Below are 144,179 nucleotides of genomic sequence, written 5' to 3'. Positions count from 1 at the left end.
AACCATTCCCTCAGAAGGTGGCTTGGTAAATATGCAGTCAGATGCTTTTTTATTTTAAGAAGTCTCCTCCCAAAAGGTGTACTTAAATACTTTCTGCTGCTACAAGGATAATCTTGCAAGGAAGCCACCTTCTTGAGGACACATAGACAGGACGCCTTCATCAGACAATGGATACATATGGATTGCAGTCCTTGACCTTTCTGTTCTGTACAGTTCTGGGGTTCATTCATAGGAAGTGCACCTGCCTTGTGGCAAATCTAAGCCACTTTTTCCAACATCACCTTTAATACAACTAAAGTCAATGAATTTTCTTCTTATTCTTTTGTCTTATAGCTTAGTTGGTTCAGATCCCAGATATGGAGAAGGGGTGTATTTTGGGAAACCCTAAGTCTTAAGCATTTTTGAGCAAGACCATATAAGTAGTTTGGGATCCAGCAAGATGTAGAAAAGGGTAAAAAAGCAGTGGATGTATTTTTAGACACGCCCCTGAGGGCAGAGGAAAACATATGCTTCATAAGGACAGCTTACTATAAGAGTTTTGAAGGGAAAAGCCTGGACAGGGCAACTCATTTGTCTTTTTTAACCCCGCTAATCAGGTAGTTGATTCCCTAGCTAGAGAAGCAAGTGTGTAGAGAGGTTAGATGTGTCTGGTTGTGGGTGTCCTTACACCAGAAAGAAATTAGCAGGAATGGAGGATAGGAATTCTCTGGGAATATCCAATGTATGGTTCAGTTGACTAGGTTTCTGCCTTCTAAGTCATTGGAATAGTATTGCCATTCTTCCCTGAAATAACTGAGAATTCTTTTTTTAAGATTTTATTTATTTATTTAAGAGAGCGAGAGAGCACATGAATGGGGAGGGGCAGAATGGGAGGCAGAAAGAGTCTGAGGCAGACTCTGCACTGAGCATGGAGCCCAACACAGGGCTCGATCCCACGACTGCCAAGACCATGACTTGAGCTGAAACCAAGAGTCAAAAGCTTAACTGACTGAGCTACTCAGGTGTACCAATAACTGAAACTTCTTCAATAACTTTTTGTGTGTATGTATCTAAATTATTCAGTTACATAATTATAGACCATCTCTTAGTTTTCTTCCACAGATGCCTAATCACTTAGCATGTCTTTAATTTTACATGTTCATTCTCCAAGGACTAGCCCACCCCCAAGAACTTTAAGATATCACCCTGTATCTCAATATACAGATACTTCCCTACTGTCTCTTTAAGGCAAACAAAATTCCTGATGACCAAGACATTGTTTTGTTCCATCAACTTGGGCATATTTCTGAAATAGAACAGGGCATTCACCCTCCACTAACCTACCCTTGTATAGGTTACTGAGACCTCCCACCCCTATCTATCATTTCCTGTCCATGACAAAGAACACAACTGCCCAGACCTAGATCTGATGCCCCAGCCTCTCTCAGTCACCTACCCCATCTTTTGCTCTACACCACTTTCACACATCTGCCACTAAATACCACAATACACCACTCACACCATTTGTTTCATGGTCGGGAGTTCCCAGAATATATGTGTTCAGAATCTTCTTTTACATCTAATCATTCTTTAGACAGAATTAGAATCATTCTTTTTTATTTTATTTTATTTTATTTTATTTTATTTTATTTTATTTTATTTTATTTTATTTTATTCATTTGTCAGAGAAAGAGTGCGCACACAAGGAGGGGGTGTACCGGGCAGAGGGAGAAGCAGACTCCCCACTGAGCAAGAAACCTGATGTAGGACTCAATCCTAGGACCCTGGGATGATCACCTGAGCCAAAGACAGATGCTTAACTGACAGAGCCACCCAGACATCCCTAGTACTATTCTGCATAGGTCCAAGTCCTTGTTTTAAGGGAGATTATTGTGGTTTTTTTTGTTATTGTTTTTTTCTCGTTGCAGACAGTTCTTCAGTGTGGAGTTTGATGAAGGTGGTACTCTGGTGGCACCTTGTGACAAAAGCCTGAATTCCAGCTTGTAATAAAAGGAAAGAGAGAGGGAGAATCTGTGACACAAACCCACTAGATCTTTCTGGAAGTCGCTGAAAGGAAAATACTTTAACACTTTAGGCCATCACGTGAGAAAGCATACTAATTAGATGCACTAGACTGGGACCTGGGCAACTGAGGGAACTCTGCTCAAGTTGATGAAACAAAGAATATCCCTGTCATCAGGAACTGTGTTTGCTTTAAAGAGACAGTGGGGGAATATTATCAGTATGCAGAGATTCAGGGAGTTACTCTAGGGTTCTTATAGATGAACCTGCCTTCAGAGGGTGCACATATAAAATCAAGGTTATGGTAAGCAGTCAGCCATCTGTGGCAGAAAACTAAGAGACTGTCTCTAACCATGTGACTGAATGACCTAAATACATACATACACAAAAAAATGTCATTCAAGAATCTCAGAGTTACTTCAGGGAAACAGGCCTAAACTATTACAGTCACTTAACAGGCAGAAACCTAGCCAGTTGAACCATACATTGTCTTTCCTGGGGAATTCTTTCTTTGGGGGAGGAGAGTTTCTGTTATTATTATTATTATTATTATTATTATTATTATTATTAAAGTTTCAGTTAGCCAACATGTAGCACATCAAAAACAGTAGATTTTGATGTAGTGTTCAGTGATTCATTAGTTGCATATAACACCCAATGCTCATCATATCACATCAAGTGACTAATATCCCATTATGTTACCACATCCTCCCAACGCCCCTCCCTTCTGCAACCCTCAGTTTGATTCTTGGAGTCAAGAATCTCTCATGGTTTATCTCCCTCTCTGATTTCCTCTCATTCAGTTCCCTCCTTCCCCTATGGTCCGCCATACTATTGCTTATGTTCCACATATAAATGAAACCATATGATAATTGTCTTTCTCTGCATGACTTAATTCACTTAGCGTAATCTCCTCCAGTTCCATCCATATGGATGCAAATGTGGGTATTCATCTTTTCTGATGGCTTAGTAATATTCCATTGTATATATGAACCCTGGGGAATTCATATCCTCCATTCCTGATATTTTCTTCCAGGTGTGGGCACATCCTCCACCTGCACTCACTCCTCTATCTAGAGAGTCACTTACCTGAATAGTGGGGTTGAAGGACAAATGAGTTGCACAGCACGGGCCTCTCCCTTTAAAACTCTTGGCAAGCTCCCCTTATGAAATACATGTTTGTCCTCTGCCCTCAGGAGTTGGTCTAAAAATACATCCACAACCATTTTCTTCTTTTCTGTCTTTCTGGCTCCCAAATTATTCCTGTGGTCTTACCAAAAAATTCTTGGACCTTGGAGGGCCCCCCAAATATGCCCCTCTTCCATATTTCATCTTGAACTAAGAAACCACTGAAAAGCTAAGAAATAGGACAAAAGAAGGAGAAAAATGCATTGACTTTAATCCTTACAAAGATAATATTGAAGAATGTGGCTTAGATTTGCTGCAAGGTAGCTGGGCTTCCTCTTAATAGACCCCAGAACTGTATAGATCCTTCCACCCAGCAGGGCTGCATAAGACAATCAGGGACTTCAATACTTAAGTATCCTTTCTCCAGTAAAGGAGTCCTGTCTATGTGTACTCAGGAAAAGTGGCTTCTGTATACCCGATGTATACCTGATGTATACACCTAATGTAACACTGTGTATTTACTATACTTCAATAAAAGAAAATTGGCTTCCTTGCAAGTCTCTCCCTGTGGCAATACAAATTATCTCAGGAGAACGTCTTTGAAAAAACTTCTCAAAGTGAATAAACATCCCTTGTTCTGACTACATACTCACCAAGTCACTGTCTGAGGAAGTGGCTTTCCATGTATCTCAGTCAGCAGTATGTGGCAACACCTCTCATTCTCTTATAAAGGAGCATAGCAGTGGAGTCTCTTCTTGTGGAAGGGGATTGTAATGAATTTCAAAGTTCAAAGAGCTGGATGAAAATCAGACATCATGCAAATTTCTTTTGGAAATCCTTTCAAGAGTGAATTGAGGAAATGTTCAAAATCCATAGGCACATATGAACCCACACACAGACAAGACCAGGCGACTATAAATAAAACATGAAAGAAAGATTATAGACTTCAAAAAAAATGAAAGAAAACAATAGCATATTTCACATAGGAATATATAAATGTGATATATATATATATATATATATATATATATATATATATATATATACATTGAAATTTTTAAAGTCCAAATTCTTGTTAGTGATTACCCCTGGATGAGAAAGTATCTAATAGAGGGTGCCTGGGTGGCTCAGTCATTAACTCTCTGCCTTGGGCTCAGGTTATGAACCCAGGGTCCTGGGATCAAGTCCCACATCAGCCTCCCTGCTCAGCAGGCAGCCTGCTTCTCCCTCTGCTTGCCGCTCTCCCTGCTTGTGGTCTTTCTCCCTCTCTTTCTCTCTGTCAAATAAATAAAATCTTTAATAAAAAAAAGAAGATATCTAATACAGTAAGAAAAGTAGTTCAAATGAGTTACAACCATATATGTAATATTTAATATTTATAAGAAAAATGTGGAAATTTGCTCTATTATTTTTATAATGTCTGTCTAAAAATTATATAACCAATGGTGCTTGTTTCTATGCACTTTCATTCTGATTTTTAAAATATTCCATACTAATTTAGAAATTGTGGAAAAATTATTAAGTCCAGAATGAAATATATAATTAAGAAGCAATCCTAGGGGCGCCTGGGTGGCTCAGTGGGTTAAGCCACTGCCTTCGGCTCGGGTCATGATCTCGGGGTCCTGGGATCGAGTCCCGCGTCGGGCTCTCTGCTCGGAAGGGAGCCTGCTTCCTCCTCTCTCTCTGTCTGCCTCTCTGCCTACTTGTGATCTCTGTCAAATAAATAAATAAAATCTTTAAAAAAATTTAAAAAAAAAAAAAAAAGAAGCAATCCTAACATGAATTAATTTTTTTTGAGAATACCATATTTGTGCATTTTCTCCTACTATCTTCTCTATGTATGCATCTGTAAATTCATTACATGTGGGTTTCATGTATTATTCAATATTTGTTAATGATCATTAAACCAGTTATTAAGTTTTCCCAAGTTGACAACTCTATCTGACCCCAAATCTTCATCACAAGTTATTGAGAATTGCAAGATTTTTTTCTGTGTTAGGGCTAAGGCTAGCACAGGGAAAGTGATTACCTATAGCACTATAAGAAAAAACTGATCTGGTATTTGGGACCAAAGCTTCCTCGTTCCAGTCTTTCTACAGCAAAGACTGTACAATGTCTTTGTACTCTGTTCTTCTGTACTGTCTCTTTTCTTGTACTTGAAGTACTCTATTATTCTGTACTGTCTCTTTTCTGTGACTTAAAGGAATCTTGCTTCTCCAGTGTCAAATGGAAGGCAAAAAGATCAGAATGGACAAAATAATAAAGAGATGTTGATTTGTTTCTTCGTTTACACCATCTTTAGGTAATTCATCCTATAAAGAAATACCACAAAATCTTATCTCTCATATAAATATGTATACATTTCCTTTTCTTCAGCTTCAATCTGATAGATCTATATGGATGATTAATTTTCAACCATCTGTTTTGTGAGTGGAAGAACACATTGAAGACCATACATATATTTGCTGAAATATTATGTATCAGATGGTTTCTAAAGTTTTCCTCATTTGTCATAACAGCCCCTTGAGGTAAATACCAATACCCCCATTTTACAGATGAATAAGTTCAAGGTCACTACTACTCCAGTGTCAAACACATCTTTAGAGGCAAGAATGTAGATAGATATAGATACAGCTACACACACATATACCCACATACACACATACTTATAAAACAAAATATGTTCATTTACATATATACTCTGGTCAAATTATATTATAACAAATTTTAAGCAACTTGTCTTTTTTAAGCATTTTTTTTAAGTAGTCTCCACACCCCTCATGGCGACCAGCATGGGATTATGAGCTCACACTCCTGAGATCAAGACCTGAGGTGAGATCAAGAGTCAGATGCTTAACTGACTGAGCCACCAAGGTACACCTAAGCAACTTGTCTTTTTTGCATGATAGCTCAGGATATTAATTTGCATTCCTTTATGTATTACAACATAACATATTTTTAAATTTCAATGAGTATGTAAATTGCTTGTTATATGAATTATCTATTTATATCATTTAACCATTTCTCTATTATTAGTAAGACTTTATTACATACCAAGGATAATTAAGTAGGATACTTAAGAATTTAGTATAAAAGAACCACTAGAACAAAACAAGAACCATTCTAAATACTAAATAAAAAGAGAAAGTGCAACACACCATGTAGTATAAGAGTATATCATAAGTTTTTAAACAATTGGTTGGAACTGAATATAAATAATCAAGGACATTGATTATATCAGTAAATGTAAATGTATTTAACTCACTTAGTAAAAGAAATAGTTTCCAAATTGTCTATTAAAGGAAAATACAGAACAAAAATTTTACAGACATATACCTAAAACAAAAATTTCAGATTAGTTAAAAATTTCCCTTTCCCTCCCCTGTTGGTTCCCCACATGGCTAACCAGGAAATTAAACACCTGAGACTGCTTTCAGGTCAAGAAGCTTTGGAGAGAGAGGAGGGAGGAGTCAAGATGGCGGAGAAGTAGCAGGCTGAGACTACTTCAGGTAGCAGGAGATCAGCTAGATAGCTTATCTAAAGATTGCAAACACCTGCAAATCCATCGGCAGATCGAAGAGAAGAACAGCAATTCTGGAAACAGAAAAACAACCACTTTCTGAAAGGTAGGACTGGCAGAGAAGTGAATCCAAAGCGAGGGGAAGATAGACCCCGGGGGGAGGGGCCGGCTCCCGGCAAGCGGCGGAGAAACAGAGCACAAAATCGGGACTTTTAAAAGTCTGTTCCACGGAGGGACATCGCTCCAGAGGCTAAACTGGGGCAAAACCCACACGGGGTCAGCGTGGCCTCAGGTCCCGCAGTGTCACAGAAGGATCGGGGGTGTCTGAGTGTCGCAGAGCTTGCGGGTATTGGAACGGGAAAGTCGGCTACAGAGACAGAGCCGACAGTAAGCTCCCAGCTCGGAGGTTACCTTGAACCAGCTGCAGGCTCGGTGAGCTCGGAGCGTGGCGGAGGTCAGGCAGACGGGAGTAACTGGGCGCTGTTCTTTGAGGGCACACTGAGGAGTGGGGCCCCAGGCTCTCGGCTCCTCTGGGCTGGAGATCAGGAGGCCGCCATTTGTATTCCCGTCCTCGGAACTCTACGGAAAGCGCTCAGGGAACAAAAGCTCCGGAAAGCAAACCCAAGCGGACTACTCAGCCCGGCCCCTGGTAAGGGCGGTGCAATTCTGCCTGGGGCAAAGACACTTGAGAATTACTACACCAGGCCCCTCCCCCAGAAGATCAACAAGAAATCCAGCCAAGACCAAGTTCACCTACCAAGGAGTGCGGTTTCAATACCAAGGAGAGCAGCAGAATTCCAGAGGAGGAGAAAGCAAAGCACGGAACTCATAGCTTTCTCCATGTGATTTTTTTAGTCTTGCCGTTAATTTAATTTTTTTTTCTTTTTTTCTCTTCTTCTGCTAAAATTTTTTTTAACTTTTACCCTTTTCTTTTTTAAGGTTTTTTAACTAGTTTATCTAATATATATATATTTTTTCTTTTTTATATTTTTCTTTATTCATTTTTTTTAATTCTTTTTTCTTTTTTTTTTCTTTATTTCTTTTTGACCCTCTTTTTATCCCCTTTCTCCCCCCTCACGATTTGGGATCTCTTCTGATTTGGTTAACGCATATTTTCCAGGGGTTGTTGCCACCCTTTTTGTATTTTACTTTCTCCTTCATATACTCTTATCTGGACAAAATGACAAGGTGGAAAAATTCACCACTAAAAAAAAGAACAGGAGGCAGTACCGAAGGCTAGGGACCTAATCAATACAGACACTGGTAATATGCCAGATCTAGAGTTCAGAATGACAATTCTCAAGGTTCTAGCCAGGCCCGAAAAAGGCATGGAAGATAGTAGAGAAACCCTCTCGGGAGATATAAAAACCCTCTCTGGAGAAATAAAAGAACTAAAATCTAACCAAGTTGAAATCAAAAAAGCTATTAACGAGGTGCAATCAAAAATGGAGGCTCTCTCTGCTAGGATAAATGAGGCAGAAGAAAGAATTAGCGATATGGAAGACCAAATGACAGAGAATAAAGAAGATGAGCAAAAGAGGGACAAACAGCTACTGGACCACAAGGAGAGAATTTGAGAGATAAGTGACACCATAAGATGAAACAACATTAGAATAATTGGGATACCAGAAGAAGAAGAAAGAGAGAGGGGAGCAGAAGGTATACTGGAAAGAATTATTGGAGAGAATTTCCCCAATATGGCAAAGGGAAGGAGCATCAAAATTCAGGAGGTGCAGACAACGCCCCTCAAAATCAGTAAGAATAGGCCCACACCCCATCACTTAATAGTAAAATTTACAAGTCTTAGTGACAAAGAGAAAATCCTGAAAGCAGCCTGGGAAAAGAAGTCTGTAACATACAATGGTAAAAATATTAGATTGCCAGCAGACTTATCCACAGAAACCTGGCAGGCCAGAAAGTGCTGGCATAATATATTCAGAGCACTAAGTGAGAAAAACATGCAGCCAAGAATATTATATCCAGCTAGGCTATCATTTAAAATAGAAGGAGAGATTAAAAGCTTCCAGGACAAACAAAACCTGAAAGAATTTGCAAACACCAAACCAGCTCTACAGGAAATATTGAAAGGGGTCCTCTAAGCAAAGAGAGAGCCTACAAGTGGTAGATCAGAAAGGAACAGAGACAATATACAGTAACAGTCACCTTATAAGCAATACAATGGCACTAAATTCATATCTCTCAATAGTTACCCTGAATGTTAATGGGCTAAATGCCCCAGTAAAAAGACATAGGGTATCAGAATGGATAAAAAAACAAAACCCATCTATATGTTGCCTCCAAGAAACTCATTTTAAGCCTGAAGACACCTCCATATTTAAAGTGAGGGGGTGGAAAACAATCTACCATGCTAATGGACATCAGAAGAAAGCAGGAGTGGCAATCCTTATATCAGATCAATTAGATTTTAAGCCAAAAACTATAATAAGAGATGAGGAAGGACACTATATCATACTCAAAGGGTCTGTCCAACAAGAAGATTTAACAATTTTAAATATCTATGCCCCCAACGTGGGAGCAGCCAACTATATAAACCAATTAATAACAAAATCAAAGAAACACATCAACAATAATACAATAATAGTAGGGGACTTTAACACTCCCCTCACTGAAATGGACAGATCATCCAAGCAAAAGATCAGCAAGGAAATAAAGGCCTTAAATGACACACTGGGCCAGATGGACAACACAGATGTATTCAGAACATTTCATCCAAAAGCAACAGAATACACATTCTTCTCTAGTGCACATAGAACATTCTCCAGAATAGATCACATCCTCGGTCCTAAATCAGGACTCAACCGGTATCAAAAGATTGGGATCATTCCCTGCATATTTTCAGACCACAATGCTCTGAAGCTAGAACTCAACCACAAGAGGACATTTGAAAAGAACCCAAATACCTGGAGACTAAACAGCATCCTTCTAAAGAATGAATGGGTCAACCGGGAAATTAAAGAAGAATTGAAAAAAATCATGGAAACAAATGATAATGAAAATACAACGGTTCAAAATCTGTGGGACACAACAAAGGCAGTCCTGAGAGGAAAATATATAGCGGTACAAGCCTTTCTCAAGAAACAAGAAATGTCTAAGGTACACAACCTAACCCTACACCTAAAGGAGCTGGAGAAAGAACAAGAAAGAAACCCTAAGCCCAGCAGGAGAAGAGAAATCATAAAGATCAGAGCAGAAATCAATGAAATGGAAACCAAAAAAACAATAGAACAAATCAATGAAACTAGGAGCTGGTTCTTTGAAAGAATTACTAAGGTTGATAACCCCCGGACCAGACTTAACAAAAAGAAAAGAGAAAGGACCCAAATAAATAAAATCATTAATGAAAGAGGAGAGATCACAACTAACACCAAAGAAATACAAACTATTATAAGGACATACTATGAGCAACTCTATGCCAACAAATTTGACAATCTGGAAGAAATGGATGCATTCCTAGAAACATATAAACTACCACAACTGAACCAGGAAGAAATAGAAAGCCTGAACAGACCCATAACCAGTAAGGAGATTGAAACATTCATTAAAAATCTCCAAACAAACAAAAGCCCAAGGTCAGACGGCTTCCTGGGGGAATTCTACCAAACATTTAAAGAAGAACTAATTCCTATTCTCCTGAAACTGTTCCAAAAAATTGAAATGGAAGGAAAACTTCCTAACTCGTTTTATGAGGCCAGCATCACCTTGATCCCAAAACCAGACAAGGATCCCATCAAAAAAGAGAGCTATAGACCAACATCCTTGATGAACACAGATGCAAAAATTCTCACCAAAATACTAGCCAATAGGATTCAACAGTACATTAAAAGGATTATTCACCATGACCAAGTGGGATTTATTCCAGGGCTGCAAGGTTGGTTCACATCCGCAAATCAGTCAATGTGATACAAAACATCAATAAAAGAAAGAACAAGAACCATATGATACTCTCAATAGATGCTGAAAAAGCATTTAACAAAGTACAGCACCCCTTCCTGATCAAAACTCTTCAAAGTGTAGGGATAGAGGGCATATACCTCAATATCATCAAAGCCATCTATGAAAAACCCACCGCAAATATCATTCTCAATGGAGAAAAACTGAAAGCTTTTCCCCTAAGGTCAGGAACACAGCAGGGATGTCCATTATCACCACTGCTATTCAACATAGTACTAGAAGTCCTAGCCTCAGCAATCAGACAACAAAAGGAAATTAAAGGCATCCAAATCGGCAAAGAAGAAGTCAAATTATCACTCTTTGCAGATTATATGATACTATATGTGGAAAACCCAAAAGACTCCACTCCAAAACTGCTAGAACTTGTACAGGAATTCAGTAAAGTGTCAGGATAAAAAGTCAATGCACAGAAATCAGTTGCATTTCTCTACACCAACAACAAAACAGAAGAAAGAGAAATTAAGGAGTCAATCCCATTTACAATTGCATCCCAAACCATAAGATACCTAGGAATAAACCTAACCAAAGAGGCACAGAATCTATATTCAGAAAACTATAAAGTACTCATGAAAGAAATTGAGGAAGACACAAAGAAATGGAAAAATGTTCCATGCTCCTGGATTGGAAGAATAAATATTGTGAAAATGTCTATGCTACCTAAAGCATTCTACACATTTAATGCAATTCCTTTCAAAATACCATCCATCTTTTTCAAAGAAATGGAACAAATAATTCTAAAATTTATATGGAACCAGAAAAGACCTCGAATAGCCAAAGGGATATTGAAAAAGAAAGCCAACGTTGGTGGCATCACAATTCCGGACTTCAAGCTCTATTACAAAGCTGTCTTCATCAAGAAAGCATGGCACTGGCACAAAAACAGACACATAGATCAGTGGAACAGAATAGAGAGCCCAGAAATAGACCCTCAACTCTACAGTCAACTAATCTTTGACAAAGCAGGAAAGAATGTCCAATGGAAAAAAGACAGCCTCTTCAATGAATGGTGTTGGGAAAATTGGACAGCCACATGCAGAAAAATGAAATTGGACCATTTCCTTACACTACACACGAAAATAGACTCAAAATGGATGAAGGACCTCAATGTGTGAAAGGAATCCATCAAAATCCTTGAGGAGAACACAGGCACCAACCTCTTCGACCTCTGCCGCAGCAACATCTTCCTAGGAACAACGCCAAAGGCAAGGGAAGCAAGGGCAAAAATGAACTATTGGGATTTCATCAAGATCAAAAGCTTTTGCACAGCAAAGGAAACAGTTAACAAAATCAAAAGACAACTGACAGAATGGGAGAAGATATTTGCAAACGACATATCAGATAAAGGACTAGTGTCCAGAATCTATAAAGAACTTAGCAAACTCAACACCCAAAGAACAAATAATCCAATCAAGAAATGGGCAGAGGACATGAACAGACATTTCTGCAAAGAAGACATCCAGATGGCCAACAGACACATGAAAAAGTGCTCCATATCACTCGGCATCAGGGAAATACAAATCAAAACCACAATGAGATATCACCTCACACCAGTCAGAATGGCTAAAATCAACAAGTCAGGAAATGACAGATGCTGGCAAGGATGCGGAGAAAGGGGAACCCTCCTACACTGTTGGTGGGAATGCAAGCTGGTGCAACCACTCTGGAAATCAGCATGGAGGTTCCTCAGAATGTTGAAAATAGAACTGCCCTATGACCCAGCAATTGCACTATTGGGTATTTACCCTAAAGATATAAATGTAGTGATCCAAAGGGGCACATGCACCCGAATGTTTATATCAGCAATGTCAACCATAGCCAAACTATGGAAAGAACCTAGATTTCCATCAACAGATGAATGGATAAAGAAGAAGTGGTATATATACACAATGGAATACTATGCAGCCATCAAAAGAAATGAAATCTTGCTATTTGCAACAACATGGATCATGCTAGAGCGTATCATGCTTGGCGAAATAAGTCAAGCAGAGAAAGACAACTATCATATGATCTCCCTGATATAAGGAAGTGGTGATGCAACTTGGGGGCTTAAGTGGGTAGGAGAAGAATCAATGAAACAAGATGGGATTGGGAGGGAGACAAACCATAAGTGACTCTTAATCTTACAAAACAAACTGAGGGTTGCTGGGGGGAGGGAGGTTGGGAGAAAGGGGGTGGGGTTATGGACATTGGGAAGGGTATGTGCTTTGGTGAGTGCTGTGAAGTGTGTAAACCTGGCAATTCACAGACCTGTACCCCTGGGGATAAAAATACATGTTTATAAAAAAAATTAATAAAAAAAAGTGAAAAAAAAAATCAGACCAACCAAAAAAAAAAAAGACTGCCACTAAAAGCCGTCAGTGGCAACACATTTGGGACCCCTCTCACTCTAGAGAGTTTTTTTCCTTTCCTTTCAGCTCTCACCTTCACTTAATAAACTTACCCTTTTGTGTCCACGAGATTCATTCTTCAACTAGTGAGACAAGAACTCTGCCATCCTGCAATAGGGTGAGCATGGTGACTTTTACAGAGATAAATGTGCCTTAGTGAGGAGAGCAGTTCTCTTCCTCAGATATCTGGGAATCAGCTGAGGGAGTGGGCCCCTGCTGTGGAGGCTAAACCACTCTGGGGTGTGGAGAGACAAAGGGATCCAGATCCAGCTCTTTCCCACTTTGAGGCTCAGTGCCCCAGCCATCTTATAGGTAAAGCCATTGGGGTCCTGCCCAGCTCCAGGGAGTGTGGGTCCTGCTACAGGGGTGTCCAGGAGCTACTTTCCTCTAAAGGTAGAGGCACAGGAGGGAAGACAGGTAATGACTCTGTGCCCCAGCTTCCCCCTCTGCAAAATGGGGATAATAATGCTTCACCCATAGGATCACTGAGAATAGCAACTACAGAAACCAGAGCGAATTCAGAAAACTCATCCTTAAGTTACTGTTCCCTTAGTACCACTTTCAGTACAAAAAGCTTATTTCAGGATTCTCCACAGAAATGGAACGAATAGGTCATATATAAAGGATGTAAATATAGATATATAGATATATATACATACATAGATCTATTTTAAGGAACTGGCTCATGTGATTATAGAAGCTGAGAAATCCCAAGACCTGCAGTCGGCAAGCTAGAAACCCAAGAGAGACTTTGGTGTAGTTCCAGTCCATTTCCAAAACTGAGACCCAGAAAAGCCTATGGTGTAAACTTCAGTCCAAATTTAGCAAGCTCGAGATCCAAGAGCTTATTTCTCAGTTTGAGTCTAAAGGCAGACAAGAACTGCCTTTTTGCTCCCTCAAGCCTTCAATTGATTAGATGTGGCCACCCACATTAGAGAGGAGAATCCACTTTACTCAGCCTCCCCATTCAAATGTTGATCTCGTCCATAAATAACCTCACAAACACAAGAATAATGTTTGCACAACATTACATACTGTGTCTCAATCAACTTGACACATGAAATTAACAACCACACCTTTCAATTAATTTGCTTAAGAAACTGCCTTTTATTTTTGTCCTGTGGTGTTTTTATTCTGGATTTTGTTGATCATATCCCTCTTGTATTGTTTATGTTTTTTTGCTTCCCTCCCCTATTTCTATTAAGCTGGTGATTAGATTCAGAGCCTTGATCCAATTCATATTTTTTTGGCAAAATTACCTCAGATGTATTGTTGTTTATCCTCACAGTATTACACCAGGAGGCTCATTGTGTCTAGTTGTCTTCCACCTTGTGATGCTGAGATTAGTCACTTGGTTCAGATGTTGTCAGCCTGATCTGTCCATTATAAGATTTCCCATCTGCTTTTCACCTCAAGTTTTTTGCAGCATGTAAAGATTGTTGCCTATGATGTGGATGGAATTAGAGGGTATTATGCTAAGCAAAATAAGTCAATCAGAGAAAGATAATTATCATATGATCTCACTCATATGTGGAATTTGAGAAAGAAGACAAATAATCATAGGGGAAGAGAGTAAAAAATGAAGCAAGACAAAACCAAAGAGGAAGACAAACCATATCTTAATCTTGGGAAACAAACTGAGGGTTGCTAGAGGGAAGGGGAGAGGGGGTAACTGGGTGATAGACATTGGGAAGGTTATATATTGTAATGAGCACTGGGTACTACATAAGACTGATGAATCACAGACCTGTATTCCTGAAAGCAATAATACACACATATATGTTAAACAAATAAATAAACAAATAAATAAAGATTGTTGTATAGATCTACATTTCATTAGAGATCACAAAATGGTGATATTCTAATCTTACAATCTCTTCTACATTTATTAGCTGGAATTCTCCCATAAAAGGAACTTCCCCTAATCTCCTGTTAGGTTATGCTGTGGTATGGTTCACACAGGAAGGATGAATGTTTAATTCTTTTGCAATATTTCTGTTTTCAAATTTTTTAAAGATTTTATTTATTTATTTGACAGACAGAGATCACAACTAGGCAGAGGGGTGGGGAACAGGCTCCCTGCTGAGAACAGAGCCTGATGTGGGGGTCCATCCCAGGACCTTGGGATCATGACCTAAGCCGAAGGCAGAGGCTTTAACCCACTGAGCCACCCAGGTGCCCTTTATATTTGTTTTCAAAATAATAAATTATTTCCCTAGGATCCTTCGAAAGTGAGCAATAAGTTGGTTTTGTTGCTTTTTTTCTTTCAAAATGTCATCATGAGCTCTTGATTCATTTATATTTTGATGAGTTTTAATACATTGCAGTCATTATTTTATTTGACAATCAAATGATTTTATCTTTCATCAGTGAACGCCCTTTCAGGTTGACTTCTCTGTCTTTGACATGCTTTCTGGTATGAGAGTTTGGTCCAGGCTCACCTGGAACAATTCCTACCCAGACCTGGAATGAACCATTTCTCCAAGAAAGCTGAATTCCTTTCAGTAGAGAATGCTTCAGAGGATTCAGTTTGAGGACTAGGGGTGCTCACTGCTACTGGGTTGTTCACTGTTTCCCTGCCCTCTTCAGTATATAGAGCTCATAAATCTGTATAGTATTTTTAAGAGAATACATATCATAACCTTCCATCCTGGGCTCTTTCTCTGTCCTCTTACAGATAATAATCTTTATCTGTTTTTGTTTTGTTTTGTTTTAACCTTTAAGTTCTTAAATATACAAACAAATATATTTTAATTGTCTTTCCTTTCATAGGTAAAAGGTGGTATATTCTACATTAGCATTATCTAATAGAAATTTCTGCAGAGATAGAAATACTCTGTGTTTTCATTGTCCAACACAGTAGCTAGCTGCTTATAGCTGTGGAACATCTGAAGTGTGGTAAATGCGACTGAGGAATTGAATTTTTAATTTCATATAAATTTAATTATCTTCTATTTAAATAGCCACATGTGTCTGTGCCTACCATATTGGATAGCAGCAAGTTTACACATTTTCCTGCACCTTGCTTCTTTCACTGAACAATATATCCTGGAGATCATGCCATAACAATATAGGGAGGAGTTCCTTTTTGCTCCTTATAGCTGCATAGTACTCTAGTATTAGATGTCCTTAGATTATCATTTAACCTTATTGGTAAACATATGTCTTATTTCTTGTCTTTTGCTGTTATGATTTGTTCTGTGAAGAATTGCTTTGTGCTAATGCCTTTTTGTCTTTTTACGTGGTATCTCCTATACAAAGTCTAAGAAGAGATTCCTGGATCCAAGAGAAAACACCTTTGTCTCATAAATAGAATGCAAATTTTGGTCCCCTGTCATCATTCCCTTCATTCCATGTATCTTCTGGTCTCTTATTTTCTTTCTAGTTTGACATCGGTAAAGCAGTTGCTTACTGAGCTCCAAGAAGTAGAACAGAATAGTAAAGAATAATAATGGGTGATCTAGACAAAAGATGGGAATCATCAAATCTCTATCCCACTGGCAAGACACTCTGACTGGCACAGGATACAAATCACTTAGGCAAAGATGATGTAAGTGACAGAAACAGTCTACACAAGCATGTGTAATTTAGAAGGTCATTAAATGTAATACTCAACATGTTAAAATATTTATATAAAATATCTAGACCCTAGTGACAAAGAGATGGCTTGTGACCTTGGTGTGAGAAAGCAAGGGTTCATTGCAATCACAGGGGCAGAAGCTATAGTACAACTGAAGAACGAGTCTTTGTGTTGTGGAACGTCATGAAAAAGACGCAACCTCTGATTGACCTGTGAGCTTGGACCCAGGCACTCAAAAACTTCTCACCCCCTCTCCTGTTCTTGGAATGTGAGTTTTTCTTGCCTTTCCTGTTCCCAGGGGCTGCCCCAAGAACATAGTGTTGAGATGTTGATGTGGTATTGAAAACACCTGTACAGTATAAATGACTGAGCCCGGTTAGGGCATCTTTATAAAAACTTTAAAGATTTGGAGGGCTGGTGCAGGGATCCCTTCATCTTGCTGTTGCCCAAGACAAGTTTTATATGTAAGTTCCCTTTCCTTATTAAAACTGCCACTTACCAACCTGGAGTGGCCTGTTCTTTCTTCAGTCTCTCCCTGCCTTCGAAGTACAGGATCCAGTTTCAGATAACATCGGGAAGCTCCTGGGAGGGTTTCAAACCAACACTGTAGGAGATGGAAAAATGTTAACAGGGCATGTTTAAAAAAAAACTCTGGAAATTTTATTTTGAGGGAGGAGAGAGAGAGTGAGGAAGACTTGTGACTATATGGGGATGAGGGGTCCAAGGAGGGATTTTTTAAAATCTCCAGTTCCCTGAAAGTTTAAAAGTTCGTGTGAAGAGTCGTTTCTTCTCCGGTTTAATTCTTGAATTTCCCCATATACTGACTTTCCTTCTTACCATTCTCACTTCCACTGAAGATTTAGTGAGACATCTCCCGTGGAACAGCATGGGTTTTGAGCTCAATATATTTAGTGAATGGAAGAACAGATAATTGCATGTCAAAAAAAAAAAAAAAAAACTAGGCTTTGTGGATTTTTTGCCTCTCGGGGAGGCAGCAGATGGCAGGAATCCTAGTGTGGCGTTATTGGATAATGCATGATCTGAGCACGCTTGCACTGGTGACTGCATGACGGGTCCAGAATTTTCCTATAAATATGTTAGAATATAGAGTAGTCCAGGCATAACAGTTAAGAAACACAACAGCTTGCTGCCTAGTGCCATCCTCCACTGAGCTCACCAGGTGAGTCAAAGACAAGCCTGTCTTCCTAGCATGGGGAACTGCTTTAAGGTTTTCTCAGGGGCACAATGTTGAACAGCTCTTATGAGATTCTGAATAGCCCAAGAAAGTGAAGAATCTCTCTGTCCAAAACTTTGAGTCAAGGCATATCAGAGAGATAATTGCCTCCCTCCTCTACCTTTCTGTAATCTCATTAAGAGAAACAACTTTTCACGGTGCCTGCCTTATCCTTGAGGCTCAGCCAGCACAGACTGTGTGTTCTAGCTCAACATTTAAAGGGCCCCTTAAGTCCCACTACATGCATATAATATAGGCAACTTTTCTCATTTACTCTTTGAAACAGTTCTGTACAAAGGTATGGTGAGTACTGCTTCACAGGTGTCCAGGTTCAGATTGACAAAGCCTACTTAAGTTACCTCTCTAGATCAGTGGAGATGGGAATGAGGTTTCATCCTACCCCTCCCTAGGGGACACAGAGCAGTCTCCCTTTTTGAAGATGGGCTTCCAGGGATGGAGAAGTCATTGGATCACAAACCCCCTGCCATTGTGGCCCCTCAGGTATTCACTCAGCAACCCCTCTGGGTGATAAAGATAACTAAGGAAATGAAATACGGCCTTTATGCAAAGAGACTTGGGTGTCAGACCACATCTGTTGGCTGATCTCTAGGGAGAAGTGGGGTTCAGGCAGAAACTCAGGTGTTACCCTTGGAACAGATGATCTAGAGGGAAAGAAAGTGATATGTACAGGGCCACATTAAGCAAATATATATTTTATCACCTTTGATCCTAACAGCTATGCAGGTTACCTATCATTATGACCAACACTTTTACCAAGGTACTTCTTTTAGAGAAGTTTAATCAATCAATGAGCCAACTCTGTTATCTCCTGATCAGCAGCTCACTCTGGAATTACTCAAGCTTTTTTTTTTTTTTTTCCTTCCGCTTGTCTTGATGTCTTGATGCCAGGATTCTAAATGCTATAATCTTCCTGAGGCTAACAATACATGCTCCCCACATTTTTCCTTTTTTAATTATACTGTTGTTTCTAAGTCACATTATTGAAATTTAAAATACTTCCTTTTTTCAAAAACAATTTCTAAATGAAAAAAACACTAAGTGTTGTGTTTTTAAAAGGGAAAAACATTTATAAACTGCACCTCAGATACTGGGTAAATAGTCATGATTAGTGAAGTGCACTCAGTAACAAAATGATCGACAACTCCTCTGCTTCCCTGGTCAGCTCAATGCTGACCTCCACAAGCTAACAGTCAACATGGTGCGCTTCCCACATCTTCACTTCTTCATGTCTGGCTTTGCACCTCTGACCAGCCTTGGAAGTCAGCGGTATTGAGCGCTCACTGTGCCTGAAATCAATGAGCAGGTCTTTGATTTCAAGAACATGATGCTGCCTGGGATGCCTGCCACGCCATTACTTCACTGTAGTTGCTGTCTTCCGTGAGCAGATGTCCATGAAGGAGGAGGATGAGCAGACCCTCAATGCGCAAAACAAGAACAGCAGCTACTTTGTGGACTGGATCCCCCAACAGTGTCAAAACAGCTGTCTGAGATATCCCACCCCGTGGCCTCAAGATGGCAATCACCTTCATTGGAAATAGCAGAGTCATCTGGGAGCTCTTCAAGAGCATCTCAGAGAAGTTCATGGCCATGTTCCAGCCAAGGCCTTCCTCTACAGGTACAAAGGTGAGGACATGGACGAGATGGAATTCACTGAAGCTGAGAGCAACACGAATGACATTGTCTCTGAGTACCAGCAGTACCAGGATGCCACCACAGAAGAAGAGGAGGATTTTGGTGAGGAGGCCAAAGAGGAGGCCTAAGGCAGAGCACCATCACCTAAGGCTTCTCTGTTCCTTCAGCCTTCCTCCTCAGTTGCCCTGGTTCTCTCCCTCAGACTTTGCATTTTCTGCCTCTGTCTCATCTTGTTTTGTTTTGCTTTGCTTCCTTTTTTGGAAGGGGGGTCCTAGAACAGTGCCTGGTACATAATAGGCACTCAATTAGTATTTGTTGGGTGTTGAATGTTTCTTCTCTTCCACTCTGGGAAACCTAGATTTTCTGCCATTCTGGGTAACCCTGTATTTTGTTTTGCTGTCCATTTCTCCTATCTGTTAAGTTGATATTTCTCTTTGTTTTTTAAGATAATTCTCCAAGAAGCTAGGTAATCATATCTCATTTAGAACCACATACTAAAAACCCAGTTGATGGACACTATCCTAAGCCCATGTGGTATACCAGGGGAAAGGAAACCAAGCTACCTCATAGTAGTAGCGGTAGCTGTAAGGAAGGGGTAGAGTTTTCTATTCTAGAGCAGTTTTGGAGAAGGATATCCAGGTTATTGAGTCCTAATTTCCATGAATTTTCCTGCTCCTCTCTCAGCTTCACGGGAGGTGTTGACAATATTAGTTCTATTTTTAGTCTTCTTCCAAGCTCTGTCCTGAAATGTTCCTTTTGCAGGGGTCTGCCCCGCTCTGTTAAGCAAGATCCTTCCCTCTCCTCTATAACCTCCTTCACATGTTAGATTCCTTCTTTTTCTCCTGGTTGGAGAAGGCAGGGCAAGAAACTAACCTTGACCCCTAAAGTATCCAGAAAGGCCCTCCCTTGATCCCTAAAGCCTCCAGAAAGGCCATCCCCACCTTTTCTTAGTCGAAACCCAGCTCTACTGTGTACATGTGGAAAGGTGTGTATTGGCACCTAAATCTTTTGAATCATTCTTCCAGACAGGGGACAAGGAGACCCTCCACCTTTTGGCAACATCTCAGTTCTTCCTTTTGCTATTACCTACCCACTCTCCTCCCTTGATTTCATCCTGCCCTACTCTTCAAATTTCTATTTTGTGTTGAATTTGCTTTTTTTCATACTGAAAAATAACATTGCTCCAAGAGCCAAAAATAAATGACAACTGAAAGAAATGATTAGCAACTAATTTCAGCAAGAAATTCAAATAAATATATATAGGAAAAATAAGTATTGGGGTGCCTGGGTGGTTCAGTGGGTTAAGCCTCTGCCTTCGGCTCAGGTCATGATCTCAGGGTCCTGGGATCGAGCTCCACATCGGGCTCTCTGCTCAACAGGGAGCCTGCTTCCCCCCTCTCTCTCTGCCTGCTTCTCTGTCTACTTGTGATCTCTCTCCCTGTCAAATAAATTCTTTTAAAAAAATAAGTATGTTAGAACATACTTAAAGCAGTAGTGTCTTAGGGTTTTCCAGAGAAATGGAAACAGGACGTGCATATATGTGTGTATATATATATATATATATGTATATATGTATATATATACATATATATATATATAGAGAGAGAGAGAGAGAGAGAGAGAGATTTTGATTTATTTACGAGGAATTGGCTCATGCTTTCATGGAGGATGAGAGGTCTCACAGTCTGCCATTTGCAAGCTGGAGACCCAGAACAAATAGTGGTAACATTCAGCTTGAGTCCATAGACCTGAGAACCTGGGAAGACAATGGTTTAAATCCCAATGTGAGAGCCAGAGAAGATGAGATGTCAAGCAGTGCTGCAGGCAGGAAAAAGGGGAAAATTCTTCCTCTTTACACTGTGTTCTATTCAGGCTTTCAACGAGATTAGGTGAGACTCAGCTGTCCTAGGGATGACAATCTACTGAGTCCACCAATTCAAATACTAATCTCATACAGAAGCAGTCTCACAGGCACACCCAGAAATAATGTTTAAACTGGGCACCCCATGACCAGTCAAATAGACATAAAATTAACCATCACTACTGAACTAATAAGATGAAAATATAAACCCCAAGAAGAATATTAACTGGAAAAAAAACAATATGAAAAAGATTAGAAATGTGATTCTTGTTTGAGAGACACTGTGTGTGTGCAGGTGTCTATGTTCATGTAACCCTTACCTACAAGGACACATCTTACTGACAATAGACCCCTTCGGGTCAAAGGGTGGAAGTTGGGTTGATGAGAGATGCAGACTAATTTATAATATACTTTCATATATTGTTTGAAATGTAGTATTGAGGGGAAAAGTATTTGGATAAAAATTTGAACACAATATATTTGTGGACAAATTGACAGAAGTAATATGCACATATATTTCTTACTTTGAAAAACTTTCACTGTATTCAATTATGGGGTAATTAAGCCAATAAAAATTGAATTGACAGTGTATCTGTGGGCGTGGGGGGAGTATGTGTGGTCTTGTGTTTGTCTCTTCCAGCTGGATCACCCCTCAAATACAAACTCACAAGTACAGCTTTATCTTCCGTTTGACAAAGGTTGGACAAACAAATTAAGGTTTAGAGATCCCAGAAATGATAGCTTCAGAGGAGTTATTCCCTTTGAAGAATAATTCCAGAAACCTGGCTGATACCATTAAACTAAGATCCTAAACTCCACCGCCGCACTTTGCTTATCCCCCAGGCGGGACTCTCTGAGCTGCAATCCTGGATATGGCCACTAGGTGGGAGCCCGCTCCAATTTTTAATGAAAAGGAGCACATTTTACAAAGAATAACATGTCTTGTGTTAGATAACAAATAACAAAAAACAACTAAGTACATTTTTTTAAGATTTTATTTATTTATTTGAGAGAGAGTGAGCGAGAGAGAGCACGAGCAGGCTGGGGGGCAAAGGGAGAAGCAGCCTTCCCTGCCGCTCCCCTCCCCCCCGCCCAAACGACCATCAGGGAGCTAGATGTGGGGTTACATGTGGGGCTCAATCCCAGAACACTGGAATCATGGCCTGAGTAGAAGGCAGATACTTGACCAACTGAGCCACCAAGGCGCCCCTCAACCAAGTAAATTTTAAAGATCTAACTGGCTTTATTAATCCGTTCATGAATCAGGCAGCATCCCATCTAGCAAATAGAGGGAAACTCCAAAGGACTATAAAAAAAGAGTGAGAGAGAGAAAGGTTTGTTAAAGGGAGAGAGCGAGAAAGCAGAAAAAAGGAAATTATTAGAGAAAAAATGTACTGTTGGGATGCCTGGGTGGCTCTTTCAGTTTAGAGTCTGCCTTCAGCTCAGGTCATGACTCCAGAGTCCTGGGATGGAGTCCCACATTGGGCTCCTTGCTCAGTGGGAAGCCTGCTTCTTCCTCTGCCTGTGGCTCTCTCTGCTTGCTCTCTCTCTCTCTCCCTGACAAATAAATAAAATCATTTTTTTAGAAAAGAAAAATGTATTGTTTTAGGCAAGGTCGTGCTCCTAAGGGAAGAGGAGGGGTCTACCAATAAATTCCTAGTGCTGACTGAGAAATTCCCATGTTCACTGGTTAAAGCTTACCTTTCTGGGAGGTTGGAAATGCAGTTAGGTTGGGTATTAGGTCTTGGTTTACTGACTTGGGGCCTTAACCTAGTGACACCACCTGGGGCCTGTGGTTTACTTTTTAACACTTGGAATGGTTTCTTTAGTGTAATACCAATTCTGTGTAGAAAAATCACATGTTTATCATAGCAATTCCATCTGCTGTTGACCCCAAATCTACATCACACTTACTGATTTTGCTCTTCCCTCATCAGTGTAGGATGACTGATCCATACTGTAGAGGCAGTTACCTCCAAGAGGACAGGGTATTCATCTTTCATTATCCCATCCCTCTACAAACTGCCCATTTCTTCTCCCAGCCCCCTACCATTCCCTGTCCAGGACACTAGACACAGAACCCCAGATCACACTTCAATGCCCCATCTTTTTTGGCACCTCCTGCCTGCCCTGCCCTGCTCTTCACCTACCTGCTGCCCATTGTCAAGGAGCACTATTTCATCTTCTCAGGTCCTGAAGTATATGTTTTTACAGTCTTCTTTTACATCCATCAGTTTTTTTCAATCATTCGACACATAAGTTCATAGGCTGTGTCTTAAGGCAGTTTCCTTCCTTCCTTCCTTCCTTATCTTCCTTCTTTCCTTCCTTCTTTCTGTTAAAGATTTTATTTATTTATTTACTTACTTACTTACTTACTTACTCCTTGCAGGCACAGCTTAGAAATTTGATGACAGTGGTGCGTTGGTGCCATCTTGTGACAGAAACCTGAACTGCACACACATTTCCACTTTTGGCTAATACTCCACACATTCATGTACAAGTTTTTATGTAGGCATATGTTGTCTTTTCTCCCAGGAATGGCATTGCTGGGTCATTTGATAACTCTCTGTTGAACCATTTGAGGAACTGTCAGACTGTTTTCATGCCTGTGACAGTGTTGGGGAGTACATGCATAGTCTTATTTTTCTCTTGATTGGACCGTAATTTTTGGTTTTGAGAAAGAAAACCAGAGTTGAAGTGCCCTTCTCATCACATATTTAGGAGAATGTAATATTCATGTAACATCGCTGTGGTCTGCCTCCCACCCAGAGCCTGCAGCCTATCACATGCTCAGGGATGCCCTGCCATCAACCACTGGGCCAGAAAGCCTGGGGTTTGGGGCCTAGTGCTGTGACTGAGCCAACAGTGGGCTCCTCCAGGAATGGGCTCATCTGACCTAGTCATCAACCTTCTCCAGCTGAGCATCTGTCGCATGGGAAGCTTTGCATCCTTTTAGTCTTTGCTAGCTATTGTGTGTGTATGTGAAATGTTTTTATGGGGGTTGGGGTGGGGGCTCACTGGGTCCCGATTTTGGTGGTTTTATTTTTGTAGTTTACATCTAATAAATTTCATGCTCTCTTAAAAAAAATCAGAGGGGTACGTGGGTGGCTCAGCAGATTAAGCATCTGCCTTCAGCTCAGGTCAAGATTCCAGGGTACTGAGATCAAGCCCCACATTGGGCTCCCCGCTTGGCGGGGAACCTTCTTCTCCCTCTCCCTCTGCCTGCTGCTCCCCCTGCTTGTGCTCTCTCTGACAAATAAATAAATTTTTTTTTAAAAAATCGGAGATGTTCACCTTCATCGCTGGGCTAAGATGGTACTTGTCTAGTTTCCCCATTATACAGTATGCATTTTTCATTCACCTGCTCTGTTCCTTAGAAGTGAATCACTAAGTCTTCCTTGCCCTCAGGTGCAGGAGGCAGAATGTTTCAACTCATGGAGGGAAGGTATTATTTTGAGCTATCTGCTAAAGAAAATGTATCTCCAGTAGCAAAAGGGAGTAACAAATAATCTGATTAAAAATGGACAGAGGACCAAAAAGCCATTTTTCCAAAGATGACATCCAGACATCCATGCCAACAGACACCTAAAAAGATGCTCAACATCATTAATCATTGGGGAAATGCAAATCAAAACCACAATGAGATATTATCTCAAACCAGAATAGTCATAAAAGATAAGAAATAGCAAGTGTTAACAAGGATATGGGTAAAAAGAAACTCCTGTGCACTTTTGGTGGGAATGTAAATTGATGCAGCCATTGTCCAAAACAGTATGGAGGCTCCTCAAAAAATTAAAAATAGAAATACCACACAACCCAGTTATTCCACTTCTTGGTAAGTAGCTGAAGAAAATGAAAACACTAACTTGAAAAAATTCATGCACTCCTGTTTATTGCAGAATTATTTATGATACCCAAGATTTGAAAGCAACTTAGGTGTCGATAGTTGAATGAATAAAGATGTGGCATGTGTATATATAATGGAATATTACACAACCATAAAGAAGGACTAAATCTTGCCATTTGCTACAACACGGATGGACCTAGAGGGTATTATGTTAAGTGAAATTAGTCAGACAAAGACAAATATTGTATGACTTCATGTATATGTGGAATCAAACAAATGAACAAACAAGCAAAAAAAACAAACAAACAAATACAGAAAACAAACTGTTGATTGCCAGAGTGTTGTATGGGGGGAGTGGTATGGGCAAAACAGGTGAAGGGGATAAAAAGACACAAACTTCAGTTATTTTTTTAAATATTTTTTTATTTGAGAGTAAGTGAGAGAGAGAGAGAGAGAGAGTATGCACATGAGCAGGAGGAGGGGCAAAAGGAGAGGGAGAAGCAGACTCTCCACTAAGCAAGGAGAGAGCCCAGTTTGAGACTCCATCCCAGGAAACAGAGATCATGACCCGAGCTGAAGGCAGATGCTTAACTGACCAAGCCACTAGGCCCACAAACTTCCAGTTGTAAAATAAATAAGTCACAGGGATGAAAAGTACAGCACAAGAAAAGGTTCAATAATATTGTTATAACTTTTTATGGTGACAGGTGGTAACTCACTTATTGTGGTGAGCATTTCATAATGTATAGAATGGTCAAATCACTGTTGTACACCTGAAACTAATATGTCAACTATACCTCAATAAAAAAGAAATTTTTTAAATCTCCTCTCCTATTTATTAATTCACTTATATTAATATGAATTCATGTATATTTTTATTATAAAGGTATTATTTTACTGGAAGGATATATCCCAAAAATGTTATTTCTGTGGTGAGATGTAAGTATTTTAGAGTCAGGAACCTACAAAAGATTTATCACCACTATTACATTTCAGAACCATTATACTGTCTAATTGTGGTATACCAATGTTTTTAGACAATACATTTAAGCATGGCAGAGTCTGAGACATAATTTTAGATTATTTTATTGCATACTTGGAAATCAGTGGAGAAAGAAATAACAGATAAGACAGTTTAATAAAGTGACCATAAAAAATTGTAACATATACTAAATTTATTTACAAAATCTATTTTAATGAAACAAAAATACAGGATGTAAGAAGTGTGAAAAGCTTTTATTTGAAAGCCTGCTGTCCAAAGCACAGCATTCACATTATCTAACTCTATAGAAGGTATTTTACAACTTTTTTTGGTAACTAGTAGCACTGCAACATAATCCTTGTCTATACACAAGTAAATGAATTCTGTCCTTAGGACAGAAATACCTCCTGGAGAAGTAGCTACTTGTCTCCTTTGAACCTTCATTTCAACAACTTTGTTCTATAAATGTGACAAAGAGGTGGCTTTTGACCTTGCCAAGGTTAATGTCCATGGAAGCATGGTGGAACAGAGCTCTGTTAGATGAAGGATAAAGACTGAACTGGAGAAGTGTGGGGCATATAAGTTGAGTATCATGAATTCTTTATAGGGTGGGCACCTGGTGGCTCAGTCCATTAAGTGTCCAACTCTTGATTTCAGGTCAGGTCACAATCTCATGGGATATGGGATCAAGCTTCGAGTCGGGTTCCATGCTCAGCATGGAGTCTGCTTGAGACTCTCTCCCTCTCCCTTTGTCCCACCCTGCCATGCTTGTACATGCACTCTCTCTCTAAATAAATTCTTTAATATTTTATTTATTTGTTTGACAAGAGGAAGAGATCACATGTAGGCAGAGAGGCAGGCAGAGAGAGGTGGAACCAGGCTCCCTGCAGAGCAGAGTCCGATGCGGGGCTCCATCCCAGGACCCTGAGATCATGACCAAAGTAGAAGGCAGAGGCTTAACCCACTGAGCCACCCAGGTGCCCCTCTCTAAATAAATTCTTTAAAAAAAAAAGAATTCTCTATAAGACTTTGGGGCAAAGGGGAAAATCTATGTAAAGAGGACAGAAACTAGAGGAATAGAGAAGGGTTCATGGTATTAAACTGCATTTGAAATTGTCAACTAGAGGAAACTTGAGCAGACTGAAAGCTTACTGGGAAGGAGCCATCTTTTCTTATTTACCACCTAAAGGGGCGCCCAGGTGGCTCAGCTGGTTAAGTGTCTGCCTTTCGCTCAGGTCAAGATCCCAGGGTCCTGGGACTGAGCCCTGCACTGGGCACCCTGTTCAATGGAAAGCCTGTGTCTCCCTCTACCTCTGCTGCTCCCACTGCTTGTGCTTTCTCTCATTCTGTCATATAAATAAAATCTTTTTTTTAAAATCTACTATCTGAATTTACCACTTGACCCTTTCCACATTTTATTTCCTTGTTTCTATTCTGGAGCAGCCTGAAACTTAACCAAAGCAATGATGTAGTTTGGTGCTAATGCCTGTTGATTGGATGCATGGATGGATGCAGGAGATGTCAAACATGTGCTGGGAAGTTAGAGATTTTTGCATCAGGATAGAACTCTTCATTCAACTGACGAACTGGTAGTGTTGAGTAGCTGAGAAAACACAGCTTCTCAGGACTCTGCAAGTGAGGGCTGTAAGATGGGAGCCCTCAACTTCAGGGTTCATAGGCAGATTTAGGCAGACTGCCACACAGGTCCTGGAGGGATCCTGCCCCAAGCAGGAAGACAGTCTTGCCATCCTTCAAGGGTGTGGGATTACAGTCTGCTCAGAAACATGCTGTGGTTCAGTTCTTGTGTCATTCAAAGTCTCAAGGAAGAGCAGCTCCAGCTCCTCCCCAAACTTGAATTCAAAATGTATCACAGAGAGATTTTCTCAATCTCCTTCTAGGCATACATACTGTAATTAGGAACCCCCAGAGGCTACACAAACACTCACACACAGATCCTGGAGCCTACTAGCCAACAGTAGTACTAGGAGAACCTGCAGGCCTTTGTGGCTGTTGCTCATTGTTAGGCTGCATATGTAACTGGACCCCTTTGCATGGAAAAATAATGACAATAATGGTTAACAGAGTCTTTTGTATAGTAGGAAAGCTTTTTAAATAATCTTAATATTCAGTCAAATATGATGATGATAGATTTTCTACTTATTATGTCAGCAAAGTATAACAAACTGTTGAGGATTCCCAATGTGGGTGTGCGTGTGGGGAAGCCTGCAGTCCTGTTATTGCTGGTGGGGATGTCAATAACTACAACCTCTTTCTAGGTTGAGTTGTCAGTGTTTACCAAAAGTTTCTGTTCTCCCAGTCTCTACATATTTGGGGCTTGCTCCTTCAAGTGTTCATCCTCAGCATGACCCTCATCCCTCTCAGAGAATCCATATTCCTTGAATCATGTTGCCTGAGCCCCCTACCTTCAAAAATATCTTAAACATATTCTCTTGGGTTTTTTAGCTTTATTAAGGTATAAATGATACATACAAATTTACACACATTTAATGTGTACATTTTCATGAGCTTGGACCTATGCATATACCCATAGCACAAACACCACAACCAAGGTCCTCAACATATCCAGCACTTCCAAAAATTTCCCTGTGTTCCTTTCACACTCCCTGTTTTTACAGAATAGAAAATTGTGGTTGAAACAGCTTCACTGACTTGCATAAATACAGACAGCACCAGCATCTTGGAATCAGAAACAAAAATACAGGTTTCAGAAGTGAAAGAGATGAACAGGAAACCAAGATTTTCTTCATTGTGTGATGTGCAGCTGAGTATCATGTAGTCTACATTTGAACATATAAGGTTGCAGTCTCTGCTTTTAGTCTCAGTAGCAGTGTGACCTCCAACCAGGTTCCTCAACCTCTCTGTACAGTGTCATTTTACTAGATCTAAAATGGTGGGGCAATCACATCCTCTGCGTCGCTAGAATTTTGTGGGAAACACATGAGACAAAATGGTAGCTTGAATTCAGGGACATCGAGTCCTCCCGGGTTTCCTGAGGTCAGGAGTCCTGCTTTTTGCGAGAGTTTTAAATTCCAACCACTCTATGACCATGCACAAATGATCGTTCAATTATAAAACATTCTAAAAACTTACTAAGTTCACCTAATACAGAGTATGACAACAGCTGCAGTGAAGACTGGAAATAATTACCTGGAAATCACTGCTCCTTCCCTCCCAACTAAGGTCTCAAAAGTGCTTTCTTTCTTTTTTAAGATTTCATTTATTTATTTGGCAGAGAGAGAGAGAATACGTACATACAAGCAGGGGGAGCAGCCGGCGGAGGGAGAAACTGGTTCCCCTCTGAGCAGTGAGCTGGATGTGGGACTCAATCCCAGGACCCTGGGATCATGACCTGAGCTGAAGGCAGCTGCTTAACCGACTGAGCCACCCAGGTGCCCCAAAAGTGCTTTCCTAAATGGAATTCCATTTACCTCTAGTCTTGTCTGAAAGCTTTTATCCAAAAAACATGAGCACAGGGAAAAGGACTTACCCAGAGTGTTCCCAGTGTTCTATTACAGGGTCCTTTTGCAGAGCCTCTTCTCTCAGAGTTATGCTGTACATACTATTTTTGAGAGACTAACACAGAAGATTAAAAGTGGGATGGAAGGGGCACGGGGGTGATTCAGTCAATTAAGCATCCAACTCTTGATTTCCATTCAGGTCATGATCTTGGGGCTGTGAGATCAAGCCCTGCATTGGGCTCCGCACTGGTTGTGGAGTCTGCTTAAGATTCTCTCCCTCTTGGGGCGCCTGGGTGGCTCAGTGGGTTAAGCCTCTGCCTTCAGCTCCAGTCATGATCCCAGGGTCCTGGGATAGAGCCCCACATCAGGCTCTCTGCTGAGCAGGGAGCCTGCTTCCCGCTCTCTCTCTGCCTGCCTCTCTACCTACTTGTGATCTCTGTCTGTTAAATAAATAAATAAATAATAAATATTTTTTTAAAAAAGATTCTCTCCCTCTCCCCTCTGTCACTCCCCTACTTTCCCTCTCTAAAAAAAAAAAAAAAAAAAAAAGGTGGGATGGGAAAGTATATGAAATAAAAGTGAAATGGGGTGATAGTTTTGATTTTGCTTTTTTTCCTCAACAGTTATCTCATATCAACTATAAAGGGTTTCCGTTTTATAAATGAGAAAAGGCAAACTAAGAAATATTACATAGTTTTTAAAAATCTTGCCCTAAGTGTAAAGATCACAGAAATCCTAATCCTGAGGCGGTATTCTCCTCATATAACACAATGCATCCTTCTTACTTTGTAGCCATGCAAAGCTTAGAGATAAGTGTTTCTGAATTGTCTGCACATGCTCTTCTTGACAAGCTGTGCATGTATGGACACTAGTATACTTTCTCCAAGTGGACCTTTTCAGCAAATGAAAGCATTTAGGTCTCAGATGAGGGATCTGGGACATGGATTTTCACTGGAATTTCTGGCAAATAGTACCCACCCAATAAAAACTGATTGAAATCACAAATCCATGAATCAGTAGAGTATTACCATTAATGCATGTAGAGCTCCTATAATAAAACAGCAAAATGGACAAAATGTATAAAGAGTTCACAGTTGAAGAAAAGCAAATAAATGGTCAATAATCACAAGAAAATATGTTCTAAATCACTAATAATTTAAAGAATGCAAATGAAATCATCTAAATATCCTTTTATTACCTACCATCTGATATATATTAAATACAGAAAAAAAAATTGTACCTCTTAATTCCCTTCATCTATTTTGTCCACCTCCCCATTCACAGTTATGAAACTTCCAGTTACAAAATACCCTAAATGTGAGGCAGGAAATCATTAAAATCCTAGAGGAGAACACAGGCAGTAACCCCTTTTACATTAGCCATAGCAACTTCTTGCAAGACATGTTTCTAAAAGCAAGGGAAGCAAAAGTAAAAACAAACTATTGGGACTTCATCAAGATAAAAAGCTTCTGCATAGCGAAGGAAACAACTAACAAAACTAAAAGGCAGCCTACAGAATGGGAGAAGATATTTGCAAATGACATATCTGATAAAGGGTTAGTATCCAAAATATATAAAGAACTTAAAATACTCAACACCCAAAAAAACAAATAATCCAATTTAAGAAAATGCTTCAGCAGAAGACATGAACATTTAAAGAAAACATAAAAATGGCCAAAAGACACACATAAAGATGCTCAACACAACTCATCATCAGGGAAATACAAGTCAATACTACAATGACATATCACCTCATACCAGTCAGAATGGCTAAAATTAACAAGTTAGGAAACAACAGGTGTTGGCAAGGATGCAGAGAAAGAGGAACCTTACTGCATTATTGGTGGGAACATAAACTGGTGCAGCCACTCTGGAAAATAGTACAGAAGTTCCTCAAAAAGTTAAAAATAGAACTACCCTACAATCCAGCAACTGTACTAGTAATATTTACCCAAAGAATACAAAAATACAGATTGGAAGGGACACATGCACCCTGATGTTTATAGTAACATCATCAACACTAGCCAAACTATGGAGAGAGCCCAAATGTCCATTAACTGATGAGTGGATAAAGAAGATGTGGTGTGGTGTGGGGTGGGGTGGGGTGGGGTGGGGTGAGGTGGGGTGGGGTGGGGTGGGGTGTGTGTGTGCGTGTGTGTAATAGAATATTACTCAGCCATCAAAAAGAATAAAATCTCGCCATTCATAATAATGTGTTTGGAGCTAAAGTCTATTTTGCTAATCGAAATACGACAGTCAGAGAAAGACAAATACTGTATGATTTCATTCCTATGTGGAATTTAAGAAACAAAATATATGAACATGGGGGGAATAGAGGCAAACCAAGAGACTTTTAACTATAGAGAACACACATGGCTACTGGGTGGGGGGGATGAGTTAAACAGGTGATGAGGATTAAGGACTGCACTTGTGATGAGCCCTGGGTGTTGTGTGTAAGTGATGAATCACTAAATTCTATACCTGAAACTAATATTACAGCGCATGTTAAATAATTGGAACATAAATAAAAATTTAGAGAAAAAAAATAAAATAAGTCACAGAGATGAAAAGTACAGTATAGCAAATATAATCAATAATACTGTAATGACATTGTATGGTGACCATTTTTAATGTGGTGAGCACTGAGTAATGTATAGAATTGTGGAATTAATATGTTGTAGACCTGAAACTAACATAACATGATGTGACAATTACACTTCAATAATAAATAAAAAATAAAAGTAAAAAATATATGGAGAAAAATGAAAATTTAAAATTCACAAAAATGTGAAAATGGCTGTGTGTGTGTGTGTGTGTGTGTGTGTGTGTGTGTCTGCATGTGTGTGGTAGAGGAAGAGAGAAGGAGATTCAATTTCAGTAGGAGTCAAGGAAATGGAAACACAGAGACCAATTTAAATATTATGAACAAGTATAGAGGTGGGTAAGAAATGAGAATACTTGGGGCACCTGTGTGGCATAGTTGGTTAAGCCTCTGACTCTTGATTTCAGCTCAAGTTGTGATCTCCGGGTCATGAGATCAAGCCCCATCTCGGGCTCTGCACCAGTCTGTTTGAGATTCTCTCTCTCTCTCCCTTTGCCCCTACCCCCCGCATATGCTCTCTCTTAAATAAATCTTTTTTTTTAAATGAGAACACTCACTTTTTGAGGGAGTTTAAAATACTGAAATGAAGCCCCAGGGAAGATCATTAAGCAATGCAATGCACAGAAATTTTTTAATATGTGCAAAAGTAAGGAGGTAAGAGATCATCTGATACAGTATTGCATGAAATAGAAAAAAAAGAAAAGAAAAATATAAGCAATCTAAATGTCCACGAGTACAGAAAAACTATAAGCAAAGTTAACAAACCATTTATACTTCCCTATGGACCTCAAAGCAAAATGGAAAAATATTTTAATTCCAGAGTGAGTTGCTGATCAGGAGATGATGAAGTTATCTCCCTGACTAATTAGACAACACCAAGTCAGTACTCTGATCTGAATAATGGTCATAATGATAGGTAACTTGAACAGCTGTTAGGATTAAATAAATGAAACAGGGACGCCTGGGTGGCTCAGTTGGTTAAGCAGCTGCCTTCGGCTCAGGTCATGATCCCAGCATCCTGGGATCGAGTCCCACATCGGGCTCCTTGCTCCGCAGGGAGCCTGCTTCTCCCTCTGACTCTGCCTTCCACTCTGTCTGCCTGTGCTCGCTCTCGCTCGCGCTCTCTCTCTGACAAATAAATAAATAAAAATCTTTAAAAAAAATGAAACAGAATGTGTATTTACTTAATGCAGTTCCACACATATCACTTTCTCTCCCTCTAGATCATCTGTCCCATCTATGCTGGGACAGCCTGATTCAGCACTTCAGGGATTAGCCACTACATGTAGCCTGACATATGCATAGTCAGATCTGTGGGTACAAGGGATGGGATTTCAACTCCTCTGTCTTCTTCATTACCCAAATGGGTTTCTGACTGGGTTACTCAGGGGTGAGAGTAGCAGGAAATTGTGACCAACCATTTCTCTAGCCCTGAAAGCCCATCTTCTAAGAGGGAGGCTGCTGTGTGTCCTTTAGGGAGGGCAAGAGATGGAACTTCATTCCCACCCTGCCACAGACCTGGAGTGACGACTTAGGTTCTATCAGCCTGAGCTTGGTCATCTGTGAAATAAGACTCATGATACCTGATTCCTTTGTCACAGAGCAGTCCCAAGGGGTGAGAAAACCTGCCCAGAGAATACAACACGTAGGGGGATTGCTTGGCCCTTTAAATGTTGTGATTTGGCAGTAGGGGTTGGCTGAGCCTCAGGGCTAAGGCAGCTTTCATGAAAAGTTGTTTCTCATTGTTTCCCCTAATGAGGTTACGGACATGTAGAGGAGATGAACAAATATGTCTCTGACATGGCTTGAGTTCAAAGGTTTGGGGATGGATGGTGATCTACTTTCCTGGATATTTCTGAAGCTTATTACAGCTGCAGACCTAATGCAGGCCTCCATGCTGGGAAGACAGGCTTGTCTTTGATTCACCTCATGCGCTCAGTGGGAAATGGCACCAGGGCAGCATGCTATGCTGTTTGCCTAGCTACTGCTCCTGGACTGCTCCATATCTTAATACATTTATGGAAAAATTCTGGATCCATCTTGAAGTCACCAGTACTTTATTCAGCCACACCATACCAAGCTACCAGCCATTTACTGCTTTCCAGGAGACAAAAATCCAAGAATTATTATCATTTCTTTGATACACCATTATCTATTCCTCCATTCACTAGTAACTAATAAATATATATTGAGCTTATGAGTATATGGGCAAACTCAAGGGTTAAATCTGAGAAGGGCTAGTTCCTCCCTATTAACTTTTAAACTCACTCAAATTTTAAAGAACTGAAGATTTCTAAAAATCCCTCCTTGCTCTCCTCATCAAAATTCCAAAAAGAGTTTCTTACCTTCCTTGGTAACATTCTTTACTTCCCACTAATACCTCCTTCCACTGCACTATAGCTCTGTCCCCATGACTGCAATGAACATGGCCTCACTAAGGTCACAAGCCACGTTTTGTCACTAGGTACACTAATTTTGTATAAAAATATAAATATATAAATATAGCTTTTAATGAACACCTAAAACACTCATGCTTGTGCAAACTGTTTCTGTCACTTAACAAATCTGACAGTTTCCAGGCTCTAGATCATGAGGTACTGTACGAATCCAAGCTGTACTACTCCCTAACTATGTAGTCCTGGGCTAAATCCTTATACTCTCTGTATCTCAGCTCTTCATCTGTAAAAATGGGGATTAACACCATATCTAACTCATAATAGTTCTGTAAGCATAAATGACTCAATACATATAAGGTACTTGCTACATAATACCTCTTAGTCATTTTAATTTCTCAGTCACTGTCTTTATTGGCCATTAGTATCTCTACTATCCATATGATATGTACTAATCTTTATTCACAATCAATGACCTTAGAGGTACATTGTTAGACGTGAGCAGGTCGGAGCGCCTGGGTGGCTCAGTTGGTTAAGCATCTGCCTTCAGCTCAGGTCATGAACCCACCGTCCTGGGATCGAGCTCCACATTGGGCTCTGCTTAGTGCAGAGCCTGCTTCTCCTCCCTCTGCCTGCCGTTCCCCCGCTAGTGCACATGCTCTCTCTGTCAAATAAATAAATAAAATCTTTTGAAAAGATAAGCAGGTTACAAAACTAAATAAATGCATATGTGCATAAATGTATAAATACCAGCATAAGAAAATTTCTGAAAGGATATAATGCAGATGAAAATCTTAGCAGGACTTTTCTTCTGGTGCTTATGTTTGAGGGTAAAATTATTCTCTTTTTACATTAATTGTTAGTATTTTTTCTGCTATCTAATTTTTACTATACTAAATGCCTTGTAATAAATACTCTTACAATTACACAAAACAATGAAACAACAGTAAAATTTAAGCAGTTTCAGCCCATCTATAGGAAAGCTTTCAGCTTTAGAACAGGGACATCCCAAAGGCACAGGACAGGAAAGAAGATACTGGGGGAGCCCCTTCTACAGTAAAACAGGACACAGCTCCCCAAATTCCAAACTACAATAATTATTATCAATACTTCAGATCTCTGCTTAGTTAACTGGGGAAAAACATGGTACCCTAATTTGTTTCATTTTTCTTCACCCGGATTAAAAGTAAGGTTGACAGTCTTACCATATGAGAGGCAGTATCATATACTGGTTGGATGAAGTGACTCAGGAGCCACAAGCCTGTGTTCTAATATAAGCCTAATGACTTACTAGCCCTGTCCTCACTGTGCCTCGGTTCCCTGATTTTAAAGTCTGGCAACAATAGCTCCTCTTTATAGGCTGTAGTGAGGTTAAAATAAGTGAAAGCTTAGCCCTGACACCAGTGTGGGGCACTGAGGAAGTCAGAAATATTAACCTTTCTTATTATTATTATCACACCAGAATGCATTAGAGATTCTACTGTCATTTTTTTTACTATATGGATGTACACTGATAGGCATGGATTGATCTTTATAACATATTTATTGTAAAAAAACCATTTACAAAACTGTTAAGTAGATATAATTTCATTTTTGTTCTTAAATATACAGTAACATATACAATTTCTGAAAAAACATATATTCAAATGATAACAGTGGTTACTCATGAATAGTAGACTTCTAAGGGTTCTTAACAATCTTTTCATCTCCTACATTTTGCATTTTTATCTACAACAAAAATGACTTGAGGGGCACCTGGGTAGCTTACTTGGTTAAGCATATGACTGTTGATTTCAGCTCAGGTTTGTGAAATCAAGCACCGGGTCAGGCTCCACGCTCATCAAGGAGTCTGCTTCTCTCTCTCTCTCTCTCTCACTCACTCTCTCTCCCTCTGCCCTGCCCCCCACTCATGATCTCCCTCTCTCTAAAATAAATAAATAAATCTTCTTTTTAAAATGTCTTGAGGGACGCCTGGGTGGCTCAGTTGGTTGGACGACTGCCTTCGGCTCAGGTCATGATCCCGGAGTCCCGGGATCCAGTCCCGCATCGGGCTCCCAGCTGCATGGGGAGTCTGCTTCTCCCTCTGACCTTCTCCTCGCTCATGCTCTCTCTCACTGTCTCTCTCTCAAATAAATAAATAAAATCTTTAAAAAAAAAAATAAAAATAAAAAAAAATAAAAAAATAAAAAAATTAAAAAAAAAAATAAAATGTCTTGATTTGGGAAAAAAAAATGTCTTGATTTGGGGGGCGCCTGGTTGGCTCAGTGGGTTAAAGCCTCTGCATTTGGCTCAGGTAATGTTTCCAGGGTCTAGGGATCAAGCTCCGCATGGGGATCTGGGCTCAGCGGGAGGCCTGCTTCTCTTCCTCTCTCTGCCTACTTGTGATCTCTGTCTGTCAAGTGAATAAATAAAATCTTTAAATAATAATAATAATAATAATAATAATAAGTAAAAATGTCTTGATTTTGGAAGTAAAAGAAATATATACCCTCAGCCCTTCCCATAAGAAAGTGGTTCAGGATCAGAATGCGTAATATCACTAACCCAAGGGAATTGGGTAATAGAATGGTCTTCGAACTAATTTAGTAATCTTCCACATGACTATTCTAATTGGGTGTCTTTGGGAAAATTACAGATGCCTAGGAAAGAGCAAGCATGTTGCTCATATAAACCTTGCATTCTACAGACAGACAATGTTTCTACCTCCCAGGATTTAGCAAAGGTCATGAGACAAAAGTATTTTCACAACATGCTTCTCTTAACTCCCAAATAAAGCCCCCCTGAATGGAAAGCAGGCTCATGGGTTTAACCTCCTGGTTAGCCAAGCATTAAAATAGTAAAAGGAAAGGGAAATATACAGTTGCCCAGCATTTGTAATTGAAATCAGCTCAAGTTCAGAATGGGATGCATCCCTAAACCAACCCAAGGATTTGGTCATTAGTCTGTACACAGGAAAACAAACTCCTTACAATCACTGTCTTCTTTCACCAGAGTGGCCCAGATTAGATTCCAGATCTACAAACCTAGATGAGTAACAGAGAGGATTAAAGCCAGAAAATTAAGCCTGGATAAACAAGAAGATGTTCTGCATTTAGGACATATTCAGGTACTATTTCACAGTGGCTGGCACCTAACAAACTAAAACTTTGAACATCACACACAAAAAAGTTACTGAAAACAGTATGTTCAAAATCTATTCATGCTCCTTATAACATATAAACTGAGAAAATGGGTGTGTCCATTTTAGAAGCTTAGAAAGAAAACACATACAGCAAGGACGCTGATAGGGCAGGTCACACTGTTAAAATGTGAATGTGGATTTGTTTTTCTCATATTTCTTCCTGTTTAATTTCTGTGAGATAGCCAAGCATCTATGGGTAAACATATGCAACAAAATAGTACCGTATTTTTTGTAAAGAATATATACATATGTAATAAAACTACAGAGAAAAGTATTAAGAATGAAAAATCCAATGTTTTGCTAGTAGTTATGCCTGGGTTAGAAGGAGACTAATGCTATCAGAAAAGAATTCAAATGAGATATGTAATGCTTTATTTATTAATATGAGTACCAAACTCCATTATATGATTTCTATAACTTTTTGTATGTGTGAAATACCATAACAATCACCATTAAATGAGTTTATATATGCTCTAAGCAACAATACACATCAATTTGAAAATTTCAGAAAGCACAGTTAATTCCAGTGATACATAATTAGTCAGCAAACCAACCACCTATTAATATAAAAAAAATACTGTCAGAGGCACCTAGGTGACTCAGTGGGTTAAGCGTCCAACTCTTGATTTTGGCTCAGGTCAGATCTCGGTGTTGAGACCAAGCCCCACATTGGGTTCCATGCTGGACATGGAGCCTGCTCTGACCCTTCCCCTACCCATTCTCTCTCCTCCTCCTTCTCTAAAAAAAAGATATTGTCACATATGTTCATTTCCTCCCATTATATTCACTATGCATGCATATATAATGTATATACAACACATATGGGTTTCATAGATCTGAAGACTTATAATTTGCTTTATGAAGATCATGAAACCAGCAATTAAACATGCCCAAATTTAAATCACACTCCACAGAGCCCATGTCCCTATCCACTGAGTAGATAATCTTTTTCTGTGTCAGGGCTGAGGTCAGCAAAGAGGAGGTAGCTACCCACAGTCCTGTGGGCAAGAATTTTTCTGATATTTTGGATGTAGGTCTCCTGTTCCCAGTCAGCTGCAGAGCTGACCCATCTTCATACTCTGTTATTCTGTACTGTTTCCTTTCTGGAAATGAGTGGGGCCAGCTATTCCAATGTCAAAACAGACATTGTTTTTTGACATTGACGACAAACAAAATGTCAAAATCTTTTAATTAAAAAAAGATTCAAAAGTTAAAGATCAAATAAAAATTTTATGAGAAGATGAAGTAAAAAGTAAAGAGAAGATGATCTGCATCCTCTTTCCCATCATCCCCACGTAACTTCTTATAGAAATAAGAAATGCTACCAAATCCTACATATAACATAAAGAAAATTTAAAAATACCCCACTACTTCAAAAACCATAAAAATTTCAACTTGAATGAGAAATGACAGTCAACATATAAAAACAGCAAGATGCCACAGATGTTGGAATTATCTGATAAGGATTTTAAAGTAGTCATTCTCAGAATGTTTCAAAGAGTAATTATAATTATACTTGAAATAAATTAAGGGACAGAAATTCTCAGGAAAGAAACAGACAATATATATGAAGAACAATATAAATATTTTAGACCTGAAACACAATAACTGAAAATTTTAAAACTCAGTATATGGACTCAACAACTGAATGAAGAGGAAAATGAAAAGAATCAATGAACTTGAATACACAACAATAAGAAGTACCCAATTTGAGCAATGGAGAGAAAAGAGACTAAAGAAAAAAGACAATGACTCAGGGACTTGTGAGATTATATCAAAAATCTGAAATTAGTGTCATGGTTATCTTAGAAAGAAAGGAGAAAGGGTGTATGGATAAAAAGTATTTAAAGAAATAAAGGCCAACAATCATGTAAAATATTACAATTCATATTAAGGGGATTTGATACTATTTAGTAAAATTACTAGACTATTTCCTCTTGGAACCAGCACTTTCTCTCCTAAGACTCTATCCCAAAGATATATGCAAAAAGACAAAAAAGCATAAGTACAGGGCCATGACTAGCAAAACAATCACAATAGCAGAAGATAAGAAATAAGACAAATGTCTCCCCATAGGGTACTGGGGGGAAAGGTACCATAGGGTACTCCATCTACATCCTAGAGTACTAAGCAAGTATAAAAAAACATGAGGGAAAGGGCACCTGAATGGCTCAGTTGGTTAAACGCCCATCCTCAGCTCAAGTCATGATCCCAGGGTCCTGGGATAAAGTCCTGCATCTGGCTTCTTGGTCAGTGGGGAGCTTCTCCTTCTCCCTCTGCTGCACACTCATAGTCAATCTCTGTTAAATAAATAAAATCTAAAACAAAAAGAGGGAAAAATGTGTATATATATGCATATAATGGAATATTATTCAGCCATTAAAAATGAAATCTTGGGGTACCAGGGTGGCACAGTCGATTAAGCATCTGACTCTTGGTTTTGGCTGAGATCGTGATCTCATGGTCATGAGATGGAGCTTCTTGGGCTCATGCTCAGTGCAGAGTCTGGTTCAGATTCTCTCTCCCTATCCCTCTGCCCCTTCCGTTTGTGCTTTCTCACTAAAATAAAGAAATTTTTTAAAAAAGAATTAGGGGAATAAGTCAAGCAGAGAAAGACAACTATCATATGATCTCCCTGATATGAGGAAGTGGTGATGCAACATGGGGGCTTAAGTGGGTAGGAGAAGAATAAATGAAACAAGATGGGATTGGGAGGGAGACAAACCATAAGTGACTCAATCTCACAAAACAAACTGAGGGTTGCTGCGGGGAGGGGGTTTGGGAGAAGGGGGTGGGATTATGGACATTGGGGAGGGTATGTGCTTTGGTGAGTGCTGTGAAGTGTGTAAACCTGGTAATTCACAGACCTGCACCCCTGGGGATAAAAATATATGTTTATAAAAAATAAAAAATTTTAAAAATAAATAAAAAAAAAAGAATTAGGGGTGCCTGGGTGGCTCAGTGGGTTAAAGCCTCTGCCTTTGGCTCAGGTCATGATCTCAGGGTCCTGGGATCGAGCCCCGCATCAGGCTCTCTGCTCACCAGGGAGCCTGCTTCCACCTCTCTCTCTATCTGCCTGCCTCTCTGCCTACTTGTGATCTCTGCCTGTCAAATGCATAAATAAAATCTTAAAAAAAATGAAATCTTGCCATTCTCAGTAACATGGACAGTGCTAGAGAGTATCATGCTAAGCAAAACAGAGGAAGACAAATAGCATATGATTTCACTCATATATGGAAATGAAGAAACAAAACAAATGAGCAAAAAGAAAAAGAGAGACACAAAAAGAAGAACCAAGAAACATATTCAACTATAGAAAATAAATTGATGGTACCAGAAAGGGGTAGGCTGGGTAGGTGAAATAGGTGATGGGGATTAAGGAGGGCACTTGCAATGATGAGTACTGGGTGATACATGGAACTGTTGAATCACTATACTGTACTAATATAACACTATATTTTAACTAACTGGAATTAAAATTAAAACTACATAAAAAATTAAATAAAAAATAAAGAGCATGAGGGATTCCTCCTGGCAAAAGATAACAGAATACAAAGCCTCAGGCCTTGTTTCCCCACGGAGACAATAATGTAACAATATACAATCCAAAAGGCTATTATGAGAGCCCAGAAACCAGTTAAAAAGTTGTCATACCCTAGCAAGTACAAAACCAAGAAAAGCTCCATGAATATATGTAAGAAAAGCCACTGCATTTCACCCACATTAGCCCCTTACCCAAGCCAGCGAAGCTCAGAGCAGCTGGCAAAAAATACCCAATTTGCAGTTTCTCCTTCTAGAGCAAAAGACAAGAATGATATGTACATCCAAGGTTCTGGCTTTTTAAGGGCTTCCCAAGGGATTGATTTCTGCGTCATCTGACCCAAAAAGCTGAAAGGGGCCAATGAAAGCAACTGAGAGCTCTGTAGCCTGCTGGAGAACCAGAGAACCTGCAGTACCATCAACCAGAAGGAACAAGAGATTCCAAGTTCAGGGGGAAAAAAAGCCAACATATCACTCTGACTGGGAAATTACATGAACAAGCCCAGAGAATATGCATTCCCCAAAAAGATTTGAGAAGTTCCCCTCAATCTCTAGTGAGGCTAACTGATAAAGATCTTCCTCTGTAGAAAACCAATCCATAAAGACTGGGAAAGGATGTTGCTTTTTCAAATGTATAAATCTCAACAAAAATAACAAGGCATACAGAGAAACAGAGGAATATGACCCAATCATATTTCCAAAATAACTCTTGGAAACCAATCATAAATACATAAGTATCTATGAATTATTGACAAAAAATTCAAAATATTCACCTTAAGGAAGTTCAGCGAGTTACAAGAAACATAGAAAATTAAATAAAATCAAAAAAAGAAACATGATCAAAATGAGAATATCAATGAAGAGACAAACTACACAAAAGAACCAAACCGAAATTCCGGGCTGAAAAACACATTAATTGAATTGAATTGATTATGGTATTTCATAGATCTCCTTTAATTCTAGTATAGTATTTAAAAGATAAAGGCAGTGGCGCCTGGGTGGCTCAGTGGGTTAAAGCCTCTGCCTTCAGCTCAGGTCATGATCACAGGGTCCTGGGATCGAGCCCCGCATCGGGCTCTCTGCTCAGTGGGGAGCCTGCTTCCCCCTTTCTCTCTGCTTGCCTCTCTGCCTACTTGTAATCTCTGTCTGTCAAATAAATAAATATCTTAAAAAAATAAAAAATAAAAATAAAAGATAAAGGCATAAAAATAATTATAACTATAAAGTACATTAATGGATACAAAATATAAAAAGATGTAATTTGTGACATCAATAACAAAGTGGAAGAGACATAAAGGAGTAGAGTTGTTATACACTATTGAAGTTAAGTTTTTATCAGTTTAAAATAGACTATTGTAACTATAAAGTGTTTTACATAATCTCCATAGTAAACACAAAGAAAATACCTATAGAACATACACGAAAGAACAATAGAAAGCCTATCACAATAAAAAAAATCAATAAAACACAAAGAAAGCCTAGAAAAGAGGAAAAGAGGAACAGAATAAATGTTGACACACACAGAAAACAATTAACAAAATGACAATAGTAAGTCCTTTCCTATCCATGATTTTTTTTTTTAGATTTTATTTTAAATAATCTCTATACCCAATGTGGGGCTGAAACTTACAACCCTGAACTCAAGAGTCATGCTCTCTACCAACAGAGTCAGACAGATGCCCCAGTGATTACATTAAATGTAAGTGGACTAAACTCCCCAAAAGATACAGAGCACCTGAACAGATAAAAAAATAAGACCCAACTGTATGCTGTCTTTAGATATGATACACACAGGCATAAAGTGAAAGGATGGAAAAAGATATTCTGTGCTAGTTATAACCAAAAGGGAGTAGGTTATAATTAAATATAAATATAAAAAGATAGAGATATAGATATAAAAAGATATAGAATATAAAAAGATATTCTGTGCTAATTATAACCAAAAGGGAGTAGATATAACCTCAACCACAGTTATAACAAGTATAAATATTTGTACCAAACATCACAGCACTCAAATATATGAAGCAAGTGTTGGTAAAATTAGAGGAAGAAATACAGAGAAGCCCAATAATAATAAGAGATTTCAATAGACCACTTTCAATAATGGTTAGGAAAACCACATAGAAGATCAATAAGGAAAGAGGATTTGAACACTGTAGATTAATTGCACCTAAAAGACATATAAGAAATACTCCAACCAACAACAGCAGAATACACATTCTTCTCAAGCACATATGAAACATCTTCCAAGACAGATCACAATGGAATGGAACCAGGAATCAACAGCAAAAGGAAAACTGAAAAATTCCCATTATGTGGAAATTAAACAATACACTCCTGAACAGCCAATATGCCAAAGAAGAAATCACAAAGGAAATTAGAAGATATCTTAAGACAAATGAAAATGAAAACAAAATACATCAAAATTAATGAATTGCAACAAAAGCAATACTAAGAAGGTTTATGGGAATAAGGTCTAATTCAAAAAAGATCTCTAATCAACAACTTACCTTTACACCTCCAGGAAATAGAAAAAAAGGAACAAACTAAACCCAAAGTTAACAAAAAGAAAGAAAGAAAGATTCGAGCAAAGATCATTGGAATAGAAAATAGAAAAACAGTATTAAAAATCAATGAAACTAAGAGTTGATGTTTTGAAAAAATCAGCAAAGGTGACAAACCCTTAGCTAAATTAAGAAAAAAAAATAGAGAAGACTCAAAAATAAGATATGAGAGACATTACAACTTATGCCACAGAAATAAAAAGGATCACAAGAGATTTTTTTTTTTGGGGGGGGGAGAGTATGAGCAAGGGTGGAGGGGCAGAGGGAGAGACAATCTCAAGTAGGAGCCTGATGCTCATGACTTGAGCTAAAATCAAGAGCCGGATGCTTCACTGACTGAGACACACAGGCACCCTGATCAAAGAGACTTCTATGAATAATCATACAACAACAAACTGGATAACCTAGAAGAAATGGAATTCCTACAAACATACAAACTACCAAGACTGAATCAAGAAGAAATAAAAAAATCTAAACACATCTCTAACAGTAAGGAGATTGAATCCATAATCAAAAAACTACCAACTGGGGCACCTGGGTGACTCCGTCAGTTAAGAGTCTGCCTTTGGGGCGCCTGGGTGGCTCAGTGGGTTAAGCCTCTGCCTTTGGCTCAGGGTCCTGGGATAGAGGCCCACATTGGGCTCTCTGCTCAGCAGGGAGCCTGCTTCCCCCTCTCTGCTTGCCTCTCTGCCTACGTATGATTTCTCTCTCTCTCTCTCTCTCTCTCTCTCTCTGTCAAATAAATAAAATCTTTAAAAAAAAAAAGAATCTGCCTTTGGCTCGGGTCATGATCTCAGGTCCTGGGACTGAGTCCCACATCCACCTCTCTGTTCAGCAGGATGCCTGCTTCTCCCTCTGCCTGTTGCTCCCCCTGCTTGTGTACATGCTCTCTCTCTCTCTGTCAAATAAATTAATAAAATCTTTAAAAAAAACTCCCAACCAAAAAAAAAAATCAAACAAACAAAAAAAAACCAGGCCCAAATGGATTTGCAGGATAATTCTGCCAAATATTTAAAGAAAAAGTAGCACCAATCCTCCTCAAACTTTTCCAAAAATTTGAAGAGGAGAGAATATTCCCAAACTCATTGTATAAGTCCAGCATAACTCTGACACCAAAACAAGACAGAGATACAAGAAAACTACAGAACAATATCTCTGATGAATATTGATGTAAAAATGCTCAACAAAATACTAACAAATGAAATTCAATAGCACATTAAAAAGAATATACACCAGAGAGGAAAAATATATATATATATACACACATATATATGTGTATATATGTATATATAAAAGTGTGTGTATATATATATATATATAACGTGACCAACTGGGATTTCTTTCTGAAACACAAAGACATTTCAACATATGATAATCAGTCAATGTAATATATCACACATTAACAGAATAAAAGGAAAAAATCTCATGTAATCATCTCAACTGATGCACAAGAAACATGAGAAAATCCAAACTCTTTCATGATAAACTTTCAACAAACTAGGAATAGAAAGAAATCACCTCAACATAATAAAGGCTGTATATAGAAAGCATATAGCTAACATTGAACTCAGCCTTGAGAAACTGAAAGCCTTTCCTTCAATTATCAGGAAAAGGCATGAATGCCAACTATTACTACTTCTATTCAACATAGTATTAGAAGTCCTAGCCAAAATAATTAGGTGAAAGAAAGAAAGAAAGAAAGAAAAACCATCCCAATTGGAAAGGAAAAGTAAAATTATCTCTGCTCACAGATGACATAATCTTACATGTAGAAAATCCTAAAGATTTCACCAAAAAAACCTGTTAGAATAAACAAATTCAGTAAGTTACAGGATATAAAATCAACTTTCAAAAGTCACTTGAATTTTTATATACTAACAGTAAACAATCAGAAGAAGAAATTAAGAAAACAACTCTACTTTAGGTGATATCAAAAAATAATAAAATACTCAGGAATAAACTTAATCAAGGAAGTGAAAGACTTATATGATGAAAACTACAAGACATGGATGAAAACTAAAGATACAAACTAATGGAAAGACATCTCAGGTTCATGGACAGGAAGACTTAAAATTATTAAGAGTACATACCTCCTTTTTTTTTTTTTAAGAGATTTTATTTATTTATTTGACAGAGAGAAATCACAAGTAGATGGAGAGGCAGGCAGAGAGAGAGAGAGGGAAGCAGGCTCTCTGCTCAGCAGAGAGCCCGATGTGGGACTCGATCCCAGGACTCTGAGATCATGACCTGAGCCGAAGGCAGCGGCTTAACCCACTGAGCCACCCAGGCGCCCTAAAATTATTAAAATATCCATACTTCCCAAAGTGATCTACAGAATCAGTGCAGTCACTATCAAAATCTCAATGCCATCTTTTGCAGAAATAGAAAAAATAATCCTAACCTTCATTTGGAGCTTCAAAGGACCTGCTAATAGGCAAAACTTGGGAAAGTCTATCTTGAGAAAGAGAAACAAAGTTGAAGGCTTCACACTTCCTGATTTTAAAACATATTACAAAGTTATAGTTCTCAAAACAGTAGGGCACTAGCATAAATACAGGCATATAGACCAAACAGACTAGAGAGCCCAGAAGTAAACCCTTGCATATATGGTTAAATGATCCTTGATAAGGTTGTCAAGGTGACACAATGAAGAAAAGATATAGTCAATTCAACAAATGATACTGGGAAAACTGGCTATACACATGCAAAAAAAAAGATGCTGGACCCTTAACTTACACCATATAGAAAAATTAACTCAAAATGTATTAAAAACCTCAAACGATAAAACTCCTAGAATAAAATACAGGGGAATACCTTCATGACAGTGGACTTGGCAATGATTTCTCCATGACACTGAAAGTACAGGAAACAAACAAAAATAGACAAATGAGACTACATCGAATTTAAAAACTTCTGGGACACCTGGCTGGCTCAATTGGTGGCGCGTACTCTTGATCTTGAGGTTGTAGGTTTAAGCCCCACAATGGGTATAGAGATTACTTAAAAATGAAATCTTAAAAATTTTTAAAACCTCTGTGCAGCAAAAGGAAATAACAGACTGAAAAGGTAACATACTGAGTGAGAGAAAGTATTTTCCTTTTTTTTTTAAAGATTTTATTTATTTATTAGACAGAGAGAGAGAGATCACAAGTAGGCACAGAGGCAGGCAGAGAGAGAGGAGGAAGCAGGCTCCCTGCTGAGCAGAGAGCCCGATGCAGGGTCGATCCCAGGACCCTGAGATCATGAGCTGAGCCGAAGGCAGTGGCCTAACCCACTGAGCCACCCAGGTGCCCTGAGAAAATATTTTCAAATCATGTATCTGATAATGAGTTAATATCCAGAATATACAGAGTTCCTACAAGTCAACAACACAAAACAAATAACTAGATTTAAAAAATGGCCAAAGGACTTGAGTAGACATTTCTTCAAAGAAGATATACAAATGGCCAAGAAGTCTATAAAAAGATGTTCAACATCACTGATCATCAGGGTAATGCAAATCAAAGCCACAATAAGATATTATTTCACACTCACTAGGATTACCACTATTTAAAAAACAGCAAATAACAAGTATTGATACAGATGTAAAGAAATTAGAAGCCTGTGCCCTGTTGGTGAGAATGTAAAATGGTTTATAGCCCCTATCATAAGCAGTATGGAGGTTCCTCAAAAATTAAAGGATACAATTAGGGGCACCTTGGTGGCTTAGTCAGTTGAGCATCTACCTTTGGCTCAGGTCATGATCCCGGGGTCCTGGGATTGAGCCCCACATCAGGTTCCCTGCTCAGCAGGGATCCTGCTTCTCCTTCTCCCTCTGCTGCTCCCCCTGCTTGTGTTCTCTCACTCTGTCAAATAAATAAATGAAATCTTTTCAAAAATCCATACAATTAATATATGATCCAGCAATTCTACTTTGGGGTATAAATACAAAAGAACCAAAAACGAGATCTTGGAGAGGTATTTGTACTATTTTTCACCAAAACAATATTCACAATAATGATGAGGTAGCAACTGTCCAACTACCAATGGATAAACAAAATGTGACATATCCATAAAATAGAATATTATTCACCCTTAAAAAAGAAGGAAATCCTGTCATATGCTACTACATTGATGAACCTTAAAGACATTATGCTAAGTGAAATAAGCCAGTCACAAAAAGATAAAAATACAACATGATACCACAGATACAAGTGTCTAAAGTAGTCAAATTCATAGAAACACAAAGTAGAATGGTGGTTGGAAGGGTCGTCGAGGAAGGAGAAAGCATTGTTCAATGGAAACAGAGTTTCCAGTTTTATAAGATGAGGAAGTTCTATAATTGTTGTTGTTGCACAACAATATGCATATAGTTAACACTACTATAAACTTAAAAATTGTTAAGATTGGGGCGCCTGGGTGGCTCAATGGATTAAAGCCTCTGCCTTTGGCTCAGGTCATGATCCCAGGATTCTGGGATCCAGCCCCGCATCGGGCTCTCTGCTCAGCGGGGAGCCTGCTTCCCCTCTCTTCTCTCTCTCTCTGCCTGCCTCTTCACCTACTTGTGATTTCTGTCAAATAAATAAATAAAATCCTTAAAAATATAAAAATGGTTAAGATGGTAAATTTATGTGTGTTTTAACTTAATAATTATTTAAATAAAGCAATGAAGACTCCTTCTCTGTAGGGATATAGCATGGTATCCAAGATACATCATTAAGTGAAAAAAGCAAGGTGCATTTAGAGAGTTAAGATGGCAGAGGAGTAGGGGTCCCTAAGTTCATCTGGTCCCAGGAATTGTACTGGATAGTTATCAAATCATTTTGAAGACTTACAAAATCAATCAAAGATCTAAGAAAAGAATCGTGCTACAATTCTAAAAATAGAAAAGTGACCACTTTTTGCAATGTAGGAGGTGTGGAGACATGAATCTGGGGTGGGATGTGAGAGGATACTACAAGGGGAGGGAACCTTCTTAAGGAGGCTACTGTCAAGTATTATAAGCAGTGGAACATAAAATCAGAACTTTTAGGTCTGCTACAGTGGGGCATGTCTCTGGCTTAAAGGTTCTCAGGTGGTGAAACAGGGCAGAAAACCAGGTGGGAAAGCGAGGTATCAGGATCCCTGGGGTCATAAGAACAGGGGGAGGGGAAGCTGAGTGTGGCAGTGATGCCAGGCATCAGAGTGGGGAAGCCAGCTGTAAACAGTGAGTCTAGGCACCAGCTTTCTGCTTGGTGTTGCCATAAACTGAGAACCAGTGCATGGTTGCATGACTGCTCTCAGAGCAGGGGCCCGGTAAAATGCAGAAGCACATTTACCCGGGAGGAATAGCGCAGGTCCATGCCACAGGAGTTGTAAAGTTTGGAGACTTGAAACTCAGTTGTGTGCCTGAGATAAAAATTCTCAGTCACAGGCTGGGGAAAAATAGTTTGGACAGAAACCAGAGAGACAAGATAACTGCTTTTCTGTGAGGGCTCACTGAAGAGTGGGGAGCACGAACTTTCGGCTCCAGAGCTAGAGATCAAGGCCTCACCATTTTCATCCCACACCTCTGTGCCAAAAGCCATCAGGGAGCAAAACTGCGCTACATATTGCAATCTGGAGCCTCTTGCACTGAACCTGGCCCCCTGGCAAGGGGGATGCAATTCCACCAGAGCAAGGGCATCAAGAATCAGCACACAGGTACCTCCCAGAAGACCAGCAGGAACAATCAGCTAGCACCGAGTTTGCCGATCAGAGAACTGCAAAATTTCAGCCCTTGGGGAAAAAGGTATATAGCGGACATGGTTTTGGGCCAGGTCTCAGGTTTGGCCAGCAAATCCTGAGGCAGTAAATGAAAAGATCACTCCAGACACCTAAGTAGAAGAAAGGAGAGGGCAGCGGGACCAGATGCTCTAGTGGCAAAAGGCCCGAGCTAAGCGCTGCCTCCACTTTTATTAGGAATGTTATCAATATATCAGAGGAATAAGAGAAACAAAAAGGAGTGCAAAGGTTTAATAATCAGGTCAGCGATATAGGGGAGTATCATGTGATTAGAATGAGCTGTGCTCTTGATGCACATGCAGGCAGGGAGTACGTGACCACCAAAGATAAATCTTTCTCCTAAGGATTTACTCCCTGGATGGGTACATTGAGCCGCAACAACAATCTAGCTGTTTTTAGTCCAAAACCCTTTAAAAAGGCGAAGTTTTATGGACACTCGTTCTTTGCTTTTTAACTAGTCTCACCCAGGGAGGCATATGTTTATTAAAACTTACCTAGCCAGGTATTACAAATTCCCACAGGTTTTATTATTATTCTTTAGTCTTTTGGTTTTATTTTCTTTCCAACTATTTATTTACTTTCTCAATTCTATCTCTTATTCTTTTTTAATGTTTATTTTTATGTATACATTATATACAAACATACACACACACATATATATATATATATTTATTTTTTGTTTCTTTCCATTGTCTTTTATTTTATTTTTGTATATATTTATAAGTTTTACTTTCTTTCCTATTTTGGGATCTAGTTTCTTTTAACAACTGACCAAAATATACCCAAGATCTCGTTTATTGTTTTGTTCTGTTTTACTTCTTGCTTTATTTTTTTCTTACCTTGTTTTGTTTATGCTTTCTTCTAGTTAGTTTTGTTTCTACAATTCTGGCCTTGTTATTTTTGTCTTTTCTCTCTCTTTCTTCTATTATTTTCTGGACATAATGATAAGATAGAGAAACTCACCCCAAAATAAAGAAAAGGAGGAAGTACTCACTGCCAGGGATTTAATTAATATGGATTTAAGTAAAATGTCAGAACTAGAATCCAAAAATTCAAAACAATGATTATAAAGATACTAGCTGAACTAAGAAAAAAAGCATAGAAGACACTAGAAAATCCCTTACTATAGAAGTAAAAGAGCTAATATCTAATCAGGCTGAAATTGAAAATGCTATTACTAAGATACAGTCAAAAATGGAGGCTCTAATGGTGAGGATACATGAGGCAGAAGAATGAGTCAGTGATCTAAAAGACAAATGATGGCAAATAAGGAAGCTGAGAATAAAGGAAAAAACAACTACTGGATCACGCAGGGTGACTGCAAGAAATCGGCAATACCATAAAGTGAAATAATATCCAGATAATAGGGGTCCCAGAATATAAAGAGTGAGAGATGATCAGAAAGTTTATTTGAACAAATTATAGCTAAGAACTTTCCTAATATGGAGAAGAAAACAGGCATTCAAGTCCAGGAGGCACAGAGAACCCCCCTCAAAATCAATAAAAATAGGTCAACACTTTGACATGTAAGAGTGAAGCTTGCAAATTTCAGAGACAATGAGAAAATCATGAAGAAAGCTCAGGACAAGAGGTCCTTAACCTACAAGCGTAGAAACATAAGGTTGGCAGCAGATCTGTCCACAGAGACCTGCCAAGCCAGAAAGGACTGGCATGTTATACTCAATGTGCTAAATGGGAAAAACATGCAGCCAAGAATACTTTATCCAGCAAGGCTGTTATTCAGGACAGAAGGAGATAGTTTCCAGGACAAAGACTAAAGGAATTCATGAGCACTAATCCATCCCTGGAAGAAATATTAAAGGGGATCCTTTGAACACAGAGAGAGTCCAAAAGTAATAAAGACCAGAAAGGAACAGAGACAATCTACAGAAACAGTAATTTTACAGGTAATACAATGGCACTAAATTCATCTTTCAATAACTACAGGGAATGTCAATGGACTAAACGTTCCAATCAAAAGACACAGGGTATCAGATTGAATAAAAAAACAAGACCTACCCATATACTGTCTACAGAGACTCATATTGGAGCCAAAGACACCTCCAGATTGAAAGTGAGGAGGTAGAGAGCCACATATCATGCTACTGGACATCAAAATAAAGCTGGAGTAGCATCCTTATGAAAGATAAACTGGATTTTACACCAAAGACTGTAATAAGAGATGAAGAAGGACACTATATCATAATAAAAGGGTCTATCCAACAACAAGATCTAACAACTTTAAATATTTATGCCCCCAACTCGGGAACAGCCAAATATATCAATCAATTACAAACTTAAGGAAACTCATTGATAATAATAGGCATATTTTCAGACCACAATGCTTTAAAAGATGAACTCAATCATAAATCCCCCTACGATTTGCAGTCTCTTCTGATTTGGTTAACGCACATTTTTCTGGGGTCTTTTCCACCCTTTTAGTACTTTATTCTCTCCTTCATATATTCTTATCTGGATAAAATGACTAGGCTGAAAAACTCACCACAAAAAAAAAGAACAAGAGGCAGTACTGAAGGCCAGGGACCTAATCAATACGGACATTGGTGATATGTCAGATCTAGAGTTCAGAATGGCGATTCTAAAAGTGCTAGCTGGGCTCGAAAAAGGCATGGAAGATATTGGAGAAACCCTGTCTGGAGAAATAAAAGCTCTTTCTGGAGAAATAAAAGAACTAAAATCTAACCAAGCTGAAATGATAAAAGCTATTAATGAGGTGCAATAAAAAATGGAGGCTCTTACTGCTAGGATAAATGAGGCAGAAGAGAGAATTAGTGATATAGAAGACCAATCACTAATTCTCGCTTCTGCCTCATTTATCCTATAAAGAAGCTGAGCAAAAGAGAGACAAACAACTACTGGACCATAAGAGGAGAATTCAAGAGATAAGTGATACCAGAAGACAAAACAACATTAGAATAATTGAGATTCCAGGAGAAGAAGAAAGAGAGAGGGGAGCAGAAGGTATATTGGAGTGAATTACTGTAGAGAATTTCCCTAATATGGCAAAGGGAACAAGCATCAAAATCCAGGAGGCGCAGAGAACCCCACTCAAAATCAGTAAGACTAGGTCCTAATAGTAAAACTTACAAGTCTAGTGACGAAGAGAAAATCCTGAAATCAGTCCAGGACAAGAAGTCTGTAATATCTAATGGTAAAAATATTAGATTGGCAGCAGACTTATCCACAGAGACCAGGCAGGCCAGAAAGAACTGGCATGATATATTCAGAACACTGAACGAGAAAAACATGCAGCCAAAAATACTATATCCAGCTAGGCTATCATTGAAAATAGAAGAAGAGATAAAAAGCTTCCAGGACAAACAAAAACTAAAGAATTTATAAACACCAAATGTGCTCTACAGGAATTATTGAAAGGGGTCCTCTAAGCAAAGACAGAGCCTAAAAGTAGTAGACCAGAATGGAACAGAGACAATATACAGTAACAGTCACCTTATAAACAATACAATGGCACTAAATTCATATCCCTCAGTAGTTACCCTGAAGGTAAATGGGCTAAATGCCCCAATCAAAAGACACAGTATATCAGAATGGATAAAAAATAAACCCTATCAATATGCTGTCTACAAGAAACTCAATTTAGACTCAAAGACACTCCCAGATTTAAAGTGAGGGGATGGAAAACAATTTACCATGCTAATGGACACCAAAAGAAAGCTGGGGTGGCAATCCTTATATCAGATCAAGTAGATTTTAAGCCAAAGACTATAATAAGAGATGAGGAAGGGCACTATATCATACTCAAAGGGTCTGCCCAACAAGAAGATCTAACAATTTTAAATATCTATGCCCCTAACGTGGGATCAGCCAACTATATAAACCAATTAATAAGAAAATCAAAGAAAGACATCGACAATAATACAATAATAAGGGACTTTACACCCCCCTCACTGAAATGGACAGATCATCCAAGGAAAAGATCAACAAGGAAATAAAGGCCTTAAATGATACACTGTACACTGAACCAGATGGACATCACAGATATATTCAGAACACTCCATCCCAAAGCAACAGAATACACATTTTTCTCTAGTGCACATGGAACATTCTCCAGAATAGATCACATCCTGGGTCACAAATCAGGTCTCAATCAGTACCAAAAGTCTGGGATCGTTCCCTGCATATTTTCAGACCACAATGCTCTGAAGCTAGAACTCAATCACAAGAGGAAAGTTGGAAAGAAACCAAATACATGGAGACTAAAGAGCATCCTTCTAAAGAATGAATGGGTCAACCAGGAAATTAAAGAAGAATTGAAAAAATTGATGGAAACAAATGATAATGAAAACACAATGGTTCAAAATCTGTGGGACACAATAAAGGCAGTCCTGAGAGGAAAATATATAGCGATGCAAGCCTTTCTCAAGAAACAAGAAAGGTCTCAAATACACAACCTAACCCTACACCTAAAGGAGCTTGAGAAAGAACAACAAAGAAAGCCTAAACCCAGCAGGCGAAGAGAAATAAAGATCAGAGCAAGAATCAATGAAGCAGAAACCAAAAATCAATAGAACAAATCAACAAAACTAGGAGCTGGTTCTTTGAAAGAATTAATAAGGTTGATAAACCCCTGGCCAGACTTATCAAAAAGAAAAGAGAAAGGACCCAAATAAATAAAATCATGAATTGAAGAGGAGAGATCACAACCAACACCTAAGAAATACAAACAATTATAAGAACATATTATGAGCAACTCTATGCCAGCAAACTTGACAATCTGAAAAAAAATGGATGCATTCCTAGAGACATATAAACTACCACAACTGAACCAGGAAGAAACAGAAAACCTGAACAGACCTACAACCGGTAAGGAGATTGAAACAGTCATCAAAAATCTCCCAACAAACAAGGGCCCAGGGCCAGAAGGCTTCCCAGGAGAGTCCTACCAAGCATTTAAAGAATTAATCCCTATTCTCCTGAAACTGTTCCAAAAAATTGAAATGGAAGGAAAACTTCCAAACTCATTTTATGAGGCCTGCATTACCTTGATCCCAAAACCAGACAAAGATCCCGTCAAAAAGAAAATTACAGACCAATATCCTTGATGAACACAGATGCAAAAATTCTCACCAAAATACTAGCCAATAGGATCCAACAGTACATTAAAAGGATTATTCACCACAACCAAGTGAGATTTATTCCAGGGCTGCAAGGTTGTTGGTTCAACATCTGCAAATCAATCAATGTGATGTATTAATAAAAGAAAGAACAAAAACCATATGATACTCTCAATAGATGCTGAAAAGCATTTGACAAATACAGCATCCTTTCTTGATCAAAACTCTTCAACATGTAGGGATAGAGGGTACATAGCTCAATATCATCAAAGCCATCTATGAAAACCCCACCGCAAATATCATTCTCAATGGAGAAAAACTGAGAGCTTTTCCACTAAGGTCAGGAACACGGCAGGGATGTCCATTATCAACACTGCTATTCAACATAGCACTAAAACTCCTAGCCTCAGCAATCAGACAACAAAAGGAAATTAAAGGCATCTAAATCAGCAAAGAAGAAGTTAAACTATCACTCTTTGCAGATGATATGATCCTTTGTGTGGAAAACCCAAAAGACTCCACTCCAAAATCTGCTAGAACTTGTACAGGAATTCAGTAAAGTGTCAGGATATAAAACCAATGCACAGAAATCAGTTGCATTTCTATACACCAACAACAAGACAGAAGAAAGAGAAATTAAGGAGCCAATCCCATTTACAATTGCACCCAAAACTATAAGATACCTAGGAATAAACCTGACCAAAGAGGCAAAGTTCTGTACTCAGAAAACTATAGAATACTCATGAAAGAAATTGAGGAAGACACAAAGAAATGGAAAAATGCTCCATGCTCATGGATTGGAAGAACAAATATTGTGAAAATGTCTATGCAATCTACACGTTTAATGCAACCCCTATCAAAATCCCATTTTGTTTTTCAAAGAAATGGAACAAATAATCCTAAAATTTATATGGAACCAGAAAAGCCAGAGGAATGTTGAAACTCGAATAGCCAGAGGAATGTTGAAAAAGAAAGCCAAAGTTGGTGGCATCACAATTCCAGACTTCAAGCTCTATTACAAAGCTGTCATCATCAAGACAGTATGGTTCTGGCACAAAAACATACACATAGATCAATGGAACAGAATAGAAAGCCCAGAAATAAACCCTCAACTCTATGGTCAAGTAATCTTCAACAAAGCAGGGAAGGATGTCCAATGGAAAAAAGACAGTCTCTTCAACAAATGGTGTTGGGAAAATGGGACAGCCACACACAGAAAAATGAAACTGGACCATTTCCTTATACCACACACAAAAATAGACTCAAAATGGATGACGAACCTCTATATGAGAAAGGAACCCATCAAAATCCTTGAGGAGAACACAGGCAGCAACCTCTTTGACCTCAGCAACAGCAACTTCTTCCTAGGAACGTCACCAAAGGCAAGGGAAGCAAGGGCAAAAATGAACTATTGGGACTTCATCAAGATCAAAAGCTTTTGCACAGCAAAGGAAACAGTCAACAAAACCAAAAGACAACTGACAGAATGGGAGAAGATATTTGCACACAACATATCAGATAAAGGACTAGTATCCAAAATCTATAAAGAACTTCTCAAACTCAACACCCTAAGAACAAATAATCCAATCAAGAAATGGGCAGAGGACATGAACAGACATTTCTGCAAAGACATCCAGATGGCCAACAGACACATGAAAAAGTGCTCCCCATCACTCGGCATCAGGGAAATACAAATGAAAACCACAATGAGATACCACCTCACACCAGTCAGAATGGCTAAAATTAACAAGTCAGGAAACAACAGATGCTGGCCAGGATGCAGAGAAAGGGGAACCCTCCTACACTGTTGGCGGGAATGCAAGCTGGTGCAACCACCCTGGAAAATAGCATGGAGGTTCCTCAAAAAGTTGAAATAGAGCTACCCTACGACCTAGCAATCGCACTCCTGGGTATTTACCCAGAAGATACAAATGTATTGATCTGAAGGGGCACGTGCACCAGAATGTTTATAGCAGCAATGTCCACAATAGCCAAAGTATAGAATGAACCTAGATGTCCATCCACAGATGAATGGATAAAGAAGATGTGGTATATATATACAATGGAATACTATGCAGCCATCAAAAGAAATGAAATCTTGCCATTTGTGATGACATGGATGGAACTAGAGGGTATTATGCTTAGCGAAATAAGTCAATCAGAGAAAGACAATTATCATATGATCTCCCTGTTTTGAGGAAGTTGAGAGGCAATGTGGGGGGTTTGGGGAGTAGGAAAAGAATAAATGAAACAAGATGGATCGGGAGGGAGACAAACCATAACAGACTCTTAATCTCACAAAACAAACTAAGGGTTGCCAGGAGGAGGGGGGTAGGGAGAGGGAGGTAGGCTTATGGACATTGCAGAAGGTATGTGCTATGGTGAGTGTTGTGAAGTGTGTAAACCTGGCCATTCACAGACCTGTACCCCTAGGGCTAATAATATATGTTAATTAAAAATGAAAATTTTTAACACATAAATAAATAAAATAAAAATAAAAGCCACTGAAGGTTAAACCTCTGCCTTCAGCTCAGGTTATGATCTCACAGTCCTGGGATCGAGCCCTGTGTCGGGCTTCCTGCTCAATGGGGAGCCTGCTTCCCCCTCCCCCTCTGTCTGCCTGTCTGCCCCCTTGTGATCTCTCTCTCTGTCAAATAAATAAATAAGATCTTTTAAAAAAATAAAATTTTCAAAAATGCCATTGAAGACTTCAGAGAATTAAAATTAAAACCACAATGAGATACTACCACAAGCTTACCTAAACCACAAAAATGAAAAAGACGAAAGGTACCAAGTGTTGCTGAGATTGGAAATATAGCCTGAAACAACCACTTTGAAAAAGTGTTTGGTAGTATCTACTAAGCTCAGCATACACACACACATACTATGACTCAGAAATGCCTGTCTTAGGTATGTGCCCAAGAGAAAGGAAAGTATCCATCTAAAAGGTAGGTACAAGTATGGACATCCATAGCAACATTAAGTAAAAGAACTAGAAAATACCCAAATCCCCATAACAGATATATAGATTAAAGTATCTACAATGTAATACTATACACCAATGAGAATGATCTGCAACTACAATGATAATATAAATCACATACTCAAACACACACACACATACACACACACATCCCTATTATGTTGATCTGAAGGAGCCAAACGTAAAAGAGTACATGCTGTATAATTCCAGAAATTTTTTTGTTCGAATCTCCCTACTGAGTTTAAGAAAGAAGAGGAAAATCAACACCTCATTTCCTTTCATTTGAAAGTATTTAGTGTCCCCTTATATTACCTTCAGAATAACCTCAGAGAAGCACATATCCTCTGAGCTCTTGAAAAGTGGTGCACTGCACAGAGTACCATATATGATGGAAAGAAAACTGAGTATTAGCAGGAGATATATCTGACCTGCACCAGACCTAACCCACTAATTCTAGGTGACCTTGGGTAAGTTAAGAAAGCTCTGCTTGCCTCACCAGTCAAAAGGGGTCAGATCATACCTCCCACCCAACAACCGAGGCCTCAGACACAAAATAATGTCATTCTCATCTTGAAGAGCACTCTGAATTTATAGAAAGAATTCATAGTGGAAGCCCAAGGTATTATTTTTATAGACAAGTTGTCCAATGCATAGTAACTATGATAATTATTTTTTTTGTTTTTTATAATTATTACCTTCTCGTTTTTCTTAAATAAATACCCCCTATGTATTTTTTAAAAAATGCACACTGAAGCATAGCTTTCACCGAAAGACATGGCCCTGGGGGCACCTGGCTTCCTCAGTCAGTAGAGCATGTGACTCTTGATCCTGGGGTCATGGTTTTGAGTCCCACACTGGGTGCTGAGATTACTTAAAAAAAATAAATAAACTTTAAAAAAACCATATAGCTCCAGCCTAACATCACCCAGTATGAGCTGACATAGTTCAACACATGTTTTTTTGTTGTTCTTGATGTTGTTTAGATTTTATTTATTCATTTGAGAGAGACAGCATGATTGGTGGTTGGGGGGTGGAGGAGGAGAGGGAGAAGCAGACTCCCCACTGAGTAGGGAGCCCAACACAGGGCTCAATCCCAGGACCCCGAGATTATGACCTGAGCTGAAGGCAGACAGATGTTTAACCACCTGAGCCACCCAGGCACCCCCAACACATGTTTTCTTAATTCTTCTTCAGTACACTGGTTAGGAATGTAGCCTCTGGAGACAGACTAGGGCCAAACCCTCGTTCTGCCATTTACAAAGTGTGAGTGTGAATATTTTACTTCTCCTTGGATTGGCTTCCATCTCCCCTTCTGACCTCATTTCCTACCATCTGTACTCTATCTGCCAGGTTCCAGCCACTCAAGCTCATCATCAGCTCCTGGAACAAATGATGCCACACACATCACAAATCAAGAAGCCAGCCTAGGCCTAGTAGCCTCTTGTCCTTCAGGACTCACCTCAAATGCCACTTCCTGAGAAAGAACTTTATGGACAGCCCAATCTAAGTAATCCCTGACCCATCATTTTCTCTTCTGTGTATGTGTTTACCTTCCTAAAGCCCATATGGAACTGACCCACTTATGATCTAACAGCTTATTGCCAGTTTTCCCGAATCTGAATGAAAGCTCCAGAAACTCTGCCTATCTTGTTCTCTGTGCTATATTCCCAGTACCTAGTTTAAGGCCTCACATATAAATCACTAAAAATGTATGACCTAAATGAAGGAATTATTACCTATTTGACACACAGGAGCAGACACAGATATTTGACAAAGAAATTAGATGCCAAAGATTCAAAATTTTAAGAACATTTTGTTGTAAATCCAGAGTTCTTTTCAAATTGGAATGAGCCAGAACCAACTATTTGAACCAAATTATTCAAAATTTAAACCCTTCCCACCTACCTCCCTCTTTGGGATACAGCAGACCTAGGATGAGCCCAGGAATCTTAAGTTTCCACCAACACTCCCTGACAATTTTGATGAAGTGGTCCATGAACCACACTTGGCAAAATCCTGACCTAAACATCTGATATTTGTGTAACATTAATGCATACCATGCAGATTATGTGATATGAAGGGCATCTCCATTAATATAATTACTCAAAGGGGGCACTGGTCCTTCCCTCCTACCTATGTCCACAGATTGCTTCCCCACATAAAATCACACTTAAATTCAACAATATTCCTGTGTAGGGGGAGGAATTGGGTATCACTTTACTAAAGTATAGATGAGGCTGGTGGAAGGGTAGTGACTTACCTAACGTTTCCCAATGATGGGAACCCGATGTCTTCATTCTTGCTCCAGGAAACTGACTAGCACACTGGAAATTATACTTGGTTCTTCTCTATCAGCTCCTGTTTGGAGGGCCTACACTCCACACCTTTCTCTGATGTTCTACTAGAAGGGAAAGTCAAGGAATCAGACAGCAGTTGGAATAGAGGAAAAAGTGAGAGGAAGGGAAAGCACATGAAAGACAGGGGAAAGGGTGAGCACAAGCTTGCCTGTGCCCACTCAGTTCACAGAAAGCTGTGCAATGATGCATAGCCCCCTCCCACACACACAAGTGACACTGAAGCTCTCATATCATGGAAATGGGGCCTCATCCCTGTTTACTATTCCATGTCCAAGTACTCTCTCTGGTAGTTATACTATGAGGTTTATGTCAGAGGTGGGATCACATTGACAGAATTAAGGAGGCCAAGTTGGAAGAGGCAACTAGCATTTAGAGGGCCTACTAAATGCCACCCAATATAAGTCATTATTTTCAGACTTTTTTTCTTTAAATCCTCAAAGTATTGCTCTAACATGGGCAACGTTGCTTTCTTTCTATAGACAGGGAAATACTCCAGCTCAGAAAGTAAAAAGTCCATGCTCAAAGACCCCTAAGGAAATGACAGACAGAGAAGCCAACCTGAAGAAGCTTCGGATGGCGGGACCTCAGCTTCAGCAAGCAGACCACTGCACAACTTGCTACCCAAAATAAGCAAAGGGAGCCTCTGCAGATTACTGGACTGAAGGAAAAAGAGGCCAAGACTTAATAGCAGAACACATACAATACACACAGGAAACACAAGCAGAAGCACCAGGCCTTGGGGAGCAGGGGACACTACACTGCAGGGCACTACAGGACCTCTTCTTTTTAAGGCTATTATCATTCAGAACAAGAGAATTAGTAGACTTTCCTAACATACAGAAACACACAGAAAGTGAGACAAAATGAGGAGATAGGGAAACATCTCCTAAATGAAAGAACAGGACCAAACCACAACAAGAGACCAAAGTGAAACAGGTACAAGTCATATGTCTGATAGATAATTTAAAGTAATGATCATAAAGATACTCACTGGAACAGAGAAAAGAGTAGAGGACGTCAGGAAGACCCTTTACACCGAGATAAAAAGAAAAAGAACCAATCAGAGATCAAGTGCACAATAAAAGAAATTAAAATTAAAAATACACTTGATTGAATAAATAGCAAGCAAGGTAAAGCAGAGGAACAAGTGAATTAATGACCGGGAAGACAGAGTAATGGAAAATAACCAAGCTGAACAAAGGAGAGGAAAGAAAATTATGCAAATTGAGAATGGTCTTAGGGAACTCAGTGACTCCATCGAGTGTAATAACATCTTCATTATTAGGATCTCAGCAGAAGAAGAGAGATAAAGGGGCAGAAATTTTATGTGAAGAAATAATAGCTGAAAATCCCACTAGTCTGGGGAAAGAAGCATATATCTAGATCCACGAGGCATAGAGATCCACTCCCCTCCAAATTCACCCCAAGGAGGTCCACACCTTGTAATATAAGGCTATTATCATACAGAACAAGAGAATTAGTAGACTTTCCTAACATACAGAAACACACAGAAAGTGAGACAAAATGAGGAGATAGTTAAACATCTCCTAAATGAAAGAACAGGATCAAACCACAATAAGAGACCAAAGTAATTAAAAGGTCAAAAAGGAGCAATAGGGTGCCTGGGTGGCTCAGCTGGTTGAGTGTCTGCCTTCGGCTCATGTTGTGATCTCAGGGTCCTGGGATCAAGTCCTACATCAGGCTTCCTGCTCAGTGAGGAGTCTGCTTCTCCCTCTGCTTCTGCTCCTTCTCCCTGCTCATGCCCTCTCTCTCACTCTCTCTTAAATTAATTAATAAAATATTTTTTTTAAAAAAAAAAAGAGCGATAAAGAAAAAAATTTTAGAGCAGCAAAAGAAGACAGTTACATAAAAGGAAATCCCCATGGGGCACCTGGATGGCTTAGTCAGTTAAGCATCTGCCTTCCACTCAGGTCCTGATCTCAGAGTCCTGGGATTGAGTCCCACATTGGGCTCCCTGCTCTGTGGGGAGCCTGCTTCTCCCACTACCTCTGCCTCCCTCTCTCCATTTCTCATGAATAAATAAATAAAATCTTTTAAGAAAAAAAGAGGATATCCTCATAAGCTTATCAGTGAATTTTTTAGCAGGAACTTTCCAAGCTAGAAGGGAGTGTTATGATATATTCGAAGTGCTGAATGGGAAAAATCTGCAGCCAAGAATACTCTATCCAGCAATGCTGGATAGCAATGCTATCATTCGGAATAGAAGTAGATATAAAGAGTTTCTCAGACAAACAAAACTAAAGGAGTTCATGACCACTAAGCAGCCCTTCAACAAATATTTAAGGGGACTCTGAGTAGAAAGGAAAATAATAAGTGAGAGTATAAAAAGTAAAAAACACAAAAGCAATAAAATAAATATTACTGTAAAAATCAGACAAAGAATTCATAAAACAAAAGGATATAAAATGTGACATAACATACCTAAAACATGGGAGGAAGAGGAGTAAAGAATGAGTTTAAGCAACCATCAGGATAATATAGACTGCTATATGCAGAAGATATTACATACAAACCTAATGGCAAACACAAATCAAAAACCAGTAATTGATATGCAAAAAATGAAGGAAAGGAATCCAAGTATATCACTAAAGAAAGCCAACAAATCATGAAAGAGAGCAAGAGAAGAATCATAGAAAATCTATAGAAAAAAAAAACAAAACAAGTAACAAAATGCTAATAAATACTATCTGTAAATAATTACTTTGAATGTAAATGGACTAAACACTCCAATCAAAAGACACAGGGTGACAGAGTGGATAAATAAAACAAGACCTGGGGTTCCTGTGTGTCTCATTCAGTTGAGTGTCCAACTCTTGCTTTTAGCTCAGGTCTTGAGCTCACGGTCGTTGAGTCCAGGTCCCACATGGGGCTCCATGCTGGGTATGGAGCCTACTTAAAAAAAAAAAAAGACCATCTATGTACTGACTATAAGAGGCTTGTTTCAGACCAAAACACACCTACAGATTAAAATTAAGGGGAGGGGCGCCTGGGTGGCTCAGTGGCTTTAAAGCCTCTGCCTTGAAATCAACCACAGGAAAAAACTTGGAAAGATCATAAAATACATGGAGGTTAAATAACATGCTACTAAACAATGAATGGGTAAACATAGAAATCAAAGAAGAAATAAAAAATTACATGAAAATGCAAGCACAACAGTCTAAAATCTTTGGGATGCAGCAAATGTGGTTCTAAGAGAGAAATTTATAGCAACATAGGCATACCTCAAGAAGCAAGAAAAATCTCCAATAAACAACCTAACCCTATACCTAAAAGAGCTAGAAAAAGAACAAACAAAACCCCAAACCAGCAAAAGGATGGAAAAAACAGGTCAGAGCAGAAATAAATGATATAGAAATTTAAAAAGAAAACAACAGAATAGATCAATGAAACCAGAAGCTGGTTCTTTGAAAAGATCAACAAAATTGAGAAACCTATAGCAAGAGTCATTTTAAAAAGAGGGACAACTCAAACAAAATTACTAACGAAAGAGGAGAAATAACAACCAACGGGGCGTGCCTGGGTGGCTCAGTGGGTTAAGCCTCTGCTTTTGGCCCAGGTCATGATCTCAGGGATCGAGCCGCCCCGCATTGGGCTCTCTGCTGGGCAGGGAGCCTGCTTGCCCCTCTCTCTCTCTGCCTGCCTCTCTGCCTACTTGTGATTTCTCTCTCTCTCTCTCTCTCTAATATATAAATAAAATTTAAAAAAAAAGAAATAACAACTAACAACACAAAAATATAAACTGTAACATAATATTATGAAAACCTATATGCCAACAAATTGGACAACTTTGAAGAAATGGATGAATTCCTTGAAATATATAAACTACCAAAAGTAAAGCTGGAAGAAATAGAAAATTGGAACAGAAAAATTGAATCACTAATCAGAAAACTCCCAAAAACCAAACTTCAGGACCAGAGAGCTTCACAGGCTAATTCTGTTGAACATTTAAAGAAAAGTTAATATCCATTCTTCTCAAACTATTCCAAAACATAAAAAAGGAAGGAAAACTTCACAACTCAATCTATGAGGCAAGCATTATCAGAAACCAGATAAAGACAACAACAACAAAAAAACTATAGGCCAGTATCTCTGACAAAAATAGATGAAAAACTCTCAACCACATACTAGCAAACCAAACCCCAAAATACATTTCAAAAAATCACTTACCACAATCAAGTGGGATTTATTCCTGGGTTGCAAGGCTGGTTCAATATTCATAAATCAATCAACGTGATACATCATATCAATAAGAGAAAGGATAAGATTATTTCAACCAATGCAGAAGAAGCATTTGGCAAAATATAGTATTATTCACATTAAAAACCTTCAACAAAGTCAGTTTACAGGAAACATACCTCAACATAGTAAAGGCCATCTATGAAAAACCCAAAGCTAACACATTTAATGGGAAAAACTGAGAGCTTTTCCCCTAAGGTCAGGAACAAGACAAGGATGTCCACTCTCACCACTGTTATTTAACATAGTACTGGAAGTCATAGCGACAGCAATCAGACAACAAAAAAAAAAAAAATAAAAGGCATCCAAAGGCAAGAAGGTAGTAAAACTTTCACCATTTGCAGATGATATAGTATTATATATAGAAAACCCTAAAGACTCCACCAAAAAACTGCTAGAACTGAAAAACAAATTCAGCAAAGTCACCGTACACAAAATCAGTGTACAGAAATGTTTCATTTCTATGCACCAAAAACAAAGCAGCAGAAAGAGAAATTAAGAAAACAATTCCATCTACAATTATACCCAAAACAATAAGATACCCAGAAATAAACCTAACCAAAGAGGTAAAGGATCTATACTCTGAAAACTATAAAACATTGATGAAAGAAATTGATGACACAAAGAAATGGAAAGACATTCTACGTTCATGGATTGGAAGAATAAATATTGTTAAAATGTTTATTTTACCCCAAGAAATGTACACACTTAATGCAATCCCTATCAAAATGCCAACAGCATTTTTCACAGAACTGTAACAAATAATCCTAAAATTTGTATCGAAGCACAAAAGATCCCAAATAGCCAAAGTAATCTTGAAAATGAAAAAGCAAAGCTGGAGGCATCACAATTCCAGACCTCAAGCTATAGTACAAAGCTATACTAATCAAGACAGTATGGTAATGAGGAGCACCTAGTTGGCTCCATCAATAGAGTGTGGGACTCTTGATCTCAGGGTCATGAGTTCATGTCCCATGTTGGGCATGGAGTCTACTGAAAAATAAGAAAGAAAAAAACATGGTATGATACTGGCACAAGTCAAAGGAACAGAATACAAATCCCAGAAATAAACCCACAATTATATGGTCAATCTTCAACAAAGCAGGAAAAAATATCCAACGGGAAAAAGATAGGCTTTTCAACAAATAGTGTTGGGAAAACTGGACAGCAACATCCAAAACAATGAAACTAGACCACATTCTTACACCATACACAAAAATTAACTTAAAATGAATTAAAGACCTAAATGTGAGACCTGACACCATAAAAATCCTAGAACACAAGCAGTAACTTCTTTGACATCAGCTATAGCAATTTCTTTCTAGATATGTCTCCTGAGTCAAGGGAAACGAAAGTAAAAATAAATTATCAAGACTACATCAGAATAAAAAACTTCTGCACAGTGAAGGAAACAATCAGCAAAACTAAAAGGCAACCAATGGAATGGGAGAAGATATTTGCAAATGATATCTCTGATAAAGGGTTAGTGTGAAAATATTAAAGAACATATAAAACTTAAGACCCCAAAAAACAAATAACACAATTAAAAAATAGACAGAAGACATGAATAGACATTTCTCCAAAGAACACATCCAGATAGCCAATGGACACATGAAAAGATGCTCAACATCATGCATCATCAAGGAAATGCAAATCAAAACTACAACGAGCTATCACCTCACACCTGTCACAATGCCTAAAATCAAAAACAGAAGAAACAAGTATTGGTGAGGATGTGGAGAAAAGGGAACCTTCCTGCACTACTGGTAGGAGTGCAAACTGGTATAGCCACTACGGAAAACAGTATGAAGCTTCCTCAAAAAATTAAAAATAGAACGACCCTACAATCTAGGAATCACACTATTGGCTATTTCCACCAAAAAAATACAAAAACAGGGGTACATGGCTGGCTCAGTCAGTAGATCATCTGACTCTTAATCTCAGGATTGTGAGTTCAAGCCCCATGTTGGGTGTGGAGCTTACTTAAAAAGAAAAACAAAACAAAACAAAAAAGGAATGATGCACCCACTATGTTTACTGTAGCACTATTCACAATAACCAAACTAGGGAAGCAGCCCAAGTGTCCATCAACATATGAATAAATAAAGAAGATGTGATATATACATACATATACAATGGATATTATTCAGCCATGAGAAGGAATGAAATCTTGCCACTTGCCACATGGATACAACTACAGAGTATAACACTGAGCAAAATAAGTCAGAGAAAGACAAATACCATAGGATTTCACTGATATGTGGAGTTTAAGAGACAAAAGAGGGGCATCTGGGTGGCTCAGATGGTTAAGCATCTCTCTTTGGCTCAGGTTATGTTTGCCAGGTACTGGGATTGAGCCCCACATCTGAATCCCAGCTCAGCGGGGAGTCTGCTTCTCCCTCTCCGTCTGACTCTCCCTCTGTTTGTGCTCTCTGTCTCTCTCTCAAATGAATGAATAAAATCTTTTTTAAAAAGGAAACAAATGAGCAAATGAAGAAAAAAGTGAGAAAAAGAAACCAAGACATACACTTGGGTGGAGGAAATAGGAGATGGAGATTAAAGAGTACACTTATCAGATGAAAAAAATAAAATGAAATGATTAAAGTTTTATATAAGGTATGAAATGAATAACATTTAGTTTGTAAAAAAAAAAAAGGAAAGCAACACTTGATAACTATCATAGTAACAAATTATCCAGGCAACAGATCTGAGTGCATCAGTCTGCATCAAATCCCACAGCAGTCACTGAGTCACTATGGTAAACATATTGGCCAGGGAAAGCTAGGAAAAAGCAAACAGCAACCACCCTGATTTGGTTCCTAACATGTGCTAGGAATTGGGCTGGACTGACATAACACACAGTAATTCACCCCTCAAGTATTCCTGACAATATATTCCCAGCAGCTTTAGTAATATATACATATGTGCATACATATGTACCACATTCACATATGCTTCTTCCTCTTCTCTCCCCACTCGAGATCCCAAGAATTCATTATAGTGGAATATCTGGGGAGTAAAAAAGAAAAACACTACAATTCAATGAATTCAATTCTAAATACACATACAAACTTGAAAACTACTAAACTATTTTTTACAGATGAACTGTAGACTTGTCTTTGGAACATTTTTCTCCCTAGTTTCAATATATTGTCAATAACCTCTAAAAGCTGATATAAAAATACAAACAAATGCATGTTATGCATCAAGTACTTTTTCCACTGCAGAGGAAGTAGCCTGAGCTTTCAACCAAAAAGATTCCTCGATGGCTATTTTTCAACATTTTGGCTTCTGAGAGTTTAGTGAAAATATATGTGTAAATTGCAATTAAAAGATAGTGTCATTTGGACACCTGGGTGGCTCAGTCATTAAGTGTCTGCCTTCAGCTCAGGTCATGATCCCAGGGTCCTGGAATTGAGCACCGCTTCAGGCTCCCTGCTCGGCAGGAAGCCGGCTTCTCCCTCTCCCACTCCGCCTGCTTGTGTTCTCTCCCTGGCTGTCTCTCTTTCTGTCAAATAAATAAAATCTTTAAAAAATAATAAAAATTTTTAAAAAATACTATCATTCATGATAGTACCAAAAAGTATAAAATACTTGGGAATCATCTCTCTACTTATATGTAAAGGTAGGTACATTGAACAGTACAAAACACTGCTGATAGTACCAAAAAGTATAAAATACTTGGGAATCATCTCTCTACTTATATGTAAAGGTAGGTACATTGAACAGTACAAAACACTGCTGACAGAAATTAAAGATCCAACTAAATAGAGGGATATACCATTTTCATGTGTCAGAACACTAGTATTATTAAGATTCTGTTCTGCTCAAACTGATCTACAGATTCACTGTAATCCTAATAAAAATCCTAGCACACATTTTGTTTTTAAGAAACTAAGAAGTTGATTCTAAAATTCATGTTGAAATGTAAAGGACCTAGATTATAAGAACAACTTTGAAAAAGAACAAATTAGATTGTGCTATTTACAACATGGATGGACCCAGAGGGTATTATGCTAAGTGAAGCAAGTCAGACTAAGACAGACAAACACCATATGATTTCACTCATATGTGGAATCTAAAAAAGCAAATGAATAAACAAAGAGCAGAATCAGACCTATAAATACAGAGAACAAACTGATGGTTGCCAGAGGGGAGGGGGTTGGAGGATGGACAAAATGGCTGAAGGGAAATGGGAAATACAGGCTTCCAGCTATGGAATGAATAGGTCACAGAAATAAAAGGCACAGCATAGTCAACAGCTTTGTAATAGTGTTTGTATGGGGACAGATGGTAGCTACACTTGTGATGAACACAGAATAACGTATAAACTTCTTGAATCAAAATGTTGTACACCTGAAACTAGTGTGACATTTTGTGTCAACTACTCAATTTTTTTTAAAAAAAGAACAAAGCTGGAAGATCAAAACTACCTGATTTCAAGAGTTATGATAAAGCCTTCAGTAACCAGAACAGTGTGGTATTGGCATCAAGGTAGACAGGAAGAAGATCAAAGGAACAGAATTAAGAGTCCAGAGTTCACACCCATATGAACAACTGATTTTTGACAAAATTGCAAAAGCAATTCAGTGGAGAGAGGAGAGTCTTTCAACAAATGGAGTTGAGACATATTGAGTATAATATGAGTGCATATCCATATGCACAAACAGTCATCCATGTATCTTACCATATACAAACATCAACTCAAAATGGATCATAGACCTAAATATAAAACCCAAAACTTCTAAAATAAAACAAATGAGAGGGGCACCTGGGTAGCTCCATCGTTAAGCATCTGCCTTTGGCTCAGGTCATGATCCCAGGGTCCTGGGATGGAGCCCTGTGTCAGGTTCCCTGCTCTGCGGGAAGCCTGCTTCTCCCTCTCCCACTCCCTCTGCTTATGTTCCTGATCCCACTGTCTCTCTGTCAAATAAATGAATAAAATATTAATTAAAAAAAAAAGAAAAGAAAAAGAAAGGAAAAAAATCCTTATGACCTTGGGTTAGGTGAAGATTTCATAGATGCAAAATCGAAACTATAATTAATAAGTGAACAAATCAATAAACTGGACTTCCTCAAAGTTAAAAATTTCTACACTTCCAAAGACACTATTGAGAGAATTAAAAGATAAGCCACTGACCGGGAGAAAATATTTGTAAATTAGAACTCTGATAAAGGACTTGTATCCAGAATACAGAATTTCTCACAATGGTCATTAACAAGAAAACAGTTACTCTAACAAATAAATGGGCAAAAAAATTTTGAATAAACACTGTTAGAGAGAAGGGAGTTGGGGTAAATTGGAAGGGGAGGTGAATCATGAGAGACTATGGACTCTGAAAAACAATCTGAGGGTTTTGAAGTGGCGGGGGGGATGGGAGGTTGGGGTACCATGTGGTGGGTATTATAGAGGGCACGGATTGCATGGAGCACTGGCTGTGGTGCAAAAATAATGAATAGTGTTTTTCTGAAAATAAATAAATCACTTTAATAATTTAAAATAAAAGATACATAAATGTTTGGGCACCTGGGTGGCTCAGTGGGTTAAGCCTCTACCTTTGGGATCCTGGGATCGAGTCCTGCATAGGGCTCTCTGCTCCACAGGGAGCCTGCTTCCTCCTCTCTCTCTCTCTCTTCCTGCCTCTCTGCATACTTGTGATCTCTGTCTGTCAAATAAATAAATAAAATATTCTTTAAAAACATACATAAATGTTAAATAAGCACTTGCAAAGATGCTAAACAAACTTTTCTCAAATATTCAAATCCATTAGGGAAATATAAATAAAAACTACAACATACCACTACACCCTTCTAAGAACAGCCAACATTAAAAAAACTGACCATACCAAGTCCTTGGCAGGGTTGTGGAGGATGGAACTCTCATACACTGCTAATGGCAATGAGAAATGGTGCCAACACTTTGGAAAACAGTTTGCCAGTTTCTTAAAATGTCAATCTTACACCTACTATATGTCCCAGCCATTGTACTCCTAAGTATTTACCCTAGAGAAAGAAAATGTTATGTCCAAATGAAGACTCATATACAAATATTCATAGCAGCTTTATTTATAAGAGCCCCAAAGTGGAAGGCAGCTATGCTCACCACTATACCACCAATGCAGAGAGCCCCAAATCGGAAACAACTCAAATATTCATGACCAGGTAAATGGACAGAACAAATTGTGATACATCCATACAATGGAATAATGGAATATTAGTCAATCATAAAAAGGAGGAACTATCCATACATGCAACAAATGGATAAATCTAGAAATAATTAGATTGTAGGAAACAAGACACAAAAAATACACACTGAATATTCTATTCACATACAACTGTAAGAAAAGAAATCTAACCCATACTGACAGAAGATCAGTAATTTCCTGGGAATGGGGTAGAGTGATGTGAAGAGAGAGAGGATGGAAAGCGGTAGATGGGGGTATTACCAAGGGGCACAAAGAATGTTTTTAAGGTGATAGATATGTTCATTATCTTGACTGTATTAGTATTAGATTCACAGGTACATACATGCATCAAAGCTTATCAAAGCATATACTTTAAATATGCAGTGTACTGTATGTCAATCATACATCAATAAAGTACTTTACATATATTTATATATTCAAATTCTCTGATGCAATTAAATAAATCAGGGAAAAGATTTCCACAACTGTGTTCTTGTAACATTAGCAGATCCACACACTGTCTTACCAAATTTGTCCATGCTACATATAACCAAAATAGAAATAATCATTTTAGTGAAATATATCCAAATACTTAGGGAAAGTTGATGTCCATATCCTTCTAAAGTATGGAAATAAAAATATTCTATTCTAGGAAAATAATCATAATAATATTTAAGTGTAACTGGTTATTTTAGGGAATGTAGCTGAGTATCATTATAAGAGGGAAAACTCTAGGGTAATAATTATCTTTTTTATGTTAAGTTCTAGGGGTACCTGGGTGGCTCAGTTGTTTGAGAGTCTGTCTCTTGGTTTCAGCTGTGGTCGTGGTCTTGGGGTCCTTGGATCGAGTTCCACGTTGGGCTCTGCACTCAGTGAGGAGTCTGTTTGTCCCTCTCCCTCTGCTACTCCCCTTGCTCTCTCTTTCTCTGAAACAAGTGGATAAAATCTTTAAAATAATAATAATAACAATAATAATATAATAACAGTAATAATAATAATTTCTTGTCACTGATATCTTTAACTAACACTTGGAAATTTTCTGGCTCTTTAAAACATTTCATTATATAATAGGAAAAAATCATGGGCACCAGAGAAAAATCTGTTACAATGTCATATTACTAGGAAGATTTAACAAATGAACATTTCCATACCCATCTGAAAGACATGAGAATTGCTGATTATTTACAGAGAACAATTTAGGTGTATTTATGTTAATGTATATTAAATGTATGTTTAAGACCAAGTAAGTTTCTTCCTAAACCGGATGATTCATTGTTTTTAGGGAAAAAAAAGTCTCTCTAAGATGGGCCTCAAGGGCTTACTACACAGGCTATAGCTGCTGATGAAATAAAATTCCACCTGCTAAACCTCTTCTCCCATGATGAGATCAAAGCAGCTTCTCTACTTTTAGGCTAGTTTGTGAACCTCAAAGGAGCTGTTCCACAACATGCTTTTTTCAGATCTATGCACTCTCTTTAGCCAGGTACCATATTCCACCAGGGATGTAAGGTGATGGGCTCTCCTGAGGACTGCTGGAGTAGAAGCCATCCGGACACATCCTCAGAACCTGCCTCCTTCAGGCACCTGATATGAGCTGGGCCATCCACCATGAAGAGCTATACAGGGAGAGACAGATCCAGCAATCACTGTGTTTTACTGGAATAACTAAGTGCCTAATACAACACTAGGTCCCCTTTCACCAAAAGCAAACCACCTTCACTCTTCAGACCACCACCACTAGCTGCCAGTGATCACCCCTCCAATGGAGCAAGTTCAGGGAAATGAGCAACCATATTAGCAATAATAAGCTGGTATTGGAGGAATGAAGGGAAAAATGGAGTCTCACATACAACGTTACGCCAAATGGGCATATCTGTTTCCTAAGGCCCATGTTACGACAGATGAATAACTTAAACGGCCTTTGAGATGGAAGTCCCATTTCTCCCAACCAGAGCGTTTCAGATAAGGGTTTAGAAAAGGATTCCAAGGTGATTCTGACCTGTGTCCAGGTTCAGGGCCCTATCTGGGCGGCAGATAAAGGAGATACAGGAGTTATCTGATTTGGGGGGGTACAGACATCTAATATTTATGAAGCATTTAGTTAAAGCAGGCCCTAGGGAAAGGTTCTTCATGTTGTTGACTAGATTTAGTTCTTCACCGCAAACTTGCTATGAGGTGTTGCTATCCTCTCTTCATGGATGTTTGCAACTCCAAGCATGTGTTCCTAACCAGAAACAGACAGCAAAAAGATAAAAGTCCAGGTTCCCCCTCTCAGCCTCCACTGACATGGGGGGGGTGGTTGTGCATGGTAGTGGAAGGGAAGGAATGCCTTGCTCCTGTTTGGCAGAAGTATGATTTCACTACCCCCCGCCAGGCCTCCACTGACACCACCCTGGCAGGTGGGGAGGACCCTTCCTTACTGCCTTCCATGTGATCTCCACTGACACTCTGGAGGGGAGGAGGCCTTCTCCTTATTGGATGGTCACAAAACTTCTAAAAGAGGAGAAGGTACCTCATTACCACTGAATGGGGTTGGAAGGTAGGCTCCCACATGGTCTCCACCGACGCCATGAGGAGGGGTGCTCATTTCCCCCAGGTTGGAATGAAAGTCTCTGTTCTACATACAGTTTTTTCTCATATCCCCGAAGGGTAAGGATGGGTGCCTAATTACAATCGTGTGGGCATGGAATCCATGCTCCCCACTCAACTTTTGCTGGCATGGTGGAGGTGGAGCTATGCTTCACTCTGTGGTATTTGGGCAGTTGTCTAAAAACTATCTTTCTTGTTGGGTTCCCCCCTTTCTGGTTCTTTGTCCAGAGAAAAGATTCTCTGGGGGTTCTTCTCATCTTTTCCTTTTGGCATTTTTTTAGTTCCCTATTCCTCTAGCACCCAGTCTGGTATATACAAGGCAAAATACAACCAAGAGAATTCACTGTGTATCATTACTTAGGTTCCAAAGTCCCAAGACAGTCTGTCTTTTTCCTCTCCACCTTTCAGAGTCTTGTATTTGTTGCCCATGTAATACCCAGAGATTTCAGCTGCACCTAGGAGTAACAGGGAGTGTATCTACTCCTTCTGGTCCCCAAAAGAGAAGTCCTTTTACTTTTAATACAAGTAAAACATTTTTACATTTGCATTCCCCCTTTCCTAGATAAAAAGTACCATGCAATTTATAACTTTGAATACACTGACTTTTTCATTTAACATTATATTCTGGAGATCCCTCCATAGTCATATGTGGAGATTTTCATCAGTCTTTTTACAATGTACTTTGTGTACACCTTGTGTGACTGTGTGATAGTTTATTTATCCATTACACAACTGATGTATAAAGTTATTCCCATTCTTTTGCTATTCAAATAGTACCAGAGTGAGTATCTATATCTTTATTTATTATTATACCCCTATCAAAAATCTTTTTGTGTCATTGCCAGTATATCTTTAGGACAATTCTGGAAATAGGATTTCTGAGTCAAAAAGTAAGGTCATATATAAAATTGCAAGATACTTTCAATTTCCCCACTGTAATGATTTGTTCCCTATAGTTACTTTAAAAATTACCACATACTCAGTGTCATTAAATGGAAATATTATCTCACAGTTTGGAGGCTAAAAGTCCAAAATTAGTTTTATGGGGCCAAAATCAAGGTATTAGTAGTGCTTCACTCCTGGAGACTCTACGGAAGCTTCCCTGCCTCTTCCAGCTTTCAATATCTACCAACAGTCTCAGGCTATGGCTTCATGACTCCACCCTCTATATCCTTGGTCACATTGTCTTTCTTCTTCTGTCTATGTCAACTCTCCCTCTGTCTCTCTTATGAAGATACTTGGGTTTGCATTTAGGACCCATTTTGATAATCCAGAATAACTCCACCATTAGGTTGTTCCCATTCTCTTGCTATTCAGATAGTGCCACAGTGAACAGCTATATATATATATATATATATTATGATTATACCTAAAAGCATCACCTTAATCACATCTGCAAAGAACCTTTTCCATATAAGCAATATTTACAGGTTCCAGGGATTAGGACCTAGTATCTTTGGGGACCACTATTAAGCCTACTCCAGCAATTATACCATTTTGCACCTCCGTGAGCAGGGAGTGAAAGGACATATTTTTCCACATTCTCACCAACTGAATATATTGACAAATATTTGGATCTTTGCCAATCTAACAGTTAAGAAACAATATCTTAGTGTAGTTTTAATTGTATCTCTCTTAATTAAAGCAAGGTGGAAACTCTTCATACATTTAAAGGCAATTTTTCATACATTTAAAAACAACTTGTTTTCTGTTAACTGTTAATTTCTTTCATGTCTTTGATAGCACTGTTTTTTCATGCCTCTATATTGATAAGCATTTACATAGGGGGGATATCAATGCTTTGTTAAAGATGTTAGCTGCAAATGTTTCTTCCAGTGTCCTTAAATGGCTAGGCTAGCATGTTTTTGCCATGCAGAGTTGTCATTTTTATTTTTATATTGTCAAATATATCAATCTTTTTCTTTACTGCTCCTGGATACTGATTTATATTGAGGAAACTTTCTTCCACACGGGTTATAGAATAATTCATCTATGTTTTCTTCTAATACTTGTATGGATTTTCTTTTCTTTTTACATTTCATTCAGAATTGTTTGGAATCTATCCTGCTGTTTCAAGATAGAAAAATGGGCTCCTATTTATTTTTTAACCTTTTGGTTACTTAGCTATCTCAATACCACTTCTTAATCATCCATTATATCTCCACAGATTTGAAATGTTGCTTTAGTCATACTTTAGTTTTTTAAATGTAATTGAGCTTATGTCACTATTTTCTATTGTTACATTAACCTAACCTTTTTGCCAATTCATGGGCCAATAAAATAAAAATAAAAAGGATCTTTTAGGGGTGCCTCCGTGGCTCAGTGGGTTAAGCATCTGCCTTCAGCTCAGGTCATAATCCCAAGGTCCTGGGATCGAGTTCTAAGTCAGGCTCCTTGCTCAGTGGGGAGCCTGCTTCTCCCTCTCCCTCTGCCTGCCTCTCCCCCTGCTTGTGTACTCATGCTCTCTCTGTCAAATAAATAAATAAAATCTTTAAACAAAATAAAATAGAAGGATCTTTTGCCTCCACTCACATAGAGCTTTTTCTTCAACATGGGAAACTACACTTTCTGTCCAAAGGTCCTTAATAACCATACCTTGGAAATGTCCCCTTTCCACCCAACTTCCAGAAGGCTCTGTCTGGGTAGTTTGGGGCCACAGCCCCTCCCTCCCACCTTCCTGCTCTGCCAAGTTCAAGCTGCAGTTCAGCTTTTTGTCACAAGATGGCACCAACTCACCACCACCATTAAATTTCTCTATAAAGAAAGGTCAGCTAGGAGCAAAAAAATCACAATACCTTCATTTAAAATACAGCCTTTGAATCCACATTCAGAATGATTCTAATTCTGTCTGAGAAAACTGATGAATGTAGAAGATTCGAAAACATATGCTCCAGGTCCTGCAGATGATGAAACACTAGGTGGCAGCAGCATGCCTTGGCAGTGTGTGTGAAGAGGCAGCTGAGGCAGGAGGGAGGTGACTGAAAGGATGGGGCCTTTGGGCAGGGTCTGGACAGCTGTGTGCTGTGTCATGGACAGATGACAGGGGGTGGAAGAAGGTTTGGAAGGCTTATAAGGATGGAACAATGGAGGATGAATGCCCTGCTCTCTCGGAGAGAACTTCTACAATGTGGACATGTCAACCCATATTGGGGAGGGAAGAAATATGTCAATGAACATGAACTAGATTTAGGGTCAACTATGGATGGAATTCCTTTAGTATTCATATGAATTTTCCCATTTTTTACTTTTTAAAAAAGATTTTTTTTATTTATTTATTTGAGAGAGAGAAAGAGAAAGCATAAGCAGGGGGAGAGGAAGAAGCAGACTTCCCACTGAGCAGGGAGCCCAATGCAGGGCTCAATCCCAGGACCCCAGGATCATGACATGAGCCAAAGGCAGATGCTTAACCAACTGAGCCAATTGGTGTGTCTTAGTAAACAAACCATCTGATATTTCTTCCCCTTTGCTAAATGCACTCGTTTCCTCTTAAAAAAAACAAAACAAAACAAAAAACAACAACAACAAAAAAAAAACAAACAAGGAAGGGCGCCTGGGTGTCTCAGTGGGTTATGCCGCTGCCTTCGGCTCAGGTCATGATCTCAGGGTCCTGGGATCGAGTCCCACATTGGACTCCCTGCTCAGCAGGGAGCTTGCTTCCCTTCCTCTCTCTGCCTGCTCTCTGTCTACTTGTGATCTCTCTCTGTCAAATAAATAAATAAAATCTTTAAAAAAAGAGATATTATTTAAAAAATAAATAAATAAAAAGAAAGAAAAAAAAAAAAAGGAAAGAAAAGAAAAAGGGAGATGGACGCCACCAGGTAGCCAGATCTAGAATGTCAGCACTAAGAGTTTCAAACCTGGGGGATCGGCAAGGGGAAGAAAGGGACGGGAGTTTGGATCTTGGTCTAATAGTTTCAGCCAGAGTTTAATGGAACTTTTAACCCACTAGCAGCCATCCAGCTGTATTACCATCACTTTCTGGGCTGTCTCGGCCTGAGATTGGCTGTCCAGCATTGGTCTGAGCTGAAGATAAAGATGCACTTGTGAATGTGAGTATGTGGGGTGATACAGCTAGAGAGACCTATAAACACACATGCGTACAGGGAGAAACACTTTCAATTCTATTTTTTCCTACATCATTTTTCTAAGTAATTTTTTAAAATGAATGCTTTTCCAAAGTAATGAATACATGTGTGCATTACTTTTCTGAATCTGTTTATAAGTATATTCTGCTTTCAAATTTTCATCAAAATACTTTTTTCCTAAATACTGTATTTCAAACAACATATGCAAGTACATTTATAAATGGAAATTGTCCTGCATTTCTTACCAGCCACAGTCCTACCGCCTGACTCAAAGGGGTCTGTTGTCATAGAACAGTGCTCCTCTCCAGATGTGTCCCTGTAAGTGAAGGATACATGAAAACAGATGCCTGCACATGTGTGTGTGTGCACAAATATACACATACACACACATACGTCTTTTCCAAAAAAGGAATCACATTTCTCATCTTTTGCATATTATATTTTCCACTCAACATGAATCTAAGCATTTATACTCGCATCTTTTTAATGCTTGTGATTTGGGCATATTTTGACATGTTTACTATTCATTTATAATTTTACATGAATTTGCTATTTAAATTACAAGCCAATTTTTATTACTAAGTGTGTTTCACAAACTATGGACACTAATCCAGTAGATGAGCTGTAGTTTGCCAATGATTTCTCCCTTGTTTTCACACAATTCTTAGTATATTCTCCATTTAGAATGTTTTAAATTTCAATAATATTGTAACAAAAACTATGTAGCTCACAATTCTAAAAATTAAGTAACACATAGAGACCTTGCCTAGGGTTTAAGTCATTCAGAGCCCAGGAGGATTCAAGACAAAAGGTGAAAAACTTTAAAATAATACCAGTTCGCTGTTGATTCTAAGAACATAAGTTGTTTCCCTAATGTATTTAAACTCCCTTAAAGTCAGTACCTGATTTGAATAATGTATATTTAAAGCTGTTAAGATTAGAGGAAATTAAATATAAAATACATTTGCTTAAAGTAGCTCTGTTCTTATTGCTTCCCTTTTCTCTGAATCACCTGTCTGATCTGTGCTTCTACCCCAGCCTAAGTCAGCACTTAGAGGATCAGCCAACACACGTGGCCCAATACCCAGGTCTCTTAGCACAAAGGGTGAGATTTCATCTCCTCTGTTATCCTCATCAACCAGAGGGGTTGCTTAATGAGTACCTGCAAAGCCACAATAGTACGGGAGCTGATCCAATCAGTTCTCCAGCCTTGGAAGCCCATCTTCTGAAAGGGAGGCTGCTCTGTGTCCCTTAGGGAGGGCAAGAGATGGAACCTCATTCCCATCCTTCATTAATCTAGAGAGGTAACTTAGGTAGGCTTTGTCAGTCTGAGCTTGGACACCTGTGAAATGGGACTCACCAGACCTTTGTCACAGAGTTGTCTCAATGAGTAAATAAGAAAACCTGCCTAATTAAGGAAGGTACATGATCTGATGAGTACTGGGTGTTATGCAACTAATGAATCATTGAACACTACATGAAAAACTAATGATGTACTACATGTTGGCTAACTTAATAAAAAAAGAAAGAAAAAGAAAATCTGCCTGGAGTATATGGCATGTAGTATGACTTCAGTGGCCCTTTAAATGCAATCAACAGTAAGACTGAGGGTCTATGCACACTGGTTAAATGCAGGGTTTCAGAAGCCACACAGAATCTGTTCAAATCTTGGTCTTATGACTTGATAGCCCTGCCCTCACTTCACCTCGGTTCCCTGATACTTCAAGTCAGGCAGCAGTAGCTCCTCCTCATAGGCTGTGGTGATGACTGAGTAAGTATAGGTTTATCATGTACACCATTATGGGGAACAAAGGGAGTCAGTCATAATACTGACTTTATCATTATTATCATGCCAGAATGCATCATTAGAGATCTTAGGGTCACTTTTATTATTATATGGGCTTATACTGATTGGCTTGAAGTCACTTTAATAATATGGTGTTTACCATAAAAAAGTAATTTACAAAACTGTAAGTAGATGGTTATATCATTGCTAAGCTTAAAAATGCATGATTATACAAGCATAGTAAAATTTCTGAAAAAAAAATACAAATGATCACAGTGCTTATCCATGGAAAATAGACTTCCAAGGGTATTTAATGATTTTTTTTCCTTTTGAGCAGTATCCATTTTTAACTACCATAAAATTGTCTTGGTTTTGAGTGTGAAAAAATAATAAGAATAAGTAAATATCCCTAGACTTCCCCATAGCAAAGTGGTTCGGCCTCAGAATGGGGAACATCACTAAACCAAGGGAATTACATACTAGGCAGTCTCAAAACTAATTTTTGAATCTACATGACAGTGTAAGGGACACTACAGATGCCTAGGGGAAAGGCGAGCATGCTGCTCAAAAAAATCTTACACTGGAGAAGTCTTCTGATGTCTCCACTCCCCAGGACTTGGTAAAGGTCATGAGAGGAAAGTAGTTTCACAGCATGCTTCTTTCTCTTCTCTCCAAATAAAGCCCCTTGAACTGAAAGCAGGCTCATGGGTCTAACCTCCCAGTTAGCCAAGTGGGAACCTACAGTGGAGAGAATGTGGGAGGGAGCATGAGATGGCCCAGTGCTCTAAGCCCACAGCTTCCAGAAGGGAAATGTTTCACCAGCGGGATTCAGGGGGAGGTTTAGTTACCAGCTACTTCAGCCCAGGGCCCAGGGCAACCAACGCACGTGGATTAAAACACTTCTAAAGCACCTTCTTTGTACAATGAAAATAGTAAAAGGAAAGGAAAATATATACAGCCCAGCATATGTAATACAAATCAGCTCAAGTTCAAAATAGAATGGGTCCCTCAGTGAATGTAGGGATGTGGATATTAGTCTGGACACAAGAGAATGAACTCCCTGCAGTCACTGCATCTCTCACCAGGATGGCCCAGATCAGGCTGCAGATGTACAGGCCTCAGTGAGTAACAATGTGAATAAAAGCCTGAAAATAAGGTCTGGGAAAAGGGAAGATGTTTCAGGTTCAGGAGACACCTGACAATGTTTTGGGCTAGCCAGAGGCTGGGAACTCCAAGACCAAACATAGCTGAGTAAAAAATATATATATATATCTAAAAACAGTATCCTATCTGCTGATTCTGTTAGAGCTCCTACAGCATATAAAGTGAGAAAATGGGTGTGTCTGCTTTAGAAGCTCTGAAAGAGAATACATACCGGATATATACTCGTAAGATATATACTTGCTTTCCTGCTCCAAATCCCAGTGGTCTCTATGAGTTGTTCATGGTAAAGTCGTCTCCTCTACTGGGGAGAGAACACAGAATATGTGTCAAAGTTTTACAGTATTACATGTCAGATACTTCCTGTTGGTTTGTTCATTTCTCCTCATAGCAGTCTGTGAGGTTAGTACCAACTTGCCCATTTTACAGATGACCAACTACAGGACCACACGCATCTACTTAGAAGCATCTTTCTTCATTTTCTACAGGTTATTTTTTCCCAGTAAAAAGACACAATGTTTAGAAACAGAAATAAAATGTTTTCTTCACAGCAGATTACAAAATCAGTAACTGTGATGTGATCCCAATCTCCTTGAAAAACATTTACATAAAAACATTTATATAAAAACAATGAAAGGATATATGCATCATTTTATACCCTACTTATGCCTTTATACCTACATCTCATGTTAATTAAATGTGAATCAGATGCCTGCTGTGTGACAGGCACTGTCCATCCAATTCCACATCTGCATCCACATCTTCCCTCTCTTGATATCTAGACTGGAGATCTAGAAATACCCACAGGCTACAAGGTGAATATTAGTGTCCAACCCAGGAATGGTGAGGTATGGCCTTAAACAGACTCCATTCCAAGCAACTTTAGCCCAACCATGACCCTGAGTCAAGATGGAAACCCAGCATCTAAGCAGGAAATAAGGTGGTTGAACAGGGAGATGCTATTCCCTGGGACGCTGGGAAAAGGCAATTTGTAACACACACCTCCGTCATCTTGAATATCACTAAGAGACTGCAACCTTCTCCTGAGGAGATCTCACAGAGAGTGAAAGACAAGATAACAATTGTGTGGTTTCGGTGTTGGTTCTCTCATGGTTGCAAACTAAAGGTTTTACTTTCTCTTTAGTCCATAGCCAAGTTATGTGGAAGATTTTGGAAATGATTTTGTGTTTCTCCTTATCACTAGAAGGGTGGTCCTCTCATTTAGACCTACGAAGGATCCATCTAAGGTGGCATGGAATTTCTACTTCACTAAAGACCTCATCTCCCAGTTGTGTGGGGTCTGGACACACATCCACAGGAGGAAGAAGAGAGACTGAGCTCTCGAAGACAAGCCTAAGACCAGGATCCTGACTTCACCATCTAGTTCTCCTGACTTAGTAACATGGTTTTCACAGATTTCTTACAATATGGTCACCTCCCCTAAGTGCTCCTCCTATGCCTGACACTCTAATATGATTCACTTCTCTCATCTCTCTTCCTGCCCACAGAAGCACACCCACTGAAATTCCTCTATAACGTGGAGGTGGAGGGAACTTTTCCAGCTATGCCTACAAATCTAGAGGCAATTAGGGGAAAAGTGATGTATTTAATTTCATTTAAAAATTACATGGCAGGGGCACCTGGGTGGCTCAATCATTAAGTGCCTGCCTGTGGCTCAGGTCATGATCCCAGGGTCCTGGAATTGAGCCCCGCTTCAGGCTCCCTGCTCAGCGGGAAGCCTGCTTCTCCCTCTCCCACTCACCTTGCTTGTGTTCTCACTCTAACCCTCTCTTTCTGTCAAATAAATAAATAAAATCTTTAAATAAAAAATAAAAGTTACATGGCAAAACAAAAACAACAAAAAAAGCAAAAGCAAAATGAAAAATTACAAATTGGGAAAAATATTTACAACCTACATCGCAAATGGTTATATCCATAATACACAGAGTCATGAAAAAAATGAAGGCAAAACACCCCCAAAAAACACCAGGAAAAAGGGACAATACATACAAACAACTATTTCACCAAAAAAAAAAAGTGTCTTAAACATGTAAAAATTGCTCAGCCTAACTCATGATAAGACATTAAAAAAAAAAAAACTATTTCTTCTCACCAATTAGCATGTGAGGAAATCAGCATTCCCATGCATCACTGAAGGTAATATGAAATGGTTCAAACTCTGTAGATGGGATTTGATGCTATCTAGTAAAATGACATGCGTATTTCCTCTTGGAACCAGTCATCTCTCTTTTAAGAATCTATCCTACTATGGTGAGTGCTGTGAAGTGTGTAAACCCGGTGATGCACACACCTGTACCCCTGGAGCTAATAATACATTATATGTTAATAAAAAAAATATGCAGTTAAAAAAAAAGAATCTATCCTAAAGAAATAATACAAAAAATGAAAAGGTATCAGTTACAAACAAGGTCATTCCTTAAAGAAAAATTCGTAACAGCAAAAAACTAGAAATAAGACAGCTGTCCACCAATAGGGGACTGGATAAATACGCTATGGCACATCTATATCCTAGCATACTATGCAGCTTGAAAAGCAATAAGAAAAAAAAAGAAAAGCAATGAGGACTCCCTCCCTATAGTGCTATAGCTGTATTGTTTAGTGAAAAAAGCAAGGTACAGAAAAATGTATAGATCTATTTCTGTCCAATATGATAGTCATAGACACACAGGACTATTTAAAATTTTTAAGATGTATTTTAGAGAGAAAGAGCAAGAGCAGTGGGAGGGGCAGATGGAGAGAGAGGGGGGAAGCAGAGTCCCCACTGGACCCAGGGTTTGGTCCCAGGACCCTGACATCATGACCTGAGCCAAAACCAAGAGTTGGACATTTAGCCAACTGAGCCACCCAGGTGCCCCTAAATTTAAATTAGTTTTATTAAATGAAATTAAAAATTCAATTCCTCAGTTCCAGTAGCCACATTTTAGTTGCCAAACACACCCACATGTAGCTAGTGACTACCAAGTTGGATAGAACAGATACAGAACATTTTCATTTCTGCAGAAATTTTTATTGCAGAGCACTGGTGTAGAATATGCCACCTTTTTACAAATGAACAGGGACAAAAACTAATAAATATATATTGTAAATTATTATATCTTTTAAAATTGGGAGGTTAAAACCCAGTTGAGAAAAATGATTACCTATAAGGTGACAGAGGAACCTATAAGCCCAGGATGGAAGAAGATGATGTACATTCCCATAAAATATATAATACATATTTACAGGTTCCAGGTAGTAAAAAGGACAATCAACAGTGACCAACCCAGTAGCAATGAGCATCTCTAGTTCCCAGACTGAGTGCTCTAAAAAAATATTTACCCCTAAAAGAACCAGGCTTCCTTGAAGAAATAGCTGATTCTAGGGTTAAGAAGGGATTATAGCAGATGACCCTGGACAAAACAGCTCATACCAGAAAGCATATCAAAGAGATAAAAGTCAACCCAAAGGAACTCCCACAGGCCTAAGATAGATCAACTGAACATCAAAAACATTAATGGCTGCAGTAGATTACAACCTCAAGTATATAAGCATCTAGAACTCATGACGACACTCTTAAAGAAAAACAAAAAATAAAAAACAGATAGCAAATTCACAGTTCATCTTTGGAGGATCCAAGGGAAACAACTCATTATTTATAAAAAGCAGAAATAGTACAAAAGAAATAAGCATTCATCCTTCCCTTCTGTGTGGACCATACCTCAGTGTAACCACGTAGTTGTTGAGAGGAAGTTTGTTTTATAGAATTCTAATATATGCAGAAGAAATTACAGAATTAAAACATTACTCCTTACATCTGGTTTTTCTTTTAAAGAATTTTTTTTAAGATTTTATTTATTTATTTGACAGACAGAGATTACAAGTAGGCAGAGAGGCAGGCAGAAAGAGAGAGGAGGAAGCAGGCTCCCTGCCGAGCAGAGAGCCCAATTTGGGGCTCGATCCCAGGACTCTGGGATCATGACCTAAGCTGAAGGCAGAGGCTTTAACCCACTGAGCCACCCAGGCACCCCTTACATCTGTTAAAGAAAGGTAAATCTAGGCAATTATCTTTAAGAAGATACAAAAAAACTGAGTTAAAAGATGGATTGGAAATTTAATAATGGGTGGATCAAGCTGACAACACTGGATAGACAGCACATGGAACAAAGAGAAAAGTAAGAGGAAGGGAGGGGCGCCTGGGTGGCTCAGTGGGTTAAAGCCTCTGTCTTCGGCTCCAATCATGATCCCAGGGTTCTGAGATCAAGCCCCACATCAGGCTCTCTGCTCAGCAGGGAGCCTGCTTCCTCCTCTCTCTCTGTCTGCCTCTCTGCCTACTTGCGATCTCTAATTGTCAAATAAATAAATAAAGTCTTTAAAAAAAAGAGGAAGGGAAAACACATGAAACACAAGGGAAATGGGTATGTGCTTGCCCATACCCACTCAGTTCACTAGAAGCTGTGCAGTGACACTGTGCCTCTTCCCCAGCTCCATCCCACAGCCCCTTCCCACACACAGCAGTGGGACCGAAGCTCTCACATTATGGAGATGGGGGCTCATCCCTACTTGGTGCTCCATGTCCAAGTATTCTATCTGGTAGTCATGATAGAATATTCATGTCAGAGGCATTATGTTGACAGAATGAAGAAGGAAAAATTAGAATGAGGAACTAACATTCTGAGGGTCTACTAGATGTCCCTTGCTATACGTCATTATTTTCAGATTTTTTTTCTTTAAATCCTCAAAGCAATGCCCTGAGAGGTCATAATTACTTCCTTTCTACAGACTGGGAGATATTCAAGCTCACAGAACAAAGTCCATGCTCAAAGAATTCTAGGGAGGTAACAAACGGACACAGAAGCCAACCTGAAGGGGCAAACACTGGCCAATTCTGTGACAACATGACCAACAAAATAAATAATTATAATGTTAGGTGGTGACCTTTTCAGCAACATAAGACTCTATGAGTCAGAGTAGTTAAATAAATGGATGAATAAAGAAATAAATCATAAGGGAGAGCAGGAAGCTCTACCCAACATCAGAACAACAATTAATAAATCTAGAAGGAATGATAGAATTATAAAAGCAACATTTAACAACTATCATAGTAATGAATGATTCAAGCAAGAATCATGAACAGATTTTCAGGCTGTACCAAATCCCACAGCAGTCACTGAGTCACCATGGTAACCGTGCTGGCCAAGGAAACCTGGGAAAAAAGCATACAGCAAACATCCTGATCTGTCTCCTAACATGTGCTAGGAACCAAGGACTGACATAACTTATAGTAATTCACCACATATATTCCTCACAAGAAATATTCCTTCCAGCTGCAACAATACATACACACACACACACACACACACACACACACACAGAGTTATACATATTCTCTCCCTCTTTTTCTTACCACTCAAGAACCCAGGAACTCATTGAGGTGGATTTATTTGGGCATAGGGAAAGAAAACTTCACAATTCAATTTTAACCACACATAAAAGGTTGAACGCTACTAATCTATTTCATTTTAGTGATTATTTTTCTGGAGATGACCTATAGAATTTTCTCTGGAACACTTTCTCCCCAGTTTAAGTACTTTATCAATAATATCTAAAAGCTAATATGGAAATCTAGGCAAATGAATATTGGGGTGATAAATTTTAAAATTTAAATTTTATGCATCAACTTCTCTAGGCCACAATGACCAAATATTTGATCAAACATTATTCTGGTTGTTTCTGTAAGACTACTTTTGAAAGAAATAAACATTTAAATGGGCAGTCTTTCAGTAAAGCAGCCAGCCATAAGGTGGGTGGTCCTCACTCAATCACCCGAAGGCCTGAATAGCATAAAGGACTGATCTCCCCGAGCCAGAAGGAATTCTGCCAGACTTGCCTTTGGAATTTATCTACAACTTCACCTTCTCATGTTTCTCTAGATGACAGCCTTCAGACTCCAACTGTAACTCATTCCAGAGTCCCCAGACTGCCAGCACCCCCCCCCCACCAGATTTTGGACCTGCCAAGACTCCACAATCTCATGAGTCAATTTCTTAAAATAAATCTCTGTCTATAAATATGCTATTGGTTCTGTTCCTCTGGAGAACCCTAATACAGGTGCTAAGCATCAAGTATCTTTTTCAGCCCAAAGTAACTTGTGTTTTCAACTGAAAAGATTCCTGGCAACATTTGGCTACTGACAGTACAGTGAAAATATAATACTTGAGAATTATAATAAAAATATTACCATTAGGGCAAATAGGTGGTTCAGTTACTTAAGCATCCAACTTCGGCTCAGGTCATGATCCCAGGGACCCTGGGATCAAGTCCTGCATCAAGCTCCTTGCTCACCAGGAAGCCTGCTTCTCCCTCTGCCTGTCACTCCCTCTGCTTATACTCTCTCTCTCTCTGACATATAAATAAATAAAATCTTTTTAAAAAGTATTACCATTGAGGGGTGCCTCTGTGGTTCAGTTGGTCAAGCATTTGCCTTCAACTCAGGTCATGATCCTGGGGGTCCTGGCATGATTCTGGGATCCTGGCAGCAAGCCCCCCACATTTGGCTCCCTGCTCAGAGGGGAGTCTATTTCTTCCTCTCCCTCTGTTCTTTCCCCTGCTCTCTTTATGCTCTCTCTCACTCTTTCTCTCAAATGAATAAATAAAAATCTTTAAAAAATTACCATTGACAGGGCACCTAGCTGGCTCAGTTGATTAAGCAACTGCCTTCAGCTCAGATCATGATCCTTGAGTCCGGGGATTGAGTCTGGCACCAGGCTCCCTGCTCAGCAGGGAGTGTGCTTCTCATTCTGACCTTCTCCCTCTCATGCTCTCTCTCTCATTCTCAAATAAATAAAATCTCTTAAAAAAAGACAAGAAATAACAAGTATTGACAAGGATATGGAAAAAGAAAACCTTCATGCACTGTTAGTCAAAATGTAAATTGGTGCAGCCACTGTGGAAAATTGTATGGAGGCTCCTCAAAAATTTAAAAACAGAACTGCCATACAATCCAGTAATTGCACTACTGGATATTTATATCCCTAAATGAAAATACTAGTTCAAAAAGATATGCATCCCTATGTTTACTGAAGCATTATTTAAAATAGCCAGGATATGAAAGCAACCTAAGTATCCGTTGATAGAAGAATGGATAAAGAAAATGTGGCGTATAGAAACACACACACACAAGCACACACTCGATGAGATATTATTTGGCCATAAAAAAGAATGAGATCTTGCTATTTGTCAAAACATGGATGGACCTACAGAGTTTTATACCAAGCAAAATAAGTCAGAGAAAGGCAAATACCATATGATTTCATTATATGTAGAATATTTTTTAAAAATGACTGAACAAAAGCAGCAGAAACAGGCCCATAAATACAGAGAAAAAACCTGGTAGTTGCCAGAGGGGAGAGGGATGAGGGGATAGGCAAATCTGATTTAAAATAAAAATAATGCCACTGACAACAGCACCAGAATGGATAAACTTAGCGGTGCCTGGGTGGCTCAGTGGGTTAAGCCTCTGCCCTCGGCTCAGGTCATGATCTCAGGGTTCTGGGATCAAGTCCCGCATTGGGCTCTCTGCTCAGCAGGGAGCCTGCTTCCCCCTCTCTCTCTGCCTGCCTCTCTGCCTACTTGTGATCTCTCTCTGTCTTTGTCAAATAAATAAATAAAATCTTTTTTTTTAAAAAGGGATAAACTACACTGAGGTAATTTATGTAGCACAGCTATGTCCACAAATGTGTAAAGACTATACTCTGAACAGTATAAAACATTGCTGAGACAAATTAAACAAAGCCTAAGTAAAAGAAGGACACATCATCTTCAGGGTTCAGAAGTCTCATTATCATTAAGATGTCTATTCTCCCCATGGTGATCTATAGATTTGATACAATTCTAAAAAATCCTAGCTTACTCTTTTTTAGAAGAAATTGACAGGCTTTTCTCAAAAGTCATGTGGAAATACAAAGGGCCTAGACTATGAAAATAACTTTGAAAAAGAAGAAAGTTGGAAAATAAGCGCTATCTTATTTCAAGACTCATTATGAATCTACAGTAATCCATATAGTGTGATACTGGGACAAAGGTAGAAACGTATATCAAAGGAACAAAATGAAGAGTCCACAAATACCCACACATATATAGATGACTGGTTTTCAACAAACCTACAAAGGCAATTCAGAGAAGAAAGGACAGTCTTTTCAACAAATGGTTCCGGGACAAGTATGTATCCATATACACAAACATAAACTGTGATCCATATATATATTGTACCATATGCAAAAGTCAACTCAAAGTGAATTACTAAGAAAAGTACAAGAGCTAAAACTATAAAACTTCTAGAAGAAAACACAAGAAAAAACTCTTGTGGTCTTAGGTTAAATGAAGATTTCCTAGATAGGACATCAAAAGCAAAATCAAAACCATAACTGAAAAATTAAAAGTAGACATCCTCAAAATTAAAAACTTCTGTTCTTTCAAAGGCACTCTTGAGAGAATTAAAAGACAAGCTTCTGACTGCAAGAAAATATTTGCAAATCTTATATCTCATAAAAGACTTGTATCCAGAATTTTAAAAAAAACCTTGCAAAGTCAATAAGAAAACAGACACTCCAATAAATAAGTGGACAAATGATCTGAAAAGATGTTCCACCAAAGAAGGAATACAAATGTTAAATAAGCAAATGAAAAGATTTTGAACATCATTAGTCATTAGGTAAAAGTAATCCCACTACACCCTGAAAATGGCTAAAATAAAAACAGTGACCACACCAAGTCCTAACAGAGTTGTGGAGGATGGAACTCTCATACACTACTGGTGACAATGAAACATTGTGCAACCATGTTGGAAAAATAGTTTAGCACTCCTACAAAGTTAATTTTACAAATTCTTTAAGTAAATACACCTCAGTACTGGAGAAAGAAAACATGCCCAAGCAAAGGCTTATACCCAAATATTCATAGCAGCTTTATTTATAAAATTGAAAATAAAATTAATATAAAATTGAAAATAATCCAAATATCCATTACCAGGTGAACAGATAGAACAAATTGTGGCATATCCATAAAGCAGAATATTAGGCAACAAAAAAGAAGGAACTATTAACATATGTAACAAATGGATAAATCTAGAAATAATTAGGTTGAAGGAAAGAAGACTGGCAAAAAAGAATATACAATATGATTCCATTCATATAAAATTATAGGGAAAATAACTAATCCATAGTGACAGAAGATCAGTGGGTTGCCTGGAATGGGGTAGAGTAACAAAGACAGAAATACTGGAGAGAGGTTGATGGAGCACTACAAAGGGGTATGAAGAAGCTTTTTAAGGTGATGGATATGCTCATTATCTTGACTGTAGTATTGGATTTACAAGTACATGCATATTAAAACTTATTAAAGCAAAAACTTTAAATATGTATAGTATGTTGCATGTTAATCATACCTGAATTAAGTATTTGTAGAATATTTATACATTCATAATTCTGCAATGCATAATTCTGCAATCTTTCTTAGATGAAAGATTCCCACCATTATGTTCTTACAGTATCAACACAACCATACTATGTCTTGTCAAACTGGTTCGTGGTACATACAACCAAAACAGAAATAATCATTTCCCAGTGAAATATATCCAAATATTTAGGGAAATACAGAAAAATATATATATTGGGAAATACTTTGGTTATAGCAATTTCTTACTAGACACATCTCCAGAGGCAAGGGAAACAAGAGCAAAAATGAACTATTAGGACTTCATCAAGATAAAAAGCTAAAGTGAAGGAAACAATCAATAAAACTAAAAGGCAGCCTGTGGAATAGAACGTATTTGCATATAACATGTTGGATAAAGGATTAGTAACCAAAATCTACAAAGAACTTATCAAATTCAATACCCAAAAACCAAATAATCCACTTAAGAAATGGGCAAAAAACAGGAATAAACAGTTTCCCAACGAAGACATCCAGACGGCCAACACACACATGAAAAAACGCTCAACACCACTCATCATCAGGAAAATGCAACTCATAACTACAATGAGCTATCACTTCACACCAGTCAGAACAGCTAAAATTAACAACACAGGAAACAACAGATGTTGGCGAGGATGCTGAGAAAGGGGAACCCTCTTACACTGTTAGTGGGAATGCAAACCAGTGCAGAGACTCAGGAAAACAGTATGGAGGTTCCTCGTTATGTTAAAAATCGAACTACCCTGAGATCCAGCAACTGCACTACAAGGTATTTATCTAAAGGCTACAAAAATACTGATTCAAAGGGGCACCCAATGTTTACAGCAGCATTATCAACAATAGCCAAATTATGGAAAGAACCCAAGTGTCCATCAACTGATGAACAGATAAAGAAGATGTGGCATAAATATACACATATACGCATATATAATGGAATACTACTCAGCCATCAAAAAGAATGAAATCTTGCCACTTACAATGACAAGGATGGAGCTACAGTGTATGATGCTAAATGAAATAAGTCAGTGAGAGAAAAACAAATACAATATGATTTCACTTATATGTGGAATTAAGAAACAAAACAGATGAGCATAGGGGAAGGGAAAAAAGAGGGGGAAACAAACCATGAGAGACTTAATGATAGAAAACAAACTGAGAATTGTTGGGAGGGAGGTGGGTGGGGAATGGGCTATATGGGTGAAGGGTATTAAGGACGGCACCTGCTGACTGATGAATCACAGACCAGTACCCCTGAAACAAATAATACATTATATGTTAATAAAAATACATAAATAAAATAAAATAGAATAAGAGAAAAAAGAAGAGGGCACTTGCTGTGATGGGCACTGGGTATTGTATCTAAGTGATGAATCACTAAATTCTACTGAAATCAATACTACACTATATGTTAACAATTAGAATTTAAGTAAAAATTTGAAGAAGAAAAAAGCAACAACTTCCTTCATCAACTAGACAATTATTTTTCAGGAAAAAAAAAGCTTCTTTAAGATGAACCTCAAGAGTTACTACACAGCATGTAGACACTGAAGGAATAGAATTCCACCTGCTAAACCTTTTCTGCCATGATGGGATCAAAATAGCTCTCTATTTTTAGACTAGTTTGTGAACCTCACAAGAGCTATTCCACATCATGCTTTTGTTCAGACCTATGCATTCACTTGATCCAGGCATCAATTTCCACCAGGAGAGTGAAGTGTTTGGGGTCTCCTGAGGACTGCTGCCCTTGAATTTGGAGTAGAAGCTTCAGCAGCCATCATGACGCAGATCCTCGGAATCTGCCTTCTCCAAGTACCTGATATGAGTTCATGAAGAGCTGCACAGGAAGAGACAGATCCAGAAATCACTATGCTTTACTGGCCTAAGTATGTGCTCAGCACCATGCCAGGCACTGGGTTAGTGGCAATGACACTGATACAAACTGCATCGTGATCGTAACAACCACGTTTTAATGGGCTTCTCAAAGAGCCTTTTTCTCCTACTTTCCTAATTTATCCTCCAGCAACAAAACCGAAAAGGAGTAAGAAGTGGCCTGAGTTCATACATTCATGATCCCACAGTAACCACCGGGCCATGGGCTTGCTCGTGTGTATCACTGATTGTTCTCAGCGATCCTGTGAATGCAGCATTCTCATACCCATTTTACAGACGGGAAAGTTGGATCTCAGGGACGTTGTTTGTCTTACCTCCCGCGCCCCTGTCTTTAAATGAAAGCATCTCCATGGCATCCCCTCGAGCAGGACTCACACTAACTGGGGCGGGGCGAGATCCCCACGGTTTTACCTACAAGACAGCGGTGCCTCCGACTTCCAACTCGGGAAGGAATCAGCTTGGATCTGGAGTTCTTTGTCTCCTCACGCCCCGGGGCGGTTCAGCCCCCACCGCGGGGACCAACACCTTCAACAGAGCCCCAAATTCCTGAAGGTGGACCCCTGCTCTTCTATCGAAAGAACGTCCGTCTCTACTAAAAAGTCGTCACGGTCGCCATATTGACGTCATGTTTCTATGGCAACCGCGAAGCGTGGGCTGGTCCTCCACAACTCGTAGAGCTTCTGCACGCGGCTCCAACCCCTCGCGCATAGTTGTAAGCTCTTCAGGCCACCACGTGAGAAAGCATAGTAGTTAGAGGCACCAGACTCGGACCCGAACAATTTGTGGAAGTCTGCTCTTGTTGATGGAACAAAACATGTCACTGTCTTCAAGAATTTTGCTTCTTTTGAAGAAACACTAGGGTAGTATTATCAATACACAGAGGCCCAGGGGAGATTTATTACGGTTCTTGAAGATAAACTAGACCTTGGAGGGTAAATATTAGAAATCAGGACCATATTAAGCGGTTAGCCATCTGAGGCAGAAAACTGAAAGATTGTCTGCAATGTGACTGAATGATCTAGATACATACGCAAATAATGTCATTTCAGAAATCTCAGAGTAATTTCAGGGAAGCAGCCGTAAACTATACCAGCCAATTAGTAGGCAGACACCTAGTCAGTTGTACCATGCATTGTTTTTTCCTGGAGAACTCTTATCCTCCATTTCCCATATTTTCTTCCAGGTGTAGAGACATCTATAACCAAACACACTTGCTTCATTCTCAAGAGAATCACTTACTTGATTAATGAGGTTGGAAGGACAAATGGGTTGTAGGACCCAAGCAGTCTGCCTTCAAAACTCTTTTGGCAAGCTGCCCTTATGGAGCACATATTTTCCTCTGCCCTCAGGGATGAGTCTAAAAATAGACTCCCAACTCTTCTCCCCTTTTCTGTGTCTTCTTTTCTTCCCGAGGGTTCCTATGGTCTTGGTCCAAAATGTTTGGGCCTTTAAGGGATGCTCAAAATACACCCTTTCTCCATATCTGGGTTCTAAACCACCTAAAAAATACGGGAAAAAAGAATATTAAGGAAAGTATATCTACTTTATTTTTATAAAGATGATATTGGAGAATGTGGCTTAGGTTTGCCACAAGGGAATTAGGCTTCCTATTAATGAACCCCAGAACTGAGCAAACATTACTATCCAGCAGTGCTGCACGGGGACATTCAGAAAGGTTAAGGACTGCAATGCATCTATATCTGCTATCTGATGAAGGAGTTCTGCGTGTATTCAAGAAGAGTGTGTTCCTTGCAAGGTTGTCCCCGTAGCAGGAAAAAGTTTTTCGGGACAGTTTCTTTGAGAAAACTTCTTGAGATGACTAAATAATCCTTGTTCTAATTACGTACTCACCAAGCCACCTTCTGAGGATATGGTTTTCCATGCATCTCAGGAAGCAGCTTGAAGCATTACCCTGTCATTTCCTTGACAAGCATGATTGCAGGGGAGTCTCTTCTTGTAGAAGGGGGTTGGAATAAATTTCTAAATTCCAAGAATAGGATGAAGGTCAAACATCAAGAAAATTTTGTTGGAAATCCATTCAAGAAGGAATTGAAGAAATGTTCAAACTCTATACCCACACTTAAACTCACACACTAACCATAGCCAAAATTATAACTAAGTCCTACCAAACTTTCAAGAATAAGCAAATCCCTGTTTTACCCAATGATTACAACCACCCAAAGCACATGCGTTGGATATCCATTTCTGTTCAACAAACACCACCAATAACCAATTTTTATCCCTCAGGATTCTGTGGGCTACCTGGCCTCAGCTAGGTTGTTTTCTGCTCCATGTGATATTTGTCACCTGGGGCTGCAGTCATCTGGAGTTCCCACTCAGCTGGGACATCTAATCACTCACATGGGCCATTGTTGTTCGTTGTTGCAGGGGATTCAGCTGGAGCTGTTCACTGGGGCACCTTGGTTCTCCTCCACAGCATCTTACTTGTATACAGTTGCCAGATAATATCAGGACACCAAGTTAAATTTGAATTATAGGTAGCTAACAAATAATTTTTACTGTAAATATTTCACATGCAAGGTCACTTTGTTTATCTGAAATTCAAGTTCAACTGGGCATCCTGTACATTATTTGCTAAATCTGGCAACCCTAGGAGAGGAACATATGAATTTGTCAAAGAGCATATTCATTTTCTGAGAACCATATTACTATAGCTTAATGATTTGAATGGCTTTAATACGGAAGTCTTATTTTTACCAACAAGAGAAATGCGTGTGAGGGTTTAGAAATGGATCCCCAAAGTGATTCTGAGGTACAATCTAGTTAAGGGGACCTGGGTGACAGAGAATGTCAGGACCAATTTCCTGATTCAAAGAGGAAAGATAGCTACTATTTATGGAACAGATTGTTTTGAGGGGCCCAGACCCAGGGTCTTCATGCTAGTGGTAGTATTTAATCTCACAATAGCCCTGCTAGTGGGGTATCACTATTTTCTCTTCATAGATATATGTTATTCCAAAGTACATGCTCCTAAGCACAGACACAGATGACAAAAAGATTGCTCCCCATGCCCACTGCTAGAGTCAGGGATGGGACCTGGTAGTCTAGGTACTGTTAGTTGCTGGTGGCAAGTTTTAACAAAGGTATCAGGACATGTTCTGTTGAGGTGGTTAATTTCTGTTCTCCTGGTGTTTATCCTCCCTGCTGCAGGAAGCCAGGCTTGGTGACTCTTCCCCCTCTTCAGGGGAGGTTAGTGAGGGGACTGGAAGCAGAAGCTGTCGGAAGCCTGTGTTTCTTTCATCCTTTGTGAAAACTTAAATTTATGGAAATGATTGGGCTGCTTGTACCTTGTAGGGAAGAAAGGGCCTCTGAAAACACAGAGAAGGAAATATTCTCTCAGAGCGGGATGAGGTTGGAGGTCTACTGGTCTTTTCAAGAGTAGGTGCACAAGCAGTGCTCCATAAACACTGGGTGTGACTCCGTGGATGGTCCATCAAGGCTGGGCACCTAGATGTGATAGATTTTCTAGATCCAGAGATGGATGAAGAAAGAATGGGATTCTAGCTTTTGCCCTAATTACTATACATCATGCATTCTCAACAGAGGTGACATAGCCCCCAGGGAGCTGAAGATTGGTTCTTGGGGATAGAATTTTCAAAGATATTACAATAGATATTACAGTGGTCCGTGAACCTTCAAAGGACCACAGCATACAGACAGATAAACTACATTTGTGGTCTTAAAAATGTCATATTCCACCAGGGAGTAGGGTTTCAGGTGATTCAGTTAAAAAAAAAAGTCTGACAAGGCTCCTTGAGGGGGGAGATAATGAAAGAAAATTGACAACACTTTGTACACACTATGACCTTTTATGTATATCATGGGCCACCAGGAATTAAGAACAGGTCATTTAAGCTTCCTCATGGATACTCAACAATCACTCTTGGTGGTGACAGTGATGCTGATGATGATGATAATGATGATGATTATAGAAATGAAATCCTGCACCTAAAGTCAAGAGAATTGAGTATGTAAATTGTTGTTGGGTTTTTTCTTTTTAAAGATTTTATTTATTTGGCAGACAGAGATCACAAGTAGGCAGAGAGGCAGGCAGAGAGAGAGAGTAGGAAGCAGCTCCCTGCCAAGCAGAGAGTCTGATGCAGGGCTCTATCCCAGGACCCCGGGATCATGAACCAAGCCGAAGGCAGAGGCCTCAACCCACTGAGCCACCCAGGCACCCCTTGTTGTTGGTTTTTAAGATGATAAATAAAAAAGGATCAGTCAGAACAGATATTTTCTCTGGGAAAGAGGATATAGAGAGTAGGAAATTAATGTTTATAGAATTAATGTAAACAAGTGATATTCTAAATTTCAATCTCCTTTAATCTTTTTTAAAGTAAGTCTCTGTACCCAACATGGGCTTGAACTACAGACCCAATGATCAAGACTGAGCCAGCCAGTCACCCTGTAGTATCTCCTTTAGTCTGAACACTTCTTCAAGTTACCTATTCAATCCTATAATCCAGATCATGATAGGAAGTTAGGAGAGGTTAAATAAATCAGGGAAACTGCACTGAAAGCCTGCCCAGCAGTGAAACCTGGAATTACACTAAAATTTTTCTCATGCGTCCTGAAGCTGCCAAGGCTCTGAATGCTCTAATCTCTCTGGGCATTTGATGCTGCCCAAAGTGTTGTTTAACTTATTAATAATGGCCTCTGTTACTTTTAAATTATACTATTATTGTGAATTTTATTTACTTTTTAAAAATAATTTATTTAGGACTCAACCGGTATCAAAAGATTGGGATCATTCCCTGCATATTTTCAGAACATAATGCTCTAAAGCTAGAACTCAACCACAAAAGGAAGTTTGGAAAGAACCCAAATACATGGAAACTAAACAGCATCCTTCTAAAGAATGAATGGGTCAACCGGGAAATCATGAAAACAAATGATAATGAAAATACAACGGTTCAAAATCTGTGGGACACAACAAAGGCAGTCCTGAGAGGAAAATATATAGCAGTACAAGCCTTTCTCAAGAAACAAGAAAGGTCTCAGGTACACAACCTAACCCTACACCTAAAGGAGAGGGAGTAAGAACAAGAAAGAAACCCTAAGCCCAGCAGGAGAAGAGAAATCATAAAGATCAGAGCAGAAATCAATGAAATAGAAACCAAAAAAACAATAGAACAAATCAACGAAACTAGAAGCTGGTTCTTTGAAAGAATTAATAAAATTGATAAACCCCTGGCCCGACTTATCAAAAAGAAAAGAGAAAGGACCCAAATAAATAAAATCATGAATGAAAGAGGAGAGATCACAACTAACACCAAAGAAATACAAACTATTATAAGGACATACTATGAGCAACTCTACGCCAATAAATTTGACAATCTGGAAGAAATGGATGCATTCCTAGAAACATATAAACTACCACAACTGAACCAGGAAGAAAGAGAAAGCCTGAACAGACCCATAACCAGTAAGGAGATTGAAACAGTCATTAAAAATCTCCAAACAAACAAAAGCCCAGGGCCAGACGGCTTCCCGGGGGAATTCTACCAACATTTAAAGAAGAACGAATTCCTATTCTCCTGAAACTGTTCCAAAAAATAGAAATGGAAGGAAAACTTCCAAACTCATTTTATGAGGCCAGCATCACCTTGATCCCAAAACCAGACAAGGATCCCATCAAAAAAGAGAGCTATAGACCGATATCCTTGATGAACACAGATGCGAAAATACTCAACAAAATACTAGCCAATAGGATTCAACAGTACATTAAAAGGATTACTCACCACGACCAAGTGGGATTTATTCCAGGGCTGTAAGGTTGGTTCAACATCCACAAATCAGTCAATGTGATACAACACATCAATAAAAGAAAGAACAAGAACCATATGATACTCTCAATAGATGCTGAAAAAGCATTTGACAAAGTACAGCATCCCTTCCTGATCAAAACTCTTCAAAGTGTAGGGATAGAGGGCACATACCTCAATATCATCAAAGCCATCTATGAAAAACCCACCGCAAATATCATTCTCAATGGAGAAAAACTGAAAGCTTTTCCCCTAAGGTCAGGAACACAGCAGGGATGTCCATTATCACCACTGCTATTCAACATAGTACTAGAGGTCCTAGCCTCAGCAATCAGACAACAAAAGGAAATTAAAGGCATCCAAATCGGCAAAGAAGAAGTCAAATTATCACTCTTCGCAGATGATATGATACTATATGTGGAAAACCCAAAAGACTCCACTCCAAAACTGCTAGAACTTATACAGGAATTCAGTAAAGTGTCAGGATATAAAATCAATGCACAAAAATCAGTTGCATTTCTCTACACCAACAGCAAGACAGAAGAAAGAGAAATTAAGGAGTCAATCCCATTTACAATTGCACCCAAAACCATAAGATACCTAGGAATAAACCTAACCAAAGAGGCACAGAATCTATACTCAGAAAACTATAAAGTACTCATGAAAGAAATTGAGGAAGACACAAAGAAATGGAAAAATGTTCCATGCTCCTGGATTGAAAGAATAAATATTGTGAAAATGTCTATGCTACCTAAAGCAATCTACACATTTAATGCAATTCCTATCAAAGTACCATCCATCTTTTTCAAAGAAATGGAACAAATAATTCTAAAATTTATATGGAACAAGAAAAGACCTCGAATAGCCAAAGGGATATTGAAAAAGAAAGCCAACGTTGGTGGCATCACAATTCCGGACTTCAAGCTCTATTACAAAGCTGTCATCATCAAGACAGCATGGTACTGGCACAAAAACAGACACATAGATCAATGGAACAGAATAGAGAGCCCAGAAATAGACCCTCAACTCTACAGTCAACTAATCTTCGACAAAGCAGGAAAGAATGTCCAATGGAAAAAAGACAGCCTCTTCAATAAATGGTGCTGGGAAAATTGGACAGCCACATGCAGAAAAATGAAATTGGACCACTTCCTTACACCACACACAAAAATAGACGCAAAATGGATGAAGGACCTCAATGTGCGAAAGGAATCCATCCAAATCCTTGAGGAGAACACAGGCAGCAACTTCTTCGACCTCAGCCGCAGCAACATCTTCCTAGGAACAACGCCAAAGGCAAGGGAAGCAAAGGCAAAAATGAACTATTGGGATTTCATCAAGATCAAAAGCTTTTGCACAGCAAAGGAAACAGTTAACAAAATCAAAAGACAACTGACAGAATGGGAGAAGATATTTGCAAACGACATATCAGATAAAGGACTAGTGTCCAGAATCTATAAAGAACTTATCAAACTCAACATCCAAAGAACAAATAATCCAATCAAGAAATGGGCAGAGGACATGAACAAACATTTCTGCAAAGAAGACATCCAGATGGCCCACAGACACATGAAAAAGTGCTCCATATCACTCGGCATCAGGGAAATACAAATCAAAACCACAATGAGATATCACCTCACACCATTCAGAATGGCTAAAATCAACAAGTCAGGAAATGACAGATGCTGGCGAGGATGCGGAGAAAGGGGAACCCTCCTACACTGTTGGTGGGAATGCAAGCTGGTGCAGCCACTCTGGAAAACAGCATGGAGGTTCCTCAAAATGTTGAAAATAGAACTGCCCTATGACCCAGCCATTGCACTATTGGGTATTTACCCTAAAGATACAAATGTAGTGATCCAAAGGGGCACGTGCACCCGAATGTTTATAGCAGCAAGGTCCACAATAGCCAAACTATGGAAATAACCTAGATGTCCATCAACAGATGAATGGATCAAGAAGATGTGGTATATATACACAATGGAATACTATGCAGCCATCAAAAGAAATGAAATCTTGCCATTTGCGACAACATGGATGGAACTAGAGCGTATCATGCTTAGCGAAATAAGTCAAGCAGAGAAAGACAACTATCATATGATCTCCCTGATATGAGGAAGTGGTGATGCAACATGTGGGCTTAAGTGGGTAGGAGAAGAATCAATGAAACAAGATGGGATTGGGAGGGAGACAAACCATAAGTGACTCTTAATCTCACAAAACAAACTGAGGGTTGCTGGGGGGAGGGGGTTTGGGAGAAGGGGGTGGGATTATGGACATTGGGGAGGGTATGTGCTTTGGTGAGTGCTGTGAAGTGTGTAAACCTGGTGATTCACAGACCTGTACCCCCTGGGGATAAAAATATATGTTTATAAAAAATAAAAAATTAAAAAAATAATAATAATTTATTTGTTTGTTTGTTTGACAGAGAGAGAGAGTGAGAACACCAGGCAGAGAGGGGGAGAAGCAGGCTCCTCACTGAGCAGGGAGCCTGACATGGGACTTGATCCCAGGACCCTGGGATCATGACCTGAGCCCAAGGCAGGAAATCTCAAGAAAAATTTTAAAAAATCTATAGAACACAATTTAAATGAAAAGACAAAATGAAAACCTACAACTATCAAAATTTCAGGATTAGGAAACAAACTGTTGTCATGGTTTGGATGGAGAGAATGAGTGACTACAAAAGGAACAGGGAAATTTTTTGACAAGATAGAACTCTTGTCTATCTTGACTGTGGTGATGGTTATACAACTGTATGTATTTTTCAAGACTTATGGAACTGTATACTAAAAAGAGTGAATTTTTTTTCTTAATCATAATTTAATGAAAAAAGTTTTTAAAACAGTCATTTGTTGGGGCATCTGGGTGGCTCAGTGGGTTAAGCCTCTGCCTTCGGCTCAGGTCATGGTCTCAGGGTCCTGGGATCGAGCCCCACATCGGGCTCTCTGCTCTGCAGGGAGCCTGCTTCCTCCTCTCTCAGACTGCCTCTATGCCTACTTGTGATCTCTGTCTGTCAAATAAATAAATAAAATCTTTAAATAAAAGCAGTCATTTGTTAAATGAAGAACATAAGTAGATTAGTGTTAATTCTGTGATTCCAATTTCATATCTGAAAAATAAATCAATTGATGAAAAGGGCAAAATATGTATATTCATAGATATATTTTTCAGGATGCATAGAAAAATGAATGCCAAGTAAAATCAAATGATAGCCGTGGTTACCTTTGGGGAACAGGAAGGAGAAATAAAGGTCAGGTAAGAGACTTTCACTGTGGGGACACCTGGGTGGCTCAGTCAGTTAAGCTGCTGCCTTTGGCTTAGGTCATGATCCCAGGGTCCTGGGATCAAGTTCTGCACTGGGCTCCTTGCTTGGCAGGGAGCCTGCTTCTTTCTCTGCCTCTGCCTGCCACTCTGCATGTCTGTATGTTCTCTTTCTCTCTCTGACAAATAAGTAAATAAATAAAATCTTTTTAAAAAGAGGAAGACTTTCACTGTGGCTATGAGGCATTTTAAACTGCACATAAATTAGCTCTATTTATAATCCATTATGAAATAGCATATATGGAAGATATTCTGACAGGAAGTAAGGGTCCTGAGGAGAAGTATAAAAATGATATTCAATATACACTTAAAATATATTTGTCTAACTCTTTGTTCCACTAAAATTAATGTAGGAATGATAACTAGCTTCACATGGTTTATGAGAGAAAAAAATGCAAAAAATAAAATGTTCAGTGGATACAGTTAAAATTTAAATAAATGTGGTCTATATTCCTTTTGAATTGTAATTCATAAAGAGAAAATACTATGCCCTGAGTGAATAATAATAGTATCTATTAAAGAATATCGAATGATCAGGAACTGTGCCTGAGTATTGTTATTATAATAGAAAAAATGTCATAGAAGAATATGGGTCTCTTGTTATGAGCATAAGAATTCTTAGATATTTCAGAGGTACTTGGGTGGCTTACAGAATTGAACATTCGGCTCTTGATTTCAGTTCAGGTCATAATCTCTGGGTCATGGGACTGAGCTTCACGTGGGGCTACACACTCAGCAGGGAGTCTGCTTGGGATTCTCTCTCCCTCTCCCTCTGCCCCAACCTTTCTCTCTCTCTCTCTCTCTCTCTCTCTCTCTCTCTCTCAAATAAATAAATAAATATTTTTTTGAAAAAAGAATTTCTAGGTGTTTCAGACCCAGACAAAGAAAGTGAGCTGTTTGTCTCTGTGACCTCTGTCCTCCCTTAGCAAGGCTTATAGACTGATGAAGGATCAGTTGCCCCCCAGCCCTCTTTACCTTATGCAGTACATTCACAGGGGTGGGAGAATCAGGAGTCTCACTTGCCAGCCCACAGCCTGTCACATATTATCACCAGCCACTAGCCATATATCAGGTTTCCATAGTAACAAGGACAAAGTCCTGTCACCTCAGCAACAGAAGCTGTATCCACAAGGCTGTTCTTCATTGCTGCTCTGCTCTGAGGAAGGATGATATTTCTACTCTCAGAATCCAACACCTTCCTGGTTACCAAAAGCAAGTGGACTCTCACCTGGTTACAAACTCTCCAGTGCCTTCCCAGAGCTCTGCAGGTAAAAGGCAAACTCCCAACCATGGCCTAGAGGGCCCTGCATACTCTGGCCCCTGCCTTCCTTACTACTCCTATCTAGGGTCACTTACTCTCTCACAATCACTCTGCTACCATGGCCTCACTCCATTCCAAAAGTGTCAAACTACTTCCCACCCCAGGGCCTTTGCACATGCTACCCCTCTCCCACCTGGGATTCTATCCCACTCTAGCTCTCTCCTCCTCACACTTCAGGTTACCCTTAAATGTAATTTCTTAGAGAGGATTTTTTTAAAGAGTTTATTTATTTGACAGACAGAGATCACAAGTAGGCAGAGAAGCAGGCAGAGAGTGAGGAGAAAGCAAGTTCCCTGCTGCTGAGCAAAGAGCCTGATGCGGGGCTCAATCCCAGGACCCTTGGATCATGACCTGAGCTGAAGGCAGAGGCTTTAACCCACTGAGCCACCCAGGCACCCTCAGAGAGGATATTTTTTACCTCCTTACCATCTAAATTAGGTCCCAAGTATTGTTCTTTCACAGGATGCTGGATTTTGCACCATGAAGACCACTTGAGCAAAAGTGATTGACAAAAAGGGAAAAATGCAAGTAAAACAGATGGCATAGTGCCTAGAATATAGTTGTTACTCAATTCAGGTACCACACCCTCTTTGACCTGGCTCCCTGGTATAATTCTCTTCGGTAGCTGAGGAGAGAAGAGAGGAGATGATTCACCCAAGGTACGGTCAATGGTGAAGGCTCAGGCGCTGAGACTCAGGCAGCACTTCTGGCTCTTGCTCTAGTGTCCCTCCCCATAGATTCATAGTCACCAAATGCCTCATCTATCTGGAACTCCAAAAAGGTCCCAGCCTCCCAACTCATGAATACACCTGAACTTAACCTACTGGACCCAAAAAGGCCACAGCAAAGGCATAATCATTCAGTAGAAAATACTAAGTCTTTTTCTCCCACCCCACTCCATTAGACAACTCATTCTATAGCATTCTTCATCACAGAAATGACCCTAAATCTTTTACATGATGTAGCTGTAGCTGGGGATGTCTGTTTTCTTTCTTCTTTTAATATCCTCAAAATTCTTTCTAAGACATAGTGACACTCTTGAGGAAAATGAAATCTCTCTTAAAGAGGGGAAAAGATGGAATGAGAAGGAAACAAACATTTGCTGCCAGTGTCTCCTATACATTCTAGATATTCTGCTTGGCATTAGGATGTCCTTTCACAGATTATAAGAGTGAGGCTCAAAGAGTTTAAATATGTGCCAGGGTCACACAACTACTATGATAAAGAAATGCTATCATAACCTCCATGTGCTTGATTCAAAGTCCTGTGCTTGGAACCATGCACTCTAGCTCCTCTTTAGATGGACTATGCAGAGCAATGGGGATTCTCATACACAATTTGTTGAACTGTAACCTTGCATCAACTTACAGAGCAATTTGATCATATCTAGCAGATTGTGCCTATCCTCAAATAGACCCCAAAGTGTATACCCAGAACCACTGTCAAGTGTGCCCAAGGAGGCCTGTACAGGAAAGGCCTTTGCACCACTCTTTTTAAAAGCACAAATCTTTTTTTTTTTAAGATTTTATTTATTTATTTGACAGAGATCACAAGTAGGCAGAGAGGCAGGCAGAGAGAGAGAGGGAAGCAGGCTCCCCGCTGAGCAGAGAGCCCAATGTGGGCCTCGATCCCAGGACCCTGAGATCATGACCTGAGCCGAAGGCAGCGGCTTAATCCACTGAGCCACCCAGGCACCCCTTAAAAGCACAAATCTTAAAATAACTTAAACATCCATCAACAGATTATTCTGGATAAATAAATCATGGTACAATAATACAGTGAGATACAATATACCAGTCAAAAATAGAATGTAGGTGGGGCACCTGGGTGGCTCAGTGGTTTGGGCTGCTGCCTTCGGCTCGGGTCATGATCTCAGGGTCCTGGGATCGAGCCCCGCATCGGGCTCTCTGCTCCGCAGGAAGCCTGCTTCCCTCTCTCTCTCTCTCTCTCTCTCTGCCTGCCTCTCTGCCTACTTGTGATCTCTGTCTGTAAAATAAATAAATAAAAATCTTTTAAAAAAAAATAGAATGTAGGTGACTCCCAGAACCAAATATGTGGTGGAAACTGCAAGTTATGCAGTGATACCTAGGCAAACCCATAGACATATGTCACCAAAACTCAAACATGTCTGTACACCCAATGAGCCGTATGCCAGTGTTTGAGACACTGGTTTTGAAGTAAAGAAAACTTTACCATCAGAAGGCTGCCCAGTGAGAAGACAGAGGATCATTCCCAAAGCTGCCTTGCCTTGATCCTTGGGACAGCTTTTATACATGAGGGGAGGGTAAGGGGCTTCTTGAAACTTTATGGGGGAGAAGTCCTTGAAACAATCTGGAGGTAAGCATTCTCCCAGACAATGAGGTGATATTTGGGACCTGTATGATCATATTCATCAAGACAGATGTTATTGTCCAGTCCCTACTAGGTTTCTACAATCTGTGGGTAAACAGGGACCAGGGGTAAAAAGACAAAATTAATGATTGGTTGTGCATGAGATTAAGAGGTACATAAAGCATAAGTAGGGAACAAAACAAAAAATGAGGAGTTAAGTTAATAATGCAACTAATACAACTATAGTTCTGCTTATGCTTTCAAAACAGGTTCAGGAACTAAGCATTGGACCTCACATATAGTGAGGAATGTAAAGACTTTCCTATGAAGTTTTATTAAAATATAGATGTTTCAGACCTACTCTAGACTTACTGAATCTCTCTCTCTATTTGACATTCCCTTGGTGTATATTTTTACTGCATGCTTGGTATATTCATGGTGTATTGAGTATGTTATGTCCTGGGATTTTTTTTTTAAAGATTTTATTTATTTATTTATTTATTTTTCAGAGAGAGAGAGAGAGAGAGAGAGAGAGAGAGAGATTGAGCACAAGCAGGCAGAGTGGCAGGCAGAGGCAGAGAGAGAAGCAGGCTGCCTGCTGAGCAAGGAGCCCAATGGCAGAATCGATTCTAGGACCCTGGGTTTAAGAGAGAGGGAGAGAGAGAGAATGTGCGCAAAAGCAGGGGTGCAGGTATGGGGGAGGGGCAGAGGGAAAATGAGAGAGAGAATCCCAAGCAGGCTCTACATCCAGGGTGAAGCCTGACATGGGCTCTCTACCTCACAACCCTGAGATAAAGACCTGAGCTGAAATCAAGAGTCAAACAGTTAACCTATTGAGCCACCCAGTTGCCCTGGATTATTATAAGTCTTGAAATTTTTGTTTCTTTTTTTTTTTAAAGATTTTATTTATTTATTTGACAGAGAGAAATCACAAGTACACTGAGAGGCAGGCAGAGAGAGAGAGAAGGAAGCAGGCTCCCTGCTGAGCAGAGAGCCCGATGCGGGACTCGATCCCAGGACCCTGAGATCATGACCTGAGCCGAAGGCAGCGGCTTAACCCACTGAGCCACCCAAGCGCCCCGAAATTTTTGTTTCTTTATAAATATTATGCTCATCTATTTTTTGCAAATCCGATATAACAGTCATTGTCTTCATTGAAAATATGCATAATAATGATCCTTAAACACATTTTGTCTAAGACTTTGTGAATTGTCTTTGTTGTCATTGTTTTGTATGCCACAGAAATAAAATTTCCTTGTCAATTATATTATTCTTGTTATAAGCTCCTCAGCTTTTTCACTTTAGCAAATTACCATCAATAAATTAACCAAAGGGTGCCCAGGTGACTCAGTCAGTTGAGCGTCCAACTGTTAGTTTTGGCTCAAGTCCTGATCTCAGGGTCCTGGTATGGAGCCCCACATCAGTCGCCACACTCAGCACAGAGTCAGCTTGGGATTCTCTCACTCCCTCTCCCTCTGCTACTTGCCCTACTTATGCCCTTTCTCTCTCTAAAATAAAGAAATAAAATAGTTTAAAAAATTAAATGAATTAATGACAGCTATTTAAGTTCTGTCATCTACTACAATTCTGACTCCAACTCCCATGTTTTTTCCATACCGTGAAACAATTCTCCAGCACCTGCTATATGTCCTACATTTCAATTCAATTCTGACACTAACTACCTGGAGTAGATAGCCACCACCATTCCACTTCAGACATCAATCTCAAGTCCAGGCTGTCACCTATTCTTCAGACTGATAAGCTACAGATTTGGAGGTTCCAACCAGCCCCTCCTTAGGTTTAATTAATTTGCTACACTGGCTCACAGAACTCAGAGAAACATTTTATTTACTTATTTTACTTACTCATTGTACTTACTAGATTACTGGTTTATTATAAAAGGATATAACTCAGGAACAGCCAGAAGGAAGAGATGCATAAGGGAAGGTATAGAGAAAAGGGTGCAGAGCTTTGGTACCATCTCCAAGTGCTCCACCCTTTTCAAATCTCCACGTGTTCACCAACCCAAACAACTCTGGGCCCTATCTTGGGTTTTTATGGAGGCTTCATTATGTAAGCACAATTGATTAAATCATTAACTCTTAGTTATCTTTCAAGGTTTTTTTTTTTAGTAATCTCAACGCACAATGTGGAGTTTGAACTCACAGCCCCAAGATCAAGAATCTCTTGCCCTACTGACTGAGCCACCAACTCTATCTCCAGTCCCTCTCCCTTCCCCAAAGGGTGATTTGGTATGGGACAGAAAGTTCCAACGCTCTAAGCACAGGATCAGTTCCCCTAGCAACCGGCCCACCCTTCTCAGGTCTTGCCAGGTTGCCTCATTAACATAACAAAAGATATTATTATTGCTCTCTGCACTTAGGAAACTCCAAGGATTCTAGGAGCTCTGTGCTTGGAACAGAGACAAAAAATAAATACATATTTCTTATCATAAATCAAAATGTCATATCTATAAATAGGCTTTGTTTTACTCTGATGCTTGCCCAAAGACTCAGCTATAGGCTGAGCCCAAAATCAGCTATAGGCCAGAGTTTATGTCTTCAGTAAAGAGGGACTGCTTCAGAGCACGGCAGAAATCTATTTCAACACAAAGAGGATAAAAATATGCTTAGTAAAGAAAAGAGTGAGTGGGCTCCTTTAAGATTCAGACAGTGCATTACTTACACAGATATTAAAAGGTTGAGTAGCTGCAGGTAACTGTTCTTCTTGTCCCTAGCATTGGGGAAAAAATGCAAAAGGGGCCAGAAAACTGCAAATGGATTATAGGGCACCCAGTTTCTGGGGAGTCAATACTGTCCTGCAGCTCAACAGTTTTATAGCCTATAGCTCTACCTCAAAAGAGAGAGGCAGAAAGATTCACACCTCATCAGAATCCAGGAGACAAGAAAAAACTCTTAAGATAATTTGCTAGGTAAGGAGGTGAGTGGGCAATGCTATGGTAACAGCTTCTCAGAAGGCTTCCATGCTCTCAAGTTCTGGAAAAACAACAAAAGGCATTCTTCAGTGATTCAGATGAGCTGATGTTCGAGTCTAGGCTACAAGGCCAATGTGGATACATGCAAAGTTGTTGTGGTGCTAGAAAGGAGCTCTTTCCCAAAAAAGGACTATGCTAGGTATTTTAGCCTACTGACACTTGAAAGAGTACATTTGTGGATATTGATTTCTGAAATCTTTGCTTCAGCAACTTAAACCATACCAATGGACTGAGTCCTGACTTCCAGGATGTTTTTTTTAGTTCAGAAACAGATGGGTCCATGAGACTACTAACCCAAGATCCAGCAGAACAAGAGTTAACTATATAGGACTAAATGACCTGATGAGGGATGACTGTAGTTTTTGTTTAGAATATTGTTGATACTGTTTTCATCTATATTCTGGCTATACAATGTGGCCCTAGATCTTTCTGACACTAACTACAACCCATAACAATTTACTATGTACTGCACTTGTAAATTGAAATAAAACATTTGTAAATGACTTTTTTTCTCACTAACACCCCCCAACCCTATGTAGAATTTACAAACCCTAATTTAGCCTACTTTTAAAAGCCTTAATTTTTTTTTTTAAGATTTTATTTATTTATTTGACAGAGAGAGATTACAAGTAGGCAGAGAGGCAGGCAGAGAGAGAGAGAGGGAAGCAGGCTCCCCGCCGAGCAGAGAGCCCGATGCGGGACTCGATCCCAGGACCCTGAGATCATGACCTGAGCTGAAGGCAGCGGCTTAACCCACTGAGCCACCCAGGCGCCCTAAAAGCCTTACTTTTAATTACAATGTAATGATTTGCACAGATTCATTAATAACATGTACTCCTTGGAGCATGGTAACAATGAAGGTGAAATAGGACAGGCCTCTGTCTGTTGCCAGTGAGGGGGGTGCCCTATGGCCCCATCAACTACAAGTAGAACCCATCGGATGAACCCATTGCTGTGGGCATTGGGACATTGCTCTTAGGATACTATAGCACGACAAAGTGGAACCAGGAAGGCAGGAGACTGAAAATTGAGGACTTAGAGGACTGAATCATGCTGATGCCACTGTTGCAAGCAGAGAAGGATGGGAGGGTCCTGATGATGCTTCAGGAGAGTCTGGAGAAGGAAGCCATCATCTTGAAGGATGTGCCTGACTGGGACGTGGGCAAGTTTGTCTTCTACACAGTGCACTGGGTGACTCCCGTGACAGGTGAGATCATGGGCTATACATGAACAAGGAGATCCTCAATGCCAACTATGGCTTCATGTGGTACATGTAGGGGCCTGGATCCCTCAGACCACTGGGCCCTTATACCCTCTCTACTGGGAAAGAATAAATGCTCTGGAGACCAGCCAAAAAAAAATGTGTGCTCCTTTTTAACAGGATATAATTAGAAACTTTGGTTATATAAATAAGGCCTTGCCTGGGATACCATATTTGAGAATGATATTCATTTAATTGAGTATGACCTGCTATAGTTAGAGCATTAAGGTTGACTCTAAAGAACCCACTGAAGAAAACTGGTTTGATACTTGGCTGACAGGGTCTCCAGTCTTTAGATGAGAAAGGAACTCAGCCTAATAGGCTGGTCAGGAACTCTGGGATAGTTTGGTAACCTTGAGAAAAGAATTTCCCCAATTTATACACCTTGTAGGTGAAGTTTGGGAGAGATAGTCTCTTGGCTTCTCTTGCTAGCCTTAGGATAGGTAAATAATTAATAAGAGGCTTTTAAAAGTACAATGTGAAAAACCCACAGCTAACATCATACTCAATGGTAAAAGACTAAAACCTTTCCTCTAAGACCAGGAACAAGAAAAGTTTGCCCACTTTCGGGGCGCCTGGGTGGCTCAGTGGGTTAAGCTGCTGCCTTAGGCTCAGGTCATGATCTCAGGGTCCTGGGATCGAGTCCCGCATCGGGCTCTCTGCTCAGCAGGGAGCCTGCTTCCTTCTCTCTCCCTCTCTGCCTGCCTCTCAGTGTACTTGTAATTTCTCTCTGTCAAATAAATAAATAAAATCTTGAAAAAAAAAGTTTGCCCACTTTCACCACTTCAGTTCAACATAGTATTGAAATTTCTATCCAGGACAGTTAGATAAGAAAAATAAATTAAAAGCACCCAAATTGGAAAAGAAGATGTAAGATCATCTCTTCACAGATGACATGCTCCAATATGTAGAAAAACCTAAGGACTCCACAAAAAAAAAACCTGTTAGAACTAATAAACTAATTCAGCAAAGTTGTAGGATTTGAAACCAATACATAAAAATCAAGTTTGGAAGACTTAATATTGCTAAGATGTCAATACTACTCAAAGTGAACTACAGATTGTTCAAATCCCTATCAAAATTCCAATGATACTTCTTGCAGAAATAGAAAAATTTATCCCAAAACTCATATGAAATCTCAAGGGACCCTGAAGAATCAAAATATTCTGGGGAAAAAAAAGTTGGAGGTCTCGCACTTCCTGATTTTAAAACTTACTACAAAGCTACAGTGATCAAAGCAGTGTGGTGTTGGCATAAAGACAGACCTTTAGATCAATGGAATAGAACAGAGAACTCAGAAATAAACCTTCACACATATGATCAATTGATTTTTGACATAAATGGCAAAACCATTCAATAAGAAAAGAATAGTCTTTTCAACAAATTGTTCTGGGAACACTGGGTATCCATATGAAAAAAATGAAGTTAGACTTCTACCTTATACCATATATAAAAATTAATTCAGAATGGACCTAAGATCTAAATTTAAGACCTGATATTATAAAACTCCTGGAAGAAAACATAGGAGAATATTTTTATGACACAGATTTGGCAATTATTTCTTAGAGATGACACCAAAAGCAAAAATAGACAAATGAGACTACATCAAACTTAAAAATTGTGCAGCAAAGGAAGTAATCAAGAGGGTGAAAAGGCAAACTACTGATGGGAAATAATATCTGTAAACCATATATCTGACAAGAGGCTAATATCCAGGACATAAAAAGAACTCTTACAACTCAACAACAACAAAAAACAAGTAACCAGATTTAAAAATAGGCAAAGGACTTGAATAGGCTTTTCTCTAAAGAAAATATGCAGATGGGGGCGCCTGGGTGGCCTCAGTCAATTAAACGTCTGCGTTTGGCTCAGGTTGTGATCCCAGGGTTCTGGGATCAAGCCCTGTATCCAGTTTCTTGCTCAGAGGGGAGCCTGCTTCTTCCTCTCCCAATTCCCCTGCTTGTGTTCTCTCTCTCTTTCTTTCTCTCTCTCTCTCTCTCTCTCTGCCTTACAAATAAATAAATACAATCTTTAAAAACTTTAGAAAAAAAAGAAAATATACGGATGACCAACAAACACATGAAAAGATGTACATTACCAATCATGGGGGAAATGCAAATCAGAACCATAATGAGCTACCACTTCATACCCATTAAGATGACATTATAAAAAAAAACAGAAAACAATTATTGTTGACGATGTGAAGAAATTGGAAACCTTGTGCTTTGCTTATGGGAAAGTAAAATGGTGCAGCTATTAAAGAAAACATTATGGTGTTTCCTCAAAAATTAAACATGCAGGTTCAGCTGGGTGGCTCAGATGGTTAAGGGTCTGCCTTTGGCTCAAGTTGTGATCTCCTGGTCCTAGGAGCCAGGCCCATGTAGGGCTCCCAGCTCAGTGGGGAGTCTACTTCTCCCTCTCCCACTCCCCCTGCTTGTGTTCCATTTCTCGCTGTGTCTCTCAAATGAATAAATAAATAAAATCTTTTTAAAAAAAGAATAATTTTTGAGATTACTGTTTATCAAAACTGGAGGAGAGATGATAGGGGAAAACTATTCTTCAAAGGAAAATTATGAGTATACCATTCTGTGTTATTTGATTCTGATTCAATGGGAACTATTTTATAACTGCAAGCTTTAGACAACTTAGAGCAGTGGAAATAATTCCCAGGCTACAAATATGCAAATGAACGTTATCTTACAGGGCAGGGATGGGATAGCCAGCTCCTCCTGCAGAAAAACCACTGAAAAAGAGACCAGTTATTTCCAAGTGATATGATTATACTGCAAACAATACCTGGAGCAGTTCTGGTCTCAGAGCACTTTAAGATTTAAAAATTATGGACTTTAAATTTTTTTATGTGGGTTACATCTATCAAAATTTACTGTATTAATATAAAAATTGAGAATTTTAGTATATTTATTTTAATTAATTTAAAACATAAAATAAAATACCCATTACAGCATATAAAGCTAAATTGTAAATTAATATGAAAAATACATACCTCAGAAAAAAGTCATGAGGAGAGGGGCATTTTATTTATTTTTATTTGTATATTGTTGACACACAATGATACATTAGTTTCAGGTGTACAATAGTTATTCAACAACTTTATACCTTATGTTATGCTTACCACAAGTGTACCTACCATCTGTCACCATACAATGCTATTATAAAACCATTAACTAAAAAAAAAAAAAACCATCAACTGTATTCCCTATGCCGTACTTTTTATTCCCATGACTTATTCATTCCAAAACTGTAAGTCTCTATCTCCCATTCCTCTTCAACCATTTTGTCATCCCCCTACCTCCTCCCCTCTGACAATCATCAGTTTGTTCTCTGTATTTATAGGTCTGATTCTGCTTTTTGTTTGTTTGTTTATTCATTTGTTTTGCTGTTTAGATTACACATACGAGTGAATTTCTTTCTCAGTTGGACTTATTTCACTTACCATAATACCCTCAAGGTCCATCCATGTTCTTACAAATGACAAACTTTCATCCCTTTTTTATAGTTAAGTAATATTCCACTGTATATATACCAGATTTTCTTTATTCATTCCTCTCTCAAACCCACACTTATATCATCAGTTAATCTATGACAAAAGAGGCAAAAATATAAAATGGAAAAAAGACAGTTTCTTCAATAAATGTTACCGGGAAAACTGGACAGCTGCATTCAAAAGAACGAAACTGGACCACTTTCTTACACTACACACAAAAATTAATTCAAAATGGATTACAGATCTAAATGTAAAACCTAAAACCATAAAACTCCTAGAAGAGGACATAGGCAGTAATTTCTTTGACATAAGCTATAGTAATATTCTAGATATATCTCTTAAGGCAAGGAAAACAAAAGCAAAATAAACTATCAGGACTACCTCAAAATAAAAAAATACTTTTGGGGGCACCTGGGTGGCTCAGTGGGTTAAAGCCTCTGCCTTCAGCTCAGATCATGATCCCAGGGTCCTGGGATTGAGTCCCGCATCGGGCTCTCTGCTCAACGGGGAGCCTGCTTCCCCCTCTCTCTCTGCCTGCCTCTCTGCCTACTTGGGATCTCTCTCTCTCTGTGTCAAATAAGTAAATAAAATCTTTAATTAATTAATTAATTAATTAAAAGAAACTTTTGTAGAGTGAAGGATACTATCGACAAAACAAAAAGGCAACCAACTGAAGGCAAGAAGACGCGGCGGGGATGCGCGGGGCTCTCCAAGAAGGGGTTAGTATCCAAAATATTTAAAGAACTTATAAAATGTAACAGCAAAAAAATAATAACCCCATAAATAATCCAATTTAAAATGGGCAGAGGACCTGAATAACTATTTTTCCAAAAAAGACGTACAATGACCAATACACACATGAAAAGATGCTCAACATCACTCATCATCAGAGAAATGCAAATCAAAATCACAATGAGATATCACCTTACTTCATGCATAATGGCCAGAATTAAAAAGACAAGAAATATGAAGTGTCAGTGAGGATATAAAGGAAATGTTTACAAGTACATGTGCATATATCTGATAAGGGACTTGTATCTACAACATATAAAGAATACTTACAACTCAGTAATAAGTAACAAATAACCCAATGAAGTAACAGACAAAGTATCTGAATGCACATTTTTCCAAATAAGATATACAAATGTCCACTAAGCACATGAAAAGATGTTCAACATCATTAGTCACTGGGAATGCAAATCAAAAACACAGTAAGATATCACTTCACACCCACTAGGATGGCTATAGTCAAAAACACCGATAATAACAAAGTGTTATCAAGGATGAGGAGAAAATGAGACTCTCATTTGTTGCTGATGGGAAAGTAAAATTATGCAGCCACTGTGTAAACCAGTCAGGCAGCTCCTCAAAAGGTTAAACATAGAGTTAACATGTAACCCAGAAATTCCTTCTGAAATATATACCTACGAGAAATGAAAATCTATGTCCACATAAAACCTTATAAAAGAATGGTTATAACAGCATTGTTTGTAATATCCTCAAAGTGGGGGAAACCCAAATGGCCAGCAACTGATGCATGGATAAACAGATGTGGCATGAATGGAATATTATTCAGCCATAAAAACGAATGAAGGACTGATACAAGCTACAACATGGACAAACCTTGCATAATGATGCAAGGGAAAGGGGCCAGTCAGAAAACACTGCTTATTGCGTGATTCCATTCTTATGAAATGTCCGGAACAGGCAAATCTGCAGAGACCCAAAACAGATACAGCGGTTGCCTATAGTGGGGGAGATGGGGAGAATGGACAGTGACGTCTCTGTTGCTGTGTCTGAAGGACTGCTACCCACCTCAGGGACCTCCTTCTGTCCATGGCTATAGGGCAAGACAGGCTTCAGGTGGATGCAGTGGCAGGCTTGCAGGAGGAGCGAGTCTTTCTGCACCTGGAGTGAGAAAACCTGGGTTTGAGCTCCTCCTCAGATGCTCACACACAGCATCCTTCAGGCAAGTCGCTTCATCTTCCATCACATTGCTACTCAAAATGTGCCCGCTGGGCTGGTGCGGATCCACAAACTGTTAGCCTCCCACAACAGCATAAACACAGATATTGAAAGAAGCATTTACAAACCTCAATAGCAATCTGACTGAGTGCCTTTACTGCTGTTGAATTTAATAACAAACAGGTTGAGCTCATTAAAACAAACAAACAAAAAAAAAAACAAGAAAGAAAGAAAGAAAAGAAAGAAAGAAAGAAAGAAAGAAAGAAAGAAAGAAAGAAAGAAAGAAAGAGAAAGAAAGGGAAAGAAAGAAAGAATCAGAGGTGCTTCCCCCTCAGTCTCCCAGGTGGAATAACCAAGGAAGACATGTACTGGCTCATCTTAAGACACCTCCTCATACATAGGAGGGCCAATGGCTGTGGCTCAGAGGCTGTAGGTCCACCAGAGGCCGACTCAGAATTGTATGTGGTTGCTTCAATTGGATGCTACATAATACCCATAATGTTGTAAATAATTAAGTTCTGACCTTTCAAGAATGAAAGTTTATAACCTGAAAAGAACAAAGTCAGATAAAACTGAATGAGTTAAGAGTAGCATTCCATTGGAAAGGGTCCTGAATAGCTGTTGTTTCTTGAACTTTCAGATTTAGATATTTGCATACTGAGTTTGGGTCCTTGCTTATGCTTTTCAAAGAATTTCACAATATGAATAGCATTGAAAAAGTTTGATTTGTATATGCCTGTCCTATTACTGCTATTTTCCCCGTGTTGTTGCTTATAATTTGTCAGTGAAGCAGTAGCCATTCCCTCATTTCATCTCAATAACCATAAGCATTGGGACACCTGAGTAGCCCAGTGGGTTAAGCCACTGCCTTCAGCTCAGGTCATGATCTCGGGGTCCTGGGAGTCCCGCAGCGAGCTCCTGGCTCAGCAGGGAGCCTGCTTTTGTCTCTGCCTCTGCCTGCCTCTCTGCCTCCTTGTGTGCTCTCTCTCTCTGACAAATAAATAAAATCTTAAAAAAAAATAACCACAGCATTACATCATGATTGCTCACTAGGTAATTTTTACCTCAATCATCCACTCATAGGAATAATCAAATGTACTCAACTCCCACTCTGGTCTTCAACATCAAACTTCATCTTCCTTTCTCTTCCCCAGATTTCATAGGTGTCTCTCACACTTCCACTCCAAGTGCCCCATCCACAGCGCAATTACTGTGCATTTTATTTTTTTAAAGATTTTACATATTTGAGATAGAGCAAGAGTGAGAGAGAGTGAGAGCACAAACAGGGGGAGCAGCAGGCAGAGGGAGAAGCAGGCTCTCCACTGAGCAAGGAGCCAGATGTGGTGCTCAATCCAGGACTCCGAGATCATGAGCTGGTCTGAAGGCCGCCACTCAACTGACTGAGTCAGCCAGGCATCCCTATGGTGCATTTTAATGTTGTTCTCCTAGTGCTCTCATTTGATATCTGAAATTACAAATGCAAGACATCCACAGCGGGCACACACACACATGCACCACGCACACACACACATATGCACCCCCCTCACACACATATCCTAATGGATTCAAGTTCTTAAAATGGCTTTTTACATAATACAATGTGTATGGGACCAATATGACAGATAACGTTGAAAAACATCTGTATGTCATATTGACAAACATGGGCCTTTTAAAGCAACAGTAATTAGTATGATAGAAATTAAGCTGACTCGTAAAATGTAGTTCTGTTTTTCTTTGTTTTAAGATTTTATTTAGTTATTTGAGAGAGAGAGAGAGAGAGAGAGAGAGAAGCAAGCACCCTGCTGAGCAGAGAGCCCATTGCAGGGTCCAATCCCAGGACTCTGGGATCATGACCTGAGGCAAACGCAGATGCTAAATCAACTGATTTACCCAGGCACCCCAAGTTCTTTTTTTCTATGGCCTACAGTTCTTTCTCTGAAAAGGCTGTCTTTATGTGTGCGTGTGTGTGTGTATTCATTGGAGCAATGTTAATAGTGAAAGTATGAAACATTTTTAATATTAATAGGAATTTGATTAAATAAAATGTGATAAATCTAAAGAGTAGAATCACATGCAACAATTGAAATGCATAGGTAGTTCCGTGTATACTGACATGCAAATGTGCTGAAGATATACTTTATAAAAATTATTTTTATTAACATATAATGTATTGGGGCGCCTAGATGACTTAGTGGTTTAAAGCCTCTGCCTTCAGCTCAGGTCATGATCTCAGGGTCCTGGGATTGAGCCCCGCATCGGGCTCTCTGCTCGGCGGCGCGTCTGCTTCCTCCTCTCTCCCTCTCTGCCTGCCTCTCTGCCTACTTGTGATCTCTGTCTGTCAAATAAATAAATAAAATCTTTAAAAAAATATAATGTATTATTTGTTCCAGGGGTAAAGGCTGTGAATCATCAGGGTTAACACATTTCACAGCACTCACCATAACACATACCCTCCCCAATGTCTATAACCCAACCACCCTCTCCCTACCCTCTCACCCACCAGCAACCCTCAGTTTGTTTTGTGAGATTAAGAGTCTCTTACGGTTTGTCTCCCTTCCGATCCCATCTTCTTTCATTTTTTCTTTCCTGAAGATATACTTTTAAGTGGAAGAATCAAGTAGTCCAACAATATATATGATATAATTTCACTAAATATAGAAATTATGTGTATGAAATAAGCATAAAAAATTTAATACATAATATGCAGATCTACTTTCTACATTATATATGTTTATGTTTTCTGAAAACTTTTAGAAGATTTATTTATTTATTTTAGAGAGAGAAAGAGTGCACAAGCAGGGGAAAGGGTAGAGGGAGGGGGCAAGCAGACTGCTCACTGAACGATGAGTCCCACACAGGACTCAATCTTAGGACTCTGAGATCATGATCTGAGCCCAAATCAAGAGTCAGATGCTTAACTGAGCCACCCAGGTGCCCCCGCTGAAATTTTTATAACTAATAACTAGTGAAGTTCTAGCTATGTGTGTCAAGAAACCTTAAATTTTTTATAACTTTAGATCTTCCAATTCAATTTCTTAGAATAAATCCAAAGATGGGGTGCCTGTTTGGCCGAGTTGGTAGAGTATGCAACTACTGACCTCTGAGTAATGAGTTCAAGTCCCATATCAGGGGTAGAGTTTATTTTTTTTTTTTTAGAGTTTACTTTTAAAAAAAGAATAACTCCAAAGAAAATGACCAGAGAAATACACCAGTATATAAATACAAAAACATCCCAAGTAGAGAAAAAAAATTATGTGAGCTTAATTAATCCTGTTGGATAGAAAATCTATAGAATAAAATACTTTGAAATCACCAAAATTATGACAGATTTCTATAACAGCTTCGATTCTCATAGCATATAATTTATCCATTTAGAGTGCACGATTCATTGGTTTTTAGTTATTCAGAGTTGTGCCACCATCACCAATATCTTAGAACATTTTCATCACCGCAAAAAGAAAGTGTATTATTCATCATTCCAACCAAGCCCTAAGCAACTATTAATCTTTCTGTCTCTAAGAATATGCCTAGTCTAGATGTTTCATATTAATAGAATCATACCCTATGTCGTCTTATTTTTTTGTTTTAGTGTGGAGTGCCTGGGAGGTTATAATTATCTATCTATCTATCTATCTAATCTATTTATCTCTAGTATAATTAATGTACAATTGTTATATTAGTTTCAGATGTATAATATAGTGATTAAGCAATTCTATATACTACTCAGTGCTCATCATGATAAGGTACTCTTAACCTCCTTCACCTGTCCCCACCTATCTCCTCTCTGGTAACCACCAGTTTATCCCATATATTTAAGAGCCCAGGGCCATCTGCATGGCTTAGGTCATGATCCAAGGGTTCTGGGATCAAGCCCAGCGTCAGGTTTCCTGCTTAGCAGGGAAGTCTGCTTCTCTCTCTCCCTTTGTCCCTGCTGATGTGCTCTCTCGCTCACTCTCTCTCTCTCTTGCATAAATAAATAAAAAATCCTAAAAAGAGTCTGGGTGTTTTGGGTTGTTTTTTTTTGTTTGTTTGTTTTTTTGTCTCTCTATTTTTCCCTTTGTTCTTTTCTTTGTTCATTTGCTTTGTTTCTTAAATTCCCCATATAAGTGAAATCGCCGTATGTAGTCTTTTGTGACTGGATTCTTTCACCATTTTCTACAGTGCCCGCACCATTTGACATTTCCACCATCAGAGTATGATGGTTCCTATTTCTCTACATATTTTGTCAACACATGCTATTATTTGTCTTTTTATGAGTATGAAGTGTTATCTCATTGTGGTTTAGATTTGCATTTCCCTGATGGCTAATGACATTGAACACATTGTGCTTACTGGCCATTTGTATATTTTCTTTGCATAAATATATATTCAGATCCTCATTTCAAAATTTTCCTCATTTCAAAATTGAGTTGATGGGTACTTAGGATGTTTCCATATCTTGGCTATTGTGAATAATGCTGTGATACACAAGTGAGTGCAGATATCTCTTTATAAACCCATTTTCATTTTCTTCAGGTATATACCCAGAAGTGGAATTGCTGGATCATATGCTAGTCTATTTTTAGTTTTCTAGAAAACATTTGAGGAACTAACACATTGTTTTCCATACTGGTTGAACTGATTTACATTTCTATATCAATAGTGCACAAGTCTTTTCTCCACATCCTCATCAACACTTAACTCTTCTCTTCCTGATGATAGCCATTCTAACAGGTGTGAGGTGATTTCTCACTGGGGTTTTGATTTGCATTTCCCTGATGGTTAGTGATGCTGAGCGTCTTTTCATGTATCTGTTAGCCATTTGGACATTTTCTTTGGGAAAATATCTATTTAGTTCCTCTGTTCATTTTTAAATAGGATTGTCTGAGTTTCTTTGTTTTTGAATAGTATGAGTTCTTTATATATTTTGGATATATTATTTCTATATATATTTTGTATATTAACCCCTTATCTGATGGATGGTTTGCAAATATTTTTTCACATTCTGTAGGCTGTTTTTTCTTTTTGTTGGTTGTTTCCTTTTCTGTGCAGAAAATGAATGGGATAAAGAAGATGTGGTAAAAAAAAAAAAAAAAGGAAGATGTGGTATATTTATACAATGAAATATTATTCAGCCCTGAGAAAGGACATGCTGCCATTTGTGACAAGATGGATAGATCTTGAGGACATTATGCCAAGTGAGACAAGTCAGAGAAAGGCAAATACTGTACAATATCACTTATATATGGAATCTAAAACAGCCAAACTTGTAAAAATAGAGTAAAGTGGTGCTTACTAGGGCCTAAGAGGTAAGGAGATAGGACAGATGTTGTCTAAGGCTACAAACTTACAGTGAATAGTAATTAAGTCCGAGAGATCTAATGCACAATATAGTGAATATAGATAACAATGTTAGATTATAATCATTAAACTTACTAAGAAGCCAGATTGCAATTATTCCAACCACTAATAAGAAATGATAATTATGTTACATGATAGAGGTGCTAATTATCAACACAGTGGCAACCATAGTATAATATATACTTTATTAAATCAATGTGTTGTACACCTTAAATTTAAGTGATGTTATAGGTCAAATATATTTCAATTTTTAAAAACCTCAAAATCCCTAAAGTAAAATTGGGTTGTCTGTTTCCTTATCAAGTTGCAACAGTTCCTTATATAGTCTGAATATAAGTCCCTTATCAGATATATTACTTTCAAAAATTGTCCATTCTGTGGGTTGTCTTCACTTTCTTGATGTTGTCCTTTGAATTACAAAAATTCTACATTTTGATAGAATCCCATTTATCTATATTTCTTTTGTTGTCTGAGATTTTAGTGTCATATCTAAGAGACAATTGCTTAATCCAAGGTCATGAAGAATTACATCTCTATTTTCTTCTAAGAGATTAATAGTTTCTACTTATACATGTAGGACTTTGATTTAATTTAATTTAATGTAATTTTTTAAAGTAAGCTGTATGCTCAAAGTGGGGCTTGAACTCAGGACCCTGAGATCGAGAGCTGCATTCTCTATTGACTGAGACAGCCAGGTACCTCCAGAACTTTGATTTATTTTTGAGTTAAGTTTTCTATGTGGTATGAGATGGAGGTCCAAATTCATCTCTGCATGTTGTCTCAGCAGCATTTATTGAAAAGAGCATTCTTTCACCATGGAATTTTCTTTGGACTCTAGTTGACAATCCATGACCATAAATCTGAAGGTTCATGTCTGGATTCTAAATTCTATTTCATTGGTTGTAAGCCCTTATGCCAGTACCACACTGTCTTGATTCCTATAATTTTATATTAAATTTTGAAATCTGGAAGTGTGAGGCCTCCAACTTTGCCCTTCTTTTTCAAGATTGTTTTGTCTATTCCGTGTTTGTTGCATTTCCGTGTGAATTTTGGGATCAGCTTGTAAATTTATGCAAACAAAGCAGCTGAGATTTTGACAGAGATTGTGTTGAATCTGTAGATCAATTTGGGAAATGTTACCCATCTTAACAATATTAGGTCTTCCAATCTATGAATATAAGATATCTTTCCCTTTAAGTATTCTTTAATTTTTTGAACATAATTTTATAGCTTTCAGTGTACAGGTCTTAGACTTTTTAATAAATTTATTTCCAAGTATTTTATTCTTTTTGATGCTATTTTAAATGGAAATGTTTTACTTTCAATTTCAAATTGTTCACTCCTAGCATATAGAAATACAATTGATTTTTATATATTGATCTAAACTCATTTATTAGTTCTCATAGCTCTTTAGTGGGTTTCTTGGGATTTTCTATATATAAGGTCAAGCCATCTGCACATAAAGAAACTTTTTCTTTCTTTGTAATCTGGAAGCCTTTGATTTCATTGTACTTGCCTATAAGAACTTGATTGTAGGTCAGAAAATAAGGATCTTCCTTTTTCTTTAACTATTTAATTATACAAAGGTAATTTCCATAATAACCTATTTTTCTCTACTGACCAGAGATGGATTCTTATCACATACTGAAAACCTTTATACTTGGGTATGTTGTGGGATCTCTGTGTTTTATTCCTCCTGCTACGCTTATTCCAATTCCATGCTGAGTTCAGCATATAGCTTTATAAATCATTCTGCTTCCTTGAAGTGTAAGTTCCTTTATCAGGTATAAATGAATTCTGGGGATGCCTGTGGCTTAGTCGGTTAAGCGTCTGCCTTCGGCTCAGGTTATGATCCCAGGGTCTGGAATCGAGCCCCATATCAGGCTCTCTGCTCAGTGGGGAGCCTGTTTCTCCCTCTCCCTCTTCTTGCCACTCTGCCTACTTGTGTTCTCTCTCTGTCAACTAAATAAATAAAATCTTAGGAAAAAAAGAATAATAAATAAGTAAATGAATTCCACACCAGGTAAGATAAAGTAGCTAACAAAGTTCCTGGCATATAAGTGGCATTCTCTAGAGGGCAATACCACATCCTGTGACTATCTCTTGTGTCCCACTACCCATAGTAATTGGGGATCATAAATAGTTAATAATTTCTACTGTGTATTGAGAACCCAACATTTTCATTATTTTTCTTAACCAAACATCCAAGTATAACCAGGGTAAACAAATGTATTAAGAAGATTATGCTGGGGCACCTGGGTGGCTCAGTGGGTTAAAGCCTCTATCTTAGGCTCAGGTCATGATCCCAGGATCCTGGAATCGAGCCCCGCATCAGGCTCTCTGCTCCGCCGGGAGCCTGCTTCCTCCTCTCTCTCTGCCTGCCTCTCTGACTACTTGTGATCTCTGTCAAATAGATAAATAAAATCTTTAAAAAAAAAAAGAAGGTTATGCAACTAAATCTGTGTGATGGACAATTGTGATATTCCATTTTTTTCCATTATAAACAAAGCCTACATAATGAACTGTAGCCCCAGTTCCAACAAAGAATAAATGCATAATAAACAATTATTATAGGAATTTTTAAAATATAAAGCATTTTTTTAAAAATAAGATTATAGTTTAGCACATTATTAATTCTCTCCATGGGTAATTACTAGAAGTGAAATTACTGAACCAAAATATCAAAATTTTTTTAGGTTTTTATTTATTGATTTGACTGAGAGAGATCACAAGTAGGCAGAGAGGCAGGCAGAGAGAGGGGGGAAGCAGGATCCCTGCCCAACAGGGAGCCTGATGCAGGTCTCCATGCCTGCTGGATGCCGGCTCTACTCAGGGCTCAATCCCAGGACCCCCAGATCATGACCTGAGCTGAAGGCAGAGGCTTAACCCACTGAGTCCCCCAGGCACCCCAAATATTTTTATTTTAAAACAATTTACCAGCTTACTTTTCAGAATATTTTTTACCTTTCCACTCAACTAGAGCAGGGAAGAGTGCATGTGTCCTCAATCCCTTAAGAAATTGGTACACAGGGTGCCTGGGTGGCTCAGCCATTAAGTGTCTTATCTTCTCCTCAGGTCATGACCCCAGGGTCCTAGGATTGAGCCCTGCATTGGGCTCCCTGCTCAGTGGGAAGACTGCTTCTCCCTCTCCCACTCCCCCTGCTTGTGTTCCCTCTCTTGCTGTCTCTCTTCCTGTCAAATAAATAAATAAAATCCTTTTTAAAATAGTGACAATGACACTATTGTTTTAAAGAAAGAAATTGGTACACATTTTCAGGTAGTCAAATCTATCAACGTTTTCCTTAGTTGTTCATGTCTGTTATATTTTTAAAGGCCTCCCACACAAAAACCTTAAACATAGACTACTAATTCAGAACTTGTTATAACAAGGGACTCAGCCACCATTACTTGTGTTTGGCAGAGACTTATGGTCCATGGGGAGTGGAAAAGCTTTAGCCCAACAAAATAGAATACTTTAAGTATTCTCTGATTGGAGGCTGTTGGCAAGGGGAAGCTGGAAGCAGGCTAACTAAAAGCGGCACACCTTATACGATTGGTTTGGGGAGTCTACTTCGATTTCTCTTGGTGGGGGCAAAAATAGGGAGGCTGGCAGTCAATGATCAAGTCCTGAAGATCGTTTCAGAGGCTAGGATTTGGCTTCCTGGGCTGCTTGCTGCAGAGGTTGTGGGTCCCCAGTTCTATTGTCATGTATGGTCAGGTCATTGTCCGTTGTATATTCAGTAGCTCGCTTATAAAAAAAATCTTTCCTTTATTCTACTTCAAATATGATTTTAAGATTTAAATAATTAGAAAATTAATGTTTGCACATGTCAGAAAAAAGGAACAAATTTATCTCGAAAGGAACATTTTCCCAAATTTTTTCTAAAGTGCAATATTCTGGGGTGCCTGCGTGGCTCAGTGCGTTAAGCCTTAGACTCTTGATTTTTGCTCAGGTCCTGATTTCAGAGTGGTGGGATGAAGCCCTGCAAGGGCTCAGAGCTCAACGGGGAGTCTGCTGGATATTCTCTCTCTCCCTTTCTCTGCCCCATCGCCCTAAAATAAATAAATACAACTTTAAAAATTTAAAATAAAAAAACAAAGGGCAATAGTCTATGTACCACATGAAAGTTCACATTCATACGATTTCATTGGCTGGCTCTAGTCCTTTCAATGGAAATTAAGAGCAACTGGTCAAGACCCCTCCCCCGACCGCCCAACCCATGAAAAAAAGCCTCTGTGGTTTTTATTAAAATTATTCCTTCGACCACCTCAAGAAGAGAAAAAGGACAAAAGAGCCCAGAGAGGTCAGAGGGGAAGCGCTCCAGAGAGCGGTGGGGTGACTGACTGGCAGACGCCGGCTGGTGGGCGGGGCGGGCGGGGAGAGAGGGGGAGGGGGGCGAGCTCGGGTGACGCGACGCTCACGTGATCGTCGGGGCGCAGATGTGGGCACCAGTCTGGGAGCCCGCCCTCTTCCCCTGCGGTCGGATTCGGAGCGGTCTGCAAGCTCCTAATTGTTGCTCCAGGTTCTTTGAGGTCAGTGTGAGGGCCTTCGTCGCCTCCTGCGGAACCCTGGAATGGGGGGTGAAGCACGAACACGGAGAGGCAAAACGGTGGGGATGAGGTCCGGGTTGAGGGAAGCTGGCCGGAGTGTAGCTAGAGATGGGGGTGGGAAAATGGCTAAGGGGGAGCTAGCGACCAATCGGCGGAGGGTGGGCAGAGCGGACACCCCCTAGTACTCGTGTACCCTTTTCTCCCGCACCTCCGTCTCGCTGCCCTCCGTCCATTTTGGAGCCGGAGCTGGTGAGCTGGGGGGCGCCCCGCCAGCGAGACAGTGGAAATGAACCCTCTCTACCACTCTATGCGTAGAGAAAAAAAGTTGACCTTAAGGGTGGGGAGGCGACTTGCCTCTGGGGAGAAGGACGCAGAGATCCAAAATTAGTTTGGAAAACATCCTGGTCTGGCTCCCGAGGCGTGAAAAGAAATGGCGGCTAGGGTGCGGGGGGCGGAGGAGGTGGGGGAGGGAAACGTTGGATGAGGAGGGCCAGGGTTCGGGAAAGGGGCTGAGTCCCGGCGCATCCACCAAACGCGCAGCCCCTGTCTCCTGTCTGTATGCAGGTCTGCGTGTCGGTTCTCAGCACTCTGGAAGGCTAGAAAAGGAGGAGGAATCTGTTCAGAATCCCTGCAGGTCAGTGAAGGAGGGGCGTCTCTGGGCAGGGACCCAAAGGGGTGGGGAGTGTGGGGGGTACAGTACCAGCAGAATATGGGGCGTCAGTTTCCTGCTCCAAACGCATTTATACACACTCTGTCCTGCGGGCAAACGTAGAGAAAATGGCAGGGCTTGCGGGAGAAATGGTTGGCTCACATGTGTGAGGGGAGAGGGTGTGCAGAAAGCACACTTAAAAGCCGGCCCAGGTCAGGAGAACCCTAACAAGGGGAGAGATGCCTGTACTATTCGGACCTGCATTCCACCCCAAGCCCTCAGTTTCCCTTGTCTTCCCTTTGTTTCCTCTTCTCCCCAACCCAGGACAGGAGAAGGAGAGGGAAATCTCAACATGGAAAAACTCTGCAGTGAAAAGGATGGAATGACTGAGAACGAAGAAAAGATGGAATACAAAGAACAGTCACAAGATGCGGGAAAGCCGGAAGTAGCCTGTACTATGGAAAACAAGGAAAAGTTAGAAAAAGAGACAATGACAGAAGATGAGGAAATACTAGAGGATAAAGAAAAGCCAGAGAGTGTGACAAAGCCAAAAGATGGAAACCCGGAGAGCGAGGGAGAGCGGGAGAGTGAGGAAGAGCCGGAGAGCGAGAGTGAGGCAGAGCCGGAGAGTGAGGCAGAGCCGGTGAGCGAGGCAGTGCCAGTGATGAAGGCAATGCCGGTGAGCGAGGGAACGCCGGAGAGGGAGGCAGTGCCCGTGATGGAGACAGTGCCGGTGATGGAGGCAATGCCGGTGAGCGAGGGAACGCCGGAGAGGGAGGCAGTGCCCATGATGGAGGCAGTGCCTGTGATGGAGGCAATGCCGGTGAGCGAGGGAAAGCCGGAGAGCGAGGCAGAGCCGGTGATGGAGGCAATGGCGGTGAGCGAGGGAAAGCCGGAGAGCGAGGCAGAGCCGGTGATGGAGGCAATGGCGGTGAGCGAGGGAAAGCCGGAGAGCGAGGCAGAGCCGGTGACGGAGGCAGTGGCGGAGAGTGAGGCAGAGCCGGTGACGGAAGCAATGGCGGTGAGCGAGGGAAAGCCGGAGAGGGAGAGAAAGCCGGAGAGCGAGGGAAAGCCAGGGAGCGAGGCAATGCCGGAGAGCGAGGCAATGTGGGTGATGGAGACAATGCCGGTGAGCGAGGGAAAGCCAGAGAGCGAGGCAATGCCCATGATGGAGGCAATGCCGGTGAGCGAGGCAATGCCCGTGATGGAGGCAGTGCCCATGATGGAGGCAGTGCCTATGATGGAGGCAATGCTGGAGAGGGAGAGAAAGCCGGAGAGCGAGGCAATGCCGGTGAGCAAGGGAAAGCCGGAAAGCGAGGGAAAGCCAGAAGAAGGAGGAAAATCAGTAAGCGAGGGAAAGTCACATGAAGAAGGAAAACCAGTGGGTGAGGGAAAGCCAAAAGAAGAAGGAAAACCAGTGGGTGAGGGAAAGCCAAAAGAAGGAAAACCAGTGGGTGAGGGAAAGCCAAAAGAAGAAGGAAAACCAGTGGGTGAGGGAAAGCCAAAAGAAGAAGGAAAACCAGTGGGTGAGGGAAAACCAAAAGAAGAAGGAAAACCGGTGAATGAGGGAAAACCAAAAGAAGGAAAATCAGTGAGTGAGGGAAAGCCCAAAGAAGAAGGAAAACCAGTGAATGAGGGAAAGCCAGTGAATGAGGAGAAGCCAAAAGAAGAAAAGCCAGCCATGGAACCAAGGGTTGCAGGAAAGCGCCCAGCTGGGGATGATGTACCCAGGAAGGCTAAAAGAAAAACCAACAAGGGGCTGGCTCAGTGTCTCAAGGAATATAAGGAGGCCATACACGATATGCATTTGAGCAATGAGGAGATGATAAGAGAATTTGACGAGATGGCCCGGGTAGAGGATGAGGTGAAGAAAACCAGACAGAAATTGGGGGGGTTTATGTGGATGCAAAAAAGTTTACAGGACCCCTTTCACCCGAGGGGCCCAAGGGAACTCAGGGGTGGATGCAGGGCCCCACAGAGGGGCTTTGAAGACATTCCTTTTGTGTAGTGCCCCTGACAGGCATTTGCCTAGGCCTTGTGCTTTAACCTTATACTAATACTTGCTTTAGCTATCACTCTTGTACCTAACTGCAGCCTTCAATGTTTCAGTAGCAGATTTTTGTCCATTGCATGGAAAAAATGTTTATGGCATATTGTAAAATTAAAAAGAAAAAAGTTTGTTGAACCATATATATGGCATCAGTCCATTTTTGTAAAACTACAAAGGTATTTACCTAGTGATCTATGTACAGAGAAAACTCTGAAAGCTACATCCTGGTTATCTGAAGGTGATTTTTTTGTTGTTCTTTTTTGTTCATTTTATGTTTTCTCCTTAAAAAAAAAAAAAAACCACTGATTACTTTCATCATGAAAACAATATATGCCAAGCAATCCAAACAACTAGTTAGTTAGCTCATGAATGTAGTGGAGACACCAAAAATTCTTGGTCAGGATATAATATATTTCTTAAAACTCATGTTTGAGACTGGAAGCTGGAAGACAACCTGGCTGATAGTACAGATCCATTGCTGTAACAAACAGCCTTGTCATCTGTTGAATGGGGTAAAACTTGCCTTCCAGGGTCATGGAGAAGATAGATGAGGTAGTGAGTGTGACCTGTGTTGGGCTGGTTCCTACCCTTTGCCTTGCAGTAGCAGAACCAGAATTCTTTCAGATGTTTAGGGGAGGTATAAGAGGTCTCAGAAGTCAGATAAAATGTGGGTGCCATTGTCCCCTGGGTAATGCCATGTCTCTTGGGCACTGTGCCCCTTCTCAGGGGCTCTGTAATCGCCTGAAGCTCCCACAGCTACTGGTGGTCTGGAGACCATGATGGACTAAAGCAACACTGTCTCAACAGAAAGGTGGAGAATTCTCTACCTACAGCAGAGTTACCCTAATTCAGGTGGGTAGTACCCAGTTGTCATTGGGTGTTGATATTTTATAAAGTTTTTGAAAAACACTCTCCCAGAATTTTTGTCAGTCTGTGTTTTTGCATACAGTGCCATCTCCACTGGATGTAGATACTGGAGGTTGAGCCAGAAAAATCTGAGTGACCAGATGCTGTGCTATTCTCACCTGTTAATCTCATGTCTGCTGACACTTTTTTCTTAGGAGGAATTGTCTCTCAGGAAGTTCCTGTTAAGCCCTGCCTTACCATTTCAACAGATCCATCTACCTATGTGATTCCCCCTTTTCCCTGCGCCCCCCCCCCCCCGCCCCAGCTCTTCATTATCCTTTAATTTGCTTCTAGTGTTTTTTGGATGAACTTTTATTTTAGAAGTTAATGACTTAGAGAATTATTGCAAAGATAGTACAGAGTTTCTGTATACCCCATACACAATATTCTCTTAACATCTTACATTAGTATGGTGCATTTGTCATAGTGAACCAATATTGACCAAATAATACATTATTTACCAGAGTACCTATTAAATTCCCTCAGTTTTTCCCTAGTGCCCTTTTCCTGTTCCAGGATCCTATCCAGGTTACCACCTTCTATTTAGTCAACTTGTCTCCATAGGCTCTTTCTGGCTGTGACAGTTTCTCACTTTCCCTGTTTTTGATGCCCTTGACACTTTTGAGAAGTACTGGTCAGGTATTTTGTATAATGTTCCACAATTTCAGTTTGCTTTTTCCTCATGGTTACACAGTCGTTAAGTGCTTTCGGGAAGAGGACCAGAGAGGTAAGTGCTATGTCACCACATTTATATAAGGGGTACATGTTATCAGGGTGCCTGACTGGTTCGGTTCATAGAACATGCCATTCTTGATCTTGGGGTTGTGAGTTCAAGCCCCATGTTGAGTGTCTAGTTTATTTCTTTTTTTCTTTCTAAGATTTTATTTGACAGAAAGGAACACAAGGGGGGTGAATTGGGGAGGGAGGAGCAGGCTTCCCACTGAGCAGGGAGTCTGATGTGGGCTCTATCCCAGCATCCTGGGATTGTGACCTGAGCCAAAAGCAGTTGCTTAACAACTGAGCCACCCAGGCACCCCAGATTTTATTTTATTTTTTTGACAGAAAGAGGGAACATAAGCAGGGGGAGTGGGAGAGGAAAAAGCAGGCTCTCCCCCACGCAGGGAGCCTGATATGGGGGTGGATCCCAGAACCCTGGGTTCATGACCTGAGCCGAAGGCAGTTGCTTAACACTGACCCAGCCAGACACCCCGTCTAGTTTACTTTTTCAGAAGAGGATGTATACTATCAATATTACCACTGTTGTAAACTCTTGTGACCTGGGCTGAGGTAGGGTTTGTCAGGATTCTCTATGGTAAAGCTACTCTTATTTCTCCCTTTCCATACTGTCCTCTTTGGAAGAAAGTCACTATATGTACAGTCTTAGGAAAGACTGAGTGGGATGTTAGGTTCCACTTACTTGAGGGTATCGGTATAGATCCTTTTTTTAAGTTTTAATTTTAATTCCAGTTAGTTACCATACAGTGTTATATTAGTTCAGGTGTACAGCATAGTAATTCAACAGTTCCATACATCACCCAGTGCTCATCATGACAAATGCATTCCTTGATCCCCATCACCTATTTACCCATCCCCACACCACCTTCCCCTCTGGTAACCATCATATTGTTCTCCATAATTAAGAGTCTGTTTCATGCTATGTCTCTCTTATTTTTCCCTTTGTTTGGTTTCTCAAGTTCTAAATTTGAGTGAAAGCATATGGTATTTGTCTTTCTCTGACTGACTTACTTAGCATTATACTGTCGGTGCAAATGGCAAGATTTCATTACTTTTTATGGCTGAATAATACTCCATTGTTCCTCAAAGAGTTAAAATATAACTACCTTAAAATCCAGCAGTCAATGTTTAGCATATACTTTGGATTATAATCTAATACTACTTCACATATTTTTATTGCTCTAGTTCCAACTTCGGCCATTGAAAGCTCTTTCACATGGCACTTGTATTTATTTAACATACCTCCTCCCATCCCTGTGTGCATATGTGTGCACATGTATGTGTGTGTTTAACACTTTCTGGCACTACAAGATGAGATAGTCTTGTATATTTCCTGTCCAAGTCCTAGAATTTCCCATTTATCCAAGGGGCCCTGGTACCTTTGGTTAGAGAATGGTATAAAAACCAAGATCTGGGTGCTAAGAGTAATCATTACTATTGGGGTATCATTGCTTCTAGGCCCTTGCAGTTGATAGAGCAAGGAGATCTATTGATATATAATAACCTGTGTGTATCTATGCATGTTTATGTATGTTTTTATCTTTAATTATTTTTATATATTTATTTATAGAGAAATATCTGCCTTTAGTTTTATAGACTCCACTCCCTTCCAAAATTACCTTATGTCAACACCTTATTCCTCCTTCCTTTTCAGTGTGGTTGTTTCATATATTTGTAATAAACTTAGATTCTTTAGGCACATTCTGTATGTGGGGAGTAATATTATTTATGGTATTTTTAAATTTCAAATTCCATTTCATTGCTGGTATATAGGAAAGCAACTGACTTTTGTATATTAGCTTTACAGCTTTACAGATCTTGTAGCCAGGAGTTTGTCAATGCTGTGGCATTTCTACATAGAAAATCATGTCATCTTTAAAGAGACAGTATTATTTCCTCCATTCCAAGCTGTATATGTTTTATTTCTTTTTTTGTGTTACTGCAGTAGCTAGGACTTCCAGGATGATGTTTACTAAGACCAATGAGAAAATAATACCTTGCCTTGTTCCTGATATTGTGTTGTTCCTGTTCCTTACCCTTACGTATGTTGTTACAGGTTTCTTGTAGATATTCTTTATCAAATTGAGGTGTTCCCCTCTAATTCTGTTTTAAGAACCTTTATCATAGATGGGCGTTGGATTCTGTCATGTACTTTTTCTGTATCAAGTGATAAGATCATATAATATATCTTATTTAGGCTGTTTATGTGGTGGATTATACTAATTGATTTTCAGATGTTGAATCAGCTTTGCATGTGTACAATAAATTCATTCCCTTCTTAGGTGCATGATTTTTATACATTGTTGGATTTGATTTTCTGATACTTTGTTGAGGATTTTGTATCTGTGTTCATGAGAGAGACTGGTCTGTAGTTTTCTTTTCTTGTAATGCCTTCTGTCTGGTTTTGGAATTAGGGTAATATTGGCCTCAGAGAATAAATCGAATATTCTCTCTACTTCTGTTTTATGGAAGATATTGTGGAGAATTGGTATTATTTCTTACTTAGATGTGTGGTAGAATTCCCTGGTGATTTCTAAAAGTTCACTGGTGATGCTTAAATGTTTGGTAGAATTTGGTCTTGGTGATTTCTGTCTGGAAGGTTATGGATTATTCATTCAATTTCTTTGATACAGAGCTGTTTAGGTTATTGTTTTCTCCTTGTATGAGTTTTAGTAGGTTGTATCATTGAAGGGGATTGGTTCATTGTATCTAAGGTATCAAATTTGTAGGCACAGGGTTGTTAATAGAATTCCCTCATTATCTTCTTAATGTCCATGGAATCACTACTGATAACCTCACTTTCATTTCTGATTTTGTTAATTTGGATCTTCTTTCTTTTTTCTTGATTATCCTGGCAAGAGATGTATCAATTTTTTTTTACCTTTTCAAAGAATCAGATTTTCATTTTGTTGATTTTTTTTCTATTTTTTTTTCTGTTTTACTTGTATTGATTTCTAATTATTAATTTCTTCTCTTCTGGTTACACTAGGTTTAAAATTACTTCCTTTAGTTTCCTCAGGAGAAAACTTAGGTTATAGATGTTAGATCTTTTCTCACATACTCATTTAAACTAGAAATTTCCTTCTAAGCACTGCTTTTTCTATATCCCCCAAATTTTGATAGGTTAATTTTATTTTCATTTAGTTCAAAATATTTTTGCATTTCTCTTATATTTTTCCCTGACTCATGTGTTTAGAATTGTGTTAATTTCCAAATACGTGTGTTTGTCCATCTTTCCATTGTTGATTTCTACTTTAATTCCACTGAGAGCTTACTTTTTATGATTTCTGTTCTTCTAAATTTGGTAAGGTGTATTTAATGGCCTAGAATATGGACTCGCAGTGAATGTTCTATATGAACTTGATAAAAAGTGTTCTGATATTAGATGTAATGTTCTGTAAATGCCATTTGGATCAAGTTGATTAATAGTGCCGTTCAGGTCAACTATATCTTTACAGATATTTTGCCTTCTTAATCTGTCAATTACTGACTAGGGGTGGTTGAAGACTGCAACTCTGATAATAGATTTGTCTGTTTTATCAGTTTTCCCTCATATATTTTGATATTTTTTTAGGTACATATATATTTAAGATTATTATGTATTTGTTTTTTTCCATAATTGATCCCTTTGTCATTATGTAGTGCCTCTTTTTTTTAAACTGATACTTTAATTATTCTCAAGTCTTCTTTATCTGAAATTGTATAGCTATTCCAGCATTTTTTTTGTAGGCTCTGTGCCCACTGTGGGTCTTGAACTCATCCCCCAAGATTAAGAGTCAAATGCTCTACCCACTGAGCCAGCCAGGCACCCCTCCATCATCCTTTTGTCCATATTTCTTTGATTTAGTTTATATGGTTGTATATATCTTCCTCCATTGTTTTACTTATAACCTTTCAGAGTCTTTATTTATTTTAAAGATTTTATTTATTTATTTGCCAGAAAGCACAGCAAGGGGATAAGCAGGCAGAGGGAGAAACAGGCTCCCCTCTGAGCAAGAAGCCCATTGCAAGACTTGATCCCAGGATCCTGGGATCATGACCTGAGCCAAAGGCAGATGCTTAACCAACTGAGCCACCCAGGTGCCCAGAGTCTTTCTTTTAAAAATGGGCCTCTTGTCCAAAACGTATAGTTGGCTTTTATGTGTTCATTCTAACAATTTGTCTTAAATGGGTGTATTTGGAGCATTTATATTTAAAATGATTCTTGAGATACATTCGGATTAGTATCAACCATGTGTAACTGTTTTCCATTTGTTTCCAAGAGTTCTTTTTCAGTTTTGAGTATTTTACATGATTCCTTTTGTCTTCTTTTAGTGTATCAATTATATTTCTTTTTAAAAAAGTTTTAGTGATTTCCCTCAAGATTACAATATGTATTTTTCACTAGGTTTACTTTCAAAGAATATTCTTCTGCTTCACTTACATGTAGTGTAGATACCTTACTACAGAGTATTCATTCATTTCACTTATCCATATGCTATAATCACTAAATATATTGTTAACATTAATACTTCAGATATTTATCTTTTGTATCAATAAGAAAAAGAAACAGTTTCATTATACTTTCATATATTCCTTTCCACTGCTCTTTATGAATATTCGAGTTGCTGAACTAATTTGTGTTTCTGATCAAATTTCTTTTCTCTAGAGAAAATCTTTTAATGTTTCTTTAATGGAAGGTGTACTGGTCATCAGTTTTTGTTTTGATTTTTGAGAAAAATCTTTATTTCTCCTTCACTTTTGAAGAACAATTTTGCTGGATATAAAATTTTAATTTGGTGATTTGTTTCTTTTCAACACTTTAAATATTTACACAGTTACAGAAATAGGAGTGTTATAATGCTTAAATAAAAGCTTTGTTTATTTCTCCTTGTAGTTCTGTCAAATTTTGATTTATTTATTTTGAGGTCAATCCAATAAGTGCATACAAATTTTAAAAATACCATAAAGTGATACTCGTTATGTTTTGTAATGCTTTTTGTTTTGAAGTCTATTTTGTTATTTATAATGTCTTCCCATTGGTTAGTTTTCATGTTATAATTTTCTTCTATACTTTTACTTTCAGTCTATATGTATTTTTGTATTTTAGATGTCTTTCATAAGCAGTATAACATTGTCTTTTTTCCAGTCTGAAAATCTTTACTTGCTTCATGTAAATCATATTTAATGTACTCACTGGTATTAATAGATATAAATTAACCATTCTATCAAGTTCCTTCTCTATGTCCCATCTAATGTATGTTAGTTTTCTCTTCTTTAGGATTATTTTCTTATTTTTGCTCCTCTACTAGCTTAGAAGTTTTACCTTCATGTTTTCTGGCAATTAGAGCGTATAATCATGACTTATCAAAGGCTAATATTAATTTTGTACTTTTACTTCAGCCCTCTTGACTCCTATGTTATTTTTTGATATGAATTAACAAGGTATTACTAGTTTTATGTAGTATTGATTTAAGTTTACATACATATTTGTCTTTTTTTTTTAAAAGATTTATTTGACAGAGAGAAATCACAAGTAGACAGAGAGGCAGCCAGAGAGAGAGAGAGAGGGAAGCAAGCTCCCTGCTGAGCAGAAAGCCCGATGTGGGACTCGATCCCAGGACCCCGAGATCATGACCTGAGCCGAAGGCAGCGGCTTAATCCACTGAGCCACCCAGGCGCCCCACATATTTGTCTTTTTAATTGTTGTTTTTCCCTTTCATATCTCCATTATTCCATCTGGGATCATTTTTCTGTCATAGGAAAAATGCCTTGTAGCATTCAGTATTTCGTTTGGTTTATGCCTGCCGATGGGAAACTCTTTTTATTTTTAAAGGTCTTTATTTCACCTTTAATTTTGAAGGGTATTTTTACTGGTTCTCGATTTTTTTGGCTGGCATTTATTTTCCTAAAAGTTACTAAAGATATCATTCTACTATCTTCATACATCCATTGTTTCTATTGAGAAACCATCAATCACCCTAACTTTTGTTCCTTCAATGGGTATTCTATTTTTCTGGCTACTTTTATGATTTTTCTCTTTGTCTTTGATTCTCTGCAAGGTTACTATTATGCATCTCTGTATGAGTTTCTTTTTATATTATTTGGGATATCTTGGACTTCTTCGATCTATGGATCAATGTCTTTCATCAGTTCTGAAAAATCCTCAGTTGTCTCTTCAGAGGTTGCCTCTGAACACATCCATTTCTCTTTTCCTTCTGGAATTCCAAGTAAACATTTGTTAGATCTTGTGCCCTCCCATCTGAATTTTCCATCTTTTTTACTACCTGTGCAGCCTTATGGATAGTTTCTTCTGAACATAATTTCTAGTTCTTTAATTCTCTTTTGAGCTGCATCTAATCTGCTGTAAAAGCCATCCATTGAGTTTCTAATTTCAGCTGGGTTTTTTTTTGTAGTTTTAGAATTCCTCCTTTTTTTTCCCCACTTTTTCTGATTTCTAGCACCCTGTTGAAATTTTCAAGATTGGATTTTATTTATCTGAATACAATAAGCATTGTGGTTAGTAGTTTGTATCTGATGATTCAGATAATTCAAAACTAATGGATCTGTTTGTGTTAGCTGTTGTCTCTACTACTTCTTACTTATGCCTTTTTTAAAATTTGTATTCCTGGTTATCTTTCTGTGTGGACATTGTACATGAGCAATTGTTTGTTGAAATAATTTGGGGCCTAGGATGATGGACACTTACTCCAGAGAAGATTTTGTTTGCATTGGTCAGGACTTATAAGGGTTCTTCCTGTCTGGAACCACCATAATCTATGTCCAAAGCTTAAAGTATACTAGTCCAATTAGATGTTGCAAGGACAAACTAATAGACTTTGTGAGAGCTAGTTTATTTCCAGTTTTTAATTACCCCTAAACTGAAACATTTGAGGTTCCCAGCATTATATGGGTGCTGGTTTGTTAGGAAACCCTCTCCTTGTAATGAGCCTTGGGGCTTTGATTTGCTGCCTTGAGTCAGCAGCAGATTCAACTCAGTTTGGCACTGGTGTATTACTTAACCTCTATTCGTAACCACAGATGCCCTCAGGACAAATACAGTTAACCATACGAGTACTAAAAGACATGGGTGAATTCCTCTGGCCTCATGTAGGAAAAGAATTCTTAACTATGAATCAAAATCCAGATGCAATAAACATTTGATAAATTTGACTACTTTTTTAAATGCATGGCAGAAATACACCATATACAAAGTAGAAAAGCAACAAACTGGAAGTAAATATTTGCAACGTAAAACATAAAGGCCTAATACTGTTAATGTATACAGGGTACTGAAAATGAGGGGAGAAGGACCAACAACCCAACAAAAATGTGGAAAGACGTTAACAGACAATTTACATTGGTATTTAAATTGTCCAAAAAATTGCAAAATAAAATGCCATTGAGATACTACTACTCACCTATTATGTTAGTGAAAATGAAAAAGTATTCCAACACATGGTGGAAAACGTGTGAAGAATCAAGCACTCTCCCATGCTGCTGATGGATCAGAAAGCAAAAAGTGGATCTAAGGCTCGCGGGGGGGGGGGGGGGGAGGGCACAGCCTGGAGATGGAGATTTGAGAATCATCTGTGCTTAGAGGTTAATGAACAGAAATCATTCAGGGTGAGAGAACATGGGTACAGAGAAGAGGTCCAGAAACACAGCTAATCAAGGTGGCAGTGCCACTTCCTGGCGGTACTACTGCCTGGGCTCAGGAATCAGGCAGAGCCGGTCTTAAAAGCAGCCTGTGGGACTCGGTTGTTGAGCGCTCCTGGCAAAGTCGAGTACCGTCCCTGTGAACAGCGGTCACACCTGGCAATGGCGTACATCGCAGAGGGGTGCAGTGCGAGGGCCTGAGATGCGCCAGGTAAAGCACCTGCGGTTCGGAAGCCTCCCGGCTTCTGCCCTCTTGATTCCCCATTTGCCACTCGGCCCTCCACCGCGTGTGGTTGCTTGGTCCCTTGGGGATAGGGGTAAGGGGGGCGGGGTGGGGGACCGAGCTCGGGTGACGCGGCGCTCACGTGACCGGTTGGGCGCCGACGTGGGCAGCAGCCCCCGCGCCCGCCCGCTCGCCCGCCCTGCGGTCCGGTCCCTGCGCTGTCCGCTCCCATCGCCTGCGCAGAACCAGCTCCGTGAGCTGCCTGGGTGGCCGGCGAGGGGCGAGCGGGCTTCGGCGAGCCCGAGGAGGCGCAGGCCTGCCCGGGCCCCACAGGTCAGTGTAAAGGTGGGCACTGCTGGCAGCCGTGGGCAGGGGTGGAGGTGGATGGGAGTAGGAACCCGGAGCAGCGCGGAGTGGAATGGGGGTCCGGGAGGTCGGTGAGGAAGGGGATGCAGCGTGGACGTGGGCAGGTGGGGATGGAGCACCCCACCACCGCCTCCTCGACGCCCCTCCTGTGCGCCTTCCATCCATTTTTGGACCTGAAATGGGGGGGGGCGCCCCTGCAGTGCGACAGCGAAATGTAGACATTTTAGAAATAACCCCCCTCACACTCTGCACCAAAGAGGAAATACTGCCCTCCGCGGAAATACTGCCCTCCGCGGTAGGGTGGGCGGCTTGCCTGCAGGGAAGGCGGAACACAGAAACCCAAACAGTTTGGAAAGCATCCTGGTTTGGTGCCTGAGGCCCGAAAAGTAATGGCGGCTGGGATGCGGGGGAGGTAGGAAAGGAAAATGTTGCTTGAGGAAAGCCCAGGTTCAGGAAAGAAACTTCAGTTGGCTGAGCACACAGGCCCTGCCCGTGTCTCCTGTCTGTCTGCAGGTCTGTCTGCCTGTCCCCTGCACTCTGCAAGGCTTTCTAGAAAAGGAGGAAGAACCTGTTTAGAATCCCTTCAGGTGAGTGAAAGGGTGGAGGGGCACTGGACAGGAATGGTAGGGGGAGGGTGTAGAGGGCACGGTGGGGGCAGAATTTGAGGTCCCCACTGTCCATCTCACCACCATGTATGTTGCACCCACCCCACCATACTGAGGGATGGTACAAAAGGTGGTAGGACCTGCCAGGGAAATGGTTGGCTCTCAGGTGTAGGGTGAATTATGGGGTCCAAGGTGGGGAGAAGACAAACTTGGAGGGCTTAAGCACGTCAGGGGAACCCAGCCAAGGGGAAAGATGTCAGTACTATCAGCACCTGCATTCCACCTCCAAGTCCTCAGTCTCCCTTGTCTCCTTTGACTTCTCTTACCCCCACTTTCCCACTCTACCCCCAACCCAGGACAAGGAAAAGAAGGGAAAATTCAACATGGAAAAACTCTACAATGAAAATGAAGGAAAGCTGGAAGTTGAGGGAAAGCCTGAAGATGAAGTAGAGCCTGAAGATGAAGGAAAATCAGACGAGGAAGAGAAGCTGGAAGTGGAGGGGAAGCCAGGGCATGAGGGAAAGCTCCAGAATAAGGGACAGCCAGATAATGGGGGACAACCAGAAGATGAGGGAAAGCAAGAAAAGCAGGGCAAGTCTGAAAATGAGGGAAAACCACACGGTGAGGGCAAGCCAGAATCCCTGGCAAAGCCTGAGAGTGAGCCACGGGCTGCTGAAAAGCGCCCAGCTGAAGATTATGTGCCCAGGAAAGCAAAAAGAAAAACAGACAGGGGGACAGATGATTCCCCTAAGGACTATCAGGAGGACTTACAGGAAAGGCACTTGGGCAGTGAGGAGATGATGAGAGAATGTGGAGATATGTCAAGGGCTCAGGAAGAGCTAAGAAAAAAACAGAAAATGGGTGGTTTTCATTGGATGCAAAGAGATGTACAGGATCCATTTGCCCCAAGGGGGCAGCGGGGTGTCAGGGGCATGAGGGGCGGAGGTAGGGGCCAAAAGGGTTTACATGATATCCCATATCTTTAATGCCTTTGGCCTTCAATTTTAACTTCTCTAATGAGAATATTGCTGACCATGCTTTCCCTGACAGGCATTTGCCAGGCTATGTGCTTTAACCTTAAGCTGATACTTTGCTTTAGGTGTCACTCTTGTTACCAGCAGCCTTTTGATCCAACTACAATGTTCTCTGTCTTTCAGTAGGGAATTTTCACCCATGTGCATGGAAGAAATGTTCATGGTACACTGTAAAATAACAATAAAGAAAATACAGTTTTCAGAACCACATATACAGTATCAGACCATTTTTGTAAAAATATAAATGTTTGCATAATGCATTTGTGCATAGATAAAGCTCTGAAAATGTGTATACTAAAAAAAAGATGATGGTTTTTCCTGTATGGTAGCAAAAAAAAAAAAAAAGGTCTCATTTTTATTCAAACATGAGTCCAGTCACCTTATGGTTAAGTATCTTTATGCCATTCGGTGGGCATTACTCATCCCCATGCCTTCCTCTAGTTGTAATTGTGTCAGTGGGCACTGCTGCTCCTTCTTCTGAGTCCTCTACCATCCTATGACTGCCACCATGTGTGATTCTTTTTATTCGCTTTTCTCACTAACCACTTTTTCCTAAAGGATGGACTACGTTTGTCATAATTTCAAAAACCCTAGAAATCAATACATGATAAACAACTGAAACGTTCAATGAGTATATGAGGGCAATAAAGACACTTAAAATTCCTGTTGTCAGAATGTAAAATGATAAGTAAAACTCACATTATCTCTGAGACTCCCAGCTAGAGAAATCAACTGGTGGTTATAGCAACAGAACCAGTGCTGTAAAGGGTCAGTCTTGTCATCTGTGAAATGGGAATAAAATTTAAATTCACATACTGCTGAGTGGGTCAGATTAGATACTGAGTATGTGAGCTATGCTGGGCTGGTACCTTGGTAGTAGTAGGACCCTGGACTGTCAAACACTAAGAGGAAGGCCAAAGGTAGGTCTCACCTGTACCTAGGAATAAGACCAAGCAGCTGAGAAGAGGGTGCCACCATTCTCTGGATACTACCATATGTGCTGGGCACTTCTGTTCTGCCCTGCCCTGTATCCTCTGCTAACAACTATTGATATGGAGTTGTGGTGACAAAGCCTCTCTGATTCCCTATCATCCCCAAAGGGCCAAAGCCCCTACTTGACTGCTGTAGGAATGTGGATAAAGCCTCTCTCCCAGCTTCAGAGTCATGCCCACTCAAGTGGTACTGCCCCACAGCTCCTTGGGCTGCCGTGTATTCCACAGTTCTTAGCATAGTCATTACCACTTTCAGTTCATTTTATATTTGCTTATAGCTCCTTTTCTCTTCAGAGGACTTGGATATTTGGGGTCTACTAGGGGCTGTGTCCTGAGACTAATCTATGGACCAGACAATGGATGGTGATTTTAATTGAACACTATACCACAGTACCCCCCAAAAAACCATATCTAAATTTACATACCTTTCTTAGACTGAGTTTTCTAAAGTATCCTGGCTGGCTCACAATACAAAATTAAGGGACCTGTCCACACATAATCAGAGAGGGTTATGCAACTGAGTTTCAAGCTGAAAATATCCCTTTCCATTGCAAACCCAATTCCAACTGAAAAGGGTAATAGTGCTCTTAAAAATATTAAAAACTTTCAATGTTAGGTATTTTATTTAACCCACCAGTATTTTCCTTTATCAAAACACTTTCTTATTCATCCTGATATCCCCTACACTGTCCTTGACACATATATTTAAAAATTATGATTGAATATGGGGCCCTGAGTTTAGAGAGATAACTATTCATGGATTAGAAGACCCAGTAGTGTTAATATGGTAATTCTCTCTAAAACTGATCTATAAATTCAATGTCATACCAATAGAAATCCCAGCAAACTGGGATTCTAAAAGTTATATGGAAAAGCAAAGAACATAAGATAGCCAGAATATGTTGAAAAAGAAGAACAAAGTTGGAGGACTCTGCCTGACTTCAAGACTAACTATAAAGCTATAGTAATCAAGACTGTGTAATATTGGCATAAGAATAGACATGAGAAGGGGGAGGGTCAGAGGGAGAATCAGACTCCATGCTGAGCAGAGAGCCCAATGCAGGATTCTATAGACTACAGACATAGTCAATAGAGTAAAACAGACATTCCAGAAATAGGTCCATATGTATATAGACAATTCATCTTTTAAAAAGATCTCAAAGTAATTCAGTGGAGAAAAATAAACTGTTCAACAAGTGATTCTGGAACAATCAGATGTTGTCTTAGTTCTAGTTGCTATAACAAAAATACCATGAACTGTGTGGCTTAAACAACAAACATTTATTTCTCACAGTTCTGGAATCTGGGAAGCCTAAGATCAAGGCACTGATGAATTTGGTATCTGGTAAGGCCTGATTCCTGGTTCATAAAGAGATGTATTCACATGACAGAAGGGGCAAAGCAACTCTCTGGGGTCTCTTTTATAATGAAACTAATCCTATTCATGACAGTTCCACCACATGGCCTATTCACTTCCCAAAGATCCCACCTCCAAATTCCACCACATTGGATGTTAGGATTTAAATATGAATTTGAGGGTTACACATTCAGTCTGTAGAAGACATCCATATACAAAAAAAAAGAGTACCTTTGGGGAACCTCGGTGGCTCAGTGGTTAAGCCTCTCTGCCTTCGGCTCAGGTCATCATCTCAGGGTCCCAGGATCAAGCCCCCTCTCTCTCTGCCTGCCTCTCTGCCTACGTGTGATCTCCCTCTCTCTCTATCTCTGTCAAATAAACAAATAAATAAAATATTTGGGGTGCCTGGGTGGCTCAGTTTGTTAAGTGCCTTCAGCTCAGGTCATGACCCTGGAGTCTGGAGATTGGATCCTGCATTGGGCTCCCTGCTCAGCATGGAGTCTGATTCTCCCTTTGACCCTCCCCCTTCTCATGCTTTCTCTCTCTCTCTCAAACAAATACATAAAATCTTTAAATAAATAAATAAAATCTTTTTTAAAAAAAGTACCCTTGCCTCACACCATATACAAAATATGGACTCAAAATGGCTCATAGGTCAAAATGCAAAAACTAAAATTATTAATACTTCATTAAAAAATAGAAAAAATAGGGAATAATCTGCAGAGTAAAATATTGCTTACTTAATGTTATAGTGGTTTAAAGACTTTTGAAATTATTTTTCTTCCACTATCTACTTAATAAGTTCCAGTTTTTCCTACTAAAAAATAGAAAAAGACAAATGCTAATGATAAAACATTTAAATGCAGACAATAGAATTTAAAGTATTGTTAGAAGGGTGCCTGGCTGGCTCAGTCAGTGGTGCATGCTCTGGACTTTGGGGCCCAGAACCCAAAGGGGTTGTGAGTTCAAGCCCCACATTGAGTGTAGAGATTACCTTAAAAATATATAAAATTAAATATTGTTAGAAAAAATAGGAATAAAGAGATAATCTTGGGTTAGGCAAACCTTTCACAGAAGGATGTTAAGTGCTAGTAAAAAATATATAAATTGGACGACATCAATATTAAAATATTTTTATATTTTAATGGCTCCTCATTAAATGGAGGCTCCTCATTAAAAAGCTCCTCAAAAGCCATTAACATGTTAGGAAAATGAAAAGACAAGCTTCCACCTGGAAGATCATTGATAAAGTATCTGTCTCCAGAATATACAAAGAACTCTTACAACTCAGTAATAATAAGACAAATAACAAGAAAATTAGACAATTTAAAAATAGGCAAAGATTTGAAAAGAAACTTCACCAAAGAAAAGATGAATATGGCAAATGATCAGATGAAAACATGTTCAACACCATTAATTTTCAGGGAAATGAGATACTACTACACTCCTACTAGAGTGGCTAAACTAAAAAAACAAAAACAAAAGGCTGTTATTAAAAAGTTCTAACAATGATACGGAACAACTGGAATTCTCATTGTTGGTGGGAATTTCTGGCTGGCTCAAGTCAGTAGAGCATGCCACTCTTGATCTTGGGGTCATGAGTTTGAGCCCCATGCTGGATGTAGAGTTTACTTAAAATAAATGGGAAAAAATGGCATGGCCTCTTTAGAAAAGTTTGGCAGCCATACATTTACCATATGACCCAGTAATCCCACTCCTAAGTATTTACCCAAGAGAAATGAAAACTTTAGTAGCTTTATTCATAAGAGCTCAAAACTGGAAACAATCCAAATTATCCCCCAAACGGTGAATGGATAAACAAGAAGAAACTACTGGCTCATGCAAAAACATGAATGACTCAAATTCATTAGGCTAAGGTGAAAGAAGCCAGACCAAAAAAGGTTATGCTCTGGGGGCACCTGGTTGGCTCAGTCATTAAGCGTCTGCCTCTGCCTTGGCTCAGGTCATGATCCCAGGCTCCTGGGATGGAGCCCCACGTTGGGTTCCCTGTTCAGTGGGGAGCTGGCTTCTCCCTCTCTCCCTCCCCCTGCTTATGTTCCCTCTGTCACTGTCTCTCTCTGTGTGTCAAATGAATAAATAAAATCTTTTTTAAAAGGCTATACTCTAGTTTGCTTCCATTTATAAGACATTCTGGAAAAAGCAAAAACTAAAAGGGACAGAAATCAGATTGATTCTTAAGTGTATTCTGGATTTGTTCCTAACTGTAGGAACTTTAACCCTTATCATCTGCCTCTTCTAGCACCATCCCCAGCCCAAGGCTACTCAATACCCTTTAATAATAGTCTCTTTCTGCTCAAATTAACCAGAGTTGGCTTCTGTGGCTTGTAACTAAGCAACTGAACATCTAATGCCTTGTATTCCCTCCATTCAGTTTTTCTGAAATTTGCCAGAAATTCAAAGTTCTTTTTCTGTGATCAACTCACAAAATGATTAAGCCAGCCTGTGACCTCATTTAAAAAAAATGTGGGGGGGTGCCTGGGTGGCTCAGTTGGTTAAGCATCCAACTCTTGGTTTTAGCTCAGGTCATGATCTCATGGGTTGTGGGATGGAGCCAGGAGCTGGGATCCTCACTCAGCAGGGAATCTGTGTGAAAGATGCTCTCCCTCTGCCCCTCCCCCAGTCTCCCTCTCTCTCTTTCTCTCTCTCTCTCTCTCAAAATAAATAATCTTAAGAGCTTCATTTCTAAAAAAAATATTTTATTTTGGTTTGTGGTTTTTATTTTCTGGACCATTTATGTCTACTGACTGTTCTTCAAAGTTAAAGCATCCTGATTGTTATTCAATGGCACAGGGTCAAAATTGTTCAAAGCTTGGCTCTCTAAGCCTCTCCCTGTCTGTGCCAAAGTCTGGTTATCTCTCAATTACTTTTTCAAGGAGGGACTTTCCCACCTAACCCCAAAGAAATTTAGGGTTCAGGACCAAAGAGAGAGAGAGCCCTATGCTAGCCAGTTTCCACAGGCTCTTGGGAAAATATTGTCAGAGGCAGCATAGAAAAATCAGGATCAGGGTGCCTGAATGGTTCAGTTGGTTAAGCATCCAACTCTTGGATTCAGCTCAGATTATGATCTTGGGGTCTTGAGATCAAGCCCCACAACAGGTTCCATGCCCCTCAGCACGGAGTCTGCTTGAGAGTCTCTCCTTTTGCCCTTTCACTCCCCCACTCTCTCAAACAAATAAATAAATCTTTTAAAAAAGAGAAAAGACCAGGCTCAGCTGGTCTGAAGGTATCTACTAAGTTATCTCAATTAAAAAAAAAGATGGGGTGTCTGGGTGGCTCAGTTGATTAAGCTTCTGCCTTCAGCTCAGGTCATGATCCCAGAGTCCTGGGATCAAGCCCCACGTCAGGTTCTCCACTCAGTGGTGAATCTGCATTTTTCTCTCACTCTCTCCCTGTGTGCTTGCTCTCTCTCTCTCTCTCTTAAACAAAGAAATAAATAAATACATAAAAAAAAAAGAAAGAAAGAAAATATCAGGCAATGTTTAGGCACCAGCTCACAAAAGGTATCTGGATGGTTATGAAGAAACAGGGGCACAGGGATTCTTCATGGTGGATGCCCTGAACAAGTTTCTGCATGTTTTTAGCCATTGGGAGGATCTTGACATCTAGACCACATTCCCTTCTAAATAGTCGATATCTATATATTCAGATAGCGAGTGTACCCACTGGGGGCAGCCACTGCAGAGAAAGCTCTCAATAAT

The 144,179-nt window shown here is 39.4% G+C and overlaps 1 protein-coding gene, 1 long non-coding RNA gene and 1 pseudogene across 16 annotated transcripts; 2 read left to right on the top strand and 1 right to left on the bottom strand.

The window, feature by feature from the left end:
- Positions 1 to 35,120: 35,120 nt before the first annotated feature.
- LOC309856060 lies at positions 35,121 to 92,118 on the bottom strand. Of its 13 annotated transcripts, XR_014307047.1 has the most exons (9): positions 91,942 to 92,118; positions 80,380 to 80,469; positions 79,584 to 79,742; positions 77,464 to 77,534; positions 72,032 to 72,160; positions 71,319 to 71,470; positions 69,131 to 69,282; positions 62,896 to 63,012; positions 60,012 to 60,146 (listed from the first exon to the last, which is right to left on the bottom strand). It is a non-coding gene; the product is annotated as an uncharacterized lncRNA (long non-coding RNA). The 13 variants fall into 13 exon arrangements; XR_014307043.1 differs by lacking the exons at positions 60,012 to 60,146; positions 62,896 to 63,012; positions 69,131 to 69,282; positions 79,584 to 79,742 and adding exons at positions 35,121 to 35,303; positions 37,609 to 37,662; positions 39,983 to 40,138; XR_014307045.1 differs by lacking the exon at positions 79,584 to 79,742 and having other exon boundaries at positions 91,938 to 92,118.
- A 31,647-nt stretch (positions 92,119 to 123,765) lies between these two features.
- Positions 123,766 to 126,744, top strand: LOC309855976 (uncharacterized protein). Of its 2 annotated transcripts, none has more exons than XM_082716576.1 (3): positions 123,766 to 123,887; positions 124,470 to 124,539; positions 124,884 to 126,744. In XM_082716576.1, exon 3 carries the CDS (start codon positions 124,907 to 124,909, stop codon positions 126,560 to 126,562), a length of 1,656 nt encoding a protein of 551 aa, XP_082572702.1. In that variant the 5' UTR covers positions 123,766 to 123,887; positions 124,470 to 124,539; positions 124,884 to 124,906; the 3' UTR covers positions 126,563 to 126,744. The 2 variants fall into 2 exon arrangements, with proteins under 2 accessions (XP_082572702.1, XP_082572701.1); XM_082716575.1 differs by having other exon boundaries at positions 124,879 to 126,744.
- Positions 126,745 to 136,230: 9,486 nt separating this feature from the next.
- Positions 136,231 to 138,127, top strand: LOC309856362 (annotated as a pseudogene). The gene is made up of 3 exons (XR_014316626.1): positions 136,231 to 136,439; positions 136,986 to 137,059; positions 137,434 to 138,127. The product of XR_014316626.1 is annotated as an uncharacterized misc_RNA (transcript).
- The last annotated feature ends 6,052 nt before the right edge of the window (positions 138,128 to 144,179 follow it).

Source organism: Mustela nivalis (genome assembly GCF_964662115.1).
Source record: "Mustela nivalis genome assembly, chromosome: X".
NCBI classification, from domain to species: Eukaryota; Metazoa; Chordata; class Mammalia; order Carnivora; family Mustelidae; genus Mustela; species Mustela nivalis.
The sequence above is the reverse complement of the archived record's forward strand: the minus strand, read 5'-3'. Positions and strand labels throughout refer to the sequence as shown.

Bases quoted from the DNA above. Each gene is read 5' to 3' on its own strand.
- LOC309855976 (XM_082716576.1), top strand. From the start codon at position 124,907: ATGGAAAAACTCTGCAGTGAAAAGGATGGAATGACTGAGAACGAAGAA.